General features: G+C 46.4%; 5 protein-coding genes across 6 annotated transcripts; all 5 read left to right on the top strand.

Annotated features, from left to right (window-relative positions):
- Positions 1–19024: 19024 nt before the first annotated feature.
- On the top strand, positions 19025–49673 carry LOC142486225 (uncharacterized). The gene is made up of 4 exons (XM_075584864.1): positions 19025–19117; positions 47376–47629; positions 49145–49627; positions 49660–49673. Exons 2-4 carry the CDS (start codon positions 47482–47484, stop codon positions 49671–49673), a joined length of 645 nt encoding a protein of 214 aa, XP_075440979.1. The 5' UTR covers positions 19025–19117; positions 47376–47481.
- On the top strand, positions 20463–29734 carry LOC142486222 (threonylcarbamoyl-AMP synthase-like). Of its 2 annotated transcripts, none has more exons than XM_075584860.1 (9): positions 20463–20712; positions 24870–24962; positions 25440–25544; positions 26510–26619; positions 27044–27238; positions 27619–27781; positions 28483–28648; positions 28914–29008; positions 29458–29734. In XM_075584860.1, the coding sequence occupies exons 1-9, from the start codon at positions 20565–20567 to the stop codon at positions 29547–29549; spliced, it is 1167 nt and encodes a 388-aa protein (XP_075440975.1). In that variant the 5' UTR covers positions 20463–20564; the 3' UTR covers positions 29550–29734. The 2 variants fall into 2 exon arrangements, with proteins under 2 accessions (XP_075440975.1, XP_075440976.1); XM_075584861.1 differs by lacking the exon at positions 20463–20712 and adding an exon at positions 23655–23804.
- Positions 49639–56953, top strand: LOC142486223 (uncharacterized). Its single transcript, XM_075584862.1, has 9 exons — positions 49639–50548; positions 51291–51383; positions 52033–52137; positions 53052–53161; positions 53553–53747; positions 54202–54364; positions 55288–55453; positions 55719–55813; positions 56263–56953. The coding sequence occupies exons 1-9, from the start codon at positions 49687–49689 to the stop codon at positions 56352–56354; spliced, it is 1881 nt and encodes a 626-aa protein (XP_075440977.1). The 5' UTR covers positions 49639–49686; the 3' UTR covers positions 56355–56953.
- Positions 56954–71453: 14500 nt separating this feature from the next.
- LOC142486221 (uncharacterized) lies at positions 71454–81658 on the top strand. The gene is made up of 11 exons (XM_075584859.1): positions 71454–71546; positions 72064–72318; positions 74012–75415; positions 76468–76560; positions 77038–77142; positions 78106–78215; positions 78624–78818; positions 79199–79361; positions 80437–80602; positions 80868–80962; positions 81412–81658. Exons 2-11 carry the CDS (start codon positions 72171–72173, stop codon positions 81501–81503), a joined length of 2571 nt encoding a protein of 856 aa, XP_075440974.1. The 5' UTR covers positions 71454–71546; positions 72064–72170; the 3' UTR covers positions 81504–81658.
- Positions 81659–98718: 17060 nt separating this feature from the next.
- On the top strand, positions 98719–108944 carry LOC142486220 (uncharacterized). The gene is made up of 11 exons (XM_075584858.1): positions 98719–98819; positions 99368–99621; positions 101137–102540; positions 103285–103377; positions 104027–104131; positions 105046–105155; positions 105547–105738; positions 106193–106355; positions 107279–107444; positions 107710–107804; positions 108254–108944. The coding sequence occupies exons 2-11, from the start codon at positions 99474–99476 to the stop codon at positions 108343–108345; spliced, it is 2568 nt and encodes an 855-aa protein (XP_075440973.1). The 5' UTR covers positions 98719–98819; positions 99368–99473; the 3' UTR covers positions 108346–108944.
- The last annotated feature ends 13153 nt before the right edge of the window (positions 108945–122097 follow it).

Below are 122097 nucleotides of genomic sequence, written 5' to 3'. Positions count from 1 at the left end.
TTCCCTCCATCCGGGAGCCGGTGCAGGGCGCCCGTGAGGGTGAGTGTGATGGGGGGGGGGAGATGACAGAGAGAGAGTGTGTGTGTGTGTGTGTGTGGCCGAGGGGGGAAGAGAGTGGCAGTTGGGTGATGTCAGAGCCACCAATCTGATTGGCCGGAGGCTGAGGACCAATCAGATTCACCGCAGCTAGCACTAACCTTTCGATTTTATATATTAAAGAAGACTAGCTGATATACCTGGCGTTGCCCAGGCTTCCCCCCCCTTTTCTCCTGACTCCCTCTCTCCTGACTCCCTTCCCCCACTCTCTCTCCTGACTCCCTTCCCCCCCTCTCTCCTGACTCCCTTCCCCCCCTTCTCTCCTGACTCCCTTCCCCCCCTTCTCTCCTGACTCCCTCTCTCCTGACTCCCTCCCCCCCTCTCTTCCTGACTCCCCCCCTCTCTCCTGACTCCCCCCTCTCTCCTGACCCCCCCTCTCTCTCCTGACTGACTCCCCCCCCTCTCTCTCCTGACTGATTTCCCCCCCCCTCTCTCTCCTGACTGACTCCCCCCCTCTCTCTCCTGACTGACTCCCCCCCTCTCTCTCCTGACTGACTCCCCCCTCTCTCTCCTGACTGACTCCCCCCCCTCTCTCTCCTGACTGACTCCCCCCCTCTCTCTCCTGACTGACTCCCCCCTCTCTCTCCTGACTGACTCCCCCCTCTCTCTCCTGACTGACTCCCCCCCCTCTCCTTTCTCTCCTGACTCCCCCCCTCTCTCTCCTGACTGACTCCCCCCCTCTCTCTCCTGACTGACTCCCCCCCTCTCTCTCTCCTGACTCCCCACCCCTCTCTCTCCTGACTGACTCCCCCCTCTCTCTCTCCTGACTGACTCCCCCCTCTCTCTCTCCTGACTCCCCCCCTCTCTCTCCTGACTGACTCCCGCCCCTCTCCTGACTGACTCCCCCCCCCTCTCCTGACTGACTCCCCCCCCTCTCTCTCCTGACTGACTCCCCCCCTCTCTCTCCTGACTGACTCCCCCCCCTCTCTCTCTCCTGACTCCCCACCCTCTCTCTCCTGACTGACTCCCCCCCTCTCCTGACTGACTCCCCCCCTCTCCTGACTGACTCCCCCCCCTCTCCTGACTGACTCCCCCCTCTCTCTCTCCTGACTCCCCCCTCCTCTCTCTCCTGACTCCCCCCCCTCTCTCTCCTGACTGACTCCCCCCCCTCTCCTGACTGACTCCCCCCCCTCTCCTGACTGACTCCCCCCCCCCTCTCCTGACTGACTCCCCCCCCTCTCTCCTGACTGACTCCCCCCCCTCTCTCTCCTGACTGACTTCCCCCCCCCTCTCTCCTGACTGAATACCACCCCCCGCCTGTCCGCTGTGCGCCGCCATCTTACCCACTCTGGCGCCATTTTTCTGATCACCTCAGCACACAAAAAGGCGGGGGGGGGGGGGAAAATCCCCATCTCCTAGTGACGCAGTTTCAACCGGAGCCGCAGATTCGCCAGGGATGGGGATGTGCCGGTGCGAACGTGCAGAGCTGGCTTTGGAGTGAGAGGAACAAAGAGGAGAGGGAGAGAGAGAGGTGAGCGGTATAGGCGAGGGAGACACCGGGGAGCAGTATAGGAGGGTGCGGGGGGGTGGGGGGAAGGGGGTCCTTCCGGAGGCTGCTTGCCTACTGCCTGTCCCCCCGCCGGGAGGGAGGGATTTGAGCGCCGGGGAGGGAGAGAAGTGAGCGCCGGGGAGGGAGAGAAGTGAGCACCGGGGAGGGAGAGAAGTGAGCATTGGCGGCTGGGGCAGGAGGGCCGCGCCCCGCCTTCCCCTCCGTCCGGGAACCGGTGCAGGGCGGCGCACGTGAGGGTGAGTGTGATGGGGGGGAGGGGGGAGAGTACAGTGTGTGTGTGTGTGTGTGTGTGTGTGTGTGTGTGTGTGTGTGTGTGTGTGTGTGTGTGTGTGTGTGTGTGTGTGTGTGTGTGGCCGAGGGGGAAGAGAGTGGCAGTTGGGTGACGTCAGAGCCACCAATCTGATTGGCCAGAGGCTGAGGACCAATCAGATTCACCGCAACTAGCACTAACCTTTCGATTTTATATATTAAGATGTATTTCTTTAAAGCTATTTATATGCGAAAAGAATGGCCATTCTACATATCATTCGCACAGGCTCAACGTCACATTGTAGCATAATATAGCATAATCTTCCAAAAACATGATGTTATGGAGGTCTTACTGTTACTCCCATGAAGAAAGAGGTAGAGCAGACCTGAGATAGCCGGGAAATAACCTCCCTCCCTCACCCTTCCTCGCTTTCTTTCTCCATAACTTCAAAACCGTAACGTTAAGTCTTTAACAGACTGTAAGGGACAGCGATGTCAGCATAATGCCTCTTTTGCATGTCATTATCCCTAACGGGTGTTATCGTTAACACTATGCTCTAAGTAATGGGGGCAGGAGGGAAGAGAAAGGGGGTTTTGTCTATGCAAACTCTTACATAGTAGATGAGATTGAAAAAAAATGTCTCTCCTAGAGTGGCCAAAGTTACCATGATCAAGTACGCCGGTTCGAGGTCAGCACTGGTACTGGGTCGGCCCCCTCGTCCCCCAAGTTGGATGACAAAGTATCCATTACAAGAGCTGGGACTCGCACCACCTCGGGCTCCACGAGGGATACCTGCAGCTGGGCTTTTTACCAGACCAGGTCTCTCTAACCCTGATTGAGTATGGAGTACCTGTAACACTTCATTCTGCGATGTGAAAAATTGAGACCTATCCAGTCCGAACTACCCATGAATTGTTCAGCCCTATACCTGGTGATCCCAGCGCTACCGTAAAAAGCCTTTCACCAGAGACCAGGACAAGTCACCAGGATCATAGCACCAGACAGGACGAAGGAGTTAAAAGAAGTGGGATAATTTCAACCAGAGTCTTCAAACACAAAACAATACACAAAAAGAGGTCAAACTCCCCAAAACAGGAATTTATGGGGGGTGGGGGAGTAACATAGCTAACTAGATGTTCTGCGCCACTTCAACAAGCTTACCCAGGTTGTCTTCCATGTCCTGCAGAGTTCTGGTCCCTCAAGACCTCTGTGATGTTATTTGCGAAATAGCAATTTTGAATCTCCTGTTCGGATTGGCACCATGCCTCGTTGTGGGTGTCTCCGGCAAAGCCCTCGGATCACACCACTTAGTTGGAGTCCATGCTGACTCCAGAGTTAACTCTGGAACTGCAACTGCCAGCTCTTTTCATAGACCTTGGCTCCCATCTGAAATGGTAGGGGGGAGCGGTTGACCAATGAGAGCATGAATGCTATGCGCTGGCCAATCAGAGAGCGAGGGCTCTATTGCTCCCAACCACCTGGTCACCAGCCACAGCCTAGATCGGTCCATCAGAGGATGAACCAATCTCGGCCATGGCTGGTGAACATGCTGTATGGACAGCCCACAGGGATAGGCTTAAGGAGAGCAGGGATTTCAAACTAACCAATGTGAAGAACACTTACGGGGCTAATACCCTGCCACGATTCCAACAGCTGGCAGGATATCTCCCGCAGAGATAGGCGCCTCAAAGTCTCCACTCAAAGCCAATGTTCCTCAGAGCTGATTACCACCCATCCCCACACTCACAATGCTCCCAAGCATGCCACCATGCCCCCCAACCTAGATTCCTTTGTGTGCAAGCTAGATAAGTGACTTACCAGCCGCGAACACAAAGGAGACAAAGAAATACCTGCATCACATTTTACACAAAATAAAGGTTTACACACAAACTGAAAAATATATGTAGGCCATTGTAGATGGATATCTCAGCCAAAACTGGGGTATCCATGTAGGCAGATAGGGGCAATGACTAGGCTTAACCTTTATTATGATAGCTGCATTGCCAATACCATCGCTTGTCACAGTTCCAGGGGAGTTGTTCAGCTTGGCATTTGTGTTTGCATTTTTTAGGGCACTGAGGGTGATGGAGTAGTGTGTGACTTGAATAAAGGAGGTGGTCTGCAGGGGGGAAGGTGTCATTTTGGAAGTCAGGCAGGTCCTGATTGCCAAGATGGATCAGTTGGGAAACGGTCAGTGGGTAAAGTTGTATGGTTTATGGGATAGTGTTATCTGTCCGATAAAGTGAGTGGGGGTATTATTACAAGGGAGACCTGCAGGGTCAGGTCATTTTTGATGCATGAGTATGGGGACCGGTATCCAGGTTCCAGTTTCAGAGGTTGTCTGGAGCACATGGATTTGGGGAAATAGATACGTATTCCTTTCGGGTGGCGATGGAGGCAGCCTGCTCTGGGCCGGGGGGAGATGTTTGGGTCAATGAACATCCAATTACTTCCAGAGTTATGTGCGGTTGTAAGGTTGGAGGACCAGTGTTAGCAATGTTTATACTGTATGTTATGTTTATTTGAAGTCGCTCGGCTGCAAACATTAAGATAGTGGGGGCAATTCACATGTGAATGTGCAGTGAAATGGACTGGGGTTTTCCCTTATGGAAAACATCTATGGTTTCATTATGGACCAAGGAAAATTGTTTTAGTGGGTTAAGCTCTCATGACGTGGGGTCATTTGTTGCTGGAACTGCTAATTTTTGGTAGGATAAGACGCCTCCACTGGAAACTTTGGTTCAATTGAGGCGTAACGGTGTGGTTGTGGTTCCGTCACTCCATGTAATCCTTTCTATTCGGAGGGATCTGGTGCAGTAGCTGGTCCATTTCAAGGTGTTTTAAGGTAAATTCGGTCTGCAATTGTTTTCAGAAAAGTATGGGGGGTGCTCTGGACATAAAAGTAATTCAGAGCAGAAGGAAGATAAATAAAGCAATTGTGAAGTCTGTTTAGCAATTGGGAGGTCGAGATTTTGAGTCAGGCAATGGGAAGTCTGTTTAGCAGATGGGATGTTGCAAGATGCAGTTGAAAATGTGATTAGGGAGCCAAAGGCACCGGGCCTAATTTAAGGGATTATATAGCCCCAGTTGTGGCGGAAATGTTGATACATTTTGAGGGAGCAAACCCTGGTAGAATGGGGGGTTCTTCAAGATGAGCTTATTATCAGCAATTGGGAGAGAGAAAGCATATCCACTGAGTGGTGGGCACAGGGAGCCCCCTCATATGGTTGGTCATTTTGGAGAAGCCAGAATGCTGGGCGGTACCTAGTGGGGTCGAGGGGGGCCACAGTGGTGCATCAATGGCCGAGTAACAGGTCGGGTACTCTGGCAGGATAAAGTTGGTTGTACAATGTTAACTGTTCAATTATATTTAATAAATGCTGTGGCTGTTTTACCTCCAGCTCTGTGTCATGTGATTTAATATAACCCGCGGGTGAATGTGGGGGTGGGGGGAGGTTAAGGCTGGAGAAAGATGGGGGGAAGCTCGAAGGTTACAAGGTCAAAGCTTTCTCATCAGTAAGCTGCAGTGCACCTGTGCCCTGCTGGCTCAGGCAGCCCCAACTCACTAGAAAACCAGTCATGGACTATAGGAATGTGGTTATAACATAGTACAGGGTGACATGACTTTCTCTGTTACAGCATTGCACTGAATCTAGATATGAGTCACTCATTTTGGAATTCCAGGACTTTTTCCGAGGGCTTGGAGGCTTTCAATCGCAACATACAATTTCGATAAACAGACAAGTCCTGCCAGTCATATATCAGTCACATACTGTAGAACAGAAATTAGCAACGTCAGTTAGAGATTTACATAAATTATGCATGTATGCTATGTACCGTACCACACTCCCTTTTAAAGATACTAAGATCGACAGCCATTATATAATGGAAATAGATTTTACTATACAGTACTTATCAAGATTCAATATGGAAAATAGCTGAAGCGCTCAAATGCAGGTATATCTCAAAATGATAATAAGCCAGACCACTGTACCAGAGGTACTAACAATTGATATAGTACCTATTGTGTCATATAATGGGTACTATCCTCCTGAAGACAGGTGGTGTGTGGTGCAACCCACTCACCATATGTCTCATCGGCAGGTTCCCCTGAAAAATATGCAAATACTCACATCCTGGTAGGGCAGGCAGTCAGGCTGTGCAGCTACTCAATGCAATACAGGGAAAAGGGAGACCAAAAAGCGCACCAGCACAAACGGAGCAGGAAGAAACCAGGACAAAAAAATGATTAAAAGGGCACTTTAATGTGGCAAAAGACCCATCCAATGCATTTCGAACGTCGCAGCGTTCTTTTTCAAGGATAAAACACAATGTGATAACATCCATTATATACCCTCTTACCTGTGGGCCATTTCGCGCCAAAAATCAGAACCTGATGACGTCATAACAGAGCGACTCAGTGCCGATCTAAGGGCAAAAGGAAGTACCAAAGGCAGTGTGGCCATTTTGGATGTGGGCAAACATAGGAACACAATAACAAAGCTTTATTGACCATTCCAGCAGAACAAAATACATTGCTGCTAACTGGACAAGCATATTTAAACGAAATAAAGCTATATTAAACTAAACTAATGCTTAATAAAGGGTACTATTATATCAAGGAAAAACATGAACAAGGTGGATTAAAAAACTAGCTGTGTTGCAACTAAGTTATATACAAAAAAAAGTTAAAAATAAAAACCTCTAGACATGATTAAAAAAATGTGCAAGAAAAGTAAATTTAAAGACATATTACACATACATACTGCATAACACAGATTGTGTACCTAAATCATAGGAACCAGGGAAATACAACCATTATAAAATATGAAGTATTATCCACAAGATACATCAAAGAACAATTTAAGCTTACATATTAGCATAATATTTGCATGATAAGGCATAGGTTCAAAGGTTATAATGACAAGAATATAATGTCCAATATAATGACAATTGTCTTATTTAATCTGTATTACCAACTAATTACACCATAATACGTCTATCACAAAAATGTTTACAAAAAATGTGTTAGTTGCCAGTCAATGTTCAAGCCCATAGGGAAGCGCGTTTGGAGAGTGAAGATCCAATACGCCTCCCTACGGTCCAGAAGGTTGATATGATCACCTCCTCTAGATTTAGAAATAACTGATTCAATCCCCAAAAAGGAAAAATTATTAATTCCTCCTGACCACATTCAGTGAAATGTTTTGAGACTGGATGATTAGTGTCTCTCAATTTTATGAGCCTTAAATGCTCTAACATCCTGACCTTAAGGGCTCTAGTCGTCCTCCCCACATACCTCTTGCCACAACCACATGTTATTAGATAAATCACAAATTGACTTTTACAATTTATAAAACTGTTAATCTTAAATTCCTTATTTGGTAATATATTCACACCATGTGGCGGTGGCAAGGCAAACTGGAAAAAACTTTTGGCAGGCTTCATGTGTTTACATGCACTACAAGAGCCACATTTGAAGGAACCCCTAGTGATAAAAGTTTTTTTGAGACCAGAAGATTTGAGTTCACTTGGTGAAACATGAGATCCAATTGTTCTCGCTCTACGATATACAAAAGTAGGACCAGAATCCACATATTTTTTAAGGACTCTATAAAAAACCGCACCACCCTGAGGAAGGTCCCATTCCAGGGACCGAAACGTTGGATATACTGTGCCATGCTTTGATAATACAGCTTTATTTCTCAAACCTTAGAGTGCGGTCTCCTGATTTTGTGGATCCAAACACGGTATCGTTACCTTTCTAATGCTGAATATATAAGCTAATTGTGACTATGGCAGCTTTCTGCTCTACATGGTTTTGAAATAATGCAATGTGAATGCACAGACAATGTCTAACTATCAGGAAAGAAGAACAGCAGCACTCTAATAGTCTTCTGCAGAAAAATATACAAAATGTATTCAAGAGGATCAACCTTTTGAATACATGTTGCATATTTTTAATGCATAAAATCATTGGAGTGCTTCTGCTCTTCTTTCCTTGCTGATCTCCTCTTTTCCCTCTACCACCTTTCCCTCTTGACCCCTTTCCCTCCCATCTCCTAAAACCTCTTCCTCCTACTATAATCCCCATGCTCACACACATTATTTTTTTGTAACTTAAATTTTATTGGGTTCTTGCAAAGATATAACAATAGTTGATAAGAAAATTCTGTTGACAGATTGCTGAACATCTTTGTACACATATTCCTTGCCCAGTTAATACATCAAAATAAATTGAAAAATAAAGGGGGGGGGGGGGGGCAGGAGGGTGTGGGGGGGGGGGGGGGGGGTGTACGTCCATCTTTCCTGAACAATGTAATTGATGTGGCATCACCGCTTCCTCCGGTCTGGCCATGGGGTAGTCTCCCCCGCGGGCCCGCCATAATTTAATCATCTAAGGGATTCCTCTGTTCTATAGTCAAGTCTCTCTTACGCATTATCACTCATCAAGGGAGAACGCATTTCCTTACTATCAAAGCATAATCGTGGCACTGTTTATCCCAGGAATATATGTCTGGGACAACCATGGCAGCCAGACTTTTTGGAAATTAGAGCCAGAGTCGTTAATCAAATTCGTTAACTTTTCCATCTGGCATACAAACCAAATTCTATTTCTAATTTTCTGTATGGATGGAATTTCTTGCTGTTTCCATAATGCTGCGGTCTCACACCTTGTTGCCAATTCAAAATGAGCAACTAATTTGCTCTCGTCCTTGGATAGACCTTGTGTTGGTCTATTTATCAAAAATATCCATGGGTCTAAAGGGATTGGGAGGCCCAACACCTCTGAAGCCAACCTCGAATTTGTTCCCATAAGGGCACCAACCCGGGGCAAGACCTCAGCATATGCAACAAATCTGCCTGATCTCCACATTGTTTCGGGCACAATGGGGAGTAGCCTGGTACAAATTTGGATAATTTAGTGGGGTCAGAAACCATCTCATTAAAACTTTATATGCGTTCTCCCTTAATGTCGTGCAAATCGAGCTCTTAGCTGCCGCTGTGAACATCTCCTCCCATTCCTCTTCTTCGAGTGTCTCTCCCAAGTCGGCTTCCCACTGGGACACATATTTTAGTTTCCTACTACACCCTGGGCCAGAACAGGTTACTTCTCTGTACATTTGAGTTGTAAGTCCCCTTGTGTCTGTTTCTAAAGTACAGAGCTGTTCCAATTGGTCAAGGGGGGGCGGGCCGAGAATTTGTTATAGAAAGCTCTGATCTGGAGGTATCTAAAAAATTCTACATGGGGATATCTTTTTCTGACTTCATTTGTTCGAATGATTTTATACTAATTCTGCCCTCCAGATCTCTGAGTCTAGTGACTCCAATCTTTTTCCAATTACCGAAATCTTTGCTACTCAGGCCTGGAGCGAAATCCAGGGTATCAAATAAGGGTGTCATTAGGGAATGTTTGGAGGTCAATGGGCATCTAAATTTCGCTGACTCCCAGACTGCTAATGAGTTGGTCAATGAGGATAGGGTCTCTCTGATAGATTTTAGTGTCCGAGATGGGAACCAAATTATGCTGTGCAGCTCCATAGGCGCGCAGACTTCTTTTTCAACTGCTACCCAGCGTTTGAGTCTGGGGTCGCAGCGCCATTGGGAGATTTGGCATAATTGGGCAGCCTTGTAATATGACCACAAGCAAGGTACTGCTAGACCCCCCCACCAATGTTGGCCTCATCAAGCTCCTTCCCCCTCACTCGGTTTTTTATACTTCCAAATAAACTTGTAGATTAATGCCTCCTTTAGAGCCGGGCAAGGAGGGTAACAAATGTATGTTAATGTTTTATATTTTAATATGTTGGAGCATTATAAATAAATTATAACAATAATAATAATAAAAAGTACAAATTACTATTCAAAATACATTTCTACCTTACACTCCCTAATATGGAGGAGCTGAAGGGAGCAGTTCTCTTGCGTTACAGGGAGCGGTTATACGGGAAAAACAAGAAAGGAGCACAACAAGGGACTGAGTAAGTAAAAAGTCCTTTATAAACAGAATAGCAATGTGTTAAAAGTTCCCATACTGTAAGGTATTGCAAAACCGACACACCCGCTGTGTTCCTCACAATGTCACGTATCTGGATGACGACACGTGTTCCATTTCTGACGGTGAGAGTTCTGAATGGAAACACACATATACTGCATCACCCAGTCTGTTGTAAGACGGATACTCAGCAGCCCCATGGAGATACTGGGTATGAGACATTACTTCGTGGTTATTAGACGGCCACTGCGCATTTTCGTGTTGTGGGCTTCATCAGGGAGCTGTCTGACAGGCACAATAAAAAGCCATATACAGTGGCTAGTAAAGTGATATCACATGATGAGTAGTTACTACAGCACTACAAAAAGAGCGTGAGGTGAACAACAGACACATAGCAATAAGTCATTTATAAATGACCTTTTTCTTACCCAATCCCTCGCTGTGTTCCTTTCTTGTTTTTTCTACTGAGGTTTGCCCCGTCGATCACAGGCGGTTCTGGAGCTAAAGAGGGATTTATACTGATTGTCAAGAACTTTGGGGTCCTGGATTCAGTGCGTGGGGTTTTGTGCTCAGCGGTTAAATGGGGCAAAAGGAGGAGTTATAGGGAGAGGTTATATAGAGCTATAGGAGAAGTTATAGGGAGAGGTTATTTAGAGCAATAGGAGGAGTTATAGGGAGAAGGCATATGGGGCAATAGGAGGAGTTATATGGGGTTATAGGAGCAGTTATAGGGAGCGGTTATATAGAGCAATAGGAGGAGTTATAGGGAGGGGTTATATGGGGCAATAGGAGGAGTTATAGGGAGGGTTATATGGGTAATAGGAGGAGTTATAGGGAGAGGTTATATAGAGTTATAGGAGGAGTTATAGGGAGAGGTTATATAGAGCAATAGGAGGAGCTATAGGGAGGGGTTATATGGGGTTATAGGAGCAGTTATAGGGAGCGCTTATATAGAGCAATAGGAGGAGTTATAGGGAGGGGTTATATGGGGCAATAGAAGGAGTTATAGGGAGGGTTATATGGGCAATAGGAGGAGTTATAGGGAGAGGTTATATAGAGTTATAGGGAGAGGTTATATAGAGCAATAGGAGGAGTTATAGGGAGGGGTTATATGGGGCAATAGGAGGAGTTATAGGGAGCGGTTATATGGGCAATAGGAGGAGTTATAGGGAAAGGTTATATAGAGTTATAGGAGGAGTTATAGGGAGAGGTTATATAGAGTTATAGGAGGAGTTATAGGGAGCGGTTATATAGAGCAAGAGGAGGAGTTATAGGGAGAGGTTATATGGGGCAATAGGAGGAGTTATAGGGAGCGGTTATATAGAGCAATAGGAGGAGTTATAGGGAGCAGTTATATGGGGTTATAGGAGCAGTTATAGGGAGCGGTTATATAGAGCAATAGGAGGAGTTATTGGGGCAGGTATACAGAGCAATGGGATAAGTTATAGGAAGAGATTATATGGATCAATAGGAGGAGTTATAGGGAGCGGTTATTGAAGTGAAACTTCCTTAGTGGCGCCTCATTCCAACTGGGGCAAAAATGGATGGTGGAGACAGAAATGAAACGGATGTGACGTCAGTGCTGGCAGTTGAGGCCGGGCTGTGTTCTGGCTCAGCCCGACCCCAACACTGACATCACACCCGCTCCACAAATCAGATGCGGCGGCGGCGGCGATAGCCGCCGGCGCTGCTCCTAATGGCCCCCGCTCCCCCCACATGGCTGATGACATATGCGGCGGCGGCGGCGATAGCCGCCGGCGCCGCTCCTAACGGCCGCCATTCCCCCCGCACATCCGCTGCCAAGCCGCGCATGCTCAGTAATCATGGGGACTGGAGGAAAGCCACGCATGCGCAGAAGCGGTTGGCAGTGGCGCCGTTCCCCGCCCGCTGCCACGGCTGTTGACATGTGTCCCCGTCTGCTGCCCAGGACAGCAGAGACCGCCCGACCGGGACAGCCCCCCACCCACCCTTTCCTTACCCGAATGGGACCTCCCTCCCAGACCACACATGGGCCCGCCTAACTTCCACTACCGCTGCCATGCCGCGCATGCGCAGAAGCGGCTGGCAGCGGCGCCATTCAGCCCTCCAGTGACGCGGGCGTTTGCGGGCCCCCCAGGAAGCGGTGGTACAAAAACCCGGGCGCAACCCGCGCGGACCCCCACCCCGGACCCCCCACACACTGATGGACCCCCCGGACCCCCCACACACTGACGAACCCCCCCACACACTGACTGACCCCCCCACACACTGACGGACCCACCCCCAGGACCCCCCCACACACTGACAGACCCCCCCAGACCCCCACACACACTGACTGACCCCCCCAGACCCCCACACACACTGACTGACCCTCCAGACCCCCACACACACTGACTGACCCCCCCAGACCCCCACACACACTGACTGACCCCCCAGACCCCCACACATACTGACTGACCACCCCAGACCCCCACACACACTGACTGACACCCCAGAGACCCACACACACTGACTGACCCCCCCAGACCCCCACAGACACTGACTGACCCCCCCAGGACCCCACACACACTGACTGACCACCCCAGACCCCCACACACACTGACTGACCCCCCAGAGCCCCACACACACTGACTGACCCCCCCAGACCCTCACACACTGACCCCCCCAGACCCCGACACACACTCACAGTCACACGCACACTCAGTCACACACACTCAGTCACACTCACACGCACAGTCACACGTACACTCAGTCACACTCAGTCACACGCACACTCAGTCACACTCAGTCACACGCACACTCAGTCACACTCACAGTCAGATGCACACTCAGTCACACTCACAGTCAGACGCACACGCAGTCACACGCACATGCATAGTCACACGCACAGTCAAACGCACACGCTCAGTCACACGCAAACGCTCAGTCACACGCACACTCAGTCACACGCACACTCAGTCACACGCACACTCAGTCACATGCACACTCTCAGTCACACGCGCACTCTCAGTCACACGCGCACTCTCAGTCACACGCGCACTCTCAGTCACACGTGCACACTCAGTCACAAGCACACTCAGTCACACGCACACTCTCAGTCACACACACACTCTCAGTCACACGCACACTCTCAGTCACACGCACACTCTCAGTCACACGCACACTATCAGTCACACGCACACTATCAGTCACACGCACACTATCAGTCACACGCACACTCTCAGTCACACGCACACTCTCAGTCACACACACACTCTCAGTCACACACACTCTCAGTCACACACACTCTCAGTCACACGCACACTGTCACACGCGGAATTCACACTGCCTGACCCCCCCAGACCCCCACACACACTGACCCCCCAGAGCCCCACACACACTGACTGACCCCCCCAGACCCCCACACACTGACCCCCCCAGACCCCCACACACAGTCACATGCACACTCAGTCACACACACTCAGTCACACTCACAGTCACACGCACACTCAGTCACACTCACAGTCAGACGCACACTCAGTCACACTCACAGTCAGACGCACACTCAGTCACACTCACACGCACACGCAGTCACACGCAGTCACACGCATAGTCACACGCACAGTCAAACGCACACGCTCAGTCACACGCACACGCTCAGTCACACGCACACGCTCAGTCAAATGCACACTCTCAGTCACACGCATACTCTCAGTCACACGCACACTCTCAGTCACACGCACACTCTCAGTCACACGCACACTCAGTCACACGCACACTCTCAGTCACACGCACACTCAGTCACACGCACACTCAGTCACACGCACACTCTCAGTCACACGCACACTCTCAGTCACACGCACACTCTCAGTCACACGCACACTCAGTCACACGCACACTCTCAGTCACACGCACACTCTCAGTCACACGCACACTCTCAGTCACACGCACACTCTCAGTCACACGCACACTGTCACACGCGGAATTCACACTTAGTGCAAATAGCTAATACAGGGGATGTGTGCCGAGCACGCGCATTCTAAGTCAAATTTATTTGCGTTTTGTCATTGAGATTGTATTTTGATTTTTAATTAAAACATCACCAACACAAATACAATTTCTGTGACAAAAGTCAAAGAAGTTTCACTTACTATGCGCGTGCACAGCACACACAGCTTTTATTTTTTTTTTAGTAATAGGAAGAGTTATAGGGAGCGGTTATATGGAGCAATAGGAGAAGTTATAGGAAGGGGTTATATATAGAGCAATCAGAGGAGTTAGAGACCGGTTATTTGGAGTGACAGGAGGATTTATAGGGAAGGGTTATTTGGAGCAATAGGAGGAGTTATAGGAAGGGGTTATATATAGAGCAATCAGAGGAGTTAGAGACCGGTTATTTGGAGTGACAGGAGGATTTATAGGGAAGGGTTATTTGGAGCAATAGGAGGAGTTATAGGGAGCGGTTATATGGAGTAATGGGAGAAGTTATAGGGAGTGGTTATATGGAGTAATGGGAGGAGTTATAGGGAGTGGTTATATGAGGCAATAAATGTAGGTACTGTATAAGAAACTGTATGAGAAAGTATCTGGGCAAGTTTTGTGAATCATGTGTAAAATCCGGAAGCTAAAACTGACATACCAAGTCATGCCCAGAATCCTCAGCTGCAGCTTAATCACCGTGTTACACATGACAATGCAAATTTATCCTGGAAATTCAGCTCGTTACATGCATAAAGAAAGCAGATTTCTGACCTGTGCAAATCCTTCTGTTTCCAGCAGATGGCGATAAGAGCGTATCTGGATGACGACACGTGTTCCATTTCTGACGGTGAGAGTTCAGAATGGAAACACACATATACTGCATCACCCAGTCTGTTGTAAGACGGATACTCAGCAGCCCCATGGAGATACTGGGTATGAGACGTTACTTCGTGGTTATTAGACGGCCACTGCGCATTTTCGCATCATACTTCATCAGGGGTCTGTCTGACAGGCACACTAAAAAGCCATATGTAACCCTTTTTGTGAACCGGCCGACCCACCCAATCTCACATTGGCCCCTCGTGGTCTAACCGGTCCCTTTCCCTGCAACACACCTGCTCCTAAAGGGTTACTGGTACTGAAACACACCTGCGGCTCCAGGAGATCTGAGCCTCCGCTAGCTGGGAGCCTGGGGAAACCCTTACCATACCTGGTGCAGCGCCTCCACTTACCCAGGATCCCCCGTTAGGAAAGATAGCCCTGAGTAAGAAATACCATAACACACGTAGATAAAACAATACTAACACTTTACTTGAGAACACATATCACATACCATAACACATTGCATAACATAACATAACCCGATGCTCTATCCGCATCACCTCAGCCCAATGTCTGGTGTTCCCACCCAGTGTCCTGTGATCCCCCACACCCAATGTCCCGTAATCCTACGGAGGTCGTGGGTGACTGCGCAGTCACTAAATTAAGCTAGGGCCCAGTTGGTGCACTTATATTCAGAGGTACCTTCCGAGCACTCCGATGCTCGGGACCGCCACACACTTCTCAAAGGGTCAGACGTCCGTCTGATCCTATTCAGGTACTTCCGCCGTGGACCCCAACGAGGGTCCCACCGCTTCCCGGGAACTCCAACCGGATCACGGCAACACCAACCACATGGGAACAGCAACCGCAGCTATTCGCTTTCTGCCTAACTACTTCTAGAGAGACAGCAACCCTAACCTAGGGCCTGTCCCTGAGGAACCGCAACCTGGGATGGCTTGGGGAAAACTCCTAGGGCCTGTGGACCAATAACCTGCCCCCCTTCCCTTAGCTACCCAGTCTCAACTGTAACTGCTAATCCTAACAGCCTAACGCACCTGCAGCCAACACTCAGCTCACACTGTCAGCCTGCAGGGATCCACACACACTTCACACACACTGCACGCACTGCGCCCAGCACATGCAGCGACACACACACAGACAGCTGCAATCACACACAGCCACCTGGATCCCGTAGCAATCCACTACTAGCACACTGTGCCTCTTTGCCAGTGCCCACAGCCCTCTCCGCTGTGGCACTGCCAAACCTGCACCTTCCACACTCAAGGGTCACCTCCCTAGCTAAGGCGTCCCTCTTCAGTTACCCCCTGCCCTTCCCGGGAATTGGGGCCTGCCTGGGGATCTAGGGAGAACCCTTACCTGATGCAGGAGCCACGCGCTCCCTGCACCCTTCCTACTCCTTCCTTCTCCTCTGCCTGACTGACTGTTGCAAAGCCCGGGAAATGTATCTATATTCCCGGGCTGAGCTTCCTCCAGCCCTATTGGCTACACTCAGGCACCTGATGCCTGTCTCCCTAAGCCTCCTGGGAATTGTAGTTCCCAGGGGGCTGTCTATGTATTGGGGCCGCGTGCGCGCTTCCCCTGCGCATGCGCGAACCCCTAATGGCCGCCTCAATCTCTCTACTCCCTTCCCTACTCTCGCGCGATCTCTCCCTGCACTGGGGATCCTATCGCGCGCTTTGTACCTACTGCGCATGCGCGAGCTAACGCGCAATGGCGGCGCCCTCTCTTCTAGCCGCCGAGCCGTTGGCAACGCGATCGCGGCCCTAGCGACGGCCCGATCGCGTCCCCGGCAACCACAAGCTCGATCTGCTCCCTGCTCTGGCCCCCACCCTCGCGAAGTGCCGGCGGGTCCGTCGCAGCCTCCGGCGGCACCCGCTACCGCACGGCACTCGCGGAGGGGGGCCAGAAAGTGAAAATATACCTCGGGGCTACACATATATAGTGGCTAGTAAAGTGATATCACATGATGAGTAGTTATTGCAGCACTACAAAAAGAGCGCGAGGTGAACAACAGACACATAGCAATAAGTCATTTATAAATGTCCTTTTTCTTACCCAAACCCTCGCTGCGTTCCTTTCTTGTTTTTTTTCTACTGAAGTTTGCCCCGTCGATCACGGGCGGTTCTGGAGCTAAAGAGGGATTTACACTGATTGTCAAGAACTTTGGGGTCCTGGATTCAGTGCGTGTGGTTTTGTGCTCAGTGGTTATATGGGGCTATAGGAGGAGTTATAGGGAGAAATTATATGGGGCTATAGGAGGAGTTATAGGGAGAGGCTATATAGAGCTATAGTAGAAGTTATAGGGAGCGGTTATTTAGAGCAATAGGAGGAGTTATACGGAGCGGTTATATGGGGTAATAGGAGGAGTTATAGGGAGTGGTTATATGGGGCAATAGGAGGAGTTATAGGGAGCGGTTATATGGAACAATAGGAGGAGTTATAGAGAGTGGTTATATTGGGCAATAGGAGGAGTTATGGGAATCGGTTACTTGGGACAATAGGAGGAATTATAGGGAGCGGTCATATAGAGCAATAGGAGGAGTTATAGGGATCGGTTATATGGAGCAATAGGAGGAGTTATAGGGAGCAGTTATATAGAGCTACAGGAGGAGTTATAGGAAAGGGTGGTCTTAGGGGAATTTAAAATTCCCCCGCTTGCCGGCGAGACAGGCCGGTCACGTGAGCGGTTCGCCCAATGAGGGCGAACCAGCTCCGTGATGTCACTGGCCCGCCCCCGGCCAGTGACGCGCGCACCCCTGGCCCGCCCCCTGAAGGCCCGCTGACGGCGCGTGCGGTAAACAACCGCAAGGCCAGGGAAAGCACCCGCTTTCCCTGAGCCTCAGCGCACATCAGCGAGCAAGCAGGGAGCATGGACTCAGCCTGATAAGTGTGTTTCATACAGTACAACTTGTTTTCCCCAATGGGGCCCAAAGTGCTTCACAGTTACAATATAGTGCTGTACATAGAATGTTACCGGCACAGTCAGCTGTGATCCGGACCACACTCATTTTTCGGCACCACAAGACCTATTTCAGGCACATATTTAACACATTATATAAATTATGATTAACGCATTCAAATATCACAGACTCCTATAAAATTATTATGCAAAGCCCCCTGACAACGTGTGGACCACAAGTCCAAAGTGACTTAATGCCAGTGACATGTATAATGGATACACACAAAGACAATACCGCAATCAGGACAGCCGTGTGAATACTCAGATATCTAATGCCAAACAATACTCCCCGAAAATATAAAGTGGGATTGGCGGTGCTAAGGGTCAGAAACCAATATAGGACACACAAAGACACAAAGAAAACCCTATAATAAACACTCAGATATATCTGCAAAAATATCAACACGAGATGCATAAAATAGTCCAAAAATAACAAAATGTCTATTAACTACACATCTAGACACCAACAACAGTTACAGATAATAACACATGAAAAACAGGCAGACAAAAGAAAAACCTCCTGACAGGAAGATGATAAAGTGTCGGATCAAAAAATAATGCGGGTGGCATTAAACATACTGATGGGGGCACATAGGGGAAAGGGGGCGCGACCCTGAATGTACGGAGACTCTCGGGACAAGGTCCCGAGAGAAACCAATGACCGGACGGTCACAATAACCAAGGGTGACAATATCCCAAATACACACAAAATATCCCTGTTCCAATATTACTAGACACATACACACCCCCAGGTAAATTTGTAGAAACCAAACAGAAAAACGAATCCCTATATATGTGGAAGTCCGAACGCAAGGGGTAACGCCGCCTTGCAGGGGTTAACTGTGATGCCCAACTAGCCTGCGGTGTATGAGCCCGGTGTGCAATGTACATAACAGTATTATGAGCTGACAGCTGCAGCAGAAACATTGATAAGATCCGAGCTCACCAAGGCAAGGAAGGTAATATATGTGAGTCTGATAAGAATACAAAGCTACCAAACGTAGCCACCAATACGTAGCTTAGTATTCACATAGCCACTGCAGCAATGGATGTGTAATGGGTTAAAGGGTCAGTCCCATGTAGGAGCAAAGTGACCCAATGACAGTGATATGTTTAGTGATAATGTCAGTTCCATGGGGTACAAGGTCAGTCACACATATAAACTAAGTGACCTAATGACAGTAACATGTTAAATGTTTTAAAGGGTCAGTTGTTCAATATACAAGCAAAAGTGTCCTAATGACAGTGACATGTTTAATGGGTGAAGGGTCACAGTCGACATACAAAGAGCAGATATATGAGGAAATAAATGTAATGCAAGGTACTCAGAGGAGGAAATATAGGGACAGGGAAATGCCAGGTGCACCACTCCTCCCTTCCTAACAGCCACCTGCACAGTATATATAACCTGTATTCACAGTGAAACACACATCCTGCACTGAGGAGCTGTGAACATTGGTCCAGAGCAAAGAGAAGTAAAGAAGAGACGGGTGCTTTATACACAACCTTGGATGGAACACAGTGGTAAGTGTTAATTATGGTGGTGGAAGTAATGTTACATACTGTAGTAGCTGTGCTCTGGTTTTGTAAATTAAAAATGAGTGCATAAGATTCACCTGTTTTGCTCACAGTATATTTTCCCTGTATAACTAAATACTTACAAAATAATAATTATAGATCATTTGTCAGTGGCAGTATTTATAATTCAGTTTTCAATGGATACGCTTAATACTGTACATACAGTACAAAGACACTACTTTTATAAAACACAAGGCTTACAGTATATACTACTGTAACGGTGTTTCTGGCCCGGCCTGACCCACCCAATCTCACATTGGCCCCTGTGGTCTAACCGGACCCCATTACAGTGTGAATATGCCTGATGGTGCACCTGCTGGCTACAGGACTCCTGAGTCTCCCGCATGATGGTGTGTGGGGAGAACCCGTCAGACAGGCAGCTGAGGTAGTGTGCTGAGTCTCACCTAGTTCCAGTGCAGCGCCTCCACCTCACCAGGGTCCCTGCGTCCGCAAGGGGATGATCCTGGCGAGGAACTCCTCCGTGGTGCTCCTCTCTGTACACTCATTCCAGATAGATACACGAGAGGGTTTCTGGCTGAACTCATCTTTATTGACACGGTGGGCATAGCTGCCCTCCACAAGGAGTATCTTCAGCCGCTCATCTCGCCAGTGCTCCCTTTAGTTAGGTATGTCACCCAGATCAGGGATTCACTTATTCCCGCAGGAATCACTGTCCTGTGCCATGTCCCTGGACACAGCCTCCCATGGAGTTACTATAACATAACTGACACTCTGATAGAACTTGAACTCCTTCCTCAGCTCTGACAAGAACTGGAACTCCTTTCTCTGCAGAACAACTACTAACAACTTTAGAACACTGTGCTGTGCCTTATGTAAGCTTCTGAGGCTGACACATCTCTGACATCACTAACCATGGAGTCAGAGCATGTGACCAGTCCCAGCCATACACAGAGCACCCCACCAGGGGGTGAGGGGAAACCTCCATAATTACTGCTGGCATGCCCACACTTACCAGGCCTTACTGCCAACAGGAGAGATGACTGTAGGCATTTTACATGACCGCTACACTACGAATACATATATACTTATATTTTGTAAATTAAATGTAGTGGTGTTGTGGGTTAGGTAATATAATAGTGTACCTGGATCAACATCCTTCCCATGTTTACTTATTTGGTATATCCTTTTTTTGAACAAATCTATTGTATCTGCCATCACAGCCTCCATGGGTAATGAATCCCACATTGTAACTGCCCTTACTATAAAGTTTACTTACTGATATTTTATTTAGTTAATTAACTTTATTCATTTATTTTTATTTTCAGATATTACCATTTTTTTTTGCATATGGTACATTAATTAATTGGAGGAATTGACCAGTACCCTTGAAAATAATACAGTTCCGCCTTCATACCGAATATTCGAGTGAGCCATGGAGGGATTTACTGCTGTGATTTACAGCGAACCTGCCGTCCTCGGACTTCTTGCGAACGCAATCAGCGCTTTCCTTGTGTGTTTGCAGAACTTTTCTTTATTCAGCACTTCCGTCATTCCTGGAGGAGTGGAGAATATCCTTGCTGGTGAGACACAAATGATAGAATCTATTTAAATAAAATGACAATAGCTACAGTATATATATATATGTACAGTCACATACAGTATAGGAGCAAAGGGGGAGATGCATTAAGCGCTGATGTGAGGTACTGCTCCCCGATCCAGCATCATCTGTCATTCAAGTCAATGGCAGCTAATGCTGGATGGAAGTTCGATAACTTGCATCAGCAAATTAGTGAATCAAGGCCAAAGGTCCTCATGGTGACAGTGACAAGTTTAGGGCCAGTCCCATGTAGGACCAAAGTGACCTAATGACAGTGATGTATTTAATGGGTTAACGGGTCTGTCCCACGTGGGATCAAAGTGTCCTATAGACAGTGACAGTTTATTGGGTTAAAGGGTCCATCCCATGTACAGTAGGACCACAATGACCTAACCACAGTGATGTGTTTAATGGGTTAAAGGTTCTGCCCCACAAGGAGAGATGTGACCTAACAACAGTAACATGATAAAGGGGTTAAAGAGTCAGTCCCATGTACGACTGGGTGTGTGGATAATTTGTTTTACATGGGAGTGACCCTATACAGTATATGAACAGAGAGTTAGCACTTCTGAACCTGGGCTACGATGAGGTGCACATAAGAAAGTTGTATAGTCCAGTGGAACAAAAACCAGCAAACTCAATATATGTGAAGAAAACCAAACTTATTGGAGATCGATGTGTCAGTCTTGTCTAGTATCTTGATAGAGATGTAAACTTTTAGCCATAATTTGGATCCATTGTAAATTTCTACTCTAGTCCAACATTTCACGCATTTGTCTTAGTTCGATAAAAGTCGCCTCTATATTTAAACATTTTTGAATTCCGTGATTCAAAAACTTGACTAAGCCAAAATATTAATTAGCCTAATAATGTGTGCTCATTTGCATGTAATTTCCCAGAATCCCTAGCTGCAATGGAAGCATTATTTTCTAAGGGATAATGGTGAAAAGCAGGTACCAGACCTGTCTGAGACATGTGACTGTGCTCACAAGGGATATTTTTATTTGCTGTGTCTTTATTAGGCAAAACTTACACTAAGCAAAAGTGAAATTCGCTTAAAAGTGAACAAAAAAGTTTGCTTCGTTGAACTAAAAAAAGTTGCGGCAAGAAGACAGCAAAATGGCTGAAATGACGCGTTCACGTGTTTTGAATAACAAAAGGTTTGAAAAACATTTTGCAGATTTTCAAAAGAAATAGAGAGGTTGGTCTACAAGTTTGCAGGCTGAACTTTGACACATTTGTACATCACTTCATCTTGATAAAGTTCTGGCCTTATTTTCTTCACATTTATTGACACATTTATTGTGTCCTAATTGCAGATTTATCTGGTGTGATTATGGATATTAAGTGTGCGATTTTAAGACTCATGACACACTGTAACTGGAGTTCATCTAGTCACTGGCACACACTTGCGCTCAGTTTTGGTTTTTAAATCGTACATTTTTTTGTGTGTAGTTCAATTTCATTAAAATGTATTTATTGTGTTTAATCAGTAGAGGAGCGTGCATCAATAGGGTACCATTTTCTCCTGTGTATAGCATATACAGTGTATCCCCCTGATTGCACCCTTTCTGTTGTACTAACTCCAGTTCCACTATACAGTGTATATACTGTATATATACTGTATATATAGTTTGTTATATGTTACTAAGATCATCCTCCCTCTCTCAGGCATTCACCTGATCTTGATTGGCGGACTAACGCAGCTTGTTGCCGGCTTCCTCTCCTTTCGCAAGAACGACCACCTGAGCGGGACGTCCTTCATCGCATTCTCCGCCTTGTGGAGCAGCTATGGAGCCACCCGCATCCTTGTGGGAGCTGACTCAGCCGCGAGCAACAGCTTTGTCAGTGAGAGCGCGGTGGCAGGCCTAGTGTCGTATATCTTCATCGCTCTTCTCTTGTCTTTTTGCTCCGCCACTGTCAATTACATCATGCCCTTCGTGTTCGGGGCGATTACTCTGACTCTTGTCTTCGAGGCTGTGGGACTGTTTGCCCGCTGGGCCCTTGTGGTCGCAGGAGTGCTGGAGTTAATCATAGTCGTGTGCGGACTTTACGGAGCGACAGCTCTGATGTTAAAGGGGATCACTCAGAGGTATGTTCTCCCTGGATTTGGCAATCCGCTGTTCAACGTCCTGCTTCTAGGATCTGCTAACCGCAGTTCTTCCTCTGCTGCTGGAGAAGAGAAGAAGAAAAATACTAAATACGCTGAGCCCATGGCACTGGGTAACATGTGTGATACCATCTCCCCTTTCATTATGGCCTTCTACTGCTTTGGGTACATGAAAATCTTTTATGTGGGTGCAATATGGATCAGCATCAACGTACTTTCTCAGTTCATCTCCAGCTACTATTGTTATCTCAGAGACGATATTTACCACGCCACTAAGTTCGCATTCCACGGCATCTTTTGGCTGGTGATATCCTGGGGGGAGTTTATCTTAACATTTATTCTGACATCCACAAATGTAGAGAAAAGCAGAGAGTCCTTGGTCGGGGACTGGTTCTTCCTGGCGGGCGCTTGTCTTTTTTGCTTCCTGTCGCTGAATAAGGACATGCTAGAAATAATCCACAATATTTCATTCGTCTTAATGACAATATCCACAATCCAGCAGATCCCACGTTCGGGCTCTTATATATTCTTCGGGGTTACCTGCAGTATATTCACGGTGATTTCCCTGTACACAACGTTTGCCGGCCTTATTAACTCAATCGCTGAGAAGTTGCTAATACCTGTAGGTAACATCGTTATGTCAAGTGCCAAGTTACAGGACATACTGCTGAGAGGCAGGTGCTGTCTGCGAAAATCCGAGTTAATTGTCACTGAGAATCTCACCTCCCTGCCGTCTGATCCCCTCTTCTACATCTGCAACGGCCTGGCATCGATTGCTGCTATCCAGAGTTCCTTTAACGATTCCATTCAAGCTTATATATCCATCCCTTGGGTTCTGGTTCCTGGCACTATTATTCAGCTGTATATCTGTAGGATTGATGTTCAAGGAGGTAGAAGATTTGGCTCAATTTTGCCGTTCTGCTACTCGGCTATCTGGGCAACTTGGGTCTGGCTACGTTTTGCAGGTAATATTGCTTTTAAATTGTGCAATTATTCCCCCCCCCCTCTGTGCCTCCCACATGACTACAAAAATGAGCTCAATGTCAGTTACATCATAATTCCAACCCTTTTGTCCTAGCAGTTTTTGATTTGTTTTTACGTTGTATACATATCTAGGCCCAAAGCCTGCAGTAGAGTGTTCACACGGCACCTTCTGATGTTAATTCTGATGAGCTCCACTTCCCAACCAGCACAGAGCTCTGTTCCATGACAGACTTAATAGGGTGTTATCAGATAAACTGTCTCCGAGATCCATTGATAACATTTCAAGATAAAATTATTAGTGTGTGTTCAAATTATTTGTTTAACTAAATAATAGCAGTGATTGAAATAGTTCAAGAAATAATGTGTGTGTGTGTGTAATATTTTTTTCTCTTGAAAAAATAAAATAATCTCACAAAAATGCATATTAGATACAGCATATACATATATATATATATATATATATATATATATATATATATATATATATATATATATATACATTTTTGTTTGTACTTTGAGCATTCATTTTACATTTTTAATTATTTTATAATTATAAATACACAAAAATCAAAACCCTTAGTATTATGTGTGCGTCTGTATTATTAATTGTGCAAAGTGGATTACTACTGGGAAACTAACCTCAAATATACAACAGTAAACAGAGAAGTTCCAAAGCACCAAAATATAATTTTATATTTTGTATATTTTATTTTATTATTTTGTATAATAAAATAATGAATATATTTATTTTAGAAAATGTATCGACATGAATACACTTATAATAGCCTTTTCCCTCCTGAATAAATTACATTAGTACACAAAGTAAGTATATATATATATATATATATATATATATATATATATATATATATATATATATATATATATATAATATTTTTATAGAAATGTATATTTTATTTAGTTTTATTTTATATTTGAAATATAACATTATATGTATTCTGGGCACTGCCGCTAAATGAATAACATACTGTATGATGTTCTCCAGTGTAATATTAAACTTAACATCTGATCATTCTTTTTTCTAGGTCCTTCACTTGCGATTGATGCAATTAATGACGGGGGATTCACAGTCGGAGCCATTGCTTTCCTGATAATTAACATATTTTTGATCGTCTTAGGTATGTCACGGGAGGTAAACCAAAAGGGGTTTGACTTTGGGAGTGGAGGAGACTATTCTTACAGTAGTTAGAGTGTCAAGTGCTAAATACTGTATAACCCCTCAAACACACTTTGAAACAACACATGGAGAGAGACCTGTGCACAAAAAAATGGGCAGAGCTGAGACACCTGGGAAATATGCTAATCAGATATGCAAATAACTCCTATTAGAATATTTCCCAGTAATCTCATGTATATCCGCGGCATTGCATCCGTATTTATTTATATCCATCCCACGAATAAACACCATAGTCACAACGAATTTGAATGTTGGTGAATCATTTGCCCATCTCTAATTGGGAGCGGTCATACTGTAGGATCTATTTATTACAAGATACCAAGGGACAAAATGTCATCTTCCTACTCCCTCTAAGTACTAATATCATATTTTATTTGTTCAGTGTTAAATTCAATCATTTCCTATATTCTCTTTACAGCTACACACTCGAACGTGATCCTTTTCCTTTTGACCCTTGCGATGGAGGCTGTAATAGTCTGTTTCCTTCTCTTTACATTGGAAAGTCTCCCCCTCCCTCTTGAAAGTAAGTATGGAATACCCCTAATAGAAGTCACGGGGTTAGTACTTCTGAGTACCAAAGTGTATTAATGGAAGTGACATGTTTAAGGGGGTCATTCCATCCTAGGACCAAAGTGTATTAATGGAAGTGACATGTTTAAGGGGGTCATTTCATCCTAGGACCAAAGTGTACTAATAGCAGTAACATGCCTAAGGAGGTCATTCCATCCTAGGACCAAAATATACTAATGGTAGTAATTTGCTAGGGGTCACAACTGGGTGATTGATACTTTGTTTACCCAAATTTGACACCTGCATGTATACGTAATTTTAAATAATTATTTAAATTCAGTTTGTAAATGTGATGAGCCGAGACTTGGGCGGGGTTTGATTTCCTCGGGCTGCTCCCTTTTATGTGATGTCACTGTGTGTTCAACAAAAGTTCTCCCAGGGAAAGCCCCCTCTCTCTCCCCAGTTATCTTAATTGACTTTCTGAAAAGGACAAGGTCCACGCTAATATGAGTCAAGAGTTTTTTATTCGGAAACTCTTACCCATGTAAAGGCCGCCAGGTGGCTCCTAGGCGGGAGGGACCCTTTAACCCATTAAACATGCCACTGTCATAGGTCACTTTGCTCCTACCTGGGACTGACTCTTTAACCCATTAAACACGTTACTCTCATTATCATATTGATCCTGCACGTGACTGACCCTTTAAGTAGAAACGTAGGAGGGGTTTTATTTATTCTGGATCCTCCCTTTCATGTGATGTCACTGTCTGTAGAACAGGTCCTTCCCTATGTAAATTGCCCACCCCAAGTGTATCTGGCCCTTCATTTTCAGACAAACCCAAACTGCCATATTGTTGATTTTAACAAGATCCAAAATGTTTAAGAAAGATAATGATGCCTCTAAACTGTCTGCAAACTGTTCTTTGTGAGCTATTAATATCTGAAGGATAACACCAATAACTCCCATATTTCTCCTTCCAGTTGTTGTGCTGTCTATCTTCAGCATCCTCTGTCTCTACGGATTTTTTGCTTCTCTTGCAAACTGCTTATTCAACAAGGATCTGATTCCAATGGGACATGCCTTCTTTAAAGTAATAATATATTTATTTTATTGTTTATATTATTTTTTTTCTGATATATTTTCGGACTTACTTTTATTATATATATATATATACACCCACACACACACACCATATTGGCCCGAATATAGTATGGCCTCGCACATAATATGACCCTAAAGTTTTGAAGGTGTCCTACATGAAAAATTAAATGTTTTAGGCTGCTCATATAATACGAGTAGTTTTCAGAAGGACATTTTTAGGAAAAAAACATAGCACTATATTCAGGCCAATACGGTCATTTGTTTTGTGGTCCTTATACGGTTGACTCTATATACATTAATAGCTTATATACACCTGTTTAAATTGACTGCTCCTCTGATTTTGACTGCTCCTCTGATTTTGACTGCTCCTCTGATTTTGACTGCTCCTCTGAATTTGACTCCTCTTCTGATAGAAACAGAAGCCAGAGAAGAAGGATGAAGTATCCAGCCTGTGTATTTTACCCCAGTCGCACCGTACGAGCAGTTTAAGAACAATTGCTAATTTGCTGGAGAGCGGAGGCGTGTGCGGAATTCCTACGGACACAGTCTATGCTCTGGCTGCTTCCTGCAAACACCCAGATGCCATCAAGAGAATTTACTCCATCAAGGTGAAAAGCCGTATTATTTGTAACTGGAGATTCCACTGTATTAAGGGAGCCAATTAGATTGTTACATTGTCTACAAAGGGTTGTTTTTTGGGGGAGGCTACAGGAGCAGCTATGGGAGCAGATATAGGAGCAATTAGGGGATGAATTTATGGAGCTTTTATAGGAGTAGTTAGGCGAGGCGTTATAGTAAATGGTTATGGGGGCAGTCAGGGGAGGAGTTGTAATGAGATTTTTTAGGAGCAGTTAGGGGAGCAGTTATAGGAGCAGTTATAGTTGGAGTTAAATGGAGACGTTATAGGAACACTTATGGGAGCAATGGGATTTCACCTGTAACTATCACTAGATTAGGAACTGATCCTCTTTCTCTCATCACTTCACAGGAACGCCCTTCAGAGAAGCCCGTCTGCATCTGCATTTCTAACCTAGAGCAGCTGAGGGAGATTGATCCTCCATTCAGCCCCCTGCTGTGGAGGTTCATGGAGTCTGTGTATCCTGGGGGGATCAGCTGCATTGTACGGAAAGGAGAGTGGCTCAAAAAACTGGGTAACGGTCCCTTAATTTATTATCTATGTATATATATACACACACACACACACACACACATATATATATATATAAATATAAACAGTGTACATAAACTATATACAGTATACTTTTTTTGCCATAGCAGCTACTAATATCCTTTATGGGCTTGGATTTTGAAGGATTTTATTCTTTTCTGTTCACTTTTATTGTATTTTTTATCTGTACTGAAACACTCCTCCTTGTGTGTGTCTTTGTATACTACACATTGCATACATCATCATTATAATAGAGGTGTACTATACTTATTGTAGTGTTCCCTGATTCACTACTAATCCCCCATCTGAGCATCTGTTGTTTTTGTTCTACCGGAATTTCATATATATATTTAGCATAGGTTGAACTTGATGGACGTATGTCTTTTTTCAACCTCATCTACTACTGTATGTAACTATATAATATCAATTTATGTCTATCCTGTCTCTCTATGGGGGTTAGTCATTAATCTGTAATATTGGTAATCGGAGCACATGGAAATTCCAAATGATACTGATAGACAGACAAACAGACACATAGATATATGTAAGGGCCTTTTACATCAGTACTGTATGTATTATCTGACATGTATTATCCCTCTTGTACTACATGGTGAAATATGTGTGCTCAGTGTGTCCTGCACACAGCCGGGATCTGTCACTCAATCCCTTTCCCATCTGTTTTAGGTGTGGGACCGGCGTACGAGCAAGTCGGGACTCAGGACTCAATCATGATAAGAGTCCCCGATCACTCAGTCACTGCTCATCTCACCGACATGACCGGTCCCTTAGCAATCACATCCGCCAATCCCAGTGGAGAAATTGACAGCACCCACCATGACATGGTTATAACGTAAGTGATATGCAGTATAGATACTTCAATATTACAAATGTCACTGCCATTAGTACACTTTGGTCCTAGGAGGAACTGACCCTTTAAACATGTCACTGCCAAGAGTACGCTTTGTTCCTAGAAAGGATTGATCCCTTAAGCATGTCACTGCTATTATTACGCTTTGTTCCCAGAAAGGACTGACCCCTAAAACATGTCCCTGCCATTAGTACACCAGTCCTAAAATGTTTATATGTACATAATACCGTGTCTCTCTCTCTCTCAGGCGTCTGAGTCACAAGCTGGACGGGGTTCTGTGTGACGGAGATTCCAATGAGCTTGTGGGGTCCACAGTTGTAAATTGCACCAAAATAGATGAAGGTGAGTAATATATGAGTAATAAATACCTTATAAAACAGGGAAACTCCCTTATTTGTTAGTGTGATGGCATTAGGAATTACACTACTTTTTTTCATTTCAAAGCAGGAGAACCTCTTTATCTATTTAAAAACCATGGATAGTACTACTTTTTATTTATACACTGGGGAGTACCAGTAGTTTTACGACGAACCCGAGGAGGGTCTGACCCCTTAAACATGTCACTGCCATTAGTACACTTTGGTTCTGGAGACCCCTTAAACATGACACTGTGATTAGTACCATCTGGTCCTAGATGGGACTAACCCCTTAAACATGACACTGCGATTTGTGCCATCTGGTCTTACAAGGGACTGACATTTTAAGCCAATACAAATTTTGAACAAAGAAAATTATCATTCAGAATGTGCTTTATCAATGAATTAATAATATGGTTTGTAATTGCTTTATAGGCTCCATCACAATACTGAGGGAAGGTTGTGTGCCAGCTGTGAAGGTCATGCAGCTGTTTGAACAAGCAAAGAACACACAGGATCTCCTGTAGCAATATGAACATGTTCTTACTGTATATTGCGAGTATTTTAAAAATGACCGTTTGCATAGATGTGAACCTGACAGATACGACGAGCCCTGCAGGCAGGACTCAGGAAACTGGAATTGTATAATAACAAGAGGAACAAGCAATTTTTTTTTGTATTTCAATAGCCGAATAATTTATTTGTTTATTTATTTATTTGTTTATTTATTATTGTATAATTATAAACTCTTTGAATTATATATCAATCGTTTTCTTGTACATTCATTTATGTTCAGTAGCCAAAGGTTTTCAAATTACTACAGTAATTCACTATAAAATCCCTTTTTTTTTTTTAAATACAGTATTGTATGTCAACAGCCTCATATACTGATTTGCTGTGACATGGAAATGACCTTATAGCCCATTAAACAAGTCACTGTCATTAGGTCACTTTGGTCCTATGTTGGACTGATCCTTAACCCATTCAACATGTCACTGTCATTATGTCATTTTGGGACTGATTTTTAGCCAACCCTGTATACAGTAAATGAATACCATAAAATTCCTGTGAATTCACGCCCCAAAATAAAAACTATGACTTGCATAAGGGGATTGTCCACTACCTCCCATGACCAACCACTGAACACACAACAACCAGAGTTGGAAGAATGGGGCCATCGCTTCTATTTAAACCTGAGTACAACACAAATGATGAAACATCACAAAGCCAGATTTGTCATCATAGGTTTTGAACCACAGAGAGGTTAACCACAAAGGACTCACAGCAGTGAGATTCTGGGTTTGTGGACACAAATATGGCACTTTAATGGAAAAATGCAGATTTTTATCAGTGAGACTCCATTGAAGTCTACAAAACGCTGATGCTAAAAATCAGTGAGACTGACACAAATCAGTGGCAGTGACAGATAATCAATGTGAATTGACAAATCTAATCCGCAGGTTGTGACCACCGCTTCTGTCATAGAGCTTGACGACAGAATAAGACCACTTGAACGTCTTACGCTGCCCATTACCTATTTGTTCCCAAACCTCTGACTCTGTTAGATCCATATTTAGGATCTAGCCTTAGATCTCTTCCAAGGATCTTTTAATCTTTCAATATATATATACACACACAAAACAAAAGATTGCAGCACCAATTATTAAATGTAGATGAAATAGGATAGAACAATCAATATTAGGGACAAATATAATCCCTGCTATAATAATTATAGATAGTGCCAATTACAAATAACATATAAAACCAGGAAAGATGGGACAGGATGGAGAAATGAACACAATTGGAAAAAAAGGAGGGGGGGGGGAGGAATGCAGCCGAAAAATAAAATAAAAAACCTTGAAAATAACAATAAAGACACTGGAACTCCCAAGCCGCCATCCGCAGGATCAACCACCTTCCTCAATACTTCTAAAAGACAAAAAGGGACAGCGCGGGCTCCATAGTGTAAAGGGTTTCCGGTTTTAATGTCACAAGCTAAAATCAGGTCACTTACAACAAGTCCGTCGTGCGTCTTCCGGGATGGGGCTCCAAATCTCGTGGCTGGGAACGTGTGTCTCCTCCTGTTTCACAGCCGGGCATCTCCAGTGTTGTGCGTCCACACACAGGTCCCCCGGCTGCAGCAATAACGGCTTAGGCTGCGGTCCCAGTAACAGCCTGTGCGCCCGGCGCGGCGTGCACTGTGCGTGTGAGCACCGCCCCTCAATGGGGCTGGGCCCAGTACGCACCGTCACGCAGAAGGTGCAGCCGCGCCGTGCGGCAGGGTTTTTCCCAACTCAATCAAATTGAGTTTACTCCTAGCGACGGAGGTGTGGCCACGCCCCCACCGGCGGTTCACCCAATGAGGGCGAACCAGCCGCGTGACGTAATGGCCACGCCCCGCAAATCCCGGACCACTACCCCCTCCCGTCGCAAGCTCCCCTCTCCCTCACAGACCGCAGATCGCAGTTAGCGCTGTGCACGCGAAGCCGCCCCCCCCCCCCCCGCCGGGCGCGCGTGTCACAGATATTACTGGGACCGCAGCCTTAGTGTGCCTACTGCGTGGTTTACTTACACCCCCCTAACAAACTGAGACGACACAGTTTTGTGGAAGTAAAAATGGTCACAGCTTTATTGTTTTAACAATACCTGCAAATAACTGTCAGCCATAATCTTAGTCCTTTGTCATCCCTATTCTCGGTATCTTCCGGCGGGGGAGCCCTCCTCCACCCGCCCTAATCTACCGTCCACCAGGAGAGACACTCTCCGCCGCGAGAGACACTCTCCACGGCCCCCGTCTACCGTTCACTGGGAGAGACAATCTCCGCCGCGAGAGACACTCTCCACGGCCCCCGTCTACCGTTCACTGGGAGAGACAATCTCCGCCGCGAGAGACACTCTCCACGGCCCCCGTCTACCGTTCACTGGGAGAGACACTCTCCGCTGCGAGAGACACTCTTCATGGCCCCTAGGTTCAAGCATGTTTGCGGTACTTACCAAATAAATTAGTGGCTGCAATCCACGACTGTATCCGCCTCTCCGAGCGTCTGTAAGCAATCCAGCGTTCCTGGTGTGTGGCTGAAGAGGTGAGGGACTCCCTCCTCTCAAACGGAAAAGAAGAGCAAAAAATAGAGTTAGAACATTAACATCTAAATTTAACATAGGTTGAACTTGATGGACGTACATCTTTTTTCAACCTCATCTACTATGTAACATACCCATCATACAGGTATGAGAGATGAGAAAGAGAGAAGAGGAGACAAAGAGAGAGAAGAGGAGACAAAGAGAGAGAAGAGGAGAGAAGACGAGACAAACAGAGAGAAGAGGAGACAAAGAGAGAGAAGAGGAGACAGAGAGAGAAGAGAGAAGAGGAGACAAAGAGAGAGAAGAGGAGAGAAGAGGAGACAAAGAGAGAGAAGAGGAGACAAAGAGAGAGAAGAGGAGACAAAGAGAGGGAAGAGAGAAGAGGAGACAAAGAGAGAGAAGAGAGAAGAGGAGACAAAGAGAGAGAAAAGAGAAGAGGAGACAAAGAGAGAGAAGAGGAGAGAAAGAAGAGGGAGAGAGAGGGAGAGAAAGAAGAGGGAGAGGAAAGGGAGATGGGGCGAGGGGGAGAAAGGGAAGGGAGAGGAGGAGAAGGAGAGGAGGAGAAGGAGAGGAGGCGAAGGAGAGGAGGAGAAGGAGAGGAAGAGAAGGAGAGGAAGAGAAGGAGAGGAAGAGAAGGAGAGGAAGAGAAAGAGAAGGAGAGAGGAGGGAGAGGAGAAGGAGGCAAGAAGGAGAGGGAGAGAGGGGGAGAAAGGGAAGGGAGAGGGGGCGAGGAAGAAAGGGAGAGAGAGGGAGAAGAGGAGAGGGAGAGGAGGAGGGAGAGAGGAGTAAGAGGAGGGGAGAGGGGGAGAAAGGGGAGGGAGAGAGGGGGAAAAGAGGAGGAGGAGGGAGAGGGGGCGAGGGAGGGAGAGGGGGCGAGGGAGGGAGAGGGGGCGAGGGGGAGAAAGGGGGCAAGGAGGAGAGGGGGCAAGGAGGAGAGGGGGCAAGGAGGAGAGGGAGAGGGGGCGAGGAGGAGAGGGAGAGGGGGCGAGGAGGAGAGGTAGAGGGGGCGAGGAGGAGAGTTAGAGGGAGCAAGGAGGAGAGGGGGCAAGGAGGAGAGGGAGAGGGGATGAGGGGGAGAAAGGGAAGGGAGAGGGGGCAAGGAGGAGAGGGGGCAAGGAGGAGAGGGAGAGGGTGTGAGGAGGAGTGGGAGAGGGGGCGAGGAGGAGAGGGAGAGGTGGCGAGGAGGAGAGGGAGAGGGGGCGAGGAGGAGAGGGAGAGGGGATGAGGGGGAGAAAGGGAAGGGAGAGGGGGCAAGGAGGAGAGGGGGCGAGGAGGAGAGGGAGAGGGGGCGAGGAGGAGAGGGGGCGAGGAGGAGAGGGCAAGGAGGAGAGGGAGAGGGCAAGGAGGAGAGGGAAAGGGCGAGGAGGAGAGGGAAGGAGGAGAGGGCGAGGAGAAGGAGAGGAGGAGAGGGCGAGGACTGGGAGAGGGCGAGGTCTGGGAGAGGGCGAGGACTGAGAGAGGGCAAAGACTGGGAGAGGGAGAGGAGGAGAGGGAGAGGGCAAGGAGGAGAGGGCGAGTAGGAGAAAGGGAAGGGAGAAGGGGCAAGGAGGAGAGGGAGAGGGGGCAAGGAGGAGAGGGGGTAAGGAGGAGAGGGAGAGGGGGCAATGAGGAGAGGTAGAGGGGGCAAGGAGGAGAGGGAGAGGGGGCAAGGAGGAGAGGGAGAGAGGGCAAGGAGGAGAGGGAGAGAGGGCGAGGGGGAGAGGGCGGAGGAGAGGGCGAGGAGGAGAAAGCGAAGGGAGAGGAGGGCAAGAAGGAGAGGGAGAGGCGGGCAAGGAGGAGAGGGAGAGGGGGGAGAGGGAGAGGAGGGCGAGGGAGAGGGGGGAGAGGGAGAGGAGGGCGAGGAGGGAGAGAATAAAGTACATAAGAGTTTATTGCAGCAAGACCAACATTGATGATGGGGGGGGAAGCTGCTAGCCAATTCATAGCACACTGCCCCACAGATTGGGCACACTTTCCCCACAGATTGGGAACACTTTCCCACAAATTGGGCACAATTGCCCCACAGATTGGGCACACTTGCCCCCTTCACACCTCCCCCCCCTCCCTCTGCGCACCGCCAGAATTTTTCCGTTGCCCGTTCCCATCCTCCGGCCCACGCAAGCACCCGAGGGGGACGATCAACACGTGGGGCGCGGGGGTAGTCACTGCTCGCCGAGCCCGTGGACCGGACGGGGGGAGAACCCGCCCGCCAGACCTGGCTCCGCTCTCCACCTATCGGGGATAAGGCCGCGCGCCTGGGCAGAAGCAGGGAGTTCCCCAACATCAACCTCGCACTGTCCCCATGCGCATGCGAGCCATCCGCGCTCCCGCCAACCATGCTCCCCCCCACACCTACCTCCAGCCTGGGCAGCAGCAGGCAGAGGGGGGGAAAGCGCCAAACATCCCCACTCCCACCTCCCTTCTCCCACCTCCCTGTCCGCGCGGCCCGGCATATTCTACTAGAAGAAACCCAACCCCCTGAAATTCAAAAAATACTCACCGGCCGGGCTGCCGCATCCTCGCCGCCACCGCGCCTACTATACAAAACAAATGGGACCAGGGAGAAAAACCGGGACATTGCCGGGACGGACAGGCAGCCGGGACATCACAGAAAAAAACGGTACTGTGCCGGCAAACCCGGGACGCCTGGTCACCCTAATTAATACCAAAAAATTAAAAAGCCTCGAGAAACGCACACTCACAAGGATGGTGTTAATAAGCACCTTTAATGATAATATCTCATGGTGGAATGATGGTACTGTAGGTACATCCGGTCATGAAGCGATCATCAGCATCAATTGGCAGTCACCTGTGATCATCCCTGGGTACTCGCAACAGTCAAGAATGGTGCTGGGGCTGGTTGCCAGGGAGCAGGGCCGTCTTAACAGCAATGTGGGCCCCCGGGAAAAGCAGCGCACTGGGCCCGGCAAAATTTCTCTCGCGAATGCAGACATGCCAACTCTCCGCAACAAGTCGTCATTTTTCTCCTTCTACCGAGTTAGCGGGAGATTTGAATTTTGAGGCGGGTGATCGGAAAATTAGTGTTAAATTCTGGTCTGTGTATACAGTAGGGTTGCCAGGTGGCTTGTCCAAAAATACTGGACACAATACTAGACCCCCACAGCCCCCGAATACATATAAAAAATACCCCCACCTCCCCAATACATTTTTAAAATACCCCCACCTCCCCAATACATTTTTAAAATACCCCCACCTCCACAATACATTTTTAAAATACCCCCACCTCCCCAATACATTTTTAAAATACCCCCACCTCCCCAATACATTTTAAAAATACCCCCACCTACCCAATACATTTTTAAAATACCCCCACTTCCCCAATACATTTAAAAAATACCCCCATCTCCCCAATACATTTAAAAAATACCCCCACCTCCCCAATACATTTAAAAAATACCCCCACCTCCCCAATACATTTAAAAATACCTTCACCTCCCCAATACATATAAAATATACCCCCCCATTATCACCACAGCTCATCTTGGCCCCCCATCATCATCTCCTCAGCTCATTCTGGCCCCCATCATCTCACCTCACTCTGGCCCCCCATCCCCTGGCTCCCCCATCACCTCACCTCACCCTGGCTCCCCATCCCCCTGGCTCCCCCATCACCTCACCTCACCCTGGCTCCTCCATCCCCCATCCCCCTTGCTCCACCATCACCTCACCTCACCCTGGCTCCCCCATCCCTCTGGCTCCCCCATCACCTCACCCTGGCTCCCCCATCCCCATCACCTCACCCTGGCTCCCCCATCCCCATCACCTCACCCTGGCTGACCATCCCTCTGGCTCCCCCATCACCTCACCCTGGCTCCCCCATCCCTCTGGCTCCCCCATTACCTCACCCTGGCTCCCCCATCCCTCTGGCTCCCCCATTACCTCACCCTGGCTCCCCCATCCCCATCACCTCACCCTGGCTCCCCCATCCCTCTGGCTCCCCCATCACCTCACCCTGGCTCCCACATGCCCCTGGCTCCCCCATCCCAATGGCTCCCCCATCACCTCACCCTGGCTCCGCCATCATCTCACCCTGGCTCCCCCATCATCTCACCCTGGCTCCCCCATCACCTCCCAAATCATGTCCTTAGCTTATTGCCAGGAAGGACACAGACTACTCTGGGCCGCCGGGGTGTGGGCTCCGCCCCCGCTCTCCTCTGATTGGCTCTCCGCTCCTCCAATCAGGGACAGGCTGCACAGACATTCACACAGTGCTCCTGCTCAGCCACCATCCACCCCCGCCCCCAGTCTCAGCACTTCCAGCCGCGCCTGCCCTCGTGCTTGCGCTGCGAGCCCTAGCATGGGGCCCCTATTCTCGTGGGGCCCCCGGACAACTGCCAGCGTGCCAATAGGTTAAGACGGCCCTGCCAGGGAGAGATAGTATCTCTTCCCACAGAGTGAAGACAGGCTGAATAATTCCATCAGACTCACACAAACGCTAGCGTGGTGATGTAGCACCCAAAAGGGGGCAGTCCCGATGCGTTTCATCATGAGTCATGTGACTTCCTCAGGGGTATAGGAGACTTAATTTGTGAAGTCCTTAAATAGTATCTGCTAACCAATAATAACAACGTGTGATAATTGATAGCAAGTGCAAATACAGGTAGTCCTCGCTATCCAATGTTTCACTTTACAACGAATGGCATATCCAACGCTTTACAATGCAACCCTATGGGCCATTTTTCGATGCCGGAATGCGTTATCCAACGCTCACCTCCACTGATTAACATGGGACTCAATTTACAACAGTTTCACTATCCAATGCTACTTCCAGAACATATTCTGTTGGATAACCGAGGACTGCCTGTACATCACTTTTTTTCTTTAAAAGTACCTGTGACTTCCGTGGCTTTACACATCAATCTAGCCAAAGAAATTTAAAAATTGATAGCTATCAACTTGAATTTTAATTGACAACCCTCGGCCATTATATATCTAGGCGTACAGATTACAAATAAGTATAGGACACTGTATAGGGTGAATTATCCTAAACTATTGCAAACTCTGTAGGGAGATATTAGAAAATGGTCTACCTATGGCATTTCTTGGATTGGCAAATTATATTGTATTAAAATTAACTTGCTCCCTCGAATTCGGTATCTTTTTCCAACCCTACCAGTGCCGGTGGTGCTTAAGGTCATTCACTCTCTTCAGTCTCTGATTTCCAAATTCATATGGAATTGTAAAAGACCGAGAGTCTAGAGTAGGATCATGAGAAGACCAACACTAGCGGGGGTGAGTGGGTGGGGGGGGGGGGGGCTGGCGGTACCTTGCTTATTGCCATATTACAAGGCAGCCCAATTATGTCAAATTTTGCAGTGGCACACGAACCCTAGCTGTAAGAGGTGGGTAGAGTTGGAGGGAGGGATCTGCGTGCCTTTGGAACTACAGAATTTTATGTAGTTGCCTAAAAGGATTCTTAAGTCCATACGTGAACCACTCTCCTCAATGGCCAACTTGCTATCAGTATGGGAGGCTTCTAAATTTAGATGCTCATTGACCACTAAACACTCATTACTGACCCTACTATTTGATAATCCTGACTTTGCTCCGGACCTGACTAGCAAGGATTTTGTAGTTTGGAACCAGAAAGGGTTCAGTAGACTTAAGGATCTGGACGGTACGAATAATATTACAACCTTTGAACAAATTAAGTTAGTTCAAGAGTCCAAGAAATCTGGGTGCAAATTTCATAGAGGGGACCTTCAGCCTGATATTCCTGGATGACAGCCAGACCTTGTCGCCAGGTTGGAGATCCAGAGCCGGTCTGCGATAGCGATCTGTCTGTGTCTTCTGCCTATTGACCGTTATCTTGATGTTGACCTGGATTCTTTTCCAAAGGTTTTGTAATTCCCTGATTCTGTCATCGGCCGCTGAGACCCCGGAGGAAGGTAGAGCGAGAAGAAGAGTTGACGGGTTGAACCCGTAATTCACAAAGAACGGAGATTCCAGTGTTGTTGTGGGCGAATTCTGTCCAGGATAAGAGTTCAGCCCAGTCGTCTTGAGAGTCAGGGCGACGTGCTCCCTCAATGTATAACAAATTTTTGTGGTCAGTTAGGATGGTCATAGGGTCTTCAATACCTTACAAAAGATGTCTCCATTCTTCGAGAGCTAATTTCATGGTCAGGAGTTCACGATTCCCAATATCGTAGTTGCATTCGTCCAGAGAATTTTTATTTTTTTAAAGAAAGCGCAAGGATGAAACCTGGACAGGGGATTCTTTCTCTGGGACAGGACAATACCAACACCAACATCAGAGGCATCAACTTTAAGAGTAAAGGGAAGTTTGGGATCAGGATGGGTAAGAACAAGGGCGGACACGAATGCCTTCTTGAGAAGTGCAAAAGACTGAAGTGCGGAAGTGGGCCATGAAGCATGAAGCTCCTTTCTTGGTTAATGCCCTGAGCGTAGCCACTAAAGAAGAAAAGTTCTGGTTACACCTGCGATAATAATTTGAGAATCCAAGAAATCGCTGCACTGCTTCAAGTGTGGTGGGTTGAGACCAATCCAGTACTGCCTTGACCTTGGCAGGATCCATGGTGATGCCAGTGTCAGAAATTATATATCCAAGAAAAATAGTAGAAGTTTGATGAAAATTACATTTCTCGAGTTTGGCAAAAAGTCTGTTCTCTCTTAAGCGAAGGAGCACTTGTTTCACATGATTAACGTGTTCCAGTTCAGATTTAGAAAAGATTCGGATGTCATCGAGATAGATGATTACAAAGGAGTTGAGAAGATCCCTAATAACTTAATTGACGAAATCTTGAAACACGGCTGGGGCGTTGCACAGACCAAAAGGCAAGACCAGGTACTCATAATGTCCATCTCTGGTGTTGAAAGAAGTTTTCCATTCGTCACCCTGACGGATCCTGACAAGATTGTAGGCACCTCGTAAATCTAATCTAGAGAAAATATTAGCTCCTGTAATCGATCAAAAAGTTCAGAAATGAGGGGGAGAGGATAACGATTTTTCACGGTAATATTGTTGAGTCCCCGGTAGTCTATGCAAGGGCGTAAGGCTCTGTCCTTCTTTTTCATGAAGAAGAATCCAGCGCCTGCAGGAGAGGTGGACTTACGTATAAATCCCTTCTCTAAATTCTCTGCAATATATTCTTTCATTGCCTTGGTTTCGGGCATAGACAATGGGTAAGAGGTTCCCCTGGGGGGCGTAGTACCTGGAAGCAGATCAATGGGGCAATCGAACAGGCGGTGTGGAGGAAGAACCTCAGATTTGACCACGTCCCGGAACTCGGCATACTCCTCTGGCAATTGTACCCTTTCCTTTTCCTCAGAAACGGTGGTACCACCAATACTACTTGATTCAATGATGCAGTTCTTATTGCAGAAAGAGCTCCATTGAATGGGTTCTTTGTTAAGCCAGTCCACCCGGGGGTTATGAATCTGTAACCAGGGAAGGCCAAGGATCACGCTGATGGTTGGTGTGTGAATAACATTGAGTTGAATATTTTCCAAGTGATTATCCTCAATTATGAGATGAAGTACCTCCGTCTCCAGTGAGATAAAAGCCGGCTAAAGAGGTCTTCCGTCAATGGATTCAAGAGCATTGGGACTTCTTCTACGCCTGATAGGAACCAGATGACGTTCTGCGAACGCTTAATCTATGAAGTTTCCCCCCGAACCTGAATCGATGAAAGCAAGCGTAGAGACTTGGAAGCCCTCCCCAAAGAGAGTGATAGGGAGAAGAATGCAAGAGAAAGCGTTCCCAATGAGACTCCCCCGGCTCTCATGGGAACTTTGCGTTTCCAGACTTTGGGGACAGAAGTAAGCAAAATGTCGAGATGTACCGCAGTACAGACATAAACCGACATTCTTGCGTCGTTGCTTCTCGGATTTGGAAAGACTGGTACCCTCCAATTGCATTCAGAAGTATCCGGGAGCGGAATATCAGATTGGCTCACCTGACCGGGAGTCATCTGGGATGGAGTGACACGATGATGAACCCTCTCTGATCTCCTTTCCTGAAGACGATGATCCACCTTGATGCAAACGGTGATTAGTTCTTCCAAATCGGTGTGGCGATCATAGGTTGCCAGCTCATCCTTCAAGGCTTCGGATAACCCCTGCCAAAAGGCCGCGGACAGGGCTTCATCGTTCCAATCTGTCTCTGCAGCTATAGTCCTAAATTCAAGTGCGAATCTAGCGACAGGGCGATTCCGTTGGGAGACATGAAATAGTGCAGAAGCACCTTACGGCCGGGTGTATCAAACACTTTCCGGAACTCCGTGGTGAAGGCTCCGATGTCTTGTGTAAGGTCAGATCTCCGTTCTCAGATGGGAGAGGCCCTGGCAAGAGTGTTATCTATAAGAAGTGAGACAATATGCGCCACCTTGGCGCAGGGAGCTGTGAAACGGGACGGATTCATTTCAAATTTAAAAAAGCACTGGTTAAGAAATCCCCAGCATTCGTGGGGATCACCCCCATAGCGGTTAGGGGTAGGTAACCGGGTTTCTTGAGAGATGTGTGAGAAGAACATACTGTAGTGGCAGACTCAGAAACAGCGGGAGCAAGAGAGGAGTGAGGCTCTTGGAGAGTACAGGTGAGAGACCTGAAGTTCTCCTGAAGGGAGCACATGCTTTGATCACTAGCCACTAATTTTTCTTCAATACTGGACAGGTACAGTAGCTTGCGTGTGTGCTCAGGACTCTTCCTACCTCAGCGGGGTCTAAGTTTGCATGGCTGAGCAAACTGTAACACGTAGCTCACCACAAATGAAGTGCGACCGCGGTGCTGAGGTAGGGTATTGAGTAACGCCAACCCACAGCCACGAGGGTGCGCCTAGAATGTAGATTGGTTATGCAAGCCAGGTCAGGAGTACAGATGTGAGAGTAGTAGAGGGTACTTGCCGGATCAGGATTGGAGAGTAGCGGATCAGGGTACGTTGCCAAGTTCAGGATTGGAGAGTAGCGGATCATCGGGGTACGTAGCCAAGTTCAGGATTGGAGAGCATCGGATCGTCAGGGTGTGTAGCCAGGTCCAGGAGTAGAGAGATGCGGAGTCCAAGGTATGTAGCAGGGTCAGGCAGCGGCAGGATCAACAGGCAAGGCAGGGGATACAGGAACACAATGTAGCAAGGCACAGCGTCACACAAGACTATGCTCAGCAATGGGTATCTGGAGCCAGAGGGTATATAAAGGGAGATTCTCCAATGGGGAGCCAGGGCGGAACCAGGAAACCGAATCCTATAGGCTGCTGGTGCACACAGGTGTGCCCTATGATGCAGCCTGATCAGGAATGGAGGCGGGACTGAGCGCGCCAACCCGTGCACGTCACTGAGGTCAGGGGGAGGAGACCGGAGCGCAAGTCACTCCCATGCCAGTCCTGTCCGTCACCAGGATGGGGCGGAGACTAGGGCGTGAGTCAGAGGGGAGGCTGGACGAGCTCACTCGCCGCGCGTCGCAGTAGGGGGCGGAGACAAAGGGACGGGCAGGCAGGCCGCGCAAGATCAACGTGCGCGGGTAACGGGACCGCAAGACTGCCTGTCCTGGGTGTCCGTGGTAATTAGATGGCAACTGCGCATTTTTGTGTCATATGCTTCATCAGGGGGATGTCGAACAGGCACGCTAAAAAGCCATATATAGTGGCTAGTAAATTGATATGACATGATGAGTAGTTAACACTACAAAAAGGGCGCGAGGTGAACAACAGACACATAGCAATAAGTCATTTATAAATGTCCTTTTTCTTACCCAATCCCTCGCTGCGTTCCTTTCTTGTTTTTACTACTGAGGTTTGCCCCATCGATCACGGGCGGTTCTGGAGCTAAAGAGGGATTTACACTGATTTTCAAGAACTTTGGTGTCCTGGATTCAGTGCTTGGGCTTTTGTGCTCAGCGGTTATATAGAGCAATAGGAGGAGTTATAGGGAGAAGTTATATAGGGCTATAGGAGGAGTTATAGGGAGCGGTTATATGGGGCAATAGGAGGAGTTATAGGGAGCGGTTATATGGAACAATAGGAGGAATTATGGGAATCAGTTACATCGGACAATAGGAGGAGTTCCAGGAAGCAGTTACATGGAGTAATAGGAGTATTGTATGTATGTCTTTATTTATATAGCGCCATAAATGTACATATCGCTTCACAGTAGTAATACATATATAAATATCAAATAATATAAATAACAGATCATGGGAATAAGTGCTTCAGACATACTGTAAAAGTAACATTAAGGAAGGAGTCCCTGCTCCGAGGAGCTTACAATCTAATTGGTAGGTAGGGAGAACGTACAGAGACAGTAGGAGGGAATACTAGTAAGTGCGTCTGCAGGGGGCCAAGCTTTATGTGTCATGTGTCCATGATTATCCAGTGCTACTCAAATGCTTCTTTAAGTGATAGGGAGCGGTTATATGGAGTAATAGGAGGAGTTATAAGGAGCAGTTATATGGGGCAATAGGAGGAGTTAAAGGGAGCGGTTATATAGAGCAATAGGAGGAGTTATAGGGAGCAGTTATATGGGGCAATAGGAGGAGTTATAGGAAGCGGTTATATGAGGCAATAGGAGGAGTTATAGGAAGGGGTTATATATAGAGCTACAGGAGGAGTTAGAGACCGGTTATATGGAGTGACAGCAGGATTTATAGGGAAGGGTTTTTGGAGCAATAGAAGGAGTTATATGGAGCGGTTATATGGAGTAATGGGAGGAGTTATAGGGAGCGGTTATATGGAGTAATGGGAGGAGTTATAGGGAGCGGTTATATGAGGCAATAAAGTTAGGCACTGTACTGTATAAGAAACTGAATGAGAAATTATCTGGGCAAGTTTTGTGAATCATGTGTAAAATCCGGAAGCTAAAACTGACATACCAAGTCATGCCCACAATCCTCAGCTGCAGCTTAATCACCGTGTTACACATGACAATGCAAATTTAACCTTGAAATTCAGCTCGTTAAATGCATAAAGAAAGCAGATTTCTGACCTGTGCAAATCCTTCTGTTTCCAGCAGATGGCGATAAGAGCGTATCTGGATGACGACACGTGTTCCATTTCTGACGGTGAGAGTTCTGAATGGAAACACACATATACTGCATCACCCAGTCTGTTGTAAGACGGATACTCAGCAGCCCCATGGAGATACTGGGTATGAGACATTACTTCGTGGTAATTAGATGGCCACTGCGCATTTTCGCGTCATATACTTCATCAGGGGGCTATCTGACAGGCACAATAAAAAGCCATATATAGTGGCTAGTAAAGTGATATCACATGATGAGTAGTTACTACAGCACTACAAAAAGAGTACGAGGTGAACAACAGACACATAGCAATAAGTCATTTATAAATGTCCTTTTTCTTACCCAATCCCTCGCTGCGTTCCTTTCTTGTTTTTTCTACTGAGGTTTGCCCCGTCGATCACAGGCGGTTCTCGAGCTAAAGAGGGATTTACACTGATTGTCAAGAACTTTGGGGTCCTGGATTCAGTGCGTGTGGTTTTGTGCTCAGCGGTTAAATGGGGCAATAGGAGGAGTTATAGGGAGAGGTTATTTATAGCAATAGGAGGAGTTATAGGGAGCGGTTATATGGAGCAATAGGAGGAGTTATAGGGAGTGGTTATATAGAGCAATAAGAGGAGTTATAGAGAGTGGTTATATGGGGCAATAGGAGGAGTTATAGGGAGCGGTTATATGGGGCAATAGGAGGAGTTATAGAGAGCGGTTATATGGGGCAATAGGAGGAGTTATAGGGAGCTGTTATATGGAGTAATAGGAGGAGTTATAAGGAGCGGTTATATGGGGCAATAGGAGTTAAAGGGAGCGGTTATATGGGGCAATAGGAGGAGTTAAAGGGAGCGGTTATATAGAGCAATAGGAGGAGTTATAGGGAGCAGTTATATGGGGCAATAGGAGGAGTTATAGGGAGCGGTTTTATGGGGCAATAGGAGGAGTTATAGGAAGCGGTTATAGGAGTAATAAGAGGAGTTATAAGGAGCGGTTATATGGGGCAATAGGAGGAGTTAACGGGAGCGGTTATATAGAGCAATAGGAGGAGTTATAGGGTGCGGTTATATGGATTAATGGGATAAGTTATAGGGAGTGGTTATATGAGGCAATAAAGTTAGGTACTGTATACAGTAAGAAACTCTATGAGAAAGTATCTGGGCAAGTTTTGTGAATCATGTGTAAAATCCAGAAGCTAAAACTGACATACCAAGTCATGCCCAGAATCCTCAGCTGCAGCTTAATCACTGTGTTACACATGACAATGCAAATTTAACCTGGAAATTCAGCTCGTTACATGCATAAAGAAAGCAGAGTTTTGACCTGTGCAAATCCTTCCATTTCCAGCAGATGGCGATAAGAGCACAGATTTAGGGGCACACACTTCTAATAAGTGTGTTTCATACAGTACAACGTGTTTTCTCCAATGGGGCCCAAAGTGCTTCACAGTTACAATATAGTGCTGTACATAGAATGTTACCGGCACAGTCAGCTGTGATCCGGACCACACTCATCTTTCGGCACCACAAGACCTATTTCAGGCACATATTTAACACATTATATAAATTATGATTAACGCATTCAAATATCACAGACTCCTATACAATTATTATGCAAAGCCCCCTGACAATGTGTGGACCACAAGTCCAAAGTGACCTAATGCCAGTGACATGTATAATGGATACACACAAAGACAATACCGCAATCAGGACAGCCGTGTGAATACTCAGATATCTAATGCCAAACAATACTCCCCGAAAATATAAAGTGGGATTGGCGGTGCTAAGGGTCACAAACCAATATAGGACACACAAAGACACAAAGAAAACCCTATAATAAGCACTCAGATATATCTGCAAAAATATCAACACGAGATGCATAAAATAGTCCAAAAATAACAAAATGTGTATTAACTACACATCTAGACACCAACAACAGTTACAGATAATAACACATGAAAAACAGGCAGACAAAAGAAAAACCTCCTGACAGGAAGATGATAAAGTGTCGGATTAAAAAATAATGCGGATGGCTTTAAACATACTGATGGGGGCACATAGGGAAAAGGGGGAGCGACCCTGAACGTACGGAGACTCTCGGGACAAGGTCCCGAGAGAAACCAATGACCGGCCAGTCACAATAACCAAGGGTGACAATATCCCAAATACACACAAAATATCCCTGTTCCAATATTACTAGACACATACACACCCCCAGGTAAATTTGTAGAAACCAAACAGAAAAACGAATCCCTATATATGTGGAAGTCCAAACGCAAGGAGTAACGCCGCCTTGCAGGGGTTAACTGTGATGCTCAACTAGCCTGCGGTGTAAGAGCCCGGTGTGCAATGTACATAACAGTATTATGAGCTGACAGCTGCAGCAGAAACATTGATAAGATCCGAGCTCACCAAGGCAAGGAAGGTAATATATGTGAGTCTGATAAGAATACAAAGCTACCAAACGTAGCCACCAATATGTAGCTTAGGCCTCGGTCCCGCTGCGCTCGTTGGCGCGGGCGGCGGGTCGCGAGTTCCCCACCAGCAGGGGAATCCTCGCGAGCCGGTCCCGGTCCCCCCTGGCTGCACAGAGCACTACACGCTGTAGCGCGTCAGCCGCTGGAGACACCAGAGAATGGTGTTTCCTAGCGTTGACGCGTGACGTGTGTGGCTGTGAGCCAATGGGGAGGGGAGGCTTCGGGAGGAGGAGAGGCTTCGGGGAGCGGGGAGGAGTGTGGAGTGAAAGCAGGTGAGTGCCTTTCTCTGTGTGTGTGTCTGAGTGCGTGCCTGTCTGTGTGTGTATGTGTCTGAGTGCGTGAGTGCCTGTCTGTGTGTGTGTGTGCCCGAGTGCCTGCCTCTGTCTGTGTGTGTGTGTGTGTATGAGTGCGTGAGTGCCTGCCTGTGTGTGCGCGCGTGTGTGTGTATGAGTGCGTGAGTGCCTGCCTGTGTGTGTGTGTGTGTGTGTGTGTGTGTGAGTGTGTGTGTATGAATGAGTGCCTGCGTGTGTGTGTTTAAACTTACCTTCCAGCTCCAGCCCGAGTCCGTGGAGGGAGGGGGGGAGAGTAGCGGGTCCCTCCGCTCAAGCCACGCCCCCCCTCCCTGTCAAACCGCCCACCTCCCGCCCACCTCCCGATCAAACCGCCCACCTCCCGCTCCGGCTCCCGCTCCGGCTCCCGCTCCCTACAGACCGCAGATCGCGGTCTGTGTATCTCAGCGCACCGCCTGTCAGCAGCGCAGGTGCGCTGACTCTGGGAGCGGGGCCTTAGCCTTAGTATTCACATAGCCACTGCAGCAATGGATGTGTAATGGGTTAAAGGGTCAGTCCCATGTAGGAGCAAAGTGACCCAATGACAGTGATATGTTTAGTGATAATGTCAGTTCCATGGGGTACAAGGTCAGTCACACATATAAACTAAGTGACCTAATGACAGTAACATGTTAAATGTGTTAAAGGGTCAGTTGTTCAATATACAAGCAAAAGTGTCCTAATGACAATGACATGTTTAATGGGTGAAGGGTCACAGGGGACATACAAAGAGCAGATATATGAGGAAATAGATTTAATGAAAGGTATTCAGAGGAGGAAATATAGAGACAGGGAAATGCCAGGTGCACCACTCCTCCCTTTCTAACGGCCATCTGCACAGTATATATAACCTGTATTCACAGTGAAACACACATCCTGCACTGAGGAGCTGTGAACAGTGGTCCAGAGCAAAGAGAAGTAAAGAAGAGACGGGTGCTTTATACACAACCTTGGATGGAACACAGTGGTAAGTGTTAATTATGGTGGTGGAAGTAATGTTACATAGTAGCTGTGCTCTGGTTTTGTAAATTAAAAACGAGTGCATAAGATTCACCTGTTTTGCTCACAGTATATTTTCCCTGTATAACTAAATACTTACAAAATAATAATTATAGATCATTTGCCAGTGGCAGTATTTATAATTCAGTTTTTCAATGGATACGCTTAATACTGTACATACAGTACAAAGACACTACTTTTATAAAACACAAGGCTTACAGTATATACTATGAATACATATATACTTATAGTTTGTAAATTAAATGTAGTGGTGTTGTGTGTTAGGTAATATACAGTAATAGTGTACCTGGATCAACATGTTTACTTATTTGGTATATCCCTGTATACCTTTCCTTTCTAAAAAGATGTCCAACCTTTTTTTGAACAAATCTATTGTATCTGCCATCACAGCCCCAATGGGTAATGAATCCCACTTTGTAACTGCCCTTACTGTAAAGTTTACTTACTGATTTTTTATTTAGTTAATTAACTTTATTCATTTATTTTTATTTTCAGATATTACCATTTTTTTTGCATATGGTACATTAATTAATTGGAGGAATTGACCAGTACCCTTGAAAATAATACAGTTCCGCCTTCATACCGAATATACGAGTGAGCCATGGAGGGATTTACTGCTGTGATTTACAGCGAACCTGCCGTCCTCGGACTTCTTGCGAACGCAATCAGCGCTTTCCTTGTGTGTTTGCAGAACTTTTCTTTATTCAGCACTTCCGTCATTCCTGGAGGAGTGGAGAATATCCTTGCTGGTGAGACACAAATGATAGAATCTATTTAAATAAAATGACAATAGCTACAGTATATATATAAATATATATATATATATGTACAGTCACATACAGTATAGGAGCAAAGGGGGAGATGCATTAAGCGCTGATGTGAGGTACTGCTCCCCGATCCAGCGTCATCTGTCATTCAAGTCAATGGCAGCTAATGCTGGATGGAAGTTCGATAACTTGCACCAGCAAATTAGTGAATCAAGGCCAAAGGTCCTCATGGTGACAGTGACAAGTTTAGGGCCAGTCCCATGTAGGACCAAAGTGACCTAATGACAGTGATGTGTTTAATGGATAAACGGGTCTGTTCCACGTGGGATCAAAGTGACCTAAGGACAGTGACAGTTTATTGGGTTAAAGGGTCCATCCCATGTACAGTAGAACCAAAATGACCTGACCACAGTGATGTGTTTAATGGGTTAAAGGTTCAGCCCAACGAAGGAGAGAAGTGACCTAGCAAACTCAATATATGTGAAGAAAACCAAACTTATTGGAGATCGATGTGTCAGTCTTGTCGAGTATCTTGATAGAGATGTAAACTTTTAGCCATAATTTGGATCCATTGTAAATTTCTACTCTAGTCCAACATTTCACGCATTTGTCTTAGTTCGATAAAAGTCGCCTCTATATTTAAACATTTTTTGAATTTCGTAATTCAAAAACTTGACTAAGCCAAAATATAAATTAGCCTAATTATGTGTGCTCATTTGCATGTAATTTCCCAGAATCCCTAGCTGCAATGGAAGCATTATTTGCTAAGGGATAATGGTGAAAAGCAGGTTTCCAGACCTGTCTAAGACATGTGACTGTGCTCACAAGGGATATTTTTATTTGCTGTGTCTTAATTAGGCGAAACTTACACTAAGCAAAAGTGAAATTCGCTTAAAAGTGAACAAAAAAGTTTGCTTCGTTGAACTAAAAAAACTTGCGGCAAGAAGACAGCAAAATGGCTGAAATGACATGCGTTCACATGTGTTGATTAACAAAAGGTTTGAAAAACATTTTGCGGATTTTCAAAAGAAATAGAGAGGTTGGTCTACAAGTTTGCAGGCTGAACTTTGACACATTTGTACATCACTTCATCTTGATAAAGTTCTGGCCTTATTTTCTTCACATTTATTGTGTCCTAATTGCAGATTTATCTGGTGTGATTATGGATATTAAGTGTGCGATTTTAAGACTCATGACACACTGTAACTAGAGTTCATCTAGTCACTGGCACACACTTGCGCTCAGTTTTGGTTTTTAAATCGTACATTTTTTTGTGTGTAGTTCAATTTCATTCAAATGTATTTATTTTGTTTAATCAGTAGAGGAGCGTGCATCAATAGGGTTCCATTTTCTCCTGTGTATAGCATATACAGTTTTCCCCCTGATTGCACCCCTTTCTGTTGTACTAACTCCAGTTCCACTATACAGTGTATATACTGTATATATACTGTATATATAGTTTGTTATATGTTACTAAGATCATCCTCCCTCTCTCAGGCATTCACCTGATCTTGATTGGCGGACTAACGCAGCTTGTTGCCGGCTTCCTCTCCTTTCGCAAGAACGACCACCTGAGCGGGACGTCCTTCATCGCATTCTCCGCCTTGTGGAGCAGCTATGGAGCCACCCGCATCCTTGTGGGAGCTGACTCAGCCGCGAGCAACAGCTTTGTCAGTGAGAGCGCGGTGGCAGGCCTAGTGTCTTATATCTTCATCGCTCTCCTCTTGTCTTTTTGCTCCGCCACTGTCAATTACATCATGCCCTTCGTGTTCGGGGCGATTACTCTGACTCTTGTCTTTGAGGCTGTGGGGCTGTTTGCCCGCTGGGCCCTTGTGGTCGCAGGAGTGCTGGAGTTAATCATAGTCGTGTGCGGACTTTACGGAGCGACAGCTCTGCTGTTAAAGGGGATCACTCAGAGGTATGTTCTCCCTGGATTTGGCAATTCGCTGTTCAACGTCCTACTTCTAGGATCTGCTAACCGCAGCTCTTCCTCTGCTGCTGGAGAAGAGAAGAAGAAAAATACTAAATACGCTGAGCCCATGGCACTGGGTAACATGTGTGATACCATCTCCCCTTTCATTATGGCCTTCTACTGCTTTGGGTACATGAAAATCTTTTATGTGGGTGCAATATGGATCAGCATCAACGTACTTTCTCAATTCATCTCCAGCTACTATTGTTATCTCAGAGACGATATTTACCACGCCACTAAGTTCGCATTCCACGGCATCTTTTGGCTGGTGATATCCTGGGGGGAGTTTATCTTAACATTTATTCTGACATCCACAAATGTAGAGAAAAGCAGAGAGTCCTTGGTCGGGGACTGGTTCTTCCTGGCGGGCGCTTGTCTTTTTTGCTTCCTGTCGCTGAATAAGGACATGCTAGAAATAATCCACAATATTTCATTCGTCTTAATGACAATATCCACAATCCAGCAGATCCCACGTTCGGGCTCTTATATATTCTTCGGGGTTACCTGCAGTATATTCACGGTGATTTCCCTGTACACAACGTTTGCCGGCCTTGTTAACTCAATCGCTGAGAAGTTGCTCATACCTGTAGGAAACATCGTTATGTCAAGTGCCAAGTTACAGGACATACTGCTGAGAGGCAGGTGCTGTCTGCGAAAATCCGAGTTAATTGTCAGTGAGAATCTCACCTCCCTGCCGTCTGATCCCCTCTTCTACATCTGCAACGGCCTGGCATCGATTGCTGCTATCCAGAGTTCCTTTAACGATCCCATTCAAGCTTATATATCCATCCCTTGGGTTCTTGTTCCTGGCACTATTATTCAGCTGTATATCTGTAGGATTGATGTTCAAGGAGGTAGAAGATTTGGCTCCATTTTGCCGTTCTGCTACTCGGCTATCTGGGCAACTTGGGTCTGGCTACGTTTTGCAGGTAATATTGCTTTTAAATTGTGCAATTATTCCCCCCCTCTGTGCCTCCCACATGACTACAAAAATGAGCTCAATGTCAGTTACATCATAATTCCAACCCTTTTGTCCTAGCAGTTTTTGATTTGTTTTTACGTTGTATACATATTTAGGCCCAAAGCCTGCAGTAGAGTGTTCACACGGCACCTTCTGATGTTAATTCTGATGAGCTCCACTTCCCAACCAGCACAGAGCTCTGTTCCATGCAGACTAAATAGAGTGTTATCAGAGAAACTGTCTCTGAGATCCATTGATAACATTTCAAGATAAAATTATTAGTGTGTGTTCAAATTATTTGTTTAACTAAATAATAGCAGTGATTGAAATAGTTTAAGAAATAACGTGTGTGTGTGTGTGTGAATAATCATTTTTTCTCTTTCACAAAAATGCATATGTATATTTATACATTTTTGTGTGTACTTTGTCCATTAATTTTATATTTTAAATAATTTTATAATTAGAAATACATAAAAATCAAAACCCTTAGTATTATGTATACTGTATATTTAATTGTGCCAAATGGAGTGCTACTGGGAAACTGACCTCAAATATACAACAGTAAACAGAGAAGTCCCAAGGCACCAAAAATATAATTTTATATTTTATTATACTATACAGTATGTATTCTGGCACTGCCGCTAAATGACTAACATATGATGTTCTCCAGTGTAATATTAAACTTAGTATCTGATCATTCTTTTTTCTAGGTCCTTCACTAGCGATTGATGCAAATAATGACGGGGGATTCACAGTCGGAGCAATTGCTTTCCTGATAATTAACATATTTTTGATCGTCTTAGGTATGTCACGGGAAGTAAACCAAAAGGGGTTTGACTTTGGGAGTGAAGGAGACTATTCTTACAGTAGTTAGAGTGTCAAGTGCTAAATATAACCCCTCAAACACACTTTGAAACAACAAATGGAGAGAGACCTGTGCACAAAAAAATGGGCACCGCTGAGACACCTGGGAAATATGTTAATCAGATATGCAAATAACTGCAATTAGAATATTTGCCAATAATCTCAGGTAAACCCGCGGCATTGCATCATATCCATCCCGCGAATAAACACCATAGTCACAACGAATTTGAATGTTGGTGAATCATTTGCCCATCTCTAATTGGGAGCGGTCATAAGATCTATTTATTACAAGATACCAAGGGACAAAATGTCATCTTCCTACTCCCTCTAGGTCAGTGTTTCCCAACCCCAGTACTCAGGGAACCCCAACAGGTCAGGTCTTAAGGATATCCCTGCTCCAGAACAGGTGGCTCAGTCAAAATGACTGAGCCGCTGACTGACCCACCTGTGCTGGAGCAGGGATATCCTTAAGACCTGACCAGTTGGGGTTCCCTGAGGACTGGAGTTGGGAAACACTGCTCTAGGTACTAATATCATATTTTATTTGTTTAGTGTTAAATTCAACCATTTCATATATTCTCTTTACAGCTACACACTCGAACGTGATCCTTTTCCTTTTGACCCTTGCGATGGAGGCTGTAATAGTCTGTTTCCTTCTCTTTACATTGGAAACTCTCCCCCTCCCTCTTGAAAGTAAGTATGGGAATAAGTCTAATAGAAGCCATGGGGTTAGTACTTCTGAGTACCAAAGTGTATTAATGGAAGTGACATGTTTAAAGGGGTCATTCCATCCTAGGACCAAAGTATACTAGTGGCAGTAACATGTCTAAGGGGGTCATTCCATTCTAGGACCAAAGTATACTAATGGCAGTAACATGTGTTAAGGGTCACAACTGGGGTGATTGATACTTTGTTTACCCCATTTGACACCTGCATGTATATGTAATTTCAAATAATTATTTAAATTCAGTGTGTAAATGTGATGAGCCGAGACTTGGGCGGGGTTTGATTTCCTCGGGCTGCTCCCTTTTATGTGATGTCACTGTGTGTTCAACAAAAGTTCTCCCAGGGAAAGCCCCCTCTCTCTCCCCAGTTATCTTTATTGACTTTCTGAAAAGGACAAGGTCCACGCTAATATGAGTCAAGAGTTTTTTTATTCGGAAACTCTTACCCATGTAAAGGTTGCCAGGTGGCTCCAAGGCGGGAGGGACCATTTAACCCATTAAACATGTCACTGTCATAGGTCACTTCGCTCCTACCTGGGACTGACTCTTTAACCCATTAAACACGTTACTCTCATTATCATATTGCTCCTGCATGTGACTGACCCTTTAAGTAGAAACATAGGAGGGGTTTTATTTATTCTGGATCCTCCCTTTCATGTGATGTCACTGTCTGTAGAGCAGGACCTTCCCTATGTAAATTGCCCACCCCTCAGTGTATCTGGCCCCTCATTTTCAGACAAACCCAAACTGCCATATTGTTGATTTTAACAAGATCCAAAATGTTTAAGAAAGATAATGATGCCTCTAAACTTTCTGCAAACTGTTCTTAGTGAGCTATTAATATCTGGATAACACCAATAACTCCCATATTTCTCCTTCCAGTTGTTGTGTTGTCTATCTTCAGCATCCTCTGTCTCTACGGATTTTTCGCTTCTCTTGCCAACTGCTTATTCAACAAGGATCTGATTCCAATGGGACCTGCCTTCTTTAAAGTAATAATATATTTATTTTATTGTTTATATTATATTTTTCTGATATATTTTCGGACTTACTTATATATATATATATATATATACACCGTATTGGCCCGAATACAGTGCGACCTCGCATAATACAACCCTACAGTTTTGAAGGTGTTCTACATGAAAAATAAAAGGTGTTAGGCTGCTCATATAATACGAGTAGTTTTCGGAAGGACATTTTTTGGGAAAAAAACATAGCACTATATTCGGGCAAATACGTTCAATTGTTTTGTGGTCCTTATATAGTTGACACTATATACATTAATAGCTTATATATACCTGTTTAAATTGACTGCTCCTCTGATTTTGACGGCTCCTCTGATTTTGACTGCTCCTCTGATTTTGACTCCTCTTCTGATAGAAACAGAAGCCAGAGAAGAAGGATGAAGTATCCAGCCTGTGTATTTTACCCCAGTCGCACCGTACGAGCAGTTTAAGAACAATTGCTAATTTGCTGGAGGGCGGAGGCGTGTGCGGAATTCCTACGGACACAGTCTATGCTCTGGCTGCTTCCTGCAAACACCCAGATGCCATCAAGAGAATTTACTCCATCAAGGTCAAAAGCCATATTATTTGTAACTGGAGATTCCACTGTATTAAGGGAGCCAACTAGATTGTTAAATTGTCTACAAAGGGTTGTTTTTTGGGGGAGGCTACAGGAGCAGCGATGGGAGCAGATATAGGAGCAATTAGGGGATGAATTTATGGAGCTTTTATAGGAGTAGTTAGGCGAGGCGTTATAGTAAATGGTTATGGAGGCAGTAAGGGGAGGAGTTGTAATGAGATTTTATAGGAGCAGTTGGGGGAGGAGTTATAGGAGCAGTTGGGGGAGGAGTTATAGGGAGCAGTCAGGGGAGGAGTTATAGGAGCAGTTGGGGGAGGAGTTATAGGGAGCAGTTGGGGGAGGAGTTAAAAGGAGACGTTATAGGAACACTTCTGGGAGCAATGGGATTTCACCTGTAACTATCACTAGATTAGGAACTGATCCTCTTTCTCTCATCACTTCACAGGAACGCCCTTCAGAGAAGCCCATCTGCATCTGCATTTCTAACCTAGAGCAGCTGAGGGAGATTGATCCTCCATTCAGCCCCCTGCTGTGGAGGTTCATGGAGTCTGTGTATCCTGGGGGGATCAGCTGCATTGTACGGAAAGGAGAGTGGCTCAAAAAACTGGGTAACGGTCCCTTAATTTATTATCCAGGTGTCTCCCTCTCTCTCCCTCCTTGGACTTTCAAGGCTTTTATTCTTTTCTGTTCACTTTTATTGTATTTGTACTACACATTTCATACATCATCATTATAATAGAGGTGTACTATACTTATTGTAGTGTTCCCTGATTCACTACTAATCCCCCATCTGAGCATCTGTTGTTTTTGTTCTACCTGAATTTCATATATATATTTAGCATAGGTTGAACTTGATGGACGTATGTCTTTTTTCAACCTCATCTACTACTGTATGTAACTATATACACTGGCGACACAGTTTATTACACTGCGGCCAGATCCGCAAGCCGGGAGATTTCCCGGCTTGCTAGTGGCCGCCCCTCGGCGTGCCGCGCGTCATAGACGCGCGGTCACGCGTCTTCGGGAGCGTGCGCCCCCTGCACGCGCGTCCAGGGGCTCCCCGAGGGAGCCCTGGTGTCCCGCGATCGCGGGACAGCGGCAGGGGGTTCCGGGGGACCCGGCGGACCCGGCAGCGGTAGGGAGAGCGCCCCGATCGGAGGGCGCTCTTCCGCTGCTTCGGCGCGCGCCCGTCACTCTCGGGCGCGCGCCAGGCTACTGCTGCGGCACAGAACGGGCAAATGCTCGAATAAACTGTGCCGCAGCAGTAATATCAATTTATGTCTATCCTGTCTCTCTATGGGGGTTAGTCATTAATCTGTAATATTGGTAATCGGAGCACATGGAAATTCCAAATGATTCTGATAGACAGACAAACAGACACATAGATATATGTAAGGGCCTTTTACATCAGTACTGTATGTATTATCTGACATGTGTTATCCCTCTTGTACTACATGGTGAAATATGTGTGCTCAGTGTGTCCTGCACACAGCCGGGATCTGTCACTCAATCCCTTTCCCGTCTGTTTTAGGTGTGGGACCAGCGTACGAGCAAGTCGGGACTCTGGACTCAATCATGATAAGAGTCCCCGATCACTCAGTCACTGCTCATCTCACCGACATGACCGGTCCCTTAGCAATCACATCCGCCAATCCCAGTGGAGAAATTGACAGCACCCACCATGACATGGTTATAACGTAAGTGATATGCAGTATAGATACTTCAATATTACAAATGTCACTGCCATTAGTACACTTTGGTCCTAGGAGGAACTGACCCTTTAAACATGTCACTGCCATGAGTACACATTATTCCTAGAAAGGATTGACCCCTTAAGTATGTCACTGCTATTATTACGCTTTGTTCCCAGAAAGGACTGACCCCTAAAACATGTCCCTGCTATTAGTACACCAGTCCTAAAATGTTTATATGTACATAATTCCGTGTCTCTCTCTCTCTCAGGCGTCTGAGTCACAAGCTGGACGGGGTTCTGTGTGACGGAGATTCCAATGAGCTTGTGGGGTCCACAGTTGTAAATTGCACCAAAATAGATGAAGGTGAGTAATATATGAGTAATAAATACCTTATAAAACAGGGAAACTCCCTTATTTGTTAGTGTGATGGCATTAGGAATTACACAACTTTTTTTCATTTCAAAGCAGGAGAACCTCTTTATTTATTTAAAAACCATGGATAGTACTACTTTTTATTTATACACTTGGGAGAACCAGTAGTTTTACCACAAACTCTAGGAGGGTCTGACCCCTTAAACATGTCACTGCCATTAGTACACTTTGGTTCTGGAGACCCCTTAAACATGACACTGCGATTAGTACCATCTGGTCCTAAATGGGACTAACCCCTTAAACATGACACTGCGATTAGTGCCATCTGGTCTTACAAGGGACTGACATTTTAAGCCAATACCAATTTTGCACAAAGAAAATAATCATTCAGAATGTGCTTTATCAATGAATTAATAATATGGTTTGTAATTGCTTTATAGGCTCCATCACAATACTGAGGGAAGGTTGTGTGCCAGCTGTGAAGGTCATGCAGATGTTTGAACAAGCAAAGAACACCCAGGATCTCCTGTAGCAATATGAACATGTTCTTACTGTATATTGCGAGTATTTTAAAAAGACCGTTTGCATAGATGTGAACCTGACAGATACGACAAGCCCTGCAGGCAGGACTCAGGAAACTGGAATTGTATAATAACAAGAGGAACAAGCAAATTTTTTTTGTATTTCAATAGCCGAATAATTTATTTGTTTATTTATTTATTTGTTTATTTATTATTGTATAATTATAAACTCTTTGAATTATATATCAATCGTTTTCTTGTACATTCATTTATGTTCAGTAGCCAAAGGTTTTCAAATTACTACAGTAATTCACTATAAAATCACTTTTTTATATACAGTATGTCAACAGCCTCGTATACTGATTTGCTATGACATTGAAATGACCCTATAGCCCATTAAACAAGTCACTGTCATTAGGTCACTTTGGTCCTATGTTGGACTGAACATTAGTTTAACCCATTCAACATGTCATTGTCATTATGGGACTGATTTTTAGCCAACCCTGTATACAGTAAATGAATACCGTAAACTTCCTGTGAATTCACGCCCCACAATAAAATCTATGACTTGCATAAGGGGATTGTCCACTACCTCCCATGACCAACCACTGAACACACAACAACCAGAGTTGGAAGAATGGGGCCATAGCTTCTATTTAAACCTGAGTACAACACAAATGATGAAACATCACAAAGCCAGATTTGTCATCATAGGTTTTGAACCACAGAGAGGTTAACCACAAAGGACTCACAGCAGTGAGATTCTGGGTTTGTGGACACAAATATGGCACTTTAATGGAAAAATGCAGATTTTTATCAGTGAGACTCCATTGAGGTCTACAAAACGCTGATGCTAAAAATCAGTGAGACTGACACAAATCAGTGGCAGTGACAGATAATCAATGTGAATTGACAAATCTAATCCGCAGGTTGTGACCACCGCTTCTGTCATAGAGCTTGACGACAGAATAAGACCACTTGAACTTCTTACGCTGCCCATTACCTATTTGTTCCAAAACCTCTGACTCTGTTAGATCCATATTTAGGATCTAGCCTTAGATCTCTTCCAAGGATCTTTTAATCTTTCAATATATATATACACACACACAAAACAAAAGATTGCAGCACCAATTATTAAATGTAGATGAAATAGGATAGAACAATCAATATTAGGGACAAATATAATCCCTGCTATAATAATTATAGATAGTGCCAATTACAAATAACATATAAAACCAGGAAAGATGGGACAGGATGGAGAAATGAACACAATTGGAAAAAAAAGGAGGGGGGGGGGAGGAATGCAGCCGAAAAATAAAATAAAAAACCTTGAAAATAACAATAAAGACACTGGAACTCCCAAGCCGCCATCCGCAGGATCAACCACCTTCCTGAATACTTCTAAAAGACAAAAAGGGACAGCGCGGGCTCCATAGTGTAAAGGGTTTCCGGTTTTAATGTCACAAGCTAAAATCAGGTCACTTACAACAAGTCCGTCGTGCGTCTTCCGGGATGGGGCTCCAAATCTCGTGGCTGGGAACGTGTGTCTCCTCCTGTTTCACAGCCGGGTATCTCCAGTGTTGTGCGTCCACACACAGGTCCCCCGGCTGCAGCAATAACGGCTTAGGCCGCGGTCCTAGTAACAGCCTGTGCGCACGGCGCGGCGTGCACTGTGCGTGTGAGCACCGCCCCTCAATGGGGCTGGGCCCAGTACGCACCGTCACGCAGAAGGTGCAGCCGCGCCGTGCGGCAGGGTTTTTCCCAACTCAATCAAATTGAGTTTACTCCTAGCGACGGAGGTGTGGCCACGCCCCCACCGGCGGTTCACCCAATGAGGGCGAACCAGCCGCGTGACGTAATGGCCACGCCCCGCAAATCCCGGACCACTACCCCCTCCCGTCGCAAGCTCCCCTCTCCCTCACAGACCGCAGATCGCAGTTAGCGCTGTGCACGCGAAGCCGCCCCCCCCCCCCGCCGGGCGCGCGTGTCACAGATATTACTGGGACCGCAGCCTTAGTGTGCCTACTGCGTGGTTTACTTACACCCCCCTAACAAACTGAGACGACACAGTTTTGTGGAAGTAAAAATGGTCACAGCTTTATTGTTTTAACAATACCTGCAAATAACTGTCAGCCATAATCTTAGTCCTTTGTCATCCCTATTCTCGGTATCTTCCGGCGGGGGAGCCCTCCTCCACCCGCCCTAATCTACCGTCCACCAGGAGAGACACTCTCCGCCGCGAGAGACACTCTCCACGGCCCCCGTCTACCGTTCACTGGGAGAGACAATCTCCGCCGCGAGAGACACTCTCCACGGCCCCCGTCTACCGTTCACTGGGAGAGACAATCTCCGCCGCGAGAGACACTCTCCACGGGCCCCGTCTACCGTTCACTGGGAGAGACACTCTCCGCTGCGAGAGACACTCTTCATGGCCCCTAGGTTCAAGCATGTTTGCGGTACTTACCAAATAAATTAGTGGCTGCAATCCACGACTGTATCCGCCTCTCCGAGCGTCTGTAAGCAATCCAGCGTTCCTGGTGTGTGGCTGAAGAGGTGAGGGACTCCCTCCTCTCAAACGGAAAAGAAGAGCAAAAAATAGAGTTAGAACATTAACATCTAAATTTAACATAGGTTGAACTTGATGGACGTACATCTTTTTTCAACCTCATCTACTATGTAACATACCCATCATACAGGTATGAGAGATGAGAAAGAGAGAAGAGGAGACAAAGAGAGAGAAGAGGAGACAAAGAGAGAGAAGAGGAGAGAAGACGAGACAAACAGAGAGAAGAGGAGACAAAGAGAGAGAAGAGGAGACAGAGAGAGAAGAGAGAAGAGGAGACAAAGAGAGAGAAGAGGAGAGAAGAGGAGACAAATAGAGAGAAGAGGAGACAAATAGAGAGAAGAGGAGACAAAGAGAGGGAAGAGAGAAGAGGAGACAAAGAGAGAGAAGAGAGAAGAGGAGACAAAGAGAGAGAAAAGAGAAGAGGAGACAAAGAGAGAGAAGAGGAGAGAAAGAAGAGGGAGAGAGAGGGAGAGAAAGAAGAGGGAGAGGAAAGGGAGATGGGGCGAGGGGGAGAAAGGGAAGGGAGAGGAGGAGAAGGAGAGGAGGAGAAGGAGAGGAGGCGAAGGAGAGGAGGAGAAGGAGAGGAAGAGAAGGAGAGGAAGAGAAGGAGAGGAAGAGAAGGAGAGGAAGAGAAGGAGAGGAAGAGAAAGAGAAGGAGAGAGGAGGGAGAGGAGAAGGAGGCAAGAAGGAGAGGGAGAGAGGGGGAGAAAGGGAAGGGAGAGGGGGCGAGGAAGAAAGGGAAGGGAGAGAGAGAGAGGGAGAAGAGGAGAGGGAGAGGAGGAGGGAGAGAGGAGTAAGAGGAGGGGAGAGGGGGAGAAAGGGGAGGGAGAGAGGGGGAAAAGAGGAGGAGGAGGGAGAGGGGGACGAGGGAGGGAGAGGGGGCGAGGGAGGGAGAGGGGGCGAGGGGGAGAAAGGGGGCAAGGAGGAGAGGGGGCAAGGAGGAGAGGGGGCAAGGAGGAGAGGGAGAGGGGGCGAGGAGGAGAGGGAGAGGGGGCGAGGAGGAGAGGTAGAGGGGGCGAGGAGGAGAGTTAGAGGGAGCAAGGAGGAGAGGGGGCAAGGAGGAGAGGGAGAGGGGATGAGGGGGAGAAAGGGAAGGGAGAGGGGGCAAGGAGGAGAGGGGGCAAGGAGGAGAGGGAGAGGGTGTGAGGAGGAGTGGGAGAGGGGGCGAGGAGGAGAGGGAGAGGTGGCGAGGAGGAGAGGGAGAGGGGGCGAGGAGGAGAGGGAGAGGGGATGAGGGGGAGAAAGGGAAGGGGGAGGGGGCAAGGAGGAGAGGGGGCGAGGAGGAGAGGGAGAGGGGGCGAGGAGGAGAGGGGGCGAGGAGGAGAGGGCAAGGAGGAGAGGGAGAGGGCAAGGAGGAGAGGGAAAGGGCGAGGAGGAGAGGGAAGGAGGAGAGGGCGAGGAGAAGGAGAGGAGGAGAGGGCGAGGACTGGGAGAGGACGAGGTCTGGGAGAGGGCGAGGACTGAGAGAGGGCAAAGACTGGGAGAGGGAGAGGAGGAGAGGGAGAGGGCAAGGAGGAGAGGGCGAGTAGGAGAAAGGGAAGGGAGAAGGGGCAAGGAGGAGAGGGAGAGGGGGCAAGGAGGAGAGGGGGTAAGGAGAGGGAGAGGGGGCAATGAGGAGAGGGAGAGGGGGCAAGGAGGAGAGGGAGAGGGGGCAAGGAGGAGAGGGAGAGAGGGCAAGGAGGAGAGGGAGAGAGGGCGAGGGGGAGAGGGCGGAGGAGAGGGCGAGGAGGAGAAAGCGAAGGGAGAGGAGGGCAAGAAGGAGAGGGAGAGGCGGGCAAGGAGGAGAGGGAGAGGGGGGAGAGGGAGAGGAGGGCGAGGGAGAGGGGGGAGAGGGAGAGGAGAGCGAGGAGGGAGAGAATAAAGTACATAAGAGTTTATTGCAGCAAGACCAACATTGATGATGGGGGGGGAAGCTGCTAGCCAATTCATAACACACTGCCCCACAGATTGGGCACACTTTCCCCACAGATTGGGAACACTTTCCCCACAAATTGGGCACAATTGCCCCACAGATTGGGCACACTTGCCCCCTTCACACCTCCCCCCCTCCCTCTGCGCACCGCCAGAATTTTTCCGTTGCCCGTTCCCATCCTCCGGCCCACGCAGGCACCCGAGGGGGACGATCAACACGTGGGGCGCGGGGTAGTCACTGCTCGCCGAGCCCGTGGACCGGACGGGGGGAGAACCCGCCCGCCAGACCTGGCTCCGCTCTCCACCTATCGGGGATAAGGCCGCGCGCCTGGGCAGAAGCAGGGAGTTCCCCAACATCAACCTCGCACTGTCCCCATGCGCATGCGAGCCATCCGCGCTCCCGCCAACCATGCTCCCCCCCACACCTACCTCCAGCCTGGGCAGCAGCAGGCAGAGGGGGGGAAAGCGCCAAACATCCCCACTCCCACCTCCCTTCTCCCACCTCCCTGTCCGCGCGGCCCGGCATATTCTACTAGAAGAAACCCAACCCCCTGAAATTCAAAAAATACTCACCGGCCGGGCTGCCGCATCCTCGCCGCCACCGCGCCTACTATACAAAACAAATGGGACCAGGGAGAAAAACCGGGACATTGCCGGGACGGACAGGCAGCCGGGACAGCACAGAAAAAAACGGTACTGTCCCGGCAAACCCGGGACGCCTGGTCACCCTAATTAATACCAAAAAATTAAAAAGCCTCGAGAAACGCACACTCACAAGGATGGTGTTAATAAGCACCTTTAATGATAATATCTCATGGTGGAATGATGGTACTGTAGGTACATCCGGTCATGAAGCGATCATCAGCATCAATTGGCAGTCACCTGTGATCATCCCTGGGTACTCGCAACAGTCAAGAATGGTGCTGGGGCTGGTTGCCAGGGAGCAGGGCCGTCTTAACAGCAATGTGGGCCCCCGGGAAAAGCAGCGCACTGGGCCCGGCAAAATTTCTCTCGCGAATGCAGACATGCCAACTCTCCGCAACAAGTCGTCATTTTTCTCCTTCTACCGAGTTAGCGGGAGATTTGAATTTTGAGGCGGGTGATCGGAAAATTAGTGTTAAATTCTGGTCTGTGTATACAGTACGGTTGCCAGGTGGCTTGTCCAAAAATACTGGACACAATACTAGACCCCCACAGTCCCCGAATACATATAAAAAATACCCCCACCTCCCCAATACATTTTTAAAATACCCCCACCTCCCCAATACATTTTTAAAATACCCCCACCTCCACAATACATTTTTAAAATACCCCCACCTCCCCAATACATTTTTAAAATACCCCCACCTCCCCAATACATTTTAAAAATACCCCCACCTACCCAATACATTTTTAAAATACCCCCACTTCCCCAATACATTTAAAAAATACCCCCATCTCCCCAATACATTTAAAAAATACCCCCACCTCCCCAATACATTTAAAAAATACCCCCACCTCCCCAATACATTTAAAAATACCTTCACCTCCCCAATACATATAAAATATACCCCCCCATTATCACCACAGCTCATCTTGGCCCCCCATCATCATCTCCTCAGCTCATTCTGGCCCCCATCATCTCACCTCACTCTGGCCCCCCATCCCCTGGCTCCCCCATCACCTCACCTCACCCTGGCTCCCCATCCCCCTGGCTCCCCCATCACCTCACCTCACCCTGGCTCCTCCATCCCCCATCCCCCTTGCTCCACCATCACCTCACCTCACCCTGGCTCCCCCATCCCTCTGGCTCCCCCATCACCTCACCCTGGCTCCCCCATCCCCATCACCTCACCCTGGCTCCCCCATCCCCATCACCTCACCCTGGCTGACCATCCCTCTGGCTCCCCCATCACCTCACCCTGGCTCCCCCATCCCTCTGGCTCCCCCATTACCTCACCCTGGCTCCCCCATCCCTCTGGCTCCCCCATTACCTCACCCTGGCTCCCCCATCCCCATCACCTCACCCTGGCTCCCCCATCCCTCTGGCTCCCCCATCACCTCACCCTGGCTCCCACATGCCCCTGGCTCCCCCATCCCAATGGCTCCCCCATCACCTCACCCTGGCTCCCCCATCATCTCACCCTGGCTCCCCCATCATCTCACCCTGGCTCCCCCATCACCTCCCAAATCATGTCCTTAGCTTATTGCCAGGAAGGACACAGACTACTCTGGGCCGCCGGGGTGTGGGCTCCGCCCCCGCTCTCCTCTGATTGGCTCTCCGCTCCTCCAATCAGGGACAGGCTGCACAGACATTCACACAGTGCTCCTGCTCAGCCACCATCCATCCCCGCCCCCAGTCTCAGCACTTCCAGCCGCGCCTGCCCTCGTGCTTGCGCTGCGAGCCCTAGCATGGGGCCCCTATTCTCGTGGGGCCCCCGGGCAACTGCCAGCGTGCCAATAGGTTAAGACGGCCCTGCCAGGGAGAGATAGTATCTCTTCCCACAGAGTGAAGACAGGCTGAATAATTCCATCAGACTCACACAAACGCTAGCGTGGTGATGTAGCACCCAAAAGGGGGCAGTCCCGATGCGTTTCATCATGAGTCATGTGACTTCCTCAGGGGTATAGGAGACTTAATTTGTGAAGTCCTTAAATAGTATCTGCTAACCAATAATAACAACGTGTGATAATTGATAGCAAGTGCAAATACAGGTAGTCCTCGCTATCCAATGTTTCACTTTACAACGAATGGCATATCCAACGCTTTACAATGCAACCCTATGGGCCATTTTTCGATGCCGGAATGCGTTATCCAACGCTCACCTCCACTGATTAACATGGGACTCAATTTACAACAGTTTCACTATCCAATGCTACTTCCAGAACATATTCTGTTGGATAACCGAGGACTGCCTGTACATCACTTTTTTTCTTTAAAAGTACCTGTGACTTCCGTGGCTTTACACATCAATCTAGCCAAAGAAATTTAAAAATTGATAGCTATCAACTTGAATTTTAATTGACAACCCTCGGCCATTATATATCTAGGCGTACAGATTACAAATAAGTATAGGACACTGTATAGGGTGAATTATCCTAAACTATTGCAAACTCTGTAGGGAGATATTAGAAAATGGTCTACCTATGGCATTTCTTGGATTGGCAAATTATATTGTATTAAAATTAACTTGCTCCCTCGAATTCGGTATCTTTTTCCAACCCTACCAGTGCCGGTGGTGCTTAAGGTCATTCACTCTCTTCAGTCTCTGATTTCCAAATTCATATGGAATTGTAAAAGACCGAGAGTCTAGAGTAGGATCATGAGAAGACCAACACTAGCGGGGGTGAGTGGGTGGGGGGGGGGGGGGCTGGCGGTACCTTGCTTATTGCCATATTACAAGGCAGCCCAATTATGTCAAATTTTGCAGTGGCACACGAACCCTAGCTGTAAGAGGTGGGTAGAGTTGGAGGGAGGGATCTGCGTGCCTTTGGAACTACAGAATTTTATGTAGTTGCCTAAAAGGATTCTTAAGTCCATACGTGAACCACTCTCCTCAATGGCCAACTTGCTATCAGTATGGGAGGCTTCTAAATTTAGATGCTCATTGACCACTAAACACTCATTACTGACCCTACTATTTGATAATCCTGACTTTGCTCCGGACCTGACTAGCAAGGATTTTGTAGTTTGGAACCAGAAAGGGTTCAGTAGACTTAAGGATCTGGACGGTACGAATAATATTACAACCTTTGAACAAATTAAGTTAGTTCAAGAGTCCAAGAAATCTGGGTGCAAATTTCATAGAGGGGACCTTCAGCCTGATATTCCTGGATGACAGCCAGACCTTGTCGCCAGGTTGGAGATCCAGAGCCGGTCTGCGATAGCGATCTGTCTGTGTCTTCTGCCTATTGACCGTTATCTTGATGTTGACCTGGATTCTTTTCCAAAGGTTTTGTAATTCCCTGATTCTGTCATCGGCCGCTGAGACCCCGGAGGAAGGTAGAGCGAGAAGAAGAGTTGACGGGTTGAACCCGTAATTCACAAAGAACGGAGATTCCAGTCGTCTTGAGAGTCAGGGCGACGTGCTCCCTCAATGTATAACAAATTTTTGTGGTCAGTTAGGATGGTCATAGGGTCTTCAATACCTTACAAAAGATGTCTCCATTCTTCGAGAGCTAATTTCATGGTCAGGAGTTCACGATTCCCAATATCGTAGTTGCATTCGTCCAGAGAATTTTTATTTTTTTAAAGAAAGCGCAAGGATGAAACCTGGACAGGGGATTCTTTCTCTGGGACAGGACAATACCAACACCAACATCAGAGGCATCAACTTTAAGAGTAAAGGGAAGTTTGGGATCAGGATGGGTAAGAACAAGGGCGGACACGAATGCCTTCTTGAGAAGTGCAAAAGACTGAAGTGCGGAAGTGGGCCATGAAGCATGAAGCTCCTTTCTTGGTTAATGCCCTGAGCGTAGCCACTAAAGAAGAAAAGTTCTGGTTACACCTGCGATAATAATTTGAGAATCCAAGAAATCGCTGCACTGCTTCAAGTGTGGTGGGTTGAGACCAATCCAGTACTGCCTTGACCTTGGCAGGATCCATGGTGATGCCAGTGTCAGAAATTATATATCCAAGAAAAATAGTAGAAGTTTGATGAAAATTACATTTCTCGAGTTTGGCAAAAAGTCTGTTCTCTCTTAAGCGAAGGAGCACTTGTTTCACATGATTAACGTGTTCCAGTTCAGATTTAGAAAAGATTCGGATGTCATCGAGATAGATGATTACAAAGGAGTTGAGAAGATCCCTAATAACTTAATTGACGAAATCTTGAACCACGGCTGGGGCGTTGCACAGACCAAAAGGCAAGACCAGGTACTCATAATGTCCATCTCTGGTGTTGAAAGAAGTTTTCCATTCGTCACCCTGACGGATCCTGACAAGATTGTAGGCACCTCGTAAATCTAATCTAGAGAAAATATTAGCTCCTGTAATCGATCAAAAAGTTCAGAAATGAGGGGAAGAGGATAACGATTTTTCACGGTAATATTGTTGAGTCCCCGGTAGTCTATGCAAGGGCGTAAGGCTCTGTCCTTCTTTTTCATGAAGAAGAATCCAGCGCCTGCAGGAGAGGTGGACTTACGTATAAATCCCTTCTCTAAATTCTCTGCAATATATTCTTTCATTGCCTTGGTTTCGGGCATAGACAATGGGTAAGAGGTTCCCCTGGGGGGCGTAGTACCTGGAAGCAGATCAATGGGGCAATCGAACAGGCGGTGTGGAGGAAGAACCTCAGATTTGACCACGTCCCGGAACTCGGCATACTCCTCTGGCAATTGTACCCTTTCCTTTTCCTCAGAAACGGTGGTACCACCAATACTACTTGATTCAATGATGCAGTTCTTATTGCAGAAAGAGCTCCATTGAATGGGTTCTTTGTTAAGCCAGTCCACCCGGGGGTTATGAATCTGTAACCAGGGAAGGCCAAGGATCACGCTGATGGTTGGTGTGTGAATAACATTGAGTTGAATATTTTCCAAGTGATTATCCTCAATTATGAGATGAAGTACCTCCGTCTCCAGTGAGATAAAAGCCGGCTAAAGAGGTCTTCCGTCAATGGATTCAAGAGCATTGGGACTTCTTCTACGCCTGATAGGAACCAGATGACGTTCTGCGAATGCTTAATCTATGAAGTTTCCCCCCGAACCTGAATCGATGAAAGCAAGCGTAGAGACTTGGAAGCCCTCCCCAAAGAGAGTGATAGGGAGAAGAATGCAAGAGAAAGCGTTCCCAATGAGACTCCCCCGGCTCTCATGGGAACTTTGCGTTTCCAGACTTTGGGGACAGAAGTAAGCAAAATGTCGAGATGTACCGCAGTACAGACATAAACCGACATTCTTGCGTCGTTGCTTCTCGGATTTGGAAAGACTGGTACCCTCCAATTGCATTCAGAAGTATCCGGGAGCGGAATCTCAGATTGGCTCACCTGACCGGGAGTCATCTGGGATGGAGTGACACGATGATGAACCCTCTCTGATCTCCTTTCCTGAAGACGATGATCCACCTTGATGCAAACGGTGATTAGTTCTTCCAAATCGGTGTGGCGATCATAGGTTGCCAGCTCATCCTTCAAGGCTTCGGATAACCCCTGCCAAAAGGCCGCGGACAGGGCTTCATCGTTCCAATCTGTCTCTGCAGCTATAGTCCTAAATTCAAGTGCGAATCTAGCGACAGGGCGATTCCGTTGGGAGACATGAAATAGTGCAGAAGCACCTTACGGCCGGGTGTATCAAACACTTTCCGGAACTCCGTGGTGAAGGCTCCGATGTCTTGTGTAAGGTCAGATCTCCGTTCTCAGATGGGAGAGGCCCAGGCAAGAGTGTTATCTATAAGAAGTGAGACAATATACGCCACCTTCGCGCGGGGAGATGTGAAACGAGACGGATTCATTTCGAATTTTAAAAAGCACTGGTTAAGAAATCCCCAGCATTCGTGGGGATCACCCCCATAGCGGTTAGGGGTAGGTAACCGGGGTTCTTGAGAGATGTGTGAGGAGGACATAGTGGCAGACTCAGAAACAGCGGGAGCAAGAGAGGAGTGAGGCTCTTGGAGAGTACAGGTGAGAGACCTGAAGTTCTCCTGAAGGGAGCGCATGCTTTGATCACTAGCCACTAATTTTTCTTCAATACTGGACACATACAGTAGCTTGCATGTGTGCTCAGGACTCTTCCTACCTCAGCGGGGTCTAAATTTGCATGGCTGAGCATACTGTAACACGTAGCTCACCACAAACGAAGTGCGACCGCGGTGCTGAGGTAGGGTATTGAGTAACGCCAACCCACAGATTGGTCGCCTAGAATTTAGATTGGTCGTGCAAGCCAGGTCAGGAGTACAGATGTGAGAGTAGTAGAGGGTACTTGCCGGATCAGGATTGGAGAGTAGCGGATCATCGGGTACGTAGCCAAGTTCAGGATTGGAGAGTAGCAGATCATCGGGTACGTAGCCAAGTTCAGGATTGGAGAGCATCGGATCGTCAGGGTGTGTAGCCAGGTCCAGGAGTAGAGAGATGCGGAGTCCAAGGTATGTAGCAGGGTCAGGCAGCGGCAGGATCAACAGGCAAGGCAAGGCAGGAGATACAGGAACACAATGTAGCAAGGCACAGCGTCACACAAGACTATGCTCAGCAATGGGTATCTGGAGACAGAGGGTATATAAAGGGAGATTCTCCAATGGGGAGCCAGGGCGGAACCTGGAAACCGAATCCTATAGGCTGCTGGTGCACACAGGTGTGCCCTATGATGCAGCCTGATCAGGAATGGAGGCGGGACTGAGCGTGCCAACCCGTGCGCGCCACTGAGGTCAGGGGGAGGAGACCGGAGTGCAAGTCACTCCCACGCCAGTCCTGTCCGTCACCAGGATGGGGCGGAGACTAGGGTGTGAGTCAGAGGGGAGGCTGGACGAGCTCACTCGCCGCGCGTCGCAGTAGGGGGCGGAGACAAAGGGACGGGCAGGCCGCGCAAGATCAATGCCCGCGGGTAACGGGACCGCAAGACTGCCTGTCCTGAGTGTCCGTGGTAATTAGATGGCAACTGCGCATTTTCGTGTCATATGCTTCACCAGGGGGCTGTCTAACAGGCACGCTAAAAAGCCAAATATAGTGGCTAGTAAAGTGATATGACATGATGAGTAGTTAACACTACAAAAAGGGCGCGAGGTGAACAACAGACACATAGCAATAAGTCATTTATAAATGTCCTTTTTCTTACCCAATCCCTCGCTGCGTTCCTTTCTTGTTTTTACTACTGAAGTTTGTCCCGTCGATCACGGGCGGTTCTGAAGCTAAAGAGGGATTTACACTGATTGTCAAGAACTTTGGGGTCCTGGATTCAGTGCGTGGGGTTTTGTGCTCAGCAGTTATATAGAGCAATAGGAGGAGTTATAGGGAGAAGTTATATAGGGCTATAGGAGGAGTTATAGGGAGCGGTTATATGGGGCAATAGGAGGAGTTATAGGGAGCGGTTATATGGGGCAATAGGAGGAGTTATAGGGAGCAGTTATATGGGGCAATAGCAGGAGTTATAGGGAGCGGTTATATGGAACAATAGGAGGAATTATGGGAATCATTTACATCGGACAATAGGAGTAGTTCCAGGAAGCGGTTTCATGGAGTAATAGGAGTATTGTATGTATGTCTTTATTTATATAGCGCCATAAATGTACATAGCGCTTCACAGTAGTAATACATATCATATAAATAACAAATAATATAAATAACAGATCATGGGAGTAAGTGCTTCAGACATACTGTAAAAGTAACATTAAGGAAGGACTCCCTGCTCCGAGGAGCTTACAATCTAATTGGTAGGTAGGGAGAACGTACAGAGACAGTAGGAGGGAATACTAGTAAGTGCGTCTGCAGGGGGCAAAGCTTTATGTGTCATGTGTCCATGATTATCCAGTGCTACTCAAATGCTTCTTTAAGTGATAGGGAGCGGTTATATGGAGTAATAGGAGGAGTTATAAGGAGCGGTTATATGGGGCAATAGGAGGAGTTAAAGGGAGCGGTTATATAGAGCAATAGGAGGAGTTATAGGGAGCAGTTATATGGGGCAATAGGAGGAGTTATAGGAAGGGGTTATATATAGAGCTACAGGAGGAGTTAGAGACCGGTTATTTGGTTTGACAGCAGGATTTATAGGGAAGGGTTTTTGGAGCAATAGAAGGAGTTATATGGAGCGGTTATATGGAGTAATGGGAGGAGTTATAGGGAGCGGTTATATGGAGTAATGGGAGGAGCTATAGGGAGCGGTTATATGGAGTAATGGGAGGAGTTATAGGGAGCGGTTATATGAGGCAATAAAGTTAGGCACTGTAATGTATAAGAAACTGAATGAGAAAGTATCTGGGCAAGTTTTGTGAATCATGTGTAAAATCCAGAAGCTAAAACTGACATACCAAGTCATGCCCAGAATCCTCAGCTGCAGCTTAATCACCGTGTTACACATGACAATGCAAATTTATCCTGGAAATTCAGCTCGTTACATGCATAAAGAAAGCAGAGTTTTGACCTGTGCAAATCCTTCCGTTTCCAGCAGATGGCGATAAGAGCACAGATTTAGGGGCAGCTCTACTTCTAATAACTGTGTTTCATACAGTACAACTTGTTTTCCCCAATGGGACCCAAAGTGCTTCACAGTTACAATATAGTGCTGTACAGTAAATAGAATGTTACCGGCACAGTCAGCTGTGATCCGGACCACACTCATCTTTCGGCACCACAAGACCTATTTCAGGCACATATTTAACACATTACATAAATTATGATTAACGCATTCAAATATCACAGACTCCTATAAAATTATTATGCAAAGCCCCCTGACAACGTGTGGACCACAAGTCCAAAGTGACCTAATGCCAGTGACATGTACAGTATAATGGATACACACAAAGACAATACCGCAATCAGGACAGCCGTGTGAATACTCAGATATCTAATGCCAAACAATACTCCCCGAAAATATAAAGTGGGATTGGCGGTGCTAAGGGTCACAAACCAATATAGGACACACAAAGACACAAAGAAAACCCTATAATAAGCACTCAGATATATCTGCAAAAATATCAACACGAGATACATAAAATAGTCCAAAAATAACCAAATGTCTATTAACTACACATCTAGACACCAACAAAAGTTACAAATAATAACACATGAAAAACAGGCAGACAAAAGAAAAACCTCCTGACAGGAAGATGATAAAGTGTCGGATCAAACAATAATGCGGATGGCATTAAACATACTGATGGGGGCACATAGGGGAAAGGGGGAGCGACCCTGAATGTACGGAGACTCTCGGGACAAGGTCCCGAGAGAAACCAATGACCGGCCGGTCACAATAACCAAGGGTGACAATATCCCAAATACACACAAAATATCCCTGTTCCAATATTACTAGACACATACACACCTCCAGGTAAATTTGTAGAAACCAAACAGAAAAACGAATCCCTATATATGTGGAAGTCCGAACGCAAGGGGTAAAGCCGCCTTGCAGGGGATAACTGTGATGCCCAACTAGCCTGCGGTGTATGAGCCCGGTGTGCAATGTACATAACAGTATTATGAGCTGACAGCTGCAGCAGAAACATTGATAAGATCCGAGCTCACCAAGGCAAGGAAGGTAATATATGTGAGTCTGATAAGAATACATAGCTACCAAACGTAGCCACCAATACGTAGCTTAGTATTCACATAGCCACTGCAGCAATGGATGTGTAATGGGTTAAAGGGTCAGTCCAATGTAGGAGCAAAGTGACCCAATGACAGTGATATGTTTAGTGATAATGTCAGTTCCATGGGGTACAAGGTCAGTCACACATATAAACTAAGTGACCTAATGACAGTAACATGTTAAATGTGTTAAAGGGTCAGTTGTTCAATATACAAGCAAAAGTGTCCTAATGACAGTGACATGTTTAATGGGTGAAGGGTCACAGTCGACATACAAAGAGCAGATATATGAGGAAATAAATGTAATGCAAGGTACTCAGAGGAGGAAATATAGGGACAGGGAAATGCCAGGTGCACAACTCCTCCCTTCCTAACAGCCACCTGCACAGTATATATAACCTGTATTCACAGTGAAACACACATCCTGCACTGAGGAGCTGTGAACATTGGTCCAGAGCAAAGAGAAGTAAAGAAGAGACGGGTGCTTTATACACAACCTTGGATGGAACACAGTGGTAAGTGTTAAGTATGGTGGTGGAAGTAATGTTACATAGTAGCTGTGCTCTGGTTTTGTAAATTAAAAACGAGTGCATAAGATTCACCTGTTTTGCTCACAGTATATTTTTCCTGTATAACTAAATACTTACAAAATAATAATTATAGATCATTTGCCAGTGGCAGTATTTATAATTCAGTTTTTCAATGGATACGCTTAATACTGTACATACAGTACAAAGACACTACTTTTATAAAACACAAGGCTTACAGTATATACTACGAATACATATATACTTATATTTTGTAAATTAAATGTAGTGGTGTTGTGGGTTAGGTAATATAATAGTGTACCTGGATCAACATCCTTCCCATGTTTACTTATTTGGTATATCCTTTTTTTGAACAAATCTATTGTATCTGCCATCACAGCCTCCATGGGTAATGAATCCCACATTGTAACTGCCCTTACTATAAAGTTTACTTACTGATATTTTATTTAGTTAATTAACTTTATTCATTTATTTTTATTTTCAGATATTACCATTTTTTTTTGCATATGGTACATTAATTAATTGGAGGAATTGACCAGTACCCTTGAAAATAATACAGTTCCGCCTTCATACCGAATATTCGAGTGAGCCATGGAGGGATTTACTGCTGTGATTTACAGCGAACCTGCCGTCCTCGGACTTCTTGCGAACGCAATCAGCGCTTTCCTTGTGTGTTTGCAGAACTTTTCTTTATTCAGCACTTCCGTCATTCCTGGAGGAGTGGAGAATATCCTTGCTGGTGAGACACAAATGATAGAATCTATTTAAATAAAATGACAATAGCTACAGTATATATATATATGTACAGTCACATACAGTATAGGAGCAAAGGGGGAGATGCATTAAGCGCTGATGTGAGGTACTGCTCCCCGATCCAGCATCATCTGTCATTCAAGTCAATGGCAGCTAATGCTGGATGGAAGTTCGATAACTTGCATCAGCAAATTAGTGAATCAAGGCCAAAGGTCCTCATGGTGACAGTGACAAGTTTAGGGCCAGTCCCATGTAGGACCAAAGTGACCTAATGACAGTGATGTGTTTAATGGGTTAACGGGTCTGTCCCACGTGGGATCAAAGTGTCCTATAGACAGTGACAGTTTATTGGGTTAAAGGGTCCATCCCATGTACAGTAGGACCACAATGACCTAACCACAGTGATGTGTTTAATGGGTTAAAGGTTCTGCCCCACAAGGAGAGATGTGACCTAACAACAGTAATATGATAAAGGGGTTAAAGAGTCAGTCCCATGTACGACTGGGTGTGTGGATAATTTGTTTTACATGGGAGTGACCCTATACAGTATATGAACAGAGAGTTAGCACTTCTGAACCTGGGCTACGATGAGGTGCACATAAGAAAGTTGTATAGTCCAGTGGAACAAAAACCAGCAAACTCAATATACAGTATGTGAAGAAAACCAAACTTATTGGAGATCGATGTGTCAGTCTTGTCTAGTATCTTGATAGAGATGTAAACTTTTAGCCATAATTTGGATCCATTGTAAATTTCTACTCTAGTCCAACATTTCACGCATTTGTCTTAGTTCGATAAAAGTCGCCTCTATATTTAAACATTTTTGAATTCCGTGATTCAAAAACTTGACTAAGCCAAAATATTAATTAGCCTAATAATGTGTGCTCATTTGCATGTAATTTCCCAGAATCCCTAGCTGCAATGGAAGCATTATTTTCTAAGGGATAATGGTGAAAAGCAGGTACCAGACCTGTCTGAGACATGTGACTGTGCTCACAAGGGATATTTTTATTTGCTGTGTCTTTATTAGGCAAAACTTACACTAAGCAAAAGTGAAATTCGCTTAAAAGTGAACAAAAAAGTTTGCTTCGTTGAACTAAAAAAAGTTGCGGCAAGAAGACAGCAAAATGGCTGAAATGACGCGTTCACGTGTTTTGAATAACAAAAGGTTTGAAAAACATTTTGCAGATTTTCAAAAGAAATAGAGAGGTTGGTCTACAAGTTTGCAGGCTGAACTTTGACACATTTGTACATCACTTCATCTTGATAAAGTTCTGGCCTTATTTTCTTCACATTTATTGACACATTTATTGTGTCCTAATTGCAGATTTATCTGGTGTGATTATGGATATTAAGTGTGCGATTTTAAGACTCATGACACACTGTAACTGGAGTTCATCTAGTCACTGGCACACACTTGCGCTCAGTTTTGGTTTTTAAATCGTACATTTTTTTGTGTGTAGTTCAATTTCATTAAAATGTATTTATTGTGTTTAATCAGTAGAGGAGCGTGCATCAATAGGGTACCATTTTCTCCTGTGTATAGCATATACAGTGTATCCCCCTGATTGCACCCTTTCTGTTGTACTAACTCCAGTTCCACTATACAGTGTATATACTGTATATATACTGTATATATAGTTTGTTATATGTTACTAAGATCATCCTCCCTCTCTCAGGCATTCACCTGATCTTGATTGGCGGACTAACGCAGCTTGTTGCCGGCTTCCTCTCCTTTCGCAAGAACGACCACCTGAGCGGGACGTCCTTCATCGCATTCTCCGCCTTGTGGAGCAGCTATGGAGCCACCCGCATCCTTGTGGGAGCTGACTCAGCCGCGAGCAACAGCTTTGTCAGTGAGAGCGCGGTGGCAGGCCTAGTGTCGTATATCTTCATCGCTCTTCTCTTGTCTTTTTGCTCCGCCACTGTCAATTACATCATGCCCTTCGTGTTCGGGGCGATTACTCTGACTCTTGTCTTCGAGGCTGTGGGACTGTTTGCCCGCTGGGCCCTTGTGGTCGCAGGAGTGCTGGAGTTAATCATAGTCGTGTGCGGACTTTACGGAGCGACAGCTCTGATGTTAAAGGGGATCACTCAGAGGTATGTTCTCCCTGGATTTGGCAATTCGCTGTTCAACGTCCTGCTTCTAGGATCTGCTAACCGCAGTTCTTCCTCTGCTGCTGGAGAAGAGAAGAAGAAAAATACTAAATACGCTGAGCCCATGGCACTGGGTAACATGTGTGATACCATCTCCCCTTTCATTATGGCCTTCTACTGCTTTGGGTACATGAAAATCTTTTATGTGGGTGCAATATGGATCAGCATCAACGTACTTTCTCAGTTCATCTCCAGCTACTATTGTTATCTCAGAGACGATATTTACCACGCCACTAAGTTCGCATTCCACGGCATCTTTTGGCTGGTGATATCCTGGGGGGAGTTTATCTTAACATTTATTCTGACATCCACAAATGTAGAGAAAAGCAGAGAGTCCTTGGTCGGGGACTGGTTCTTCCTGGCGGGCGCTTGTCTTTTTTGCTTCCTGTCGCTGAATAAGGACATGCTAGAAATAATCCACAATATTTCATTCGTCTTAATGACAATATCCACAATCCAGCAGATCCCACGTTCGGGCTCTTATATATTCTTCGGGGTTACCTGCAGTATATTCACGGTGATTTCCCTGTACACAACGTTTGCCGGCCTTATTAACTCAATCGCTGAGAAGTTGCTAATACCTGTAGGTAACATCGTTATGTCAAGTGCCAAGTTACAGGACATACTGCTGAGAGGCAGGTGCTGTCTGCGAAAATCCGAGTTAATTGTCACTGAGAATCTCACCTCCCTGCCGTCTGATCCCCTCTTCTACATCTGCAACGGCCTGGCATCGATTGCTGCTATCCAGAGTTCCTTTAACGATCCCATTCAAGCTTATATATCCATCCCTTGGGTTCTGGTTCCTGGCACTATTATTCAGCTGTATATCTGTAGGATTGATGTTCAAGGAGGTAGAAGATTTGGCTCAATTTTGCCGTTCTGCTACTCGGCTATCTGGGCAACTTGGGTCTGGCTACGTTTTGCAGGTAATATTGCTTTTAAATTGTGCAATTATTCCCCCCCCCCCTCTGTGCCTCCCACATGACTACAAAAATGAGCTCAATGTCAGTTACATCATAATTCCAACCCTTTTGTCCTAGCAGTTTTTGATTTGTTTTTACGTTGTATACATATCTAGGCCCAAAGCCTGCAGTAGAGTGTTCACACGGCACCTTCTGATGTTAATTCTGATGAGCTCCACTTCCCAACTAGCACAGAGCTCTGTTCCATGACAGACTTAATAGGGTGTTATCAGATAAACTGTCTCCGAGATCCATTGATAACATTTCAAGATAAAATTATTAGTGTGTGTTCAAATTATTTGTTTAACTAAATAATAGCAGTGATTGAAATAGTTCAAGAAATAATGTGTGTGTGTGTGTAATATTTTTTTCTCTTGAAAAAATAAAATAATCTCACAAAAATGCATATTAGATACAGCATATACATATATATATATATATATATATATATATATATATATATATATATATATATATATACATTTTTGTTGGTACTTTGAGCATTCATTTTACATTTTTAATTATTTTATAATTATAAATACACAAAAATCAAAACCCTTAGTATTATGTGTGCGTCTGTATTATTAATTGTGCAAAGTGGATTACTACTGGGAAACTAACCTCAAATATACAACAGTAAACAGAGAAGTTCCAAAGCACCAAAATATAATTTTATATTTTGTATATTTTATTTTATTATTTTGTATAATAAAATAATGAATATATTTATTTTAGAAAATGTATCGACATGAATACACTTATAATAGCCTTTTCCCTCCTGAATAAATTACATTAGTACACAAAGTAAGTATATATATATATATATATATATATATATATATATATATATATATATATATAATATTTTTATAGAAATGTATATTTTATTTAGTTTTATTTTATATTTGAAATATAACATTATATGTATTCTGGGCACTGCCGCTAAATGAATAACATACTGTATGATGTTCTCCAGTGTAATATTAAACTTAACATCTGATCATTCTTTTTTCTAGGTCCTTCACTTGCGATTGATGCAATTAATGACGGGGGATTCACAGTCGGAGCCATTGCTTTCCTGATAATTAACATATTTTTGATCGTCTTAGGTATGTCACGGGAGGTAAACCAAAAGGGGTTTGACTTTGGGAGTGGAGGAGACTATTCTTACAGTAGTTAGAGTGTCAAGTGCTAAATACTGTATAACCCCTCAAACACACTTTGAAACAACACATGGAGAGAGACCTGTGCACAAAAAAATGGGCAGAGCTGAGACACCTGGGAAATATGCTAATCAGATATGCAAATAACTCCTATTAGAATATTTCCCAGTAATCTCATGTATATCCGCGGCATTGCATCCGTATTTATTTATATCCATCCCACGAATAAACACCATAGTCACAACGAATTTGAATGTTGGTGAATCATTTGCCCATCTCTAATTGGGAGCGGTCATACTGTAGGATCTATTTATTACAAGATACCAAGGGACAAAATGTCATCTTCCTACTCCCTCTAAGTACTAATATCATATTTTATTTGTTCAGTGTTAAATTCAATCATTTCCTATATTCTCTTTACAGCTACACACTCGAACGTGATCCTTTTCCTTTTGACCCTTGCGATGGAGGCTGTAATAGTCTGTTTCCTTCTCTTTACATTGGAAAGTCTCCCCCTCCCTCTTGAAAGTAAGTATGGAATACCCCTAATAGAAGTCACGGGGTTAGTACTTCTGAGTACCAAAGTGTATTAATGGAAGTGACATGTTTAAGGGGGTCATTCCATCCTAGGACCAAAGTGTATTAATGGAAGTGACATGTTTAAGGGGGTCATTTCATCCTAGGACCAAAGTGTACTAATAGCAGTAACATGCCTAAGGAGGTCATTCCATCCTAGGACCAAAATATACTAATGGTAGTAATTTGCTAGGGGTCACAACTGGGTGATTGATACTTTGTTTACCCAAATTTGACACCTGCATGTATACGTAATTTTAAATAATTATTTAAATTCAGTTTATAAATGTGATGAGCCGAGACTTGGGCGGGGTTTGATTTCCTCGGGCTGCTCCCTTTTATGTGATGTCACTGTGTGTTCAACAAAAGTTCTCCCAGGGAAAGCCCCCTCTCTCCCCAGTTATCTTTATTGACTTTCTGAAAAGGACAAGGTCCACGCTAATATGAGTCAAGAGTTTTTTATTCGGAAACTCTTACCCATGTAAAGGCCGCCAGGTGGCTCCTAGGCGGGAGGGACCCTTTAACCCATTAAACATGCCACTGTCATAGGTCACTTTGCTCCTACCTGGGACTGACTCTTTAACCCATTAAACACGTTACTCTCATTATCATATTGATCCTGCACGTGACTGACCCTTTAAGTAGAAACGTAGGAGGGGTTTTATTTATTCTGGATCCTCCCTTTCATGTGATGTCACTGTCTGTAGAACAGGTCCTTCCCTATGTAAATTGCCCACCCCAAGTGTATCTGGCCCTTCATTTTCAGACAAACCCAAACTGCCATATTGTTGATTTTAACAAGATCCAAAATGTTTAAGATAGATAATGACGCCTCTAAACTGTCTGCAAACTGTTCTTTGTGAGCTATTAATATCTGAAGGATAACACCAATAACTCCCATTTTTCTCCTTCCAGTTGTTGTGCTGTCTATCTTCAGCATCCTCTGTCTCTACGGATTTTTTGCTTCTCTTGCAAACTGCTTATTCAACAAGGATCTGATTCCAATGGGACATGCCTTCTTTAAAGTAATAATATATTTATTTTATTGTTTATATTATTTTTTTTCTGATATATTTTCGGACTTACTTTTATTATATATATATATATATACACCCACACACACACACCATATTGGCCCGAATATAGTATGGCCTCGCACATAATATGACCCTAAAGTTTTGAAGGTGTCCTACATGAAAAATTAAATGTTTTAGGCTGCTCATATAATACGAGTAGTTTTCAGAAGGACATTTTTAGGAAAAAAACATAGCACTATATTCAGGCCAATACGGTCATTTGTTTTGTGGTCCTTATACGGTTGACTCTATATACATTAATAGCTTATATACACCTGTTTAAATTGACTGCTCCTCTGATTTTGACTGCTCCTCTGATTTTGACTGCTCCTCTGATTTTGACTCCTCTTCTGATAGAAACAGAAGCCAGAGAAGAAGGATGAAGTATCCAGCCTGTGTATTTTACCCCAGTCGCACCGTACGAGCAGTTTAAGAACAATTGCTAATTTGCTGGAGAGCGGAGGCGTGTGCGGAATTCCTACGGACACAGTCTATGCTCTGGCTGCTTCCTGCAAACACCCAGATGCCATCAAGAGAATTTACTCCATCAAGGTGAAAAGCCGTATTATTTGTAACTGGAGATTCCACTGTATTAAGGGAGCCAATTAGATTGTTACATTGTCTACAAAGGGTTGTTTTTTGGGGGAGGCTACAGGAGCAGCTATGGGAGCAGATATAGGAGCAATTAGGGGATGAATTTATGGAGCTTTTATAGGAGTAGTTAGGCGAGGCGTTATAGTAAATGGTTATGGGGGCAGTCAGGGGAGGAGTTGTAATGAGATTTTTTAGGAGCAGTTAGGGGAGCAGTTATAGGAGCAGTTATAGTTGGAGTTAAAGGGAGACGTTATAGGAACACTTATGGGAGCAATGGGATTTCACCTGTAACTATCACTAGATTAGGAACTGATCCTCTTTCTCTCATCACTTCACAGGAACGCCCTTCAGAGAAGCCCGTCTGCATCTGCATTTCTAACCTAGAGCAGCTGAGGGAGATTGATCCTCCATTCAGCCCCCTGCTGTGGAGGTTCATGGAGTCTGTGTATCCTGGGGGGATCAGCTGCATTGTACGGAAAGGAGAGTGGCTCAAAAAACTGGGTAACGGTCCCTTAATTTATTATCTATGTATATATATACACACACACACACACACACACACACACACACACATATATATATATATAAATATAAACAGTGTACATAAACTATATACAGTATACTTTTTTTGCCATAGCAGCTACTAATATCCTTTATAGGCTTGGATTTTGAAGGATTTTATTCTTTTCTGTTCACTTTTATTGTATTTTTTATCTGTACTGAAACACTCCTCCTTACTGCTGCGGCACAGTTTATTCGAGCATTTGCCCGTTCTGTGCCGCAGCAGTAGCCTGGCGCGCGCCCGAGTGTGACGGGCGCGCGCCGAAGCAGCGGAAGAGCGCCCTCCGATCGGGGCGCTCTCCCTACCGCTGCCGGGTCCGCCGGGTCCCCCGGAACCCCCTGCCGCTGTCCCGCGATCGCGGGACACCAGGGCTCCCTCGGGGAGCCCCTGGACACGCGTGCAGGGGGCGCACGCTCCCGATGAAGCGTGACCGCGCGTCTATGACGCGCGGCACGCCGAGGGGCGACCACTAGCAAGCCGGGAGATTTCCCGGCTTGCGGTACCGACCACACTTCAATAAAGTGTGTCGGTAGTGTATGTGTGTCTTTGTATACTACACATTGCATACATCATCATTATAATAGAGGTGTACTATACTTATTGTAGTGTTCCCTGATTCACTACTAATCCCCCATCTGAGCATCTGTTGTTTTTGTTCTACCGGAATTTCATATATATATTTAGCATAGGTTGAACTTGATGGACGTATGTCTTTTTTCAACCTCATCTACTACTGTATGTAACTATATAATATCAATTTATGTCTATCCTGTCTCTCTATGGGGGTTAGTCATTAATCTGTAATATTGGTAATCGGAGCACATGGAAATTCCAAATGATACTGATAGACAGACAAACAGACACATAGATATATGTAAGGGCCTTTTACATCAGTACTGTATGTATTATCTGACATGTATTATCCCTCTTGTACTACATGGTGAAATATGTGTGCTCAGTGTGTCCTGCACACAGCCGGGATCTGTCACTCAATCCCTTTCCCGTCTGTTTTAGGTGTGGGACCAGCGTACGAGCAAGTCGGGACTCAGGACTCAATCATGATAAGAGTCCCCGATCACTCCGTCACTGCTCATCTCACCGACATGACCGGTCCCTTAGCAATCACATCCGCCAATCCCAGTGGAGAAATTGACAGCACCCACCATGACATGGTTATAACGTAAGTGATATGCAGTATAGATACTTCAATATTACAAATGTCACTGCCATTAGTACACTTTGGTCCTAGGAGGAACTGACCCTTTAAACATGTCACTGCCAAGAGTACGCTTTGTTCCTAGAAAGGATCGATCCCTTAAGCATGTCACTGCTATTATTACGCTTTGTTCCCAGAAAGGACTGACCCCTAAAACATGTCCCTGCCATTAGTACACCAGTCCTAAAATGTTTATATGTACATAATTCCGTGTCTCTCTCTCTCTCAGGCGTCTGAGTCACAAGCTGGACGGGGTTCTGTGTGACGGAGATTCCAATGAGCTTGTGGGGTCCACAGTTGTAAATTGCACCAAAATAGATGAAGGTGAGTAATATATGAGTAATAAATACCTTATAAAACAGGGAAACTCCCTTATTTGTTAGTGTGATGGCATTAGGAATTACACTACTTTTTTTCATTTCAAAGCAGGAGAACCTCTTTATCTATTTAAAAACCATGGATAGTACTACTTTTTATTTATACACTGGGGAGTACCAGTAGTTTTACGACGAACCCGAGGAGGGTCTGACCCCTTAAACATGTCACTGCCATTAGTACACTTTGGTTCTGGAGACCCCTTAAACATGACACTGTGATTAGTACCATCTGGTCCTAGATGGGACTAACCCCTTAAACATGACACTGCGATTTGTGCCATCTGGTCTTACAAGGGACTGACATTTTAAGCCAATACAAATTTTGAACAAAGAAAATTATCATTCAGAATGTGCTTTATCAATGAATTAATAATATGGTTTGTAATTGCTTTATAGGCTCCATCACAATACTGAGGGAAGGTTGTGTGCCAGCTGTGAAGGTCATGCAGCTGTTTGAACAAGCAAAGAACACACAGGATCTCCTGTAGCAATATGAACATGTTCTTACTGTATATTGCAAGTATTTTAAAAATGACCGTTTGCATGTGAACCTGACAGATACGACGAGCCCTGCAGGCAGGACTCAGGAAACTGGAATTGTATAATAACAAGAGGAACAAGCAATTTTTTTTTGTATTTCAATAGCCAAATAATTTATTTGTTTATTTATTTATTTGTTTATTTATTATTGTATAATTATAAACTCTTTGAATTATATATCAATCGTTTTCTTGTACATTCATTTATGTTCAGTAGCCAAAGGTTTTCAAATTACTACAGTAATTCACTATAAAATCACTTTTTTTTTTAAAATACAGTATTGTATGTCAACAGCCTCATATACTGATTTGCTGTGACATGGAAATGACCTTATAGCCCATTAAACAAGTCACTGTCATTAGGTCACTTTGGTCCTATGTTGGACTGATCCTTAACCCATTCAACATGTCACTGTCATTATGTCATTTTGGGACTGATTTTTAGCCAACCCTGTATACAGTAAATGAATACCATAAAATTCCTGTGAATTCACGCCCCAAAATAAAAACTGTGACTTGCATAAGGGGATTGTCCACTACCTCCCATGACCAACCACTGAACACACAACAACCAGAGTTGGAAGAATGGGGCCATCGCTTCTATTTAAACCTGAGTACAACACAAATGATGAAACATCACAAAGCCAGATTTGTCATCACACGTTTTGAACCACAGAGAGGTTAACCACAAAGGACTCACAGCAGTGAGATTCTGGGTTTGTGGACACAAATATGGCACTTTAATGGAAAAATGCAGATTTTTATCAGTGAGACTCCATTGAAGTCTACAAAACGCTGATGCTAAAAATCAGTGAGACTGACACAAATCAGTGGCAGTGACAGATAATCAATGTGAGTTGACAAATCTAATCCGCAGGTTGTGACCAACGCTACAGTCACAGAGCTTGACGACAGAATAAGACCACTTGAACTTCTTACGCTGCCCATTACCTATTTGTTCCCAAACCTCTGACTCTGTTAGATCCATATTTAGGATCTAGCCTTAGATCTCTTCCAAGGATCTTTTAATCTTTCAATATATATATACACACACAAAACAAAAGATTGCAGCACCAATTATTAAATGTAGATTAAATAGGATAGAACAATCAATATTAGGGACAAATATAATCCCTGCTATAATAATTATAGATAGTGCCAATTACAAATAACATATAAAACCAGGAAAGATGGGACAGGATGGAGAAATGAACACAATTGGAAAAAAAAGGAGGGGGGGGGGAGGAATGCAGCCGAAAAATAAAATAAAAAACCTTGAAAATAACAATAAAGACACTGGAACTCCCAAGCCGCCATCCGCAGGATCAACCACCTTCCTCAATACTTCTAAAAGACAAAAAGGGACAGCGCGGGCTCCATAGTGTAAAGGGTTTCCGGTTTTAATGTCACAAGCTAAAATCAGGTCACTTACAACAAGTCCGTCGTGCGTCTTCCGGGATGGGGCTCCAAATCTCGTGGCTGGGAACGTGTGTCTCCTCCTGTTTCACAGCCGGGTATCTCCAGTGTTGTGCGTCCACACACAGGTCCCCCGGCTACAGCAATAACGGCTTAGGCTGCGGTCCCAGTAACAGCCTGTGCGCACGGCGCGGCGTGCACTGTGCGTGTGAGCACCGCCCCTCAATGGGGCTGGGCCCAGTACGCACCGTCACGCAGAAGGTGCAGCCGCGCCGTGCGGCAGGGTTTTTCCCAACTCAATCAAATTGAGTTTACTCCTAGCGACGGAGGTGTGGCCACGCCCCCACCGGCGGTTCACCCAATGAGGGCGAACCAGCCGCGTGACGTAATGGCCACGCCCCGCAAATCCCGGACCACTACCCCCTCCCGTCGCAAGCTCCCCTCTACCTCACAGACCGCAGATCGCAGTTAGCGCTGTGCACGCGAAGCCGCCCCCCCCCCCCCCGCCGGGCGCGCGTGTCACAGATATTACTGGGACCGCAGCCTTAGTGTGCCTACTGCGTGGTTTACTTACACCCCCCTAACAAACTGAGACGACACAGTTTTGTGGAAGTAAAAATGGTCACAGCTTTATTGTTTTAACAATACCTGCAAATAACTGTCAGCCATAATCTTAGTCCTTTGTCATCCCTATTCTCGGTATCTTCCGGCGGGGGAGCCCTCCTCCACCCGCCCTAATCTACCGTCCACCAGGAGAGACACTCTCCGCCGCGAGAGACACTCTCCACGGCCCCCGTCTACCGTTCACTGGGAGAGACAATCTCCGCCGCGAGAGACACTCTCCACGGCCCCCGTCTACCGTTCACTGGGAGAGACAATCTCCGCCGCGAGAGACACTCTCCACGGCCCCCGTCTACCGTTCACTGGGAGAGACACTCTCCGCTGCGAGAGACACTCTTCATGGCCCCTAGGTTCAAGCATGTTTGCGGTACTTACCAAATAAATTAGTGGCTGCAATCCACGACTGTATCCGCCTCTCCGAGCGTCTGTAAGCAATCCAGCGTTCCTGGTGTGTGGCTGAAGAGGTGAGGGACTCCCTCCTCTCAAACGGAAAAGAAGAGCAAAAAATAGAGTTAGAACATTAACATCTAAATTTAACATAGGTTGAACTTGATGGACGTACATCTTTTTTCAACCTCATCTACTATGTAACATACCCATCATACAGGTATGAGAGATGAGAAAGAGAGAAGAGGAGACAAAGAGAGAGAAGAGGAGACAAAGAGAGAGAAGAGGAGAGAAGACGAGACAAACAGAGAGAAGAGGAGACAAAGAGAGAGAAGAGGAGACAGAGAGAGAAGAGAGAAGAGGAGACAAAGAGAGAGAAGAGGAGAGAAGAGGAGACAAAGAGAGAGAAGAGGAGACAAAGAGAGAGAAGAGGAGACAAAGAGAGGGAAGAGAGAAGAGGAGACAAAGAGAGAGAAGAGAGAAGAGGAGACAAAGAGAGAGAAAAGAGAAGAGGAGACAAAGAGAGAGAAGAGGAGAGAAAGAAGAGGGAGAGAGAGGGAGAGAAAGAAGAGGGAGAGGAAAGGGAGATGGGGCGAGGGGGAGAAAGGGAAGGGAGAGGAGGAGAAGGAGAGGAGGAGAAGGAGAGGAGGCGAAGGAGAGGAGGAGAAGGAGAGGAAGAGAAGGAGAGGAAGAGAAGGAGAGGAAGAGAAGGAGAGGAAGAGAAGGAGAGGAAGAGAAAGAGAAGGAGAGAGGAGGGAGAGGAGAAGGAGGCAAGAAGGAGAGGGAGAGAGGGGGAGAAAGGGAAGGGAGAGGGGGCGAGGAAGAAAGGGAAGGGAGAGAGAGGGAGAAGAGGAGAGGGAGAGGAGGAGGGAGAGAGGAGTAAGAGGAGGGGAGAGGGGGAGAAAGGGGAGGGAGAGAGGGGGAAAAGAGGAGGAGGAGGGAGAGGGGGCGAGGGAGGGAGAGGGGGCGAGGGAGGGAGAGGGGGCGAGGGGGAGAAAGGGGGCAAGGAGGAGAGGGGGCAAGGAGGAGAGGGGGCAAGGAGGAGAGGGGGCAAGGAGGAGAGGGAGAGGGGGCGAGGAGGAGAGGGAGAGGGGGCGAGGAGGAGAGGTAGAGAGGGCGAGGAGGAGAGTTAGAGGGAGCAAGGAGGAGAGGGGGCAAGGAGGAGAGGGAGAGGGGATGAGGGGGAGAAAGGGAAGGGAGAGGGGGCAAGGAGGAGAGGGGGCAAGGAGGAGAGGGAGAGGGTGTGAGGAGGAGTGGGAGAGGGGGCGAGGAGGAGAGGGAGAGGTGGCGAGGAGGAGAGGGAGAGGGGGCGAGGAGGAGAGGGAGAGGGGATGAGGGGGAGAAAGGGAAGGGAGAGGGGGCAAGGAGGAGAGGGGGCGAGGAGGAGAGGGAGAGGGGGCGAGGAGGAGAGGGGGCGAGGAGGAGAGGGCAAGGAGGAGAGGGAGAGGGCAAGGAGGAGAGGGAAAGGGCGAGGAGGAGAGGGAAGGAGGAGAGGGCGAGGAGAAGGAGAGGAGGAGAGGGCGAGGACTGGGAGAGGGCGAGGTCTGGGAGAGGGCGAGGACTGAGAGAGGGCAAAGACTGGGAGAGGGAGAGGAGGAGAGGGAGAGGGCAAGGAGGAGAGAGCGAGTAGGAGAAAGGGAAGGGAGAAGGGGCAAGGAGGAGAGGGAGAGGGGGCAAGGAGGAGAGGGGGTAAGGAGGAGAGGGAGAGGGGGCAATGAGGAGAGGGAGAGGGGGCAAGGAGGAGAGGGAGAGGGGGCAAGGAGGAGAGGGAGAGAGGGCAAGGAGGAGAGGGAGAGAGGGCGAGGGGGAGAGGGCGGAGGAGAGGGCGAGGAGGAGAAAGCGAAGGGAGAGGAGGGCAAGAAGGAGAGGGAGAGGCGGGCAAGGAGGAGAGGGAGAGGGGGGAGAGGGAGAGGAGGGCGAGGGAGAGGGGGGAGAGGGAGAGGAGGGCGAGGAGGGAGAGAATAAAGTACATAAGAGTTTATTGCAGCAAGACCAACATTGATGATGGGGGGGAAGCTGCTAGCCAATTCATAGCACACTGCCCCACAGATTGGGCACACTTTCCCCACAGATTGGGAACACTTTCCCCACAAATTGGGCACAATTGCCCCACAGATTGGGCACACTTGCCCCCTTCACACCTCCCCCCCTCCCTCTGCGCACCGCCAGAATTTTTCCGTTGCCCGTTCCCATCCTCCGGCCCACGCAGGCACCCGAGGGGGACGATCAACACGTGGGGCGCGGGGTAGTCACTGCTCGCCGAGCCCGTGGACCGGACGGGGGGAGAACCCGGCCGCCAGACCTGGCTCCGCTCTCCACCTATCGGGGATAAGGCCGCGCGCCTGGGCAGAAGCAGGGAGTTCCCCAACATCAACCTCGCACTGTCCCCATGCGCATGCGAGCCATCCGCGCTCCCGCCAACCATGCTCCCCCCCACACCTACCTCCAGCCTGGGCAGCAGCAGGCAGAGGGGGGGAAAGCGCCAAACATCCCCACTCCCACCTCCCTTCTCCCACCTCCCTGTCCGCGCGGCCCGGCATATTCTACTAGAAGAAACCCAACCCCCTGAAATTCAAAAAATACTCACCGGCCGGGCTGCCGCATCCTCGCCGCCACCGCGCCTACTATACAAAACAAATGGGACCAGGGAGAAAAACCGGGACATTGCCGGGACGGACAGGCAGCCGGGACAGCACAGAAAAAAACGGTACTGTCCCGGCAAACCCGGGACGCCTGGTCACCCTAATTAATACCAAAAAATTAAAAAGCCTCGAGAAACGCACACTCACAAGGATGGTGTTAATAAGCACCTTTAATGATAATATCTCATGGTGGAATGATGGTACTGTAGGTACATCCGGTCATGAAGCGATCATCAGCATCAATTGGCAGTCACCTGTGATCATCCCTGGGTACTCGCAACAGTCAAGAATGGTGCTGGGGCTGGTTGCCAGGGAGCAGGGCCGTCTTAACAGCAATGTGGGCCCCCGGGAAAAGCAGCGCACTGGGCCCGGCAAAATTTCTCTCGCGAATGCAGACATGCCAACTCTCCGCAACAAGTCGTCATTTTTCTCCTTCTACCGAGTTAGCGGGAGATTTGAATTTTGAGGCGGGTGATCGGAAAATTAGTGTTAAATTCTGGTCTGTGTATACAGTAGGGTTGCCAGGTGGCTTGTCCAAAAATACTGGACACAATACTAGACCCCCACAGCCCCCGAATACATATAAAAAATACCCCCACCTCCCCAATACATTTTTAAAATACCCCCACCTCCCCAATACATTTTTAAAATACCCCCACCTCCACAATACATTTTTAAAATACCCCCACCTCCCCAATACATTTTTAAAATACCCCCACCTCCCCAATACATTTTAAAAATACCCCCACCTCCCCAATACATTTTTAAAATACCCCCACTTCCCCAATACATTTAAAAAATACCCCCATCTCCCCAATACATTTAAAAAATACCCCCACCTCCCCAATACATTTAAAAAATACCCCCACCTCCCCAATACATTTAAAAATACCTTCACCTCCCCAATACATATAAAATATACCCCCCCATTATCACCACAGCTCATCTTGGCCCCCCATCATCATCTCCTCAGCTCATTCTGGCCCCCATCATCTCACCTCACTCTGGCCCCCCATCCCCTGGCTCCCCCATCACCTCACCTCACCCTGGCTCCCCATCCCCCTGGCTCCCCCATCACCTCACCTCACCCTGGCTCCTCCATCCCCCATCCCCCTTGCTCCACCATCACCTCACCTCACCCTGGCTCCCCCATCCCTCTGGCTCCCCCATCACCTCACCCTGGCTCCCCCATCCCCATCACCTCACCCTGGCTCCCCCATCCCCATCACCTCACCCTGGCTGACCATCCCTCTGGCTCCCCCATCACCTCACCCTGGCTCCCCCATCCCTCTGGCTCCCCCATTACCTCACCCTGGCTCCCCCATCCCTCTGGCTCCCCCATTACCTCACCCTGGCTCCCCCATCCCCATCACCTCACCCTGGCTCCCCCATCCCTCTGGCTCCCCCATCACCTCACCCTGGCTCCCACATGCCCCTGGCTCCCCCATCCCAATGGCTCCCCCATCACCTCACCCTGGCTCCGCCATCATCTCACCCTGGCTCCCCCATCATCTCACCCTGGCTCCCCCATCACCTCCCAAATCATGTCCTTAGCTTATTGCCAGGAAGGACACAGACTACTCTGGGCCGCCGGGGTGTGGGCTCCGCCCCCGCTCTCCTCTGATTGGCTCTCCGCTCCTCCAATCAGGGACAGGCTGCACAGACATTCACACAGTGCTCCTGCTCAGCCACCATCCACCCCCGCCCCCAGTCTCAGCACTTCCAGCCGCGCCTGCCCTCGTGCTTGCGCTGCGAGCCCTAGCATGGGGCCCCTATTCTCGTGGGGCCCCCGGACAACTGCCAGCGTGCCAATAGGTTAAGACGGCCCTGCCAGGGAGAGATAGTATCTCTTCCCACAGAGTGAAGACAGGCTGAATAATTCCATCAGACTCACACAAACGCTAGCGTGGTGATGTAGCACCCAAAAGGGGGCAGTCCCGATGCGTTTCATCATGAGTCATGTGACTTCCTCAGGGGTATAGGAGACTTAATTTGTGAAGTCCTTAAATAGTATCTGCTAACCAATAATAACAACGTGTGATAATTGATAGCAAGTGCAAATACAGGTAGTCCTCGCTATCCAATGTTTCACTTTACAACGAATGGCATATCCAACGCTTTACAATGCAACCCTATGGGCCATTTTTCGATGCCGGAATGCGTTATCCAACGCTCACCTCCACTGATTAACATGGGACTCAATTTACAACAGTTTCACTATCCAATGCTACTTCCAGAACATATTCTGTTGGATAACCGAGGACTGCCTGTACATCACTTTTTTTCTTTAAAAGTACCTGTGACTTCCGTGGCTTTACACATCAATCTAGCCAAAGAAATTTAAAAATTGATAGCTATCAACTTGAATTTTAATTGACAACCCTCGGCCATTATATATCTAGGCGTACAGATTACAAATAAGTATAGGACACTGTATAGGGTGAATTATCCTAAACTATTGCAAACTCTGTAGGGAGATATTAGAAAATGGTCTACCTATGGCATTTCTTGGATTGGCAAATTATATTGTATTAAAATTAACTTGCTCCCTCGAATTCGGTATCTTTTTCCAACCCTACCAGTGCCGGTGGTGCTTAAGGTCATTCACTCTCTTCAGTCTCTGATTTCCAAATTCATATGGAATTGTAAAAGACCGAGAGTCTAGAGTAGGATCATGAGAAGACCAACACTAGCGGGGGTGAGTGGGTGGGGGGGGGGGGGGCTGGCGGTACCTTGCTTATTGCCATATTACAAGGCAGCCCAATTATGTCAAATTTTGCAGTGGCACACGAACCCTAGCTGTAAGAGGTGGGTAGAGTTGGAGGGAGGGATCTGCGTGCCTTTGGAACTACAGAATTTTATGTAGTTGCCTAAAAGGATTCTTAAGTCCATACGTGAACCACTCTCCTCAATGGCCAACTTGCTATCAGTATGGGAGGCTTCTAAATTTAGATGCTCATTGACCACTAAACACTCATTACTGACCCTACTATTTGATAATCCTGACTTTGCTCCGGACCTGACTAGCAAGGATTTTGTAGTTTGGAACCAGAAAGGGTTCAGTAGACTTAAGGATCTGGACGGTACGAATAATATTACAACCTTTGAACAAATTAAGTTAGTTCAAGAGTCCAAGAAATCTGGGTGCAAATTTCATAGAGGGGACCTTCAGCCTGATATTCCTGGATGACAGCCAGACCTTGTCGCCAGGTTGGAGATCCAGAGCCGGTCTGCGATAGCGATCTGTCTGTGTCTTCTGCCTATTGACCGTTATCTTGATGTTGACCTGGATTCTTTTCCAAAGGTTTTGTAATTCCCTGATTCTGTCATCGGCCGCTGAGACCCCGGAGGAAGGTAGAGCGAGAAGAAGAGTTGACGGGTTGAACCCGTAATTCACAAAGAACGGAGATTCCAGTGTTGTTGTGGGCGAATTCTGTCCAGGATAAGAGTTCAGCCCAGTCGTCTTGAGAGTCAGGGCGACGTGCTCCCTCAATGTATAACAAATTTTTGTGGTCAGTTAGGATGGTCATAGGGTCTTCAATACCTTACAAAAGATGTCTCCATTCTTCGAGAGCTAATTTCATGGTCAGGAGTTCACGATTCCCAATATCGTAGTTGCATTCGTCCAGAGAATTTTTATTTTTTTAAAGAAAGCGCAAGGATGAAACCTGGACAGGGGATTCTTTCTCTGGGACAGGACAATACCAACACCAACATCAGAGGCATCAACTTTAAGAGTAAAGGGAAGTTTGGGATCAGGATGGGTAAGAACAAGGGCGGACACGAATGCCTTCTTGAGAAGTGCAAAAGACTGAAGTGCGGAAGTGGGCCATGAAGCATGAAGCTCCTTTCTTGGTTAATGCCCTGAGCGTAGCCACTAAAGAAGAAAAGTTCTGGTTACACCTGCGATAATAATTTGAGAATCCAAGAAATCGCTGCACTGCTTCAAGTGTGGTGGGTTGAGACCAATCCAGTACTGCCTTGACCTTGGCAGGATCCATGGTGATGCCAGTGTCAGAAATTATATATCCAAGAAAAATAGTAGAAGTTTGATGAAAATTACATTTCTCGAGTTTGGCAAAAAGTCTGTTCTCTCTTAAGCGAAGGAGCACTTGTTTCACATGATTAACGTGTTCCAGTTCAGATTTAGAAAAGATTCGGATGTCATCGAGATAGATGATTACAAAGGAGTTGAGAAGATCCCTAATAACTTAATTGACGAAATCTTGAAACACGGCTGGGGCGTTGCACAGACCAAAAGGCAAGACCAGGTACTCATAATGTCCATCTCTGGTGTTGAAAGAAGTTTTCCATTCGTCACCCTGACGGATCCTGACAAGATTGTAGGCACCTCGTAAATCTAATCTAGAGAAAATATTAGCTCCTGTAATCGATCAAAAAGTTCAGAAATGAGGGGGAGAGGATAACGATTTTTCACGGTAATATTGTTGAGTCCCCGGTAGTCTATGCAAGGGCGTAAGGCTCTGTCCTTCTTTTTCATGAAGAAGAATCCAGCGCCTGCAGGAGAGGTGGACTTACGTATAAATCCCTTCTCTAAATTCTCTGCAATATATTCTTTCATTGCCTTGGTTTCGGGCATAGACAATGGGTAAGAGGTTCCCCTGGGGGGCGTAGTACCTGGAAGCAGATCAATGGGGCAATCGAACAGGCGGTGTGGAGGAAGAACCTCAGATTTGACCACGTCCCGGAACTCGGCATACTCCTCTGGCAATTGTACCCTTTCCTTTTCCTCAGAAACGGTGGTACCACCAATACTACTTGATTCAATGATGCAGTTCTTATTGCAGAAAGAGCTCCATTGAATGGGTTCTTTGTTAAGCCAGTCCACCCGGGGGTTATGAATCTGTAACCAGGGAAGGCCAAGGATCACGCTGATGGTTGGTGTGTGAATAACATTGAGTTGAATATTTTCCAAGTGATTATCCTCAATTATGAGATGAAGTACCTCCGTCTCCAGTGAGATAAAAGCCGGCTAAAGAGGTCTTCCGTCAATGGATTCAAGAGCATTGGGACTTCTTCTACGCCTGATAGGAACCAGATGACGTTCTGCGAACGCTTAATCTATGAAGTTTCCCCCCGAACCTGAATCGATGAAAGCAAGCGTAGAGACTTGGAAGCCCTCCCCAAAGAGAGTGATAGGGAGAAGAATGCAAGAGAAAGCGTTCCCAATGAGACTCCCCCGGCTCTCATGGGAACTTTGCGTTTCCAGACTTTGGGGACAGAAGTAAGCAAAATGTCGAGATGTACCGCAGTACAGACATAAACCGACATTCTTGCGTCGTTGCTTCTCGGATTTGGAAAGACTGGTACCCTCCAATTGCATTCAGAAGTATCCGGGAGCGGAATATCAGATTGGCTCACCTGACCGGGAGTCATCTGGGATGGAGTGACACGATGATGAACCCTCTCTGATCTCCTTTCCTGAAGACGATGATCCACCTTGATGCAAACGGTGATTAGTTCTTCCAAATCGGTGTGGCGATCATAGGTTGCCAGCTCATCCTTCAAGGCTTCGGATAACCCCTGCCAAAAGGCCGCGGACAGGGCTTCATCGTTCCAATCTGTCTCTGCAGCTATAGTCCTAAATTCAAGTGCGAATCTAGCGACAGGGCGATTCCGTTGGGAGACATGAAATAGTGCAGAAGCACCTTACGGCCGGGTGTATCAAACACTTTCCGGAACTCCGTGGTGAAGGCTCCGATGTCTTGTGTAAGGTCAGATCTCCGTTCTCAGATGGGAGAGGCCCTGGCAAGAGTGTTATCTATAAGAAGTGAGACAATATGCGCCACCTTGGCGCAGGGAGCTGTGAAACGGGACGGATTCATTTCAAATTTAAAAAAGCACTGGTTAAGAAATCCCCAGCATTCGTGGGGATCACCCCCATAGCGGTTAGGGGTAGGTAACCGGGTTTCTTGAGAGATGTGTGAGAAGAACATACTGTAGTGGCAGACTCAGAAACAGCGGGAGCAAGAGAGGAGTGAGGCTCTTGGAGAGTACAGGTGAGAGACCTGAAGTTCTCCTGAAGGGAGCACATGCTTTGATCACTAGCCACTAATTTTTCTTCAATACTGGACAGGTACAGTAGCTTGCGTGTGTGCTCAGGACTCTTCCTACCTCAGCGGGGTCTAAGTTTGCATGGCTGAGCAAACTGTAACACGTAGCTCACCACAAATGAAGTGCGACCGCGGTGCTGAGGTAGGGTATTGAGTAACGCCAACCCACAGCCACGAGGGTGCGCCTAGAATGTAGATTGGTTATGCAAGCCAGGTCAGGAGTACAGATGTGAGAGTAGTAGAGGGTACTTGCCGGATCAGGATTGGAGAGTAGCGGATCAGGGTACGTTGCCAAGTTCAGGATTGGAGAGTAGCGGATCATCGGGGTACGTAGCCAAGTTCAGGATTGGAGAGCATCGGATCGTCAGGGTGTGTAGCCAGGTCCAGGAGTAGAGAGATGCGGAGTCCAAGGTATGTAGCAGGGTCAGGCAGCGGCAGGATCAACAGGCAAGGCAGGGGATACAGGAACACAATGTAGCAAGGCACAGCGTCACACAAGACTATGCTCAGCAATGGGTATCTGGAGCCAGAGGGTATATAAAGGGAGATTCTCCAATGGGGAGCCAGGGCGGAACCAGGAAACCGAATCCTATACAGTAGGCTGCTGGTGCACACAGGTGTGCCCTATGATGCAGCCTGATCAGGAATGGAGGCGGGACTGAGCGCGCCAACCCGTGCACGTCACTGAGGTCAGGGGGAGGAGACCGGAGCGCAAGTCACTCCCATGCCAGTCCTGTCCGTCACCAGGATGGGGCGGAGACTAGGGCGTGAGTCAGAGGGGAGGCTGGACGAGCTCACTCGCCGCGCGTCGCAGTAGGGGGCGGAGACAAAGGGACGGGCAGGCAGGCCGCGCAAGATCAACGTGCGCGGGTAACGGGACCGCAAGACTGCCTGTCCTGGGTGTCCGTGGTAATTAGATGGCAACTGCGCATTTTTGTGTCATATGCTTCATCAGGGGGATGTCGAACAGGCACGCTAAAAAGCCATATATAGTGGCTAGTAAATTGATATGACATGATGAGTAGTTAACACTACAAAAAGGGCGCGAGGTGAACAACAGACACATAGCAATAAGTCATTTATAAATGTCCTTTTTCTTACCCAATCCCTCGCTGCGTTCCTTTCTTGTTTTTACTACTGAGGTTTGCCCCATCGATCACGGGCGGTTCTGGAGCTAAAGAGGGATTTACACTGATTTTCAAGAACTTTGGTGTCCTGGATTCAGTGCTTGGGCTTTTGTGCTCAGCGGTTATATAGAGCAATAGGAGGAGTTATAGGGAGAAGTTATATAGGGCTATAGGAGGAGTTATAGGGAGCGGTTATATGGGGCAATAGGAGGAGTTATAGGGAGCGGTTATATGGAACAATAGGAGGAATTATGGGAATCAGTTACATCGGACAATAGGAGGAGTTCCAGGAAGCAGTTACATGGAGTAATAGGAGTATTGTATGTATGTCTTTATTTATATAGCGCCATAAATGTACATATCGCTTCACAGTAGTAATACATATATAAATATCAAATAATATAAATAACAGATCATGGGAATAAGTGCTTCAGACATACTGTAAAAGTAACATTAAGGAAGGAGTCCCTGCTCCGAGGAGCTTACAATCTAATTGGTAGGTAGGGAGAACGTACAGAGACAGTAGGAGGGAATACTAGTAAGTGCGTCTGCAGGGGGCCAAGCTTTATGTGTCATGTGTCCATGATTATCCAGTGCTACTCAAATGCTTCTTTAAGTGATAGGGAGCGGTTATATGGAGTAATAGGAGGAGTTATAAGGAGCAGTTATATGGGGCAATAGGAGGAGTTAAAGGGAGCGGTTATATAGAGCAATAGGAGGAGTTATAGGGAGCAGTTATATGGGGCAATAGGAGGAGTTATAGGAAGCGGTTATATGAGGCAATAGGAGGAGTTATAGGAAGGGGTTATATATAGAGCTACAGGAGGAGTTAGAGACCGGTTATATGGAGTGACAGCAGGATTTATAGGGAAGGGTTTTTGGAGCAATAGAAGGAGTTATATGGAGCGGTTATATGGAGTAATGGGAGGAGTTATAGGGAGCGGTTATATGGAGTAATGGGAGGAGTTATAGGGAGCGGTTATATGAGGCAATAAAGTTAGGCACTGTACTGTATAAGAAACTGAATGAGAAATTATCTGGGCAAGTTTTGTGAATCATGTGTAAAATCCGGAAGCTAAAACTGACATACCAAGTCATGCCCACAATCCTCAGCTGCAGCTTAATCACCGTGTTACACATGACAATGCAAATTTAACCTTGAAATTCAGCTCGTTAAATGCATAAAGAAAGCAGATTTCTGACCTGTGCAAATCCTTCTGTTTCCAGCAGATGGCGATAAGAGCGTATCTGGATGACGACACGTGTTCCATTTCTGACGGTGAGAGTTCTGAATGGAAACACACATATACTGCATCACCCAGTCTGTTGTAAGACGGATACTCAGCAGCCCCATGGAGATACTGGGTATGAGACATTACTTCGTGGTAATTAGATGGCCACTGCGCATTTTCGCGTCATATACTTCATCAGGGGGCTATCTGACAGGCACAATAAAAAGCCATATATAGTGGCTAGTAAAGTGATATCACATGATGAGTAGTTACTACAGCACTACAAAAAGAGTACGAGGTGAACAACAGACACATAGCAATAAGTCATTTATAAATGTCCTTTTTCTTACCCAATCCCTCGCTGCGTTCCTTTCTTGTTTTTTCTACTGAGGTTTGCCCCGTCGATCACAGGCGGTTCTCGAGCTAAAGAGGGATTTACACTGATTGTCAAGAACTTTGGGGTCCTGGATTCAGTGCGTGTGGTTTTGTGCTCAGCGGTTAAATGGGGCAATAGGAGGAGTTATAGGGAGAGGTTATTTATAGCAATAGGAGGAGTTATAGGGAGCGGTTATATGGAGCAATAGGAGGAGTTATAGGGAGTGGTTATATAGAGCAATAAGAGGAGTTATAGAGAGTGGTTATATGGGGCAATAGGAGGAGTTATAGGGAGCGGTTATATGGGGCAATAGGAGGAGTTATAGAGAGCGGTTATATGGGGCAATAGGAGGAGTTATAGGGAGCTGTTATATGGAGTAATAGGAGGAGTTATAAGGAGCGGTTATATGGGGCAATAGGAGTTAAAGGGAGCGGTTATATGGGGCAATAGGAGGAGTTAAAGGGAGCGGTTATATAGAGCAATAGGAGGAGTTATAGGGAGCAGTTATATGGGGCAATAGGAGGAGTTATAGGGAGCGGTTTTATGGGGCAATAGGAGGAGTTATAGGAAGCGGTTATAGGAGTAATAAGAGGAGTTATAAGGAGCGGTTATATGGGGCAATAGGAGGAGTTAACGGGAGCGGTTATATAGAGCAATAGGAGGAGTTATAGGGTGCGGTTATATGGATTAATGGGATAAGTTATAGGGAGTGGTTATATGAGGCAATAAAGTTAGGTACTGTATACAGTAAGAAACTCTATGAGAAAGTATCTGGGCAAGTTTTGTGAATCATGTGTAAAATCCAGAAGCTAAAACTGACATACCAAGTCATGCCCAGAATCCTCAGCTGCAGCTTAATCACTGTGTTACACATGACAATGCAAATTTAACCTGGAAATTCAGCTCGTTACATGCATAAAGAAAGCAGAGTTTTGACCTGTGCAAATCCTTCCATTTCCAGCAGATGGCGATAAGAGCACAGATTTAGGGGCACACACTTCTAATAAGTGTGTTTCATACAGTACAACGTGTTTTCTCCAATGGGGCCCAAAGTGCTTCACAGTTACAATATAGTGCTGTACATAGAATGTTACCGGCACAGTCAGCTGTGATCCGGACCACACTCATCTTTCGGCACCACAAGACCTATTTCAGGCACATATTTAACACATTATATAAATTATGATTAACGCATTCAAATATCACAGACTCCTATACAATTATTATGCAAAGCCCCCTGACAATGTGTGGACCACAAGTCCAAAGTGACCTAATGCCAGTGACATGTATAATGGATACACACAAAGACAATACCGCAATCAGGACAGCCGTGTGAATACTCAGATATCTAATGCCAAACAATACTCCCCGAAAATATAAAGTGGGATTGGCGGTGCTAAGGGTCACAAACCAATATAGGACACACAAAGACACAAAGAAAACCCTATAATAAGCACTCAGATATATCTGCAAAAATATCAACACGAGATGCATAAAATAGTCCAAAAATAACAAAATGTGTATTAACTACACATCTAGACACCAACAACAGTTACAGATAATAACACATGAAAAACAGGCAGACAAAAGAAAAACCTCCTGACAGGAAGATGATAAAGTGTCGGATTAAAAAATAATGCGGATGGCTTTAAACATACTGATGGGGGCACATAGGGAAAAGGGGGAGCGACCCTGAACGTACGGAGACTCTCGGGACAAGGTCCCGAGAGAAACCAATGACCGGCCAGTCACAATAACCAAGGGTGACAATATCCCAAATACACACAAAATATCCCTGTTCCAATATTACTAGACACATACACACCCCCAGGTAAATTTGTAGAAACCAAACAGAAAAACGAATCCCTATATATGTGGAAGTCCAAACGCAAGGAGTAACGCCGCCTTGCAGGGGTTAACTGTGATGCTCAACTAGCCTGCGGTGTAAGAGCCCGGTGTGCAATGTACATAACAGTATTATGAGCTGACAGCTGCAGCAGAAACATTGATAAGATCCGAGCTCACCAAGGCAAGGAAGGTAATATATGTGAGTCTGATAAGAATACAAAGCTACCAAACGTAGCCACCAATATGTAGCTTAGGCCTCGGTCCCGCTGCGCTCGTTGGCGCGGGCGGCGGGTCGCGAGTTCCCCACCAGCAGGGGAATCCTCGCGAGCCGGTCCCGGTCCCCCCTGGCTGCACAGAGCACTACACGCTGTAGCGCGTCAGCCGCTGGAGACACCAGAGAATGGTGTTTCCTAGCGTTGACGCGTGACGTGTGTGGCTGTGAGCCAATGGGGAGGGGAGGCTTCGGGAGGAGGAGAGGCTTCGGGGAGCGGGGAGGAGTGTGGAGTGAAAGCAGGTGAGTGCCTTTCTCTGTGTGTGTGTCTGAGTGCGTGCCTGTCTGTGTGTGTATGTGTCTGAGTGCGTGAGTGCCTGTCTGTGTGTGTGTGTGCCCGAGTGCCTGCCTCTGTCTGTGTGTGTGTGTGTGTATGAGTGCGTGAGTGCCTGCCTGTGTGTGCGCGCGTGTGTGTGTATGAGTGCGTGAGTGCCTGCCTGTGTGTGTGTGTGTGTGTGTGTGTGTGTGTGTGAGTGTGTGTGTATGAATGAGTGCCTGCGTGTGTGTGTTTAAACTTACCTTCCAGCTCCAGCCCGAGTCCGTGGAGGGAGGGGGGGAGAGTAGCGGGTCCCTCCGCTCAAGCCACGCCCCCCCTCCCTGTCAAACCGCCCACCTCCCGCCCACCTCCCGATCAAACCGCCCACCTCCCGCTCCGGCTCCCGCTCCGGCTCCCGCTCCCTACAGACCGCAGATCGCGGTCTGTGTATCTCAGCGCACCGCCTGTCAGCAGCGCAGGTGCGCTGACTCTGGGAGCGGGGCCTTAGCCTTAGTATTCACATAGCCACTGCAGCAATGGATGTGTAATGGGTTAAAGGGTCAGTCCCATGTAGGAGCAAAGTGACCCAATGACAGTGATATGTTTAGTGATAATGTCAGTTCCATGGGGTACAAGGTCAGTCACACATATAAACTAAGTGACCTAATGACAGTAACATGTTAAATGTGTTAAAGGGTCAGTTGTTCAATATACAAGCAAAAGTGTCCTAATGACAATGACATGTTTAATGGGTGAAGGGTCACAGGGGACATACAAAGAGCAGATATATGAGGAAATAGATTTAATGAAAGGTATTCAGAGGAGGAAATATAGAGACAGGGAAATGCCAGGTGCACCACTCCTCCCTTTCTAACGGCCATCTGCACAGTATATATAACCTGTATTCACAGTGAAACACACATCCTGCACTGAGGAGCTGTGAACAGTGGTCCAGAGCAAAGAGAAGTAAAGAAGAGACGGGTGCTTTATACACAACCTTGGATGGAACACAGTGGTAAGTGTTAATTATGGTGGTGGAAGTAATGTTACATAGTAGCTGTGCTCTGGTTTTGTAAATTAAAAACGAGTGCATAAGATTCACCTGTTTTGCTCACAGTATATTTTCCCTGTATAACTAAATACTTACAAAATAATAATTATAGATCATTTGCCAGTGGCAGTATTTATAATTCAGTTTTTCAATGGATACGCTTAATACTGTACATACAGTACAAAGACACTACTTTTATAAAACACAAGGCTTACAGTATATACTATGAATACATATATACTTATAGTTTGTAAATTAAATGTAGTGGTGTTGTGTGTTAGGTAATATACAGTAATAGTGTACCTGGATCAACATGTTTACTTATTTGGTATATCCCTGTATACCTTTCCTTTCTAAAAAGATGTCCAACCTTTTTTTGAACAAATCTATTGTATCTGCCATCACAGCCCCAATGGGTAATGAATCCCACTTTGTAACTGCCCTTACTGTAAAGTTTACTTACTGATTTTTTATTTAGTTAATTAACTTTATTCATTTATTTTTATTTTCAGATATTACCATTTTTTTTGCATATGGTACATTAATTAATTGGAGGAATTGACCAGTACCCTTGAAAATAATACAGTTCCGCCTTCATACCGAATATACGAGTGAGCCATGGAGGGATTTACTGCTGTGATTTACAGCGAACCTGCCGTCCTCGGACTTCTTGCGAACGCAATCAGCGCTTTCCTTGTGTGTTTGCAGAACTTTTCTTTATTCAGCACTTCCGTCATTCCTGGAGGAGTGGAGAATATCCTTGCTGGTGAGACACAAATGATAGAATCTATTTAAATAAAATGACAATAGCTACAGTATATATATAAATATATATATATATATGTACAGTCACATACAGTATAGGAGCAAAGGGGGAGATGCATTAAGCGCTGATGTGAGGTACTGCTCCCCGATCCAGCGTCATCTGTCATTCAAGTCAATGGCAGCTAATGCTGGATGGAAGTTCGATAACTTGCACCAGCAAATTAGTGAATCAAGGCCAAAGGTCCTCATGGTGACAGTGACAAGTTTAGGGCCAGTCCCATGTAGGACCAAAGTGACCTAATGACAGTGATGTGTTTAATGGATAAACGGGTCTGTTCCACGTGGGATCAAAGTGACCTAAGGACAGTGACAGTTTATTGGGTTAAAGGGTCCATCCCATGTACAGTAGAACCAAAATGACCTGACCACAGTGATGTGTTTAATGGGTTAAAGGTTCAGCCCAACGAAGGAGAGAAGTGACCTAGCAAACTCAATATATGTGAAGAAAACCAAACTTATTGGAGATCGATGTGTCAGTCTTGTCGAGTATCTTGATAGAGATGTAAACTTTTAGCCATAATTTGGATCCATTGTAAATTTCTACTCTAGTCCAACATTTCACGCATTTGTCTTAGTTCGATAAAAGTCGCCTCTATATTTAAACATTTTTTGAATTTCGTAATTCAAAAACTTGACTAAGCCAAAATATAAATTAGCCTAATTATGTGTGCTCATTTGCATGTAATTTCCCAGAATCCCTAGCTGCAATGGAAGCATTATTTGCTAAGGGATAATGGTGAAAAGCAGGTTTCCAGACCTGTCTAAGACATGTGACTGTGCTCACAAGGGATATTTTTATTTGCTGTGTCTTAATTAGGCGAAACTTACACTAAGCAAAAGTGAAATTCGCTTAAAAGTGAACAAAAAAGTTTGCTTCGTTGAACTAAAAAAACTTGCGGCAAGAAGACAGCAAAATGGCTGAAATGACATGCGTTCACATGTGTTGATTAACAAAAGGTTTGAAAAACATTTTGCGGATTTTCAAAAGAAATAGAGAGGTTGGTCTACAAGTTTGCAGGCTGAACTTTGACACATTTGTACATCACTTCATCTTGATAAAGTTCTGGCCTTATTTTCTTCACATTTATTGTGTCCTAATTGCAGATTTATCTGGTGTGATTATGGATATTAAGTGTGCGATTTTAAGACTCATGACACACTGTAACTAGAGTTCATCTAGTCACTGGCACACACTTGCGCTCAGTTTTGGTTTTTAAATCGTACATTTTTTTGTGTGTAGTTCAATTTCATTCAAATGTATTTATTTTGTTTAATCAGTAGAGGAGCGTGCATCAATAGGGTTCCATTTTCTCCTGTGTATAGCATATACAGTTTTCCCCCTGATTGCACCCCTTTCTGTTGTACTAACTCCAGTTCCACTATACAGTGTATATACTGTATATGTACTGTATATATAGTTTGTTATATGTTACTAAGATCATCCTCCCTCTCTCAGGCATTCACCTGATCTTGATTGGCGGACTAACGCAGCTTGTTGCCGGCTTCCTCTCCTTTCGCAAGAACGACCACCTGAGCGGGACGTCCTTCATCGCATTCTCCGCCTTGTGGAGCAGCTATGGAGCCACCCGCATCCTTGTGGGAGCTGACTCAGCCGCGAGCAACAGCTTTGTCAGTGAGAGCGCGGTGGCAGGCCTAGTGTCTTATATCTTCATCGCTCTCCTCTTGTCTTTTTGCTCCGCCACTGTCAATTACATCATGCCCTTCGTGTTCGGGGCGATTACTCTGACTCTTGTCTTTGAGGCTGTGGGGCTGTTTGCCCGCTGGGCCCTTGTGGTCGCAGGAGTGCTGGAGTTAATCATAGTCGTGTGCGGACTTTACGGAGCGACAGCTCTGCTGTTAAAGGGGATCACTCAGAGGTATGTTCTCCCTGGATTTGGCAATTCGCTGTTCAACGTCCTGCTTCTAGGATCTGCTAACCGCAGCTCTTCCTCTGCTGCTGGAGAAGAGAAGAAGAAAAATACTAAATACGCTGAGCCCATGGCACTGGGTAACATGTGTGATACCATCTCCCCTTTCATTATGGCCTTCTACTGCTTTGGGTACATGAAAATCTTTTATGTGGGTGCAATATGGATCAGCATCAACGTACTTTCTCAATTCATCTCCAGCTACTATTGTTATCTCAGAGACGATATTTACCACGCCACTAAGTTCGCATTCCACGGCATCTTTTGGCTGGTGATATCCTGGGGGGAGTTTATCTTAACATTTATTCTGACATCCACAAATGTAGAGAAAAGCAGAGAGTCCTTGGTCGGGGACTGGTTCTTCCTGGCGGGCGCTTGTCTTTTTTGCTTCCTGTCGCTGAATAAGGACATGCTAGAAATAATCCACAATATTTCATTCGTCTTAATGACAATATCCACAATCCAGCAGATCCCACGTTCGGGCTCTTATATATTCTTCGGGGTTACCTGCAGTATATTCACGGTGATTTCCCTGTACACAACGTTTGCCGGCCTTGTTAACTCAATCGCTGAGAAGTTGCTCATACCTGTAGGAAACATCGTTATGTCAAGTGCCAAGTTACAGGACATACTGCTGAGAGGCAGGTGCTGTCTGCGAAAATCCGAGTTAATTGTCAGTGAGAATCTCACCTCCCTGCCGTCTGATCCCCTCTTCTACATCTGCAACGGCCTGGCATCGATTGCTGCTATCCAGAGTTCCTTTAACGATCCCATTCAAGCTTATATATCCATCCCTTGGGTTCTTGTTCCTGGCACTATTATTCAGCTGTATATCTGTAGGATTGATGTTCAAGGAGGTAGAAGATTTGGCTCCATTTTGCCGTTCTGCTACTCGGCTATCTGGGCAACTTGGGTCTGGCTACGTTTTGCAGGTAATATTGCTTTTAAATTGTGCAATTATTCCCCCCCTCTGTGCCTCCCACATGACTACAAAAATGAGCTCAATGTCAGTTACATCATAATTCCAACCCTTTTGTCCTAGCAGTTTTTGATTTGTTTTTACGTTGTATACATATTTAGGCCCAAAGCCTGCAGTAGAGTGTTCACACGGCACCTTCTGATGTTAATTCTGATGAGCTCCACTTCCCAACCAGCACAGAGCTCTGTTCCATGCAGACTAAATAGAGTGTTATCAGAGAAACTGTCTCTGAGATCCATTGATAACATTTCAAGATAAAATTATTAGTGTGTGTTCAAATTATTTGTTTAACTAAATAATAGCAGTGATTGAAATAGTTTAAGAAATAACGTGTGTGTGTGTGTGTGTGAATAATCATTTTTTCTCTTTCACAAAAATGCATATGTATATTTATACATTTTTGTGTGTACTTTGTCCATTAATTTTATATTTTAAATAATTTTATAATTAGAAATACATAAAAATCAAAACCCTTAGTATTATGTATACTGTATATTTAATTGTGCCAAATGGAGTGCTACTGGGAAACTGACCTCAAATATACAACAGTAAACAGAGAAGTCCCAAGGCACCAAAAATATAATTTTATATTTTATTATACTATACAGTATGTATTCTGGCACTGCCGCTAAATGACTAACATATGATGTTCTCCAGTGTAATATTAAACTTAGTATCTGATCATTCTTTTTTCTAGGTCCTTCACTAGCGATTGATGCAAATAATGACGGGGGATTCACAGTCGGAGCAATTGCTTTCCTGATAATTAACATATTTTTGATCGTCTTAGGTATGTCACGGGAAGTAAACCAAAAGGGGTTTGACTTTGGGAGTGAAGGAGACTATTCTTACAGTAGTTAGAGTGTCAAGTGCTAAATATAACCCCTCAAACACACTTTGAAACAACAAATGGAGAGAGACCTGTGCACAAAAAAATGGGCACCGCTGAGACACCTGGGAAATATGTTAATCAGATATGCAAATAACTGCAATTAGAATATTTGCCAATAATCTCAGGTAAACCCGCGGCATTGCATCATATCCATCCCGCGAATAAACACCATAGTCACAACGAATTTGAATGTTGGTGAATCATTTGCCCATCTCTAATTGGGAGCGGTCATAAGATCTATTTATTACAAGATACCAAGGGACAAAATGTCATCTTCCTACTCCCTCTAGGTCAGTGTTTCCCAACCCCAGTACTCAGGGAACCCCAACAGGTCAGGTCTTAAGGATATCCCTGCTCCAGAACAGGTGGCTCAGTCAAAATGACTGAGCCGCTGACTGACCCACCTGTGCTGGAGCAGGGATATCCTTAAGACCTGACCAGTTGGGGTTCCCTGAGGACTGGAGTTGGGAAACACTGCTCTAGGTACTAATATCATATTTTATTTGTTTAGTGTTAAATTCAACCATTTCATATATTCTCTTTACAGCTACACACTCGAACGTGATCCTTTTCCTTTTGACCCTTGCGATGGAGGCTGTAATAGTCTGTTTCCTTCTCTTTACATTGGAAACTCTCCCCCTCCCTCTTGAAAGTAAGTATGGGAATAAGTCTAATAGAAGCCATGGGGTTAGTACTTCTGAGTACCAAAGTGTATTAATGGAAGTGACATGTTTAAGGGGGTCATTCCATCCTAGGACCAAAGTATACTAGTGGCAGTAACATGTCTAAGGGGGTCATTCCATTCTAGGACCAAAGTATACTAATGGCAGTAACATGTGTTAAGGGTCACAACTGGGGTGATTGATACTTTGTTTACCCCATTTGACACCTGCATGTATATGTAATTTCAAATAATTATTTAAATTCAGTGTGTAAATGTGATGAGCCGAGACTTGGGCGGGGTTTGATTTCCTCGGGCTGCTCCCTTTTATGTGATGTCACTGTGTGTTCAACAAAAGTTCTCCCAGGGAAAGCCCCCTCTCTCTCCCCAGTTATCTTTATTGACTTTCTGAAAAGGACAAGGTCCACGCTAATATGAGTCAAGAGTTTTTTTATTCGGAAACTCTTACCCATGTAAAGGTTGCCAGGTGGCTCCAAGGCGGGAGGGACCATTTAACCCATTAAACATGTCACTGTCATAGGTCACTTCGCTCCTACCTGGGACTGACTCTTTAACCCATTAAACACGTTACTCTCATTATCATATTGCTCCTGCATGTGACTGACCCTTTAAGTAGAAACATAGGAGGGGTTTTATTTATTCTGGATCCTCCCTTTCATGTGATGTCACTGTCTGTAGAGCAGGACCTTCCCTATGTAAATTGCCCACCCCTCAGTGTATCTGGCCCCTCATTTTCAGACAAACCCAAACTGCCATATTGTTGATTTTAACAAGATCCAAAATGTTTAAGAAAGATAATGATGCCTCTAAACTTTCTGCAAACTGTTCTTAGTGAGCTATTAATATCTGGATAACACCAATAACTCCCATATTTCTCCTTCCAGTTGTTGTGTTGTCTATCTTCAGCATCCTCTGTCTCTACGGATTTTTCGCTTCTCTTGCCAACTGCTTATTCAACAAGGATCTGATTCCAATGGGACCTGCCTTCTTTAAAGTAATAATATATTTATTTTATTGTTTATATTATATTTTTCTGATATATTTTCGGACTTACTTATATATATATATATATATATACACCGTATTGGCCCGAATACAGTGCGACCTCGCATAATACAACCCTACAGTTTTGAAGGTGTTCTACATGAAAAATAAAAGGTGTTAGGCTGCTCATATAATACGAGTAGTTTTCGGAAGGACATTTTTTGGGAAAAAAACATAGCACTATATTCGGGCAAATACGTTCAATTGTTTTGTGGTCCTTATATAGTTGACACTATATACATTAATAGCTTATATATACCTGTTTAAATTGACTGCTCCTCTGATTTTGACGGCTCCTCTGATTTTGACTGCTCCTCTGATTTTGACTCCTCTTCTGATAGAAACAGAAGCCAGAGAAGGATGAAGTATCCAGCCTGTGTATTTTACCCCAGTCGCACCGTACGAGCAGTTTAAGAACAATTGCTAATTTGCTGGAGGGCGGAGGCGTGTGCGGAATTCCTACGGACACAGTCTATGCTCTGGCTGCTTCCTGCAAACACCCAGATGCCATCAAGAGAATTTACTCCATCAAGGTCAAAAGCCATATTATTTGTAACTGGAGATTCCACTGTATTAAGGGAGCCAACTAGATTGTTAAATTGTCTACAAAGGGTTGTTTTTTGGGGGAGGCTACAGGAGCAGCGATGGGAGCAGATATAGGAGCAATTAGGGGATGAATTTATGGAGCTTTTATAGGAGTAGTTAGGCGAGGCGTTATAGTAAATGGTTATGGAGGCAGTAAGGGGAGGAGTTGTAATGAGATTTTATAGGAGCAGTTGGGGGAGGAGTTATAGGAGCAGTTGGGGGAGGAGTTATAGGGAGCAGTCAGGGGAGGAGTTATAGGAGCAGTTGGGGGAGGAGTTATAGGGAGCAGTTGGGGGAGGAGTTAAAAGGAGACGTTATAGGAACACTTCTGGGAGCAATGGGATTTCACCTGTAACTATCACTAGATTAGGAACTGATCCTCTTTCTCTCATCACTTCACAGGAACGCCCTTCAGAGAAGCCCATCTGCATCTGCATTTCTAACCTAGAGCAGCTGAGGGAGATTGATCCTCCATTCAGCCCCCTGCTGTGGAGGTTCATGGAGTCTGTGTATCCTGGGGGGATCAGCTGCATTGTACGGAAAGGAGAGTGGCTCAAAAAACTGGGTAACGGTCCCTTAATTTATTATCCAGGTGTCTCCCTCTCTCTCCCTCCTTGGACTTTCAAGGCTTTTATTCTTTTCTGTTCACTTTTATTGTATTTGTACTACACATTTCATACATCATCATTATAATAGAGGTGTACTATACTTATTGTAGTGTTCCCTGATTCACTACTAATCCCCCATCTGAGCATCTGTTGTTTTTGTTCTACCTGAATTTCATATATATATTTAGCATAGGTTGAACTTGATGGACGTATGTCTTTTTTCAACCTCATCTACTACTGTATGTAACTATATACACTGGCGACACAGTTTATTACACTGCGGCCAGATCCGCAAGCCGGGAGATTTCCCGGCTTGCTAGTGGCCGCCCCTCGGCGTGCCGCGCGTCATAGACGCGCGGTCACGCGTCTTCGGGAGCGTGCGCCCCCTGCACGCGCGTCCAGGGGCTCCCCGAGGGAGCCCTGGTGTCCCGCGATCGCGGGACAGCGGCAGGGGGTTCCGGGGGACCCGGCGGACCCGGCAGCGGTAGGGAGAGCGCCCCGATCGGAGGGCGCTCTTCCGCTGCTTCGGCGCGCGCCCGTCACTCTCGGGCGCGCGCCAGGCTACTGCTGCGGCACAGAACGGGCAAATGCTCGAATAAACTGTGCCGCAGCAGTAATATCAATTTATGTCTATCCTGTCTCTCTATGGGGGTTAGTCATTAATCTGTAATATTGGTAATCGGAGCACATGGAAATTCCAAATGATTCTGATAGACAGACAAACAGACACATAGATATATGTAAGGGCCTTTTACATCAGTACTGTATGTATTATCTGACATGTGTTATCCCTCTTGTACTACATGGTGAAATATGTGTGCTCAGTGTGTCCTGCACACAGCCGGGATCTGTCACTCAATCCCTTTCCCGTCTGTTTTAGGTGTGGGACCAGCGTACGAGCAAGTCGGGACTCTGGACTCAATCATGATAAGAGTCCCCGATCACTCAGTCACTGCTCATCTCACCGACATGACCGGTCCCTTAGCAATCACATCCGCCAATCCCAGTGGAGAAATTGACAGCACCCACCATGACATGGTTATAACGTAAGTGATATGCAGTATAGATACTTCAATATTACAAATGTCACTGCCATTAGTACACTTTGGTCCTAGGAGGAACTGACCCTTTAAACATGTCACTGCCATGAGTACACATTATTCCTAGAAAGGATTGACCCCTTAAGTATGTCACTGCTATTATTACGCTTTGTTCCCAGAAAGGACTGACCCCTAAAACATGTCCCTGCTATTAGTACACCAGTCCTAAAATGTTTATATGTACATAATTCCGTGTCTCTCTCTCTCTCAGGCGTCTGAGTCACAAGCTGGACGGGGTTCTGTGTGACGGAGATTCCAATGAGCTTGTGGGGTCCACAGTTGTAAATTGCACCAAAATAGATGAAGGTGAGTAATATATGAGTAATAAATACCTTATAAAACAGGGAAACTCCCTTATTTGTTAGTGTGATGGCATTAGGAATTACACAACTTTTTTTCATTTCAAAGCAGGAGAACCTCTTTATTTATTTAAAAACCATGGATAGTACTACTTTTTATTTATACACTTGGGAGAACCAGTAGTTTTACCACAAACTCTAGGAGGGTCTGACCCCTTAAACATGTCACTGCCATTAGTACACTTTGGTTCTGGAGACCCCTTAAACATGACACTGCGATTAGTACCATCTGGTCCTAAATGGGACTAACCCCTTAAACATGACACTGCGATTAGTGCCATCTGGTCTTACAAGGGACTGACATTTTAAGCCAATACCAATTTTGCACAAAGAAAATAATCATTCAGAATGTGCTTTATCAATGAATTAATAATATGGTTTGTAATTGCTTTATAGGCTCCATCACAATACTGAGGGAAGGTTGTGTGCCAGCTGTGAAGGTCATGCAGATGTTTGAACAAGCAAAGAACACCCAGGATCTCCTGTAGCAATATGAACATGTTCTTACTGTATATTGCGAGTATTTTAAAAAGACCGTTTGCATAGATGTGAACCTGACAGATACGACAAGCCCTGCAGGCAGGACTCAGGAAACTGGAATTGTATAATAACAAGAGGAACAAGCAAATTTTTTTTGTATTTCAATAGCCGAATAATTTATTTGTTTATTTATTTATTTGTTTATTTATTATTGTATAATTATAAACTCTTTGAATTATATATCAATCGTTTTCTTGTACATTCATTTATGTTCAGTAGCCAAAGGTTTTCAAATTACTACAGTAATTCACTATAAAATCACTTTTTTATATACAGTATGTCAACAGCCTCGTATACTGATTTGCTATGACATTGAAATGACCCTATAGCCCATTAAACAAGTCACTGTCATTAGGTCACTTTGGTCCTATGTTGGACTGAACATTAGTTTAACCCATTCAACATGTCATTGTCATTATGGGACTGATTTTTAGCCAACCCTGTATACAGTAAATGAATACCGTAAACTTCCTGTGAATTCACGCCCCACAATAAAATCTATGACTTGCATAAGGGGATTGTCCACTACCTCCCATGACCAACCACTGAACACACAACAACCAGAGTTGGAAGAATGGGGCCATAGCTTCTATTTAAACCTGAGTACAACACAAATGATGAAACATCACAAAGCCAGATTTGTCATCATAGGTTTTGAACCACAGAGAGGTTAACCACAAAGGACTCACAGCAGTGAGATTCTGGGTTTGTGGACACAAATATGGCACTTTAATGGAAAAATGCAGATTTTTATCAGTGAGACTCCATTGAGGTCTACAAAACGCTGATGCTAAAAATCAGTGAGACTGACACAAATCAGTGGCAGTGACAGATAATCAATGTGAATTGACAAATCTAATCCGCAGGTTGTGACCACCGCTTCTGTCATAGAGCTTGACGACAGAATAAGACCACTTGAACTTCTTACGCTGCCCATTACCTATTTGTTCCAAAACCTCTGACTCTGTTAGATCCATATTTAGGATCTAGCCTTAGATCTCTTCCAAGGATCTTTTAATCTTTCAATATATATATACACACACACAAAACAAAAGATTGCAGCACCAATTATTAAATGTAGATGAAATAGGATAGAACAATCAATATTAGGGACAAATATAATCCCTGCTATAATAATTATAGATAGTGCCAATTACAAATAACATATAAAACCAGGAAAGATGGGACAGGATGGAGAAATGAACACAATTGGAAAAAAAAGGAGGGGGGGGGGAGGAATGCAGCCGAAAAATAAAATAAAAAACCTTGAAAATAACAATAAAGACACTGGAACTCCCAAGCCGCCATCCGCAGGATCAACCACCTTCCTGAATACTTCTAAAAGACAAAAAGGGACAGCGCGGGCTCCATAGTGTAAAGGGTTTCCGGTTTTAATGTCACAAGCTAAAATCAGGTCACTTACAACAAGTCCGTCGTGCGTCTTCCGGGATGGGGCTCCAAATCTCGTGGCTGGGAACGTGTGTCTCCTCCTGTTTCACAGCCGGGTATCTCCAGTGTTGTGCGTCCACACACAGGTCCCCCGGCTGCAGCAATAACGGCTTAGGCCGCGGTCCTAGTAACAGCCTGTGCGCACGGCGCGGCGTGCACTGTGCGTGTGAGCACCGCCCCTCAATGGGGCTGGGCCCAGTACGCACCGTCACGCAGAAGGTGCAGCCGCGCCGTGCGGCAGGGTTTTTCCCAACTCAATCAAATTGAGTTTACTCCTAGCGACGGAGGTGTGGCCACGCCCCCACCGGCGGTTCACCCAATGAGGGCGAACCAGCCGCGTGACGTAATGGCCACGCCCCGCAAATCCCGGACCACTACCCCCTCCCGTCGCAAGCTCCCCTCTCCCTCACAGACCGCAGATCGCAGTTAGCGCTGTGCACGCGAAGCCGCCCCCCCCCCCCCGCCGGGCGCGCGTGTCACAGATATTACTGGGACCGCAGCCTTAGTGTGCCTACTGCGTGGTTTACTTACACCCCCCTAACAAACTGAGACGACACAGTTTTGTGGAAGTAAAAATGGTCACAGCTTTATTGTTTTAACAATACCTGCAAATAACTGTCAGCCATAATCTTAGTCCTTTGTCATCCCTATTCTCGGTATCTTCCGGCGGGGGAGCCCTCCTCCACCCGCCCTAATCTACCGTCCACCAGGAGAGACACTCTCCGCCGCGAGAGACACTCTCCACGGCCCCCGTCTACCGTTCACTGGGAGAGACAATCTCCGCCGCGAGAGACACTCTCCACGGCCCCCGTCTACCGTTCACTGGGAGAGACAATCTCCGCCGCGAGAGACACTCTCCACGGGCCCCGTCTACCGTTCACTGGGAGAGACACTCTCCGCTGCGAGAGACACTCTTCATGGCCCCTAGGTTCAAGCATGTTTGCGGTACTTACCAAATAAATTAGTGGCTGCAATCCACGACTGTATCCGCCTCTCCGAGCGTCTGTAAGCAATCCAGCGTTCCTGGTGTGTGGCTGAAGAGGTGAGGGACTCCCTCCTCTCAAACGGAAAAGAAGAGCAAAAAATAGAGTTAGAACATTAACATCTAAATTTAACATAGGTTGAACTTGATGGACGTACATCTTTTTTCAACCTCATCTACTATGTAACATACCCATCATACAGGTATGAGAGATGAGAAAGAGAGAAGAGGAGACAAAGAGAGAGAAGAGGAGACAAAGAGAGAGAAGAGGAGAGAAGACGAGACAAACAGAGAGAAGAGGAGACAAAGAGAGAGAAGAGGAGACAGAGAGAGAAGAGAGAAGAGGAGACAAAGAGAGAGAAGAGGAGAGAAGAGGAGACAAATAGAGAGAAGAGGAGACAAATAGAGAGAAGAGGAGACAAAGAGAGGGAAGAGAGAAGAGGAGACAAAGAGAGAGAAGAGAGAAGAGGAGACAAAGAGAGAGAAAAGAGAAGAGGAGACAAAGAGAGAGAAGAGGAGAGAAAGAAGAGGGAGAGAGAGGGAGAGAAAGAAGAGGGAGAGGAAAGGGAGATGGGGCGAGGGGGAGAAAGGGAAGGGAGAGGAGGAGAAGGAGAGGAGGAGAAGGAGAGGAGGCGAAGGAGAGGAGGAGAAGGAGAGGAAGAGAAGGAGAGGAAGAGAAGGAGAGGAAGAGAAGGAGAGGAAGAGAAGGAGAGGAAGAGAAAGAGAAGGAGAGAGGAGGGAGAGGAGAAGGAGGCAAGAAGGAGAGGGAGAGAGGGGGAGAAAGGGAAGGGAGAGGGGGCGAGGAAGAAAGGGAAGGGAGAGAGAGAGAGGGAGAAGAGGAGAGGGAGAGGAGGAGGGAGAGAGGAGTAAGAGGAGGGGAGAGGGGGAGAAAGGGGAGGGAGAGAGGGGGAAAAGAGGAGGAGGAGGGAGAGGGGGACGAGGGAGGGAGAGGGGGCGAGGGAGGGAGAGGGGGCGAGGGGGAGAAAGGGGGCAAGGAGGAGAGGGGGCAAGGAGGAGAGGGGGCAAGGAGGAGAGGGAGAGGGGGCGAGGAGGAGAGGGAGAGGGGGCGAGGAGGAGAGGTAGAGGGGGCGAGGAGGAGAGTTAGAGGGAGCAAGGAGGAGAGGGGGCAAGGAGGAGAGGGAGAGGGGATGAGGGGGAGAAAGGGAAGGGAGAGGGGGCAAGGAGGAGAGGGGGCAAGGAGGAGAGGGAGAGGGTGTGAGGAGGAGTGGGAGAGGGGGCGAGGAGGAGAGGGAGAGGTGGCGAGGAGGAGAGGGAGAGGGGGCGAGGAGGAGAGGGAGAGGGGATGAGGGGGAGAAAGGGAAGGGGGAGGGGGCAAGGAGGAGAGGGGGCGAGGAGGAGAGGGAGAGGGGGCGAGGAGGAGAGGGGGCGAGGAGGAGAGGGCAAGGAGGAGAGGGAGAGGGCAAGGAGGAGAGGGAAAGGGCGAGGAGGAGAGGGAAGGAGGAGAGGGCGAGGAGAAGGAGAGGAGGAGAGGGCGAGGACTGGGAGAGGACGAGGTCTGGGAGAGGGCGAGGACTGAGAGAGGGCAAAGACTGGGAGAGGGAGAGGAGGAGAGGGAGAGGGCAAGGAGGAGAGGGCGAGTAGGAGAAAGGGAAGGGAGAAGGGGCAAGGAGGAGAGGGAGAGGGGGCAAGGAGGAGAGGGGGTAAGGAGAGGGAGAGGGGGCAATGAGGAGAGGGAGAGGGGGCAAGGAGGAGAGGGAGAGGGGGCAAGGAGGAGAGGGAGAGAGGGCAAGGAGGAGAGGGAGAGAGGGCGAGGGGGAGAGGGCGGAGGAGAGGGCGAGGAGGAGAAAGCGAAGGGAGAGGAGGGCAAGAAGGAGAGGGAGAGGCGGGCAAGGAGGAGAGGGAGAGGGGGGAGAGGGAGAGGAGGGCGAGGGAGAGGGGGGAGAGGGAGAGGAGAGCGAGGAGGGAGAGAATAAAGTACATAAGAGTTTATTGCAGCAAGACCAACATTGATGATGGGGGGGGAAGCTGCTAGCCAATTCATAACACACTGCCCCACAGATTGGGCACACTTTCCCCACAGATTGGGAACACTTTCCCCACAAATTGGGCACAATTGCCCCACAGATTGGGCACACTTGCCCCCTTCACACCTCCCCCCCTCCCTCTGCGCACCGCCAGAATTTTTCCGTTGCCCGTTCCCATCCTCCGGCCCACGCAGGCACCCGAGGGGGACGATCAACACGTGGGGCGCGGGGTAGTCACTGCTCGCCGAGCCCGTGGACCGGACGGGGGGAGAACCCGCCCGCCAGACCTGGCTCCGCTCTCCACCTATCGGGGATAAGGCCGCGCGCCTGGGCAGAAGCAGGGAGTTCCCCAACATCAACCTCGCACTGTCCCCATGCGCATGCGAGCCATCCGCGCTCCCGCCAACCATGCTCCCCCCCACACCTACCTCCAGCCTGGGCAGCAGCAGGCAGAGGGGGGGAAAGCACCAAACATCCCCACTCCCACCTCCCTTCTCCCACCTCCCTGTCCGCGCGGCCCGGCATATTCTACTAGAAGAAACCCAACCCCCTGAAATTCAAAAAATACTCACCGGCCGGGCTGCCGCATCCTCGCCGCCACCGCGCCTACTATACAAAACAAATGGGACCAGGGAGAAAAACCGGGACATTGCCGGGACGGACAGGCAGCCGGGACAGCACAGAAAAAAACGGTACTGTCCCGGCAAACCCGGGACGCCTGGTCACCCTAATTAATACCAAAAAATTAAAAAGCCTCGAGAAACGCACACTCACAAGGATGGTGTTAATAAGCACCTTTAATGATAATATCTCATGGTGGAATGATGGTACTGTAGGTACATCCGGTCATGAAGCGATCATCAGCATCAATTGGCAGTCACCTGTGATCATCCCTGGGTACTCGCAACAGTCAAGAATGGTGCTGGGGCTGGTTGCCAGGGAGCAGGGCCGTCTTAACAGCAATGTGGGCCCCCGGGAAAAGCAGCGCACTGGGCCCGGCAAAATTTCTCTCGCGAATGCAGACATGCCAACTCTCCGCAACAAGTCGTCATTTTTCTCCTTCTACCGAGTTAGCGGGAGATTTGAATTTTGAGGCGGGTGATCGGAAAATTAGTGTTAAATTCTGGTCTGTGTATACAGTACGGTTGCCAGGTGGCTTGTCCAAAAATACTGGACACAATACTAGACCCCCACAGTCCCCGAATACATATAAAAAATACCCCCACCTCCCCAATACATTTTTAAAATACCCCCACCTCCCCAATACATTTTTAAAATACCCCCACCTCCACAATACATTTTTAAAATACCCCCACCTCCCCAATACATTTTTAAAATACCCCCACCTCCCCAATACATTTTAAAAATACCCCCACCTACCCAATACATTTTTAAAATACCCCCACTTCCCCAATACATTTAAAAAATACCCCCATCTCCCCAATACATTTAAAAAATACCCCCACCTCCCCAATACATTTAAAAAATACCCCCACCTCCCCAATACATTTAAAAATACCTTCACCTCCCCAATACATATAAAATATACCCCCCCATTATCACCACAGCTCATCTTGGCCCCCCATCATCATCTCCTCAGCTCATTCTGGCCCCCATCATCTCACCTCACTCTGGCCCCCCATCCCCTGGCTCCCCCATCACCTCACCTCACCCTGGCTCCCCATCCCCCTGGCTCCCCCATCACCTCACCTCACCCTGGCTCCTCCATCCCCCATCCCCCTTGCTCCACCATCACCTCACCTCACCCTGGCTCCCCCATCCCTCTGGCTCCCCCATCACCTCACCCTGGCTCCCCCATCCCCATCACCTCACCCTGGCTCCCCCATCCCCATCACCTCACCCTGGCTGACCATCCCTCTGGCTCCCCCATCACCTCACCCTGGCTCCCCCATCCCTCTGGCTCCCCCATTACCTCACCCTGGCTCCCCCATCCCTCTGGCTCCCCCATTACCTCACCCTGGCTCCCCCATCCCCATCACCTCACCCTGGCTCCCCCATCCCTCTGGCTCCCCCATCACCTCACCCTGGCTCCCACATGCCCCTGGCTCCCCCATCCCAATGGCTCCCCCATCACCTCACCCTGGCTCCCCCATCATCTCACCCTGGCTCCCCCATCATCTCACCCTGGCTCCCCCATCACCTCCCAAATCATGTCCTTAGCTTATTGCCAGGAAGGACACAGACTACTCTGGGCCGCCGGGGTGTGGGCTCCGCCCCCGCTCTCCTCTGATTGGCTCTCCGCTCCTCCAATCAGGGACAGGCTGCACAGACATTCACACAGTGCTCCTGCTCAGCCACCATCCATCCCCGCCCCCAGTCTCAGCACTTCCAGCCGCGCCTGCCCTCGTGCTTGCGCTGCGAGCCCTAGCATGGGGCCCCTATTCTCGTGGGGCCCCCGGGCAACTGCCAGCGTGCCAATAGGTTAAGACGGCCCTGCCAGGGAGAGATAGTATCTCTTCCCACAGAGTGAAGACAGGCTGAATAATTCCATCAGACTCACACAAACGCTAGCGTGGTGATGTAGCACCCAAAAGGGGGCAGTCCCGATGCGTTTCATCATGAGTCATGTGACTTCCTCAGGGGTATAGGAGACTTAATTTGTGAAGTCCTTAAATAGTATCTGCTAACCAATAATAACAACGTGTGATAATTGATAGCAAGTGCAAATACAGGTAGTCCTCGCTATCCAATGTTTCACTTTACAACGAATGGCATATCCAACGCTTTACAATGCAACCCTATGGGCCATTTTTCGATGCCGGAATGCGTTATCCAACGCTCACCTCCACTGATTAACATGGGACTCAATTTACAACAGTTTCACTATCCAATGCTACTTCCAGAACATATTCTGTTGGATAACCGAGGACTGCCTGTACATCACTTTTTTTCTTTAAAAGTACCTGTGACTTCCGTGGCTTTACACATCAATCTAGCCAAAGAAATTTAAAAATTGATAGCTATCAACTTGAATTTTAATTGACAACCCTCGGCCATTATATATCTAGGCGTACAGATTACAAATAAGTATAGGACACTGTATAGGGTGAATTATCCTAAACTATTGCAAACTCTGTAGGGAGATATTAGAAAATGGTCTACCTATGGCATTTCTTGGATTGGCAAATTATATTGTATTAAAATTAACTTGCTCCCTCGAATTCGGTATCTTTTTCCAACCCTACCAGTGCCGGTGGTGCTTAAGGTCATTCACTCTCTTCAGTCTCTGATTTCCAAATTCATATGGAATTGTAAAAGACCGAGAGTCTAGAGTAGGATCATGAGAAGACCAACACTAGCGGGGGTGAGTGGGTGGGGGGGGGGGGGGCTGGCGGTACCTTGCTTATTGCCATATTACAAGGCAGCCCAATTATGTCAAATTTTGCAGTGGCACACGAACCCTAGCTGTAAGAGGTGGGTAGAGTTGGAGGGAGGGATCTGCGTGCCTTTGGAACTACAGAATTTTATGTAGTTGCCTAAAAGGATTCTTAAGTCCATACGTGAACCACTCTCCTCAATGGCCAACTTGCTATCAGTATGGGAGGCTTCTAAATTTAGATGCTCATTGACCACTAAACACTCATTACTGACCCTACTATTTGATAATCCTGACTTTGCTCCGGACCTGACTAGCAAGGATTTTGTAGTTTGGAACCAGAAAGGGTTCAGTAGACTTAAGGATCTGGACGGTACGAATAATATTACAACCTTTGAACAAATTAAGTTAGTTCAAGAGTCCAAGAAATCTGGGTGCAAATTTCATAGAGGGGACCTTCAGCCTGATATTCCTGGATGACAGCCAGACCTTGTCGCCAGGTTGGAGATCCAGAGCCGGTCTGCGATAGCGATCTGTCTGTGTCTTCTGCCTATTGACCGTTATCTTGATGTTGACCTGGATTCTTTTCCAAAGGTTTTGTAATTCCCTGATTCTGTCATCGGCCGCTGAGACCCCGGAGGAAGGTAGAGCGAGAAGAAGAGTTGACGGGTTGAACCCGTAATTCACAAAGAACGGAGATTCCAGTCGTCTTGAGAGTCAGGGCGACGTGCTCCCTCAATGTATAACAAATTTTTGTGGTCAGTTAGGATGGTCATAGGGTCTTCAATACCTTACAAAAGATGTCTCCATTCTTCGAGAGCTAATTTCATGGTCAGGAGTTCACGATTCCCAATATCGTAGTTGCATTCGTCCAGAGAATTTTTATTTTTTTAAAGAAAGCGCAAGGATGAAACCTGGACAGGGGATTCTTTCTCTGGGACAGGACAATACCAACACCAACATCAGAGGCATCAACTTTAAGAGTAAAGGGAAGTTTGGGATCAGGATGGGTAAGAACAAGGGCGGACACGAATGCCTTCTTGAGAAGTGCAAAAGACTGAAGTGCGGAAGTGGGCCATGAAGCATGAAGCTCCTTTCTTGGTTAATGCCCTGAGCGTAGCCACTAAAGAAGAAAAGTTCTGGTTACACCTGCGATAATAATTTGAGAATCCAAGAAATCGCTGCACTGCTTCAAGTGTGGTGGGTTGAGACCAATCCAGTACTGCCTTGACCTTGGCAGGATCCATGGTGATGCCAGTGTCAGAAATTATATATCCAAGAAAAATAGTAGAAGTTTGATGAAAATTACATTTCTCGAGTTTGGCAAAAAGTCTGTTCTCTCTTAAGCGAAGGAGCACTTGTTTCACATGATTAACGTGTTCCAGTTCAGATTTAGAAAAGATTCGGATGTCATCGAGATAGATGATTACAAAGGAGTTGAGAAGATCCCTAATAACTTAATTGACGAAATCTTGAACCACGGCTGGGGCGTTGCACAGACCAAAAGGCAAGACCAGGTACTCATAATGTCCATCTCTGGTGTTGAAAGAAGTTTTCCATTCGTCACCCTGACGGATCCTGACAAGATTGTAGGCACCTCGTAAATCTAATCTAGAGAAAATATTAGCTCCTGTAATCGATCAAAAAGTTCAGAAATGAGGGGAAGAGGATAACGATTTTTCACGGTAATATTGTTGAGTCCCCGGTAGTCTATGCAAGGGCGTAAGGCTCTGTCCTTCTTTTTCATGAAGAAGAATCCAGCGCCTGCAGGAGAGGTGGACTTACGTATAAATCCCTTCTCTAAATTCTCTGCAATATATTCTTTCATTGCCTTGGTTTCGGGCATAGACAATGGGTAAGAGGTTCCCCTGGGGGGCGTAGTACCTGGAAGCAGATCAATGGGGCAATCGAACAGGCGGTGTGGAGGAAGAACCTCAGATTTGACCACGTCCCGGAACTCGGCATACTCCTCTGGCAATTGTACCCTTTCCTTTTCCTCAGAAACGGTGGTACCACCAATACTACTTGATTCAATGATGCAGTTCTTATTGCAGAAAGAGCTCCATTGAATGGGTTCTTTGTTAAGCCAGTCCACCCGGGGGTTATGAATCTGTAACCAGGGAAGGCCAAGGATCACGCTGATGGTTGGTGTGTGAATAACATTGAGTTGAATATTTTCCAAGTGATTATCCTCAATTATGAGATGAAGTACCTCCGTCTCCAGTGAGATAAAAGCCGGCTAAAGAGGTCTTCCGTCAATGGATTCAAGAGCATTGGGACTTCTTCTACGCCTGATAGGAACCAGATGACGTTCTGCGAATGCTTAATCTATGAAGTTTCCCCCCGAACCTGAATCGATGAAAGCAAGCGTAGAGACTTGGAAGCCCTCCCCAAAGAGAGTGATAGGGAGAAGAATGCAAGAGAAAGCATTCCCAATGAGACTCCCCCGGCTCTCATGGGAACTTTGCGTTTCCAGACTTTGGGGACAGAAGTAAGCAAAATGTCGAGATGTACCGCAGTACAGACATAAACCGACATTCTTGCGTCGTTGCTTCTCGGATTTGGAAAGACTGGTACCCTCCAATTGCATTCAGAAGTATCCGGGAGCGGAATCTCAGATTGGCTCACCTGACCGGGAGTCATCTGGGATGGAGTGACACGATGATGAACCCTCTCTGATCTCCTTTCCTGAAGACGATGATCCACCTTGATGCAAACGGTGATTAGTTCTTCCAAATCGGTGTGGCGATCATAGGTTGCCAGCTCATCCTTCAAGGCTTCGGATAACCCCTGCCAAAAGGCCGCGGACAGGGCTTCATCGTTCCAATCTGTCTCTGCAGCTATAGTCCTAAATTCAAGTGCGAATCTAGCGACAGGGCGATTCCGTTGGGAGACATGAAATAGTGCAGAAGCACCTTACGGCCGGGTGTATCAAACACTTTCCGGAACTCCGTGGTGAAGGCTCCGATGTCTTGTGTAAGGTCAGATCTCCGTTCTCAGATGGGAGAGGCCCTGGCAAGAGTGTTATCTATAAGAAGTGAGACAATATGCGCCACCTTGGCGCAGGGAGCTGTGAAACGGGACGGATTCATTTCAAATTTAAAAAAGCACTGGTTAAGAAATCCCCAGCATTCGTGGGGATCACCCCCATAGCGGTTAGGGGTAGGTAACCGGGTTTCTTGAGAGATGTGTGAGAAGAACATACTGTAGTGGCAGACTCAGAAACAGCGGGAGCAAGAGAGGAGTGAGGCTCTTGGAGAGTACAGGTGAGAGACCTGAAGTTCTCCTGAAGGGAGCACATGCTTTGATCACTAGCCACTAATTTTTCTTCAATACTGGACAGGTACAGTAGCTTGCGTGTGTGCTCAGGACTCTTCCTACCTCAGCGGGGTCTAAGTTTGCATGGCTGAGCATACTGTAACACGTAGCTCACCACAAATGAAGTGCGACCGCGGTGCTGAGGTAGGGTATTGAGTAACGCCAACCCACAGCCACGAGGGTGCGCCTAGAATGTAGATTGGTCATGCAAGCCAGGTCAGGAGTACAGATGTGAGAGTAGTAGAGGGTACTTGCCGGATCAGGATTGGAGAGTAGCGGATCATCAGGGTACGTAGCCAAGTTCAGGATTGGAGAGTAGCAGATCATCGGGTACGTAGCCAAGTTCAGGATTGGAGAGTAGCAGATCATCGGGTACGTAGCCAAGTTCAGGATTGGAGAGCATCGGATCGTCAGGGTGTGTAGCCAGGTCCAGGAGTAGAGAGATGCGGAGTCCAAGGTATGTAGCAGGGTCAGGCAGCGGCAGGATCAACAGGCAAGGCAGGGGATACAGGAACACAATGTAGCAAGGCACAGCGTCACACAAGACTATGCTCAGCAATGGGTATCTGGAGCCAGAGGGTATATAAAGGGAGATTCTCCAATGGGGAGCCAGGGCGGAACCAGGAAACCGAATCCTATAGGCTGCTGGTGCACACAGGTGTGCCCTATGATGCAGCCTGATCAGGAATGGAGGCGGGACTGAGCGCGCCAACCCGTGCACGTCACTGAGGTCAGGGGGAGGAGACCGGAGCGCAAGTCACTCCCATGCCAGTCCTGTCCGTCACCAGGATGGGGCGGAGACTAGGGCGTGAGTCAGAGGGGAGGCTGGACGAGCTCACTCGCCGCGCGTCGCAGTAGGGGGCGGAGACAAAGGGACGGGCAGGCAGGCCGCGCAAGATCAACGTGCGCGGGTAACGGGACCGCAAGACTGCCTGTCCTGAGTGTCCGTGGTAATTAGATGGCAACTGCGCATTTTTGTGTCATATGCTTCATCAGGGGGATGTCGAACAGGCACGCTAAAAAGCCATATATAGTGGCTAGTAAATTGATATGACATGATGAGTAGTTAACACTACAAAAAGGGCGCGAGGTGAACAACAGACACATAGCAATAAGTCATTTATAAATGTCCTTTTTCTTACCCAATCCCTCGCTGCGTTCCTTTCTTGTTTTTACTACTGAGGTTTGCCCCATCGATCACGGGCGGTTCTGGAGCTAAAGAGGGATTTACACTGATTTTCAAGAACTTTGGGGTCCTGGATTCAGTGCTTGGGCTTTTGTGCTCAGCGGTTATATAGAGCAATAGGAGGAGTTATAGGGAGAAGTTATATAGGGCTATAGGAGGAGTTATAGGGAGCGGTTATATGGGGCAATAGGAGGAGTTATAGGGAGCGGTTATATGGAACAATAGGAGGAATTATGGGAATCAGTTACATCGGACAATAGGAGGAGTTCCAGGAAGCAGTTACATGGAGTAATAGGAGTATTGTATGTATGTCTTTATTTATATAGCGCCATAAATGTACATATCGCTTCACAGTAGTAATACATATATAAATATCAAATAATATAAATAACAGATCATGGGAATAAGTGCTTCAGACATACTGTAAAAGTAACATTAAGGAAGGAGTCCCTGCTCCGAGGAGCTTACAATCTAATTGGTAGGTAGGGAGAACGTACAGAGACAGTAGGAGGGAATACTAGTAAGTGCGTCTGCAGGGGGCCAAGCTTTATGTGTCATGTGTCCATGATTATCCAGTGCTACTCAAATGCTTCTTTAAGTGATAGGGAGCGGTTATATGGAGTAATAGGAGGAGTTATAAGGAGCAGTTATATGGGGCAATAGGAGGAGTTAAAGGGAGCGGTTATATAGAGCAATAGGAGGAGTTATAGGGAGCAGTTATATGGGGCAATAGGAGGAGTTATAGGAAGCGGTTATATGAGGCAATAGGAGGAGTTATAGGAAGGGGTTATATATAGAGCTACAGGAGGAGTTAGAGACCGGTTATATGGAGTGACAGCAGGATTTATAGGGAAGGGTTTTTGGAGCAATAGAAGGAGTTATATGGAGCGGTTATATGGAGTAATGGGAGGAGTTATAGGGAGCGGTTATATGGAGTAATGGGAGGAGTTATAGGGAGCGGTTATATGAGACAATAAAGTTAGGCACTGTACTGTATAAGAAACTGAATGAGAAATTATCTGGGCAAGTTTTGTGAATCATGTGTAAAATCCGGAAGCTAAAACTGACATACCAAGTCATGCCCACAATCCTCAGCTGCAGCTTAATCACCGTGTTACACATGACAATGCAAATTTAACCTTGAAATTCAGCTCGTTAAATGCATAAAGAAAGCAGATTTCTGACCTGTGCAAATCCTTCTGTTTCCAGCAGATGGCGATAAGAGCGTATCTGGATGACGACACGTGTTCCATTTCTGACGGTGAGAGTTCTGAATGGAAACACACATATACTGCATCACCCAGTCTGTTGTAAGACGGATACTCAGCAGCCCCATGGAGATACTGGGTATGAGACATTACTTCGTGGTAATTAGACGGCCACTGCGCATTTTCGCGTCATATACTTCATCAGGGGGCTATCTGACAGGCACAATAAAAAGCC

Source organism: Ascaphus truei, unplaced genomic scaffold, assembly GCF_040206685.1.
Source record: "Ascaphus truei isolate aAscTru1 unplaced genomic scaffold, aAscTru1.hap1 HAP1_SCAFFOLD_790, whole genome shotgun sequence".
NCBI lineage: Eukaryota > Metazoa > Chordata > Amphibia > Anura > Ascaphidae > Ascaphus > Ascaphus truei.
The sequence above is the reverse complement of the archived record's forward strand: the minus strand, read 5'-3'. Positions and strand labels throughout refer to the sequence as shown.

Coding starts and splice junctions, on each gene's coding strand:
- LOC142486222 (XM_075584860.1), top strand. CDS start 20,565: ATGGAGGGATTTACTGCTGTGATTTACAGCGAACCTGCCGTCCTCGGA. Junction 24,963..25,439: donor CATATTTTTGATCGTCTTAG/GTATGTCACGGG, acceptor TTCTCTTTACAG/CTACACACTCGAACGTGATC. Junction 29,009..29,457: donor TTGCACCAAAATAGATGAAG/GTGAGTAATATA, acceptor ATTGCTTTATAG/GCTCCATCACAATACTGAGG.
- LOC142486221 (XM_075584859.1), top strand. CDS start 72,171: ATGGAGGGATTTACTGCTGTGATTTACAGCGAACCTGCCGTCCTCGGA. Junction 77,143..78,105: donor TCTCCCCCTCCCTCTTGAAA/GTAAGTATGGAA, acceptor TTCTCCTTCCAG/TTGTTGTGCTGTCTATCTTC. Junction 78,216..78,623: donor TGGGACATGCCTTCTTTAAA/GTAATAATATAT, acceptor CTCTTCTGATAG/AAACAGAAGCCAGAGAAGAA.
- LOC142486225 (XM_075584864.1), top strand. CDS start 47,482: ATGGAGGGATTTACTGCTGTGATTTACAGCGAACCTGCCGTCCTCGGA. Junction 47,630..49,144: donor AGTGGAGAATATCCTTGCTG/GTGAGACACAAA, acceptor TCCCTCTCTCAG/GCATTCACCTGATCTTGATT.
- LOC142486220 (XM_075584858.1), top strand. CDS start 99,474: ATGGAGGGATTTACTGCTGTGATTTACAGCGAACCTGCCGTCCTCGGA. Junction 102,541..103,284: donor GGTCTGGCTACGTTTTGCAG/GTAATATTGCTT, acceptor TCTTTTTTCTAG/GTCCTTCACTAGCGATTGAT. Junction 106,356..107,278: donor AGAGTGGCTCAAAAAACTGG/GTAACGGTCCCT, acceptor CGTCTGTTTTAG/GTGTGGGACCAGCGTACGAG.
- LOC142486223 (XM_075584862.1), top strand. CDS start 49,687: ATGGCACTGGGTAACATGTGTGATACCATCTCCCCTTTCATTATGGCC. Junction 51,384..52,032: donor CATATTTTTGATCGTCTTAG/GTATGTCACGGG, acceptor TTCTCTTTACAG/CTACACACTCGAACGTGATC. Junction 55,454..55,718: donor CACCATGACATGGTTATAAC/GTAAGTGATATG, acceptor TCTCTCTCTCAG/GCGTCTGAGTCACAAGCTGG.